The sequence below is a fragment of the Pieris brassicae genome, chromosome 3 (assembly GCF_905147105.1).
Source record: "Pieris brassicae chromosome 3, ilPieBrab1.1, whole genome shotgun sequence".
In the NCBI taxonomy this organism is placed as follows: domain Eukaryota; kingdom Metazoa; phylum Arthropoda; class Insecta; order Lepidoptera; family Pieridae; genus Pieris; species Pieris brassicae.
The window spans coordinates 8523263-8638737 of record NC_059667.1 but is presented as its reverse complement, the minus strand read 5'-3'; the positions used below and the strand labels follow the sequence as shown (position 1 = coordinate 8638737).

The following is a 115475-nucleotide window of genomic DNA, read 5'->3' as shown; positions in this document are numbered from 1 at the left end:
GGCAACATATGTTTGCGTCACACATTCGTGCCTTATTATCTCTTGTCTCAAATAATATGGCCAGTCTCAATAGAGATTGGGCGCCATAGCTGAGTCCACCTGTTTGAAACCTTTGTTCTGATTAAACTACAGAACCACTGAATAAAACAGTTTAGTATTAACTGTATTCAATTAAATGCATTAAAACTATTAAGAATGAATTATTAATAAATATACAATAAACAAATATAAGGAGTTGCAAATACAGGAGGCTCATCTGGTGTTTAGTTATATCACCGGCCATGGACACTCACAATGCTAGAGGGCTCGCGAGTTCGTTAGCGGCCTTTTAATAATTGGTACGCTCTTGAAGGAATACATTTTTCACATATAGTAGTTAGAGCCACCATAACATGTTGACCTACCGCATCTATTTCTCTCATATTAATTTACACTTTCCAAAACAGAAAGCTCATTCTTGTGCTTACTCACTAAAGCCCAAATCACCCCCAACAATCGCCTTAGGCGGGATGCGGTAACAGCAGAGCCTTCTCTGCCTGGGATACACATTTATATTAGGTCCTTACATATGAAATTGGCGTTTTGTATGGGAGGAACAAAAGTCGAATATTTTAAAATATAATATATTTAATTAATCAAAGTATGAACCATTGTTTTCTATGCACTTTTGCCATCTTCGTTAGTTCGGTAGTTCATTGATCCCTTTACTAAAAAGTACCAGTCGGACGGTAATCAATAAAATCTGTGAAGGCGATTTGGACTGCCCCATCAGAGTTAAATTTTTTCCCTTGCAAGAAGTTGTCCAAATTTCGAAAAAAATGGTAATCTGTTGGAGCAAGGTCCGGGGAGTACGGAGGATGTCTTAGACATTCCAATTGAAGCTCTTCTAATTTGGTAGCTGTCTGTTGTGCAGTGTGTGGTCTAGCGTTGTCGTGAAGTAGCAGTGGCGTGGAGCGATTGACCAGCCTAGGTTGCTTAGCCGCAAGCTTTTCCATCATGGTTTGCAATTGCTAACAATAGACATCAGCCGTAATAGTCTGGCCAGATTTGAGAAAACTGCAATGAACAATACCGGCACTAGTCCACCAAACGCTTACAAGTAACTTTTTTGGGGTTAATTTTCGCTTGGGGCAGGATTTGGCTGGCTGGCCAGGATCCAACCATTGCGCTGAGCGCTTCCGATTATCGTAAAGAATCCATTTTTCATCACAGGTAATGGTTCGGTTTAAAATACCTTCATTATTGTGCCGGTTCAGTAATGTAACGCAGCAGTCGACGCACGTTTGCCGGTTTGCTTTAGTCAATTCGTGAGGTACCCACCTTTCAAGCTTTTTAATCTTCCCATTTTGCTTCAAGTGAATTAAAACAGTTTTATCACTAACACCGCAGCCTGCAGCTAACTCGGACGAGGTTTACGATGGATCCGCTTCCACAATAGCCTTCAATACTTCATTATCAACTTGGGCCTCAGGCCGTCCACGGGGCTTGTTCTGCAGGTGGAAATTTCCAGAACGAAAACGTTGGAACCCAAAACGAACTGTGTTTTCTTTTGGAACATGACCGCCATACACATCATTCACCCTTCGAGTCGTTTCCGCAGCACTAGGGCCACGGCAGAACTCGTACTCGTAAATAATGCGATACTTTAAGTTTTCCATTTTGTAAAATGAGTGACGCAAACAGAAAAAAACGTAATTAAAGTGGCCAGTACGAAATACGCCAATTTCATATGTAAGGACCTAATATAACACTGTGAAATGCTTCATAATTGCAACGGCTGCCAAACGTGGTTGCAACACAAAAATAAAAACCAAACTAATAGAAAGAAGCGTATTAAAAATATGAAAATTACATAAAATAAAAAGCGAAAAAATAAGACAAAAAACAAAAGTAATAGGTGACTTACATATAAAACTAAGGTGGGCGGGGCAAATAGGTGGACTTTAAAGACAACTGTATGGAAAGGACCAAGGGGAAGAAGGTGAAGAGGGCACCCCAAAAAAGGTGGATATAAGAAATAGAAGCGGTAACAGGAAGCGAATGGAGAAAGAAAGCCATGGACAGAACCAGTTGGAAAAAGCTGGAGGAGGCCTTTACCCGCGAAGGGGAATCGACGGTCATGAATTTAGATAAGATATAGGATATATATGTTAACTAGATAAATAAAATAAAATATAAAAATGTAAAAATCTTAGCTGTACTTATCTTTTCGTCACGATTGGAAATTAAACTGGCCTTATAATAATAATTAATTGAAACCGATCTGCGGTTGTAAACATCACTTGGCCATTTTGAATAATAAAAAAAACCAGGGGTAGTCTCTTCCAATTTAAGAAAAGAGCGTACAAATTCTTAAAAGGCCGGCAACGCACTCGCGAGCCCTCTGGCATTGAGTGTCCATGGGCGGCAGTATCACATCAGGTGAGCCCCCTGCCCGTTTGCCCCCTATTATATAAAAAAAAAATATATTTTAGTACATACTAATGTTACTTTTTTGAAATCAAATGTTTTAAGTACATGACAATAAAATGGCTTTGAAGTTTATCGGTCATAAACTAAATGTCTAAATTGAAATGGCGTTCATCTAAAGGTTAGCAAAGTTTGAATTAAGAATTCTTGAATATTATTAGAAAATAAGCATAATGTAGGCTCAATATTGCAGTACTTGATACTAAACGTTTCTAAAAGTTCATAGTTCAACGTCTAAGCACCAAAATCTTCGAGAATATATTCGAATCGAGACAAATTTATGGACTATATATCCACATGTGCAGGGTGAATGGGGCAGGAACCAGCCATATTTCTGAAGCATTCATGCAAGTCTGTTGTATTGTTTTTAGCTTCGTCATGTCTTCTGTTATGTTCATCGCACTAATAAGTGTTAAGTTAACATACAAAAATAAAGCATTGGGTTTAAAAAAGTCAGGATTCGAACGTCCGATCCTACTACCACAGTGAGCGGTTTCCACATTTGAACTGTGTTTGTTGCTATTGTAACCAATATTAATGCATAGAACAAACTAACTACTTTCGCATCACATTCCTGTAGCTAAAGTAGTATTTCATCCCTTTCTGACAAATTGTGATAAAAGCAGACAAAATACTACTTTAATAAAACGGTGTAATCTTATTTATCTTTTATGAACAAGGGGCAAACTGTATTGAATAAAATGTCGCATAAAATTTTAGTGCTCAGTACAATATTCTATTCCAAAGCCATGTTTTTATTGTTGCTTATTAACGTGCATATGAGTCATAAAACATTCCTTATTATCATGTTTATAGATAAATCAAGGATGGGTAAGACAAGAATGCATTTGCGTTCTCTAATACAAATACAGATTAATGCCACACGATCGCAATATGAATATGATACTGACTTATTGTAAAACAGTATACAATAGACACATATCAGTTTACTGGCTGTTAATAATATTAGTATTGTCATTCTGAAATGTCAATTGTCAAATTTGCAATAATAATCCAGTGGTGCTACAAAATTATCTCCTATCGTTTTAGCCTCAGATTGCATCTATTTTCTTGTTATATGTCGTAGATTTTTGGGTCTAAAACATGCCTGAATCAAATATTTGAACGCGCGACCTTAGTATTGGTGAAGCAATGACGATGGTATCATCTGCCATTGTCATTATATGTCACAGTGTTCGTAAATTATTAAAGCCAAAGTCTTATATCTGTTTATAACCCTAAACATGTTTGCTAATATTACTAGCAACATTGACAAATGAAATAAACCGCTAGTATTAACGGTTTTGAACTAATTTGACTTTGATTTTATTAAATTATAATGACACTGACACTATGTCATTGCTTCGACATTAATAATAATGACTGAAGTTAATATTACTACAGACTATTAAATATTCTGTTAATTTGTATTTCAGTAATATTAGAAAATGTAATAATAGACTATTAAATAGAATATTAAAGAATATAAACTAAGAAGACTTTGACTTTGTTAATTTACAAGCTCTGTGACATTTATAAATAAAATAGATATATCATACACATAACCAAACACATAAAAATTAATTTTTCTAAAAACGATTCCTTCAAAGATTTGCCTATATATTTAAATATATAGTGCTAGTAATATTAAAAATATATGTTGTTTGAAGTATACTTGTTCTTTAACAGTAAAAAACATTAATTTTTGGTATGACTCCATAAGAGAAATGCACTACAATTATTAGGCATAACTGAATTAGATGAAAATATTTATAACATTTCTTTTGTAAATAGTACAAATATTAGAATGGGGAGAGGTAATAAGTTTGATGTAGGTTAAGGTCCTGGTATCAAGGGTGCGAAGGAAGAGCAAACCACAGTTCTAACTCAGTGTTAATTAATATTTAAGATCAGGGTCAGATATTGATACAATAGGCATATAATGTACTAGTTATGTAGGTTGGATTATTTATATCTACAGAAACATATTCAACGTCTTCATTGAACTTTATTGTTTTTTAAAGTTATACTTCTTATGGCGCGTTTGGGAAAATGATGAGAGTAAATTCTTATGATGCGCGCGCACACCGTCATAAAAATACACCCTCAAGTTGGCTATAGTCAACCTTTTTAGTTTTTTATTGTTATTGTTGATTTTTCTAATAAAATTTATGAAAAGATTTTTATCTTGTTACGCCAAAGAAGTATAATTTTTAACGCGCGTAGATAAGTACACACACGTTTTTTTTTAATTTATTAACTGTAAGAATTGTACTGAAGTTTCTGCGCTAGAAGAATTCGATAATAAGGTGATTTCATTGTCATATTTCACATTTAATATACCTAATCATATTTTTGATTAAGTTATATAAAACGTCTTTACGTTGAAATGCTATGGAAATATGTCTTTATGAAAAGAGGAATTTACCTTTAAGGCATTTGCTGGGAGGGAGGCATTTTTCAACTACACATATACATACGAATAACGCTTAGGTTTTTTTTATGTTTGGGAAATATTTTATATGAAATATATAAAAAATAGGAAGAATCCTTTATTCTTCCTTTCAGTTGTTTTGTCCTCATCTTAAACCCAAAAATACAAAGTCGTATACCACAAAGGGTTCACAACTTTGGAATTTGGTACTTGCCTATAGATAGAATTTAACGAAGAAGTGACATAATAACAATATTTAAGGTTCTTTTAAAACCGCCATAGTTTGGTTCCTAACATCAAATTACAGGCCAATTTGAAATATAATTTGACCTGACATTTTTAGTTAAATACCTATCTATAAAAAGCCCGTAAATGATTATGAAGGTGTCGTGAGATACTCGTGCGCATGCTTCAACTAATAGCGACAACTATGCACTTAGGTTCTTTGTACCGGCAACTGGATTCTCTTATGTTGGACGAATAAATTACGGGACAATGTCATTACTCATCGTATATTAAATTATTGTAGGTTTGATTTATGTTTTATTGTGTGTAGTTTTTTTTATATACATTAAAAACATGACTATAAGTTATATGTTGTTATTCGTTTAAATACGTACTTGTGTCATGAGATGCGTTACTCTAATACCTTGAACGTGCTACTCTGATACCCGCAACCCTCGAAATTCGGCCGTACCCAATGGAAGAAAACATAAGCAAATGGACGTGCCTTATTCCCATTAAGTCGACGGCGTGTCGGGCACATAAATCTGATTACCTACTTGTTTATTAGAAAAACAAATGATTACGAAACAAATACATAGATCTAACCTAAAACTTAAAAGCTTGTAGTGTCTCTTTTTTATTTAGTCATGTGTGCCAATAATTTTATATTCAAATTCATCGACACAACATTCGACTTTATTCATAGAAATAAAATTATAAATGTAACAAATATTAAAATCACATTCTGCACAACGACAGCTTTATTAAAAAATATAATATAAAAGTGTAATTTTATGAATACTGTATTCAATTTTTTCCCAATCATATACCCAAGCAGGCGCTTGACTGGAATCACCAAGGAAAGCGGAAGCGTGGCCGTCCCATACAAACCTGGCGCCGAACAGTTGGAGACGAGGCAAAGAGAGCCGGAGAGACTTGGAGCGAGATGAAACACGAGACCGAACGCAATGGAGACTCACTGTGGACGCCCTCTGCCCCATCTAGGGGTTAGGACATTAAGTAAGTAATTCAAATTTAAGGTACAGCCTACGTATTATTACATATAACAATTGTTCAATTTTTTTTGGGTGAGTTATTGTACTGATCACTGTTTAGATAAGTTTTAACTGCTTTGTATTGTTCCATTAGTATTGTCTAAATAACTATGTCTTATGTATTTATTCACTTCTTCCTAATCAAATTTAATGTTTGTTCCCACGTTGGTTGCCTGAAAGAGATCGCTCGAAAGCTGTTGCTATTATAATAATTATGTCAATTGTATTTATTATCTTTGTGCAACGAAGTGTTAATAAATAAATACTTTTACATACATTATATTATCCTAATTATTGTGATTAATACACAATTATTTATGTAACTATATATAATTCATAAATAAATGGCGCTACAACCTTTTTAGGTCTTGGCCTCAGATTTCTGTATCTGTTTCATGATCATTTGTTAAACTAATAGGCAAGTAGGTGATCAGCCTCGTGTGCCTGACGCACGACGTCGACTTTTTGGGTCTAAAGCAAGCCGGTTTCCTCACGATGTTTTCCTTCACCGTTCGAGCTAATGTTAAATGCGAACATAGAAAGAAAATCCATTGGTGCACAGCCGGGGATCGAACCTAAGACCTCAGAGATGAGAGTCGCACGCTTCAAAGTGGCTTCAGCCACTAGACCAACACTGTTCTAATATAAATATATAATAAATATTATTCATAGTGATTGTTTTCATACGCATTTGATCGCTCAGTTAGTAACCTCTAAAGGATGAATTTCGCATAGATGCATAATACAATTGCCTTTTGTATTTTAGAACAATACATTTATAGTTTTATTGTGTAAAATTTTGACCTGTTAACTAAATATTCAGTACAATAGTCACAAGAGTTTACTTGATAACGTGAACCTCGCTGAATACATTTATAAACAATTGACCAGAGTTTAGCAATAAGTCTTTGATATTTATATCCTATAAGTATTTTTATTTTGAGTAGTTTTAAGTTCGGTATTGTACTTTAGAAAAAATGGTAATATAATTAATGTATGGGTTGTCTGGTAGGAACTGCTTTATACCTTTATAAATATTTATTAAATCTATCTTGTCTCCTGTTTTGTGTTATTGTGATGTAAATAAACTAATATTATATTTATAGTCAAGAGATAAAATATAAATGTATTTCTTTATATAGAATAACAAATAAAAATCGTGAATAATCGTTACTAGATTAGGTGTACTTTTATATAATTTGTTTCTTTCAGCGTAATTTACAAAGTATATACCATTGTTATTGATTTTCATATACGTTACTCCAAGGTGTGATATCGCTATGTAATCGAACGATGAAAACCCTATAGTTATTTATTTCGTAATCCTGCAGTTAACATTAATTATAAGTCACAAAACAATTCCTCTAAAGATATAGCCAAAGATGGAATACATAATATACAAAAAGGTTAAACATTTACGAAAGGTTATCAATAAAAAATATTAAATACATTTTGGAATACCTAATTTGGCTATGTTATGGGATGATATGAAAGGGACCCTCCCTTGTACGTCAGGGTTTCTATGTGGTGTGTGCTCATGATGCAGGTGATTTAGCGCTATGGATATTCTTAATACTCCTTTTAAAAATATTGCGCGATAGCTTAAACAAGTCAAGCCTTGGATCGTGTTCGTACAGTAGTAGTCACTATACACTTTAAACGAAATTGAGTTTCGTTGTTATTCTTTTATAAGCCATACATCCAAAAGAATCTTCAGATTGATAGAGTCAACAAAAGCCACATCATACACAACCCGTTCACGGCTTTACCTACAATGTTCACGTTCAGATACTAGTTTGAATAAAAAAAATAGGCAGATGTACTTGAGACTCCATGTTAGACAATTAAGTCACGTTTTACTTTCTAAGTAAATAATTATTCCTATTAACCTATAGTTATATTCACTGTTACCATATTTGACAGGGAAATGATAGTAATCTACCAAATAAATCTAACATGAGCTTCATTTAATAATGCTACATTTATTTTTTATTCATAATAAAAACAGTTATTTCCATTACGAACTAATTATATGTAATATCTAAACCTCTACATCAGTACAAACACAACTGTTGTTTTTAAAGAATTTGTTTTCCCAATCGCTGCAAACTGCACACATATACATATTATTACTATTATTTAAAAAAATATTCATTTCGAACTTTCTTAATCTACATAGTAATTATGATAATGATAAATACAAAATAAAAACAAATTTAAGAAGTTTGGTCCCTATTATGGTTCTTAAATTTAGAATGTTATTTTTATCGTCATACTTAACCCGCGGTGCAGATAAAATTTAAATTCCGATTTCTGATTAAAATTCCGAGGATTAAACAAAATACATTATTGCACAAGATTTTTAGTTTTTATTGTTTATAGTGACGATATACGATTATATAACGATACGTTTATATAACGATTTTCTAAATATATCATATCTGTCTAGTCATAACATTTTTATTCTTAGTCTGTGCTTTATGTCACTTTGCATTGTCATCTATCACAATTTTGTTCTATTATATTAGGCTAGTATTTTGTTTACCTTTATCTGTGGAAACCCTGTAAAAACGAAGCGATCAGTGCAGATTCCATCATATCACAGAATATAACAATTAAACTATTTTGTTTTGCATTTGTGTACTAATCAAAGCACTTACAACTTGGAATAACGTAAAGCCTACGTTTATAGATGTATTGTGTAATTGTATATAGATATTATTATTGTAAGTGTGGCTGTGGGAATACTGGAAATCAAAAAAAATAAATAAAAAACCTCCTTACATGGTATAGTGTCAAGTCTAATTTAAAGTGTTTTTGTTGACAAAACATTAACTCTTTAAGTAATAATATAAACTTAAGTTAGTAAATTGAAATAGCTGTACAGGGACGTCTGAACGGTGTAATTGTCTATTATTTTGACGTTTAACATACGTAATATTTACGGCATTTGGTTACAATTTTATGAGGTTCTTGATACTTACTCATTGTAACCATGAACGCGATAACATTGCATTGGACCGAACTTGCGAATTTATTATAATTAAATCCAGTTTATTAATTCTTAAAACAAACATTACAAATGTAGGACATGAAAAAGTTATATATTAGAAAAGACTCCTTGCTAAAACTAGGAGTAGAAGAAACAACTAAAATAAACAGAAATATAGTAAAAGGTTAGTTATATTTCGTCTTGAGTAATCTTTTTCAAATTAAACTCCATCGTAGTTTTTTATAATATTAATTACTATTATAAATATTTACGTTAACTGTGCTGTACTTCTTTGTTGTCTATGTAAAAATGAATTATATGTTAATTAAAAAGTTTTTTTAATACTACCGCTAGGTATAAAAATAATTCTACCATAAAAATATTGTTTTAGGTTATTTTTATGAAACTTCAATCACACATTCATGTATATATTAAATGAGCTATGTTAGGCCGTTTTTCAATCCCTGTCTAATGAATCATTTTCTATCTGAACAATGCAAAATCATTTATTCATATAGGTAACACAATGTACACTGATGAACGTCAAAAATAGAAATTAATTATCTCACAGAGCACTAGACCTGATATGATAAGCACAGAGGGCTTATCATATCAGGCCTAGTCACTGAATTTATTAAACAATTACATGGTTGTCAGTAATTATTTTTTTTTCCTTTCATAATAATTTTTCACCTTCAATTTTAAAGAAATCTTTTTTTCCGTTGAATCCGGCCCTGTTTTGCAGTCATTGCAGGCTCCCCCTGCTATTTGCAATAGTTAGACAAACGTCGTATCTATAAAAGGGACAGCCGATTACATGCTAAGTACAATCCGGCGCACGCGTCGCTGTATAGAATAAACCCTACTGGCGTTACCCATCGCTATGTTAAAAATGGTGAGTAAACAATTTTACCCCTTTCACTAATAAATTGCTAATAGTTCATTGAGACAGTATATCTATTCATTAAATTTGCAATAAGAAATGGTTTGCATAAGCCATAGTATTTGTAGTTCCAAAATATTTTAAATGGAATTAATTTATAATTGTATTTGTTTATACAAAAACAATTGAATAATCAAATATAAATAAGAAACGATGATTTGTTTTCTACTGATTCTTTAATATCAAATGTTACTTTAAAATTAATAGATTTTGCAAACATGTTTATGGATTTATTTCTTTTTTATTTGTGTTTTATCTGTGGACGTAACCTGTAAATACTGACATTAGGTAACAAATATCTCTTTAAAAATATCTTAGAATCGGAAGAATTTTACTCTTTAAAATACATTGAAATGTTTTAACAAGCTTCTGATATATAGGTAATATTAAAACTAAAAGTGTGGCAAATTATTGTGAAGAGTGCAAAGTTAAGATAAACTTTATGACTAAACACAGAACTAAGGTTCGTTTCTGAGTCGTAAATTTGTTTATTTATGCGTAATTGACGGCTTCAATTGCAGGGCTACATAGATCTAAATAACATATAATTTATATAATTTAACTGATATTTACCTAATTATAAATTACTACTTAAAGGTTTTATATCTGTAAATTAAAACAAATGTTTGCAAATCGTATTGATAATAAAATAACCTAAAACAGTACATAGTTCATGGAACATTTGTCGCGAGTACGCAACACAGGTCATTCATTGCACTTACAATACCTAACCTTTGCAAGCAGTTTACCTTACTGACAGACTCATCCTTATAAATTTATTTACATAAAATGCAATCTTAAAGGGCGCAGTAAAATACATGATTTCACTTCGACGAGTTATCAATCTGTACTATTACAAAAGTAGTACGAGAATGTTGAAGATATATAATAATAATAAAGCTCGTTTAATTTCCAATCATGATAAAAAATTATAAGACTTAGATTTACATTATTTTTATATTGTTATCCAATATATCTTATATCCTATCTACATTTGTTACCGTCGATCGGAACTCCATCACGGGTAAAGCCTGGAGACAAATTTACGGAATATATATATTGATTTATAAGATTATAAGATAACGACGGAAAATATTATGAATAATCATTATTAATATATTTGACATACTATATATGTATATAAATCTAGTTGTGTTAAAAGACCGGCAACGCACTTGAGAGCCTTCTGGCAATGTGACTGGGTATCATTAACATTGTGTCGTATGTGGGTATCATTTAACAACAGATGATGCCCGTTTTCTTCCTATTATATAAAAAGAAAGTCTGATTTTTCTGAGGGTTTTTTTTTGTGTAGAAAGTAGATTTTCTTACTTATAATATGTTTAAAAAAACAAATACAATTTATAGTATTTTTTGTTTCTTGAAGAAGCTTCGTTACAAGTATATTGAATATATTAGGTCCTTACATATGAAATTGGCGTTTTGTATGGGAGGAACAAAAAGTCGAATATTTTTAAATATAATATATTTAATTAATCAAAGTATGAACCATTGTTTTCTATGCACTTTTGCCATCTTCGTTAGTTCGGTAGTTCATTGATCCCTTTACTAAAAAGTACCAGTCGGACGGGAATCAATAAAATCTGTGAAGGCGATTTGGACTGCCCCATCAGAGTTAAATTTTTTCCCTTGCAAGAAGTTGTCCAAATTTCGAAAATAATGGTAATCTGTTGGAGCAAGGTCCGGGGAGTACGGAGGATATCATAGACATACCAATTGAAGCTCTTCTAATTTGGTAGCCGTCTGTTGAGCAGTGTGTGGTCTAGCGTTGTCGTGAAGTAGCAGTGGCGTGTAGCGATTGACCAGCCTAGGTTGTTTAGCCGCTAGCTTTTCCATCATAGTTTGCAATTGCTGACAATAGACATCAGCCGTAATAGTCTGGCCAGATTTGACAAAACTGCAATGACCAATACCGGCACTAGTCCACCAAACGTTTACAAGTAACTTTTTTGGGGTTAATTTTCGCTTGGGGTAGGATTTGGCTGGCTGGCTAGGATCCAACCATTGCGCTGAGCGCTTCCGATTATCGTAAAGAATCCATTTTTCATCACAGGTAATGATTCGGTTTAAAATACCTTTTCAGTAATGTAACGCAGCAGTCGACTCGCGTTTTCCGGTTTTCTTCAGTTAATTCGTGAGGTACCCACCCACAGCTTTTTAATCTTCCCAATTTGCTTCAAGTGAATTAAAACAGTTTTATCACTAACACCGCAGCCTATAGCTAACTCGGACGTGGTTTGCGATGGATCCGCTTCCACAATACTTAATTATCAACTTGGCCTCAGGCCGTCCACGGGGCTTGTTCTGCAGGTCGAAATTTCCAGAACGAAAACGTTGGAACCAAAACGAACTGTGTTTTCTTTTGCAACCTGACCGCCATACACATCATTCACCCTTCGAGTCATTTCCGCAGCAGTAGTGCCACGGTGGAACTTGTACTCGTAAATAATGTAACTTACTTACGATACTTTAAGTTTTCCATTTTGTAAAATGAGTGACGCAAACAGAAAAAAAACAGAAGAAAAAAACAAATGAATGACGGTCATCAAAGCACAAATACATGAGTAAATAGCTGTACAAATTTGAATTTGAAACTCCTAACCAAAGAGGAGGTAGTTGAGGTCAAAGTGGCCAGTACGACAAAACGCCAATTTCATATGTAAGGACCTAATATTTTATTATATATAAGTGGCTTTTGAGGCTTACGTAGAAGGCCAGTATCTAATTTACAAAGAACCTTTGGTTTATTATTAAGCGACCATATCTATAACATATAATATTAAAATAGGACATCATATTATACAAATTGTATTTAATGAATTTTATGAAAATCAAGCGTGATATTCCTTCATTTTCATTTGTTTTATCAAAATGTTTGTTACCCTATGAATTGTACTCTAATTATCACCTGTCCTTTAAAAATGATCATTTAGCGGCGTTATTAGCTGGTACCGCCGTATATTTTAATTAAGAACAACTCAATTTTAAGATTATACGCGTTATAATCTAGTTGAGGCGTGTGAGTGCCTAATTTGACGGAAACCTTTGTCTTTAGAAGGTCTCTCGCGAATTCTATTCCCACAAATTACAAAACAGCTTATTAAGCGTCTGTCTCATTAACGTTTTTGCACGTTTCCACTCATTTGCAAATGTGAATTCTATTAAGTGGCTCTTAGTTGACACTTGAATAACGCACTAGAGAAGCAGGTACTGACTTGTAATACAATGGTATTAACAGTGTCGTCTTATTTAGGTCATGTGGCGACACTTTAGACAAAGTTTAGAAATCTCGAATTTGGATAGTTTTTCAATTAATTTTCCTGTAATATGCGTAGTATCACTACAAATGATTTACGAACGAACCAGGACTTATAGAAATACCAAGAGATTATTTCATTTTATAAACTGTTACGCCTGTATTTTTTTTGATAATTTGACACATAAAAAAGTAGGCGTTTTTTTCTTTGATGTTTTGATTTACAAATGTTAGCTCATTTTGGCTAAGCGGATTCGTTTTTAATTAATATTTTACTTGTATGTATAAAGTGGCTAGCTTTCTGTGCCGATAACAATATATTATGTAGATTGGAATCTGAACCTAACTTTGTATACAACAAGGACTAACATTGTATACATTAACTGTTAAATTATGATATCGGGTGATACCGAAAGTATTATTTTTAATAAAAGCATTGTATTTTTTGCTGTTTCAAAACTAGTTATAACATTGTAACTCAACACTTTATTCAACATGTCATCCGAATTTTGGATTGCTTCTTTATTGTTTTTGTAAAAGGTCACCACTTAATATACATAAATTCACGTGAGCTCCGCGTGCTTGGATATGATGACAATATATCGTTAGACGAATATTGCTTTAAGTTTCCATGTAAAAGTACAATGTAAAGCGGTCTTTGTAGTCATACAAATTTATTTATTTGCAAAGAAAGTGGTACATTCAGAACATTATGAGGAAGCCTGATTGTGTATCAGACTTATAAAGATGTTATATCAATTATAATAATGTTATAATAATAACAAAAACAGTTATGTTATAATTGTTTTTAAACCGTATGGTCTAAATACTCTTCCACGCTATAAAATCACCTCGCCTTTAAAAATGTTAAATATACATACGTAATTGATTCATATTACATTAATTACCTCCAAATCATATCTATGTTTTGTAACCCAGTACGGAGGGGGGTACTTGTTTGGTATATACTAGAAACTGCATTAGTCGAAGGCCAAGAAAGCAAAAATACTAATTAAATCCGCCGTACCGTGTGTGATACATATGTCTATTTGCGGAAACACATTATTCATAGTAACTCGTAAAAAACGACACTATTCATAAATGGCGGTTTTTTAGTTCACAAATAATTTTTAGCCAACATTTATTAATGTAGTTAGTTAGTAGAAGTTTCAATTTTCCAGGACTCAATAAACACTTTATCACGTGAAAATTTTAGTTAACTTTGTTCAGTTAAATTCTATTAAGATTCCTAATGATCCATCTAAATGTCGTGTCCAAGGTCAAAAGTTGTTACAATGTATGTGCACTTAGTTTAATGTCAGAAGTAAAATTCCACTGGATCTTTTACATTTGCTGTTATTTTTGAATTATCCACATTCCGAAGTCTACACTGAAGAAATTAAATATTTAGTATTGGGAAAATATATGTTTATTTGATTATAAGTGTACATTACAATAATTTGACGATTCTTTGATTTTTGGTTTCTATATCTCAACGTGTTTTCTGTAACAGTATTTTTTGAATACGATTTTACCCTTTATGCAACTGCGGCGTTATAACTATACTGATAAATGATCAATGAAGAAATACTTTAATTCTAATAATTTAATATTTTTATTATTCCAATATTAGGTTTAATTCTGCTTAGATATCTTCGTAGTAAACTTAAAAAAACAATTATGGTTTCAGGCATAGAAGGCTAACCCCATTGAATGAAAAAACAGTTAATTTGTTACTGGATTCCAAGTGCCACGAGTTGCCATAACTTTTGTACATTACGACTAAAACTATTTAAGCAAAACACTTAGGTATAATTTTAAATGATATTTGAAGGCTTCATGCATTTATTACGAGTTATTGTTTAGCTTGGTCACAATTAGCATGGACTTAACATGTTTGCGTTACTCATGTGTGACCTAAATGCTGTTTGTGACGCTATTAGCAAAATATTCGAATGTCTTTAATATTTATTACGAATGTATTCTCAATGATTTTTTATTTGGTATCTAAGCATAATAATAATAATAATATGAATTGAGTATTTTTTGTGTTGTTTAGTCAATCTATCGGGGAAGATATATATGAAATACAGCTAGTTATATGTTGTAGCTAAAATGCTCTGTATAAATGCAATAGGGGTTTTCATTCATAATTGCTTTTCCTGGGTTCAAACTCGTGATTACACGAAAATAATACTACGTAAATTTTGTTGTGGAAGTGGTTTTAGTAAATTTCAATCCATTTTACTAAATTTCCACATTTTGTTTAAAAAAAACACTGTATATCTATTATTACTTTTGCCATTTTTGCTCTTAATGCTTAGCAGGCGCGTCCACCTGAGTTGCGTTAAGTTTAGTTTGAGCGAGACTTAAGACTTTTAATGTTTCCTACATTAAACAATATTATATTCAAAATATGTCTGTTTCAGAAACTTATATGTTTACTGTGCGTGGTGGCTGCTTCACTAGCAGCACCGCAAAAGCCTGCAGACCAAGTCATAGCAATTCTGAAACAGGAATTCGACCAACAAGCAGACGGATCTTATGTTTACAGGTATTTTATTTTTAATTGTATATTATTTATTATAATGAAGACGGTTCGTGTTTTTTTTTCAATTATAAACAATTTCTTTATATAAAAACTTATGTGTTCTACTTCGTCAATGAACCAGGATTGGGGAATTAAATGATTTGAAATTGATCGAATGGAGTATAGGAGCATGGCTACTAGTAGTGTGCTTTGTTGAAATCCTATGTTGTAAATTATACAATACAGACACAAATGTAATGTTTCCAATATAACATCAGAAAGGTATGGAAACAGCTAGAATATATCACAACGCTGATTACCTAAAACGGGTCATATAATGTATTAGAATTAATTTTTAGTATGTAACTTAAATAAGTGTTAATATATTATACTGGTTCTCAGAAATAAAGGCCTAATAATAATAATATTATACTATATAAAAACGGTACCAAAACAGCTACAAGGATATTTTATTTATATTTATTTTCAATATAACTTGACAAAATTTATAAAAGCCTCTAGAAACAATTTAAGCCTTGAGTTTTTAAGCTATATGCTTAAAAAGAGCATATATATAGCTAAATAACCTGCATCATGAGCACACACTCTCACTTTCACACCATCAAACAATGAAGCTGATTTAGTAATAACTTAGTTATTTTCCTTTTGTAAATGAACTTTTTGTATATTTTAAGTATTCCATCTTTGGCTATGTCTTTAGTATAATTGATTTTCGTTTATTGTAAGTTGTAGGATTACGATTAAATAAAATTGTACATTACATACACTTATATATTGTTGTAATTTTCAGTTACGAGACTGAAAATGGCATTAAAGCGGACGAGCAGGGAACCTTAAAGAAGGCGAGCGGCCCTGACAGCAACGATGTTATAGTGGCACAGGGAGCCTTCAGCTACACTGCACCTGATGGGACGGTCATCAATCTTAATTATGTCGCTGACGATGAAAATGGTTTTAGACCTGAGGTATGCTCATACAAAACACGCATATACTAGACATGTCATATCGATGTTTCATAACAATTATAATTATATAAATTATCTTAGTTAAAACGGCGTTGGTTATAACAGTGTTTGACTGATTTATTGTTGTTTGTAACACTCTTATGGAGTATAGACTGGACAGATTTCTGAGATGAAATCTCAAAATGTCATCCACTAGAAGTATTTCACGGTCCACTGCACAAGAATTCCAATTTCCGATTTTTAACATACTTCCAATTGATATATGTAAGATTATAGGACTCCTCCCTCCTCAAAGGCCGGCAACGCACCTACTAAAATGGGTGTCCATGGGTTGCAATGGCTTCCCTTTTTGGGCGTCCCGTAGCTTGACTTGATCCATAGCCTATAAAACAAAACCTAACACTTTAAGGTTAAAAGCTTATGCAAACCACCAAGACAGTATTGTTAGTCATAAGTTCTTACTTCTCCGATATTTCTACTCGTCGATCTGGTATTGTCAAGTGTTTACAAAGAACTTCAACACTAGCCTTCAACGAAGCGAGCAATACGAATGTTGAAGAATCATACAACGTGAAGTGAACTTCATCGCAATGTGCCGTGAAGAAGACCTCTTCACAACTTTGTCGTGTTATGTTATAAAATATTGCTACAAAACTATTTAAACTATTGTAATCATCATTGTTTTCTCATATAAATGTAATATTGTGTTATATTAAGAAACAATTCAGTGTATATATTGCTTACTAAGAAACAAGTTGACACGGATATTATAAATAGAAAAACCATTTGTTTTTGTAAGCAGAGTTGGCCTCTCATCCCTGAGGTCGTAGGTTCGAACCCAGCTGTGCACCAATGGACTTTCTGTCGATGAACCATTCGCTCGAAAAGTGAAGGAAGATGTCGGGAGGAAACCGGCTTGAACCCTAAAAGTCGGCCTGTTTCAGGCACAGGAGGCTGATCACCTATTTGCCTTTTAGATTGACAAATGATTATGAAATGAATACAGAAATCTGAGAACCTAAAAAGGTTGTAGCGCCACTGATTTTATTTTTATTTATTTTGTATGAAATCAACTCAAAAATATACCTCAAATGTTAGGTATAAACAACTGGAACGTAGGCTATTTTAGTTTTGGAAATTCAACTATAATAACAATGATAAAATTTCACATAACATTATCCTAGAAAATAAGTATATAGTCACATTAATTTTTAAACATTCATTTGATTTAAATCTGTATTGCAAATTCCAGGGTGCCCATTTACCAACACCACCACCAATTCCGCCAGCAATACAGAAGGCTTTGGACTACCTTGCAACTTTACCACCTCCGCCCCCATCAAGAGCTTAACCAAGCCCACGCTAAAGAACCGAATCTCGACAACTCGACAAAACTGCACGGTGTACTCTAATTTAAGTAAGCAAGCGAAAAATAACAAAAATAAATGCTCAAAAATCGATCTGTGATAGACCATATATTGATGTCATGAAATTATATACATATTTATTATTTATTAAACGCAAAATCAGTGCCAAAGATGCATTGCAAATTACTGTTTGTTTTATTGAGGACATATTTGAGATAATAGATGTCTTTGACAATATTTATCGATGGGGTGTTAATGATTGCTAAGGCCATTTCCGTTAAATTAGAAAAATAACAGACAATAGCCTGACATAAGAGCTATAAATAGATATTATTGTATTAATTATTGTTTTTGAGCTTTGGTGATATATTCTTCTCTTTAATTATCAAATTAGTACATTGGTTTAAAGCGCTAATTATTCTCTTTTATTAATTTATTAGTAATCTTACGGCTAACATACAAATTAAACAATATATTTGGAACATAAGTAAATAATATTTGCATTGGTAGTAGTTCCATGCAACCATCCAGTGCAATAGACTCAAGTGGCTAGGAAATTACAAAACGGCGAACGACAGAACCCCAAGGTCCTTACTAAAACACTGGTGGCAAGAGAAAACCCGGTAGACAAGGACCCCGAAACAATAGGGCTTCGTAATTAGAAGCGGGAATCACTGGATAGGTTGCGATGAAGTGTACTTGAGGAGGCTAAGGCCCTTAAGAGGCTGTAACCATTCATGACGATGATGATAAAATACATTAATTCACAGAAGGAAAAAAAGAAAGAAAAGAAAAATAACATTTAACGAACGACAATTAATGCTTTATAATTAAAAGAAAAACTCAATTGTTACTACTGAACAAAGAAGAGGTGGAAAATTTCAACATCCTCATAATAACAGCGCAAACCTATTTATAATATTTATAAACTAGGGGTTGGGAAAACAAATGAATATATATTTCGTTTATTAATAAGTATCACAAATAAAACTTCCTGTAAAAATTATTTAGTTGAGATGTAAATATCTTATAGATAGTAGATACTGATATAATTTCAGATTAGTTTTCAAAAATATATTTCGAAAATTATGAAGTTCCCCTTAAATAAATAATGCTCACCGTACTACTAAAAGTTATTTTATTCAATAAATACTTATTATGATAATAATTTACGAATTTTTATAATATCAAAACTAACCTGTACAATATATATATATATATATATATTACTTTTAATCATTTTTCGTATATTAGACTTAAAGGTAAAATTTAATATGATTTAAAGAAGACCCGGTATTGTTCTCTGAACGAGTTTCCTCTTCAGAGATCGATTTTATCCGCGATCATATTCTGCTAGTTTTTTTCGCCATAACTTAATGGAACGAGCTTTCAGCAGAGAACCGGATGATATATACTAACTGGAACTACACGACTGTACTAGAGACCTGGAGGTGGCTTTTGCATTTAACAGGACTTCAGCAAGTGCCTTTGAGACCCTGCAAGAGGGTGTTGGAAGATGTGATATGTTAGATCGTACTGGCCACTTTGACCTCAAATACCTCCTCTATGGTTAGGAGTTTCAAATTCAAATTTGTACAGCTATTTACTCATGTATTTGTGCTTCGATGACCGTCATTCATTTGTTTTTTTCTTCTATTTTTTTCTGTTTGCGTCACTCATTTTACAAAATGGAAAACTTATAGTATTTACGAGTGCGAGTTCCGCCGTGGCACTAGTGCTGCGGAAACGACTCGAAGGGTGAATGATGTGTATGGCGGTCATGTTGCAAAAGAAAACACAGTTCGTTTTTGGTTCCAAGGTTTTCGTTCTGGAAATTTCGACCTGCAGAACAAGCCCCGTGGACGGCCTGAGACCCAAGTTGATAATTAAGTATTGTGGAAGCGGATCCATCGCAAACCACGTCCGAGTTAGCTGTAGGCTGCGGTGTTAGTGATAAAACTGTTTTAATTCACTTGAAGCAAATTGGGAAGATTAAAAAGCTTGAAAGGTTACCCACCCACCACCTCACGAATTGACTGAAGCGAACCGGCAAACGCGCGTCGACTACATACATTACTGAACCGGCACAATAATGAAGGTATTTTAAACCGAATCATTACCTGTGATGAAAAATGGATTCTTTACGATAATCGGAAGCGCTCAGCGCAATGGTTGGAGCCTGGCCAGCCAGCCAAATCGGGCAGACAAGCGAAAATAACCCCAAAAAGTTACTTGTAAGCGTTTGGTGGACTAGTGCCGGTATTGTTCATTGCAGTTTTCTCAAATCTGGCCAGACTATTACGGCTGATGTCTATTGTCAGCAATTTCAAGCCATGATGGAAAAGCTAACGGCTAAACAACCTAGGCTGGTCAATCGCTCCACGCCACTGCTACTTCACGACAACGTTAGACCACACACTGCACAACAGACGGCTACCAAATTAGAAGAGCTTCAATTGGAATGTCTAAGACATCCTCCGTACTCCCCGGACCTTGCTCCAACAGATTACCATTTTTTTCGAAATTTGGAGAACTTCTTGCAAGGGAAAAAATTTAACTCTGATGGGGCAGTCCAAATCGCCTACACAGATTTTTTTTGATTCCCGTCCGAATGGTTTTTTTAGTAAAGGGATCAATGAACTACCTATGAGATGGAAAAAAGTGCATAGAAAACAATGGTTCATACTTTGATTAATTAAATATATTTTGTTTAAAAATATTCGACTTTTTGTTCCTCCCATACAAAACGCCAATTTCATATGTAAGGACCTAATATATATATTATCTGATGAAATGACGTATTAGATAAACATATGTAAATGTACGTCATTTTATTAGCACATAGTTTTTGACTTATTGATAAGCAAACAAGAGGTATCATAAATTTCTGCGAAAAACGTATTGTAAAATTTATCGGTAAATAGTACTTTAGGCTTCCGACGTAAAAATAAATCATATAACATATTATTACTGGAGCAGACACTTGTACCCGCCTCGTTTTGGTTCCAAGATATTCCATACAATGCTTTCTTTCACTATTCGAACAAGTATTATTTGCATATAAACAAAGACAAATTTGTGACATCGAGTTTATTTATTTAGAAGACCTTACATCTTGCTAAGCATAATACAGAATTTCTAAATCAAAACGCCGATTAAAAGGTTTTCAGACTAAACAATATTATATATAGCAAGAATGCGTGTAGAGTATGGGTGTGTATTTGTGTGTGTGTGTGTTTCTCGGATCTTTTTGTATACCAACTCACTTTTACATAGCACATGACTGTAATTCCAAAACTAAAACTTATTTACACTGTCAACCCAGAAATATCCTACTATAGCTTGAGTAAATTAAATTATACCGTCTGTTTTTTCATTAAAGCTATTGCTATGAGCTGAATCAGCTTTTAAAATATGTATCAAGAATTACATAATAAACCAGTGGCACTAGAACCTCAGATTTCTGTGTCTGTTTCATAATCGTTTGTCAATCTAATAGGCAAGTAGGTGATCCTTCTATGCCTGACGCACGCCGTCGAATTTTTGGGTCTAAGGCAAGCCGGTTTCCTCACGATTCCTTCACCATTAAATGCGCACATAGAATGAAACTGCATTAGTGCACCGAACCCACGACCTCAAGGGTGAAAGTCGCACGCTGAAGCCACTAGACGAACACTCCTCAATAAGCAATAAATTATAAATATAATATATAATATAGCCTTGTTGATTGAAATGTTTGTATGGAGCTGTTACATGACGTATCAAAGTATTGAAACATAATAATACATCAAAAATTATGGAGGTTACTATCAGTAGAAGGAATGTGTTATAGAAGCATGCTTATAGTGAAAACATTAAAATAAACAATTAAAACAATTTAACAATCTAAATCAATATAAGTAATGGAACCTCTTTGCGAGTGAATACCTACATCTAATACCTACCTACATCTTTATCTATACTCTACCCTTACTTCAATGTCGATACACCAAAGAAAAGAAATGAAAAAATATAATTTAAAGACAACTTTCAACAAGAACTGAGATGTGGGGTCTCTCTTCATCTTCTAGCGCGTTCACCATGGAGAGTGTTCGGAGGTTTTGGATTAAAGTTTCATCACCGGACGCAAGGCAGAATAAAAAATACCATCCATATCACCTTGATGTCCGTCGTTCCAAAACTGAGCGTTTCTTAAGGCAGTTTTTGCCGCATACTACTACTATGAGGAACCAGCTACCCACTGAAGTATTTCCGAACCAATTCGACTCAGGGTTCTTCAATAAAAGATCACTTGCAGGCCTTCTGTCAATGTCCATGGGCGGTGGTACATATCACTTAACATCAGGTAATCCTCCTGCCTGTTTGCCTCCTATTACATTTACAAAAAACTACTGGAACTCGAAATAGAAGAAACCTAACAAAAAAACTCTTATAAAAACCATTTCATTATGATCACAAGAAACAAAAGAAATTATTATCATTATCAAATTAAAGTTCGTATCAATATAAAATATATATAAAAATATATTGACCTTTGTGATTTAAGCGAATTGAGATTACCACATGATTACCAAATGTAACACGAGACCAGTCATCGAGCAGTTTGACCACCAGCCACGGACATGCCATATGCAACCTGTTTTACAAGGTCACTTTGGTCCATCCATAAACTTTATATTTAAATTATGCATTTTTTTAAATAGTATTCAAAAGCTTCGTGCGTACCTATGCATCACGAAGCATTTATTGTAATTTATATAATAATAGACTAGCGTTTAGTTCAGGATAGATTTTGTCAAATATATAATAGTTAAACATATGGTATCCCGTTTTTCTTATCTTTATCTTCAATAAATCTGAAGATCATCACTTTGCTGTCTTCTTATCCGGTACACTCTTGAGAGCGGTCGTGATCGCTATGTAGTAGTGGTATTAAAAGGGGCAGATGTGATGCGCTTCACGATGTGTCGCCATCGTTGCCTATTAGAGGTCATTCTGCTACACTCATTGAGTGAACCTCCTACGGCAGACTTGATCTGGTCAGTCCAACGCGTAGATGACCTTCCGCGCGGTCTAGTACCTTCCACCTTCCCCTGGACGACAAGGCGTTCTATGAACTGAACACCATGCCGAGATACGTGTCCGAAGAATGTAAGGATGCGAGATTGTACTGTTGAAAATAGACGCTACTTAATACCGAGTTCTTGAAGTATCGAGACATTTGTACGAAACTCGGTCCACGAAACTCCAAGCGTTCCCCTCCAGCACCACATTTCCAGAGCGTCTATTTTCTGTCAAATGTAAATATAAGATTGGAACACGTTGCATTTCGCGCTTTTAGTCACTTGAGGCGAATTATTTCTGGCACGGTAAAAAATCATTACCTTGGTTTTGCTGAGATTTATCTTAAGTCCAAACTCATGGTGCTGAATTTTCAATGGATTCCGTTGCATCCGCGATATAAGGATTTATTTGTTTCAAACATGATTATAATACAGTAATAATCATGTTTAATTACCCGCATTCCTAAAATTTTTGAAAATATTGTATTCAGAAGGGATAATGTTGGATTTTAATGGTGCAAGAATTATTCACATAACTTCAGAAATTTGGAGCCAATAAAAGCCATTGCAAATAAAACCTTTTTTTTTTGTTATAAAATAAGTACTACTCAGTAAACGAATGTATCTGCAAAAGTCAAGAAAAAAATCTGTTTTAAAATATTAACAGAATACCTACTATTCCACGTAATTTTGGTGGTGAAATCTGATTTGAGGAAAATTGTTATCGTCTAAATGACGTTTAATTGGAATTAAACCCGGATAAGTTGTGCGTAATATTTATTTTTTTACGCATTACTGATAAGTCTATGAAAAATAAAATAGTGGAAAAAAGATAATCTTAGGTAAATATCTAGAGTTGTAGTGTGTATGAGTACGTGATTATTCCTTCAGTGCCTACCAAACCATAACAATAATCGTTTTAGCGAGAATCAAACGCAGGGTACGTGTAAATATATAGTTAACGCCATTCGCAGTCAAATAACATTTATAGTATTTCATTACGATAATATAAAACAAAATCAACGGCGGTCCGATTTGTTAATTACCCTTTATGATTCATGAAACAATATTTGTTAAGATTAGTTAAGGAAATACAAATATCGTAAATTAACATAGTCACACGTACGAATATTGTACAAAAGCGCGTAATGATTGTCGATACAAATATACACAGATGTATTATACTCTCCAAGTTCAGGAACTTTAATAATAAATGTGTCGAAGGCAGTTCGTTAACAATATTTATAACTTATTTAATGGAAATAATGGAGTTTTTTTATTAATTTAGCAACCGTGGACAGTAAGAGGCTTTGAGACTGAGAAGAAAGGAACAAAACATACATAATCGGCAGCAACGACAACAAGTCTCGTCTCGTCTGTCTCTTTTCTTAATAGCGTAAATATAACCCGACTGAAAGAGACGGAGATGTACTTTTCCTGTAGTTAAAATAGTGAAATTACACTTATTAAGAAGGTCATTTTAACGTGAGTACGCAATATTTCAAGAGAAAACATCTTTGACAAATTTAGGATTGAGTTGAGGGGAGAGTATGTCTTCAACTTCCCAACCTCTGTAACACAATTACCACGAGCTCTTGTGGTACACCGTTAACTGAAGATACCTACTTATCTATTAAAATAGACGCATGAATATCGACTCCAGACTTAGTAATACTAATAATAATTTATTTGCTAGAATATATATTTGTAAATTGGAAATTCTAATTGCGTGATGGCAAGTTTCGATAAGACACATTCAAAATATACATTATGTATGCACAAAACCGTGTGCGACCCTGATTGTTGCCGGAGGTTCAAACCAATGTACTTTTATTTAATGAAACATAAGCTTATACGCTGTGAACGAAAACATCATGAAGAAACCGGCATGCCTTCCAAAAAAAGTAGTGAGTGTTAGACACCTACCTGCCTACTAGAAAAGACAGTTGATCACGAAACAGATATAAATCTGAGGCTAAGACTATTCTTGGCGTTGACATTTAATCGCACCGTAATTGTATTAAAATACAAACAAAACAACGATATCCGTATTTTTAATTATAATATATACGTTTAAAAATATATTATAATAATATTGTATTTTAAATTATATTTTTTTACTATTTCATTTATTAACGTTAATTGTAAAATCATTATGGATCGTTTATTTTTAACGATATTTTGAATCTCTACCAGAAAGGGGTGTTAAGTAATTATTATTATTTTCAGACACAGATTTGATTTACGGAAACCATGTGTGCTGATAACTGAACTATTCTGATGATGGAGGTCGAAGTTTGTCTTTGTGTGATTATTACGTGTTTTTTTATATGTATGTATCACGGTTTTAAACAACATGATTTTAAAATATATGATTTAATATATACCTATTGTAATAAGAGAGGTGCCAGATAAATACAAAAAGGTGATTAAAAGCATATACAATAACAACAAAGGAAGAATAAAGCTCGAAACTTTATTCCCCGCCTTCCATATAGAAAGAGGGGTAAGACAAGAGGTAAGACTATCACCCACTATTTTCATAGCCATACTCGAAAACATCATGAACAAGTTCGATTGGAGTAAAACAGGACACTATATAAAAGGCACCTACCTAAGTCACCTGAGGTTCGCTAACGACCTGATATTTCTGTCAGAGACGGTCAATGAGATGCAATTCATGATGGAATCTCTACAAAAAGCGAGTGCGGAAGTTTCATTGGAGATGAAGACTATGATAATGACCAATACACGAATAAGACCTATAACTATCAATGGTAACCCTTTAGAATATGTAGAAAGTTATACCTACCTGGGAAAAAGAATAAGTTTCGAGAAAAACAGTAACATTATAGAAATAGAGAAAAGGGTCCAACAAACCTGGAACAAATATTGGAGCCTAAAATAAATATTTAAGAGTAACTTACCTATTTGTGAGAGCTATTGCTCTCAAAGCTAAAGTTATGAACTCGTGTCTACTAGACAGCTTAACTTATGGAAGCCAGACCTGGAAATTCTCTACACAAGCTGTGAATAAAATCAATGTATGTTAAAGAGGTTTAGAGCGAAGCATGTTAAACATAAAGAAAATGGACAAAATAAGACACACAAAGATATGAGCCGTCACTAAGGTCACAAACGCTTTAACTTTTGCTCAAAAACTGAAATGGCATTAGGCTGGGCATGTAGCGAGAATGTCTAGCAGATAGTGGACCCAACGAGTTATCCAATGGAAGAGACCCTTAGACCGCTGGGAAGATGACCTGAAAAGATCAGCTGGCATAAGCTGGCATAGCACATAGCACAATACCAACAAAAATGGGCGTCTTTGGAGGAGGTCTTTACCCAAGCCGAGGTTCCTTTTAATAATAATATATATAATATATATATATATAATAATAATAATATAGTAATATACATATATATATATATGTATATTACTATATTATACATATATATATATATATATATATATATATATATATATATATGTATATTACTATTATAATCTAAGCTAACATACTAACAAAAATCAATGTTTTTTTTTTACTGTAATATAGCAACTACCAGCTATTGTAAAACAGGAAATAAAAAAGCTTATTATTATTATTTATTATTTTATGCATATAAAATTTATAAGTTTAACATAAACAAAATTAAACCTGTATTTCGTGTCATTGTCTTTTTTTAAGTAACTGTGGTAAATAGTAACTATGCATATAAATAAATTCAAATAATGCACGGATTTTTGATTTAGTTACTTGTTCGTAAATTAAACAAAACTACGCTGAAACATTACGGGTTTTGACATCTTCCACCATCATCCACTATTCCATCAATTGCGACTATAATTTAATATGTACGATGAAAAAGTTGCGACTACGGTACATACGGCCTAACGGCGGTAAGATATGGTATCAGAAATTAGCCTCTTTTAACAATCTCATTTAATTCCAGTTAAACATTATCTTCTAGTTGGAAGGTGTTCAAGGCTAACCACCAACTGAAAAACAATCAAGACAGAAGAAAAAATGTCTCATTCGTAACGAGATTTACGCATAAAAGAATATGGGTAAATAATAAAACTCCAAACGTTTAATATCTATATTTTTTATATTAACAATTTAATTATAATCCGTTCCAATGTCAGGTTTCTTAGTAGCGAGTATTTCTAAGGCGCGAGCAATTTCCGGTGGAATGGGCGGTGGTGTAGGTAGATGAGCTCCCACGGGACGATAACCGTTTTCATCAGCTGTATATGAAAGACTGTAGACTTTCCCGTCGTCGTCCTATTACATAAAAATCTGTTAATAGCCTATACAAGAAAAGGCATAGTATAAGTAAAAGTTTAAATATGTCCTTGACCTCACGCAAGCACTATATGAAATGAAACGTGATTTCTTTGTAACTATGACAACGACTCAAATAATACCGAATTTCCTAAGCTTATAAATAAGATTACTAGATCTCGCGGCTGGCAGATAGCGTATAGTATAAATTAGGGGAAAAAGTCACATTCTTTTATTTGATGGAGCGAATTGGACAAATGAACACTTATCACTACTTTCGCTCCCAACAAATACCTTTTCATTCTAGGTTTATTTATTTAAGCTATTTATACTAAATCAGATATCTTTAAGTTTGCAACTGTTTCTAAACGTATGAACTTTAGAATTAGAATTGTTTCCTACATATTCATTTCTGTTTTATACAAATTTAATTAAAACATAATTGGATGAAACTCTATCGACTATTCAAGGCTTATTGTAGGGATATTGTTCTAAAAGAATACGAATAAGTCTAAATATCTTCGAACTAATAATAATAGTGTAAAATTTAAAGTGACTCTATTTCAGACCAAACTGTGTCAATTGAACTAAATTTATTATAGGATATATTAAATTAAATATAACTTCGTATTTCTTAAAAAACGTACACCTACTGTTGACCTACGTCATCTTAAGTAGAAGAAAATAGCAACAACCAATCTCCCTATACTATTTTATGAGTAAAATTAGTAACATTTAGGTTGTCCCATAAATCATTTCCAAGCCCTTTTTCCACTTACCTCTGGGATTCATATAAGCAGATGTTTTTTTCCACACGGACTAACTAATTAATTGGCTAAAAATAATTAGATATAAAAAAATTAAAAAAATGTATGTCACTTTTAGTACGTGACGTACTTTTATTTCATTTTTTGATCTTGATTTCGGCTTGACGTTGATTTATGGGACACCTTTATGTGTCCTAATCGATCAATGGTTTTATGATTAGTTCTAATATAGTAGGATTATTCTTAAGATGAATATTCATACATTATTCAGTGTAACGTCTTGATATTTTCCGAAGATAGTATGAATGAACTGAATGTATTTAATGAACTTAAAACAATTAACCCAAGCAAACTGTTCGTGGAATTATGACCACACATTTTGGGTTACGCAAACTTATTGATTCGTTGATAAATCATCGGTGTGCTAATTGCTAATTTAGGCTGTAAAATATATTAAAAAATGCACTTGGTTAAAATAAAGATTTGTATATCAATCAGAAATTCGTGTGTGGTTGTAAACACAGCGGTATTTACCCACGATTTCAAAGTTTGCATGAGTATAATATTTATATTTTTCGCTTACTTCGTTTCCTTTAGGTATTCGTATGTGCAATAATTAAAATCTTTATTGTTTAACTGTATATAAAAACTGATATTTGTTTAAGTTACAAAATACTGGCAAAATATATGAACCTTTATGTATAGAAATATTTTTTATGCAATTACTTAACATAATTTTTGATAAAAGAAGAACTATTAAAAAGTATTAAAATTTATCTCACTGTGTATGATACGCTTCCTATGACAGCTTCTCCTGTTCCCTCATTCTTATCATTCCTTAAGAGTTTTCCCTCGCTGGAAATCTTGGTTCCATCGGCCGTATCGTAACTGTAAAAAATCTTAATGAATACAGAAACACCGTATAACCTGGTATTTAAAATGTTTGTTTGGTTGGTATTGCATTCGATTTTATATCAATGGCCCTACAACCTTTTCAAGTCTTGCCATGGTCTCCAGTGGTGTACAAATGTGGATTTAAAAAATAATATATTCAATTATCATTGGTGCGCTGGACGAAAATTTTCCCCTAAGTAACTTTTAAATTTCAAAATATTGTATACTTTGTAAATACCTGTAATGGAAGTTGCCACTGTGTGCGTAAACAAAGTTCTTCGCGTCTAAAATTTTCACAACTGGAGGGCGTATGCGCGACCGTCTTTGGAACTCTATCCTTTTGCTGTCTTCTTCGGGACGTTTAGGAAACGTTGTTACTCCTTTCACTGTACTCACAGTTGTTAATTTAGGTAATGGAGTCGAGTGTTTGATAGTACTTTCTGTTGTTTGCGTTACATTCTTGCTGCCTTGCCGTCTTAGCTTTCGCCTTCTGAGTTTTTCTGGTTTTGCTGATGTTACTTCATAAACTACAGTCACGGGAATTTCGTTTTTGTTTAGTCGTGTTTCGACTGGACTTTCTCGCTTTTGTACATGTGTTTCGAGTGATTCGAAGAAAGCTGGATGTACTTTTGCATACGTATACAATCTATCTGTTATCTCATTCACTGGTACATTGTTTTCAGCACTTCCGTCACACAGGCAAACAAACGACACAAACAATGCAATTAATCGAAAATACATATTTCTTTAAATTCATATGCGTCATAACACATCAAATACTCGAGGATGAATCGTCGCTATAATAGTTAGACAACCCACTTGTCAAACAAGATTAAAAACATAATACCAATAAAAAAACAATTCTTACGAAAAGTTAATGTCGGAGCATAGGTTAATGCGGAAGTGGCAAAGTTAAATTAATTCTCGATAATTCGAATTAAAATTTATGTGGATACATAATTCTAGTTTGACGTCCCGGGTATTTTGTAAATACTCGTAGTACCTATAGAATATAAAAAAGCGTCGTCGTTGTCAGGTAAAGTAGGCTCATTAATTTAGAATCTATCTTGTCAAAATTACATGCAACATAAAAATAATACAAATTCTTAACCACATTTTATAGAAACTCAAGATTTATTTATTCTTGTAATATTATGTTTTTACAAAACGTACGATATTGGTTAAAGCATTAAACCCTATATAACATATTTCTTTAATTTAATTTCGCTCTTTATTTGCATATTTTTAAAGTATTTTCCTTCTATTGGGTCTCCTGGAAGTGACAATTTTAATAATTTTAAATTCAGGTACTACAGGACTTAAAATGATAAATTAGCAATTTAACAATGATCTTTAATCCCGAACCCAATCCATTATTTCTCCCAAACACAAACATAAAATATCAACAATCTTCATAGCTATTTCTAAAAGACAAACAAATGCTAAAGTGCAAAATTACCTAAACCAAATAAACGTCAAATAGCTAGCGGTTAAATCGCAGGCTCACCCTTCATGTCACATATTGACACCTCAATTGTGCAATTTTCCGATGAACATCAGCCGACCGTTAAGGCTGAAGCAGTTAGCGTACGCTAAGGCTTCCCCGGCGGGGGGGAGGAAAGTGTAAATAGACGAATATACATATAAGTCGTCATAGACTCTGGAGTATCATTAGCTTTTTGGGAAGTTACACAAGATGTTTTGTCAAGTTGTCCTATTTAGTTTGATTGCTGGTGCCTTCGCAGCGCCTCCAGTGGATGTGGTGCCGCTGGAGAAGCAGCAGCCAACGGTTATTCCAATCGTGTCGCAGTCAGATGAATTAGAAGCTAACGGGACATATCACTTCAGGTACGGATTTTTTTGTAGATATCTAAATTAAAGTCAAATAAGTTTGGAACATATCAATTTGGGATTTTAGTTTAATAATATTTTAATATTCATAAATAATGTTACAAAATTAAAAAAGATTGACCCTATTTTCTAGCTACGAGATTTATATATAATATCAGAAAGGATTACTGACCTAATTCCCAATCACGTTTCAGTAACATATTTATATTATTAACTAAAGGAAATAGTATGTATTTGAAATGTACCCAAGAAAACTGTTTAAACTTGAAGTATAAAGAAGTGTTTAATATTTCTATCATTACAGCTACGAAACCGGAAACGGAATCAAACGTGATGAAATAGCCTATGAAAAAGTGATACCAAAAGCTCGGTCTGCTAATAGCAATGAAGGCGGAGAGGATGACAGCGAAAGTGATGAAATTCACGTCCAACAGGGCTCTTACTCCTATACAGGTCCCGATGGAATCGTGTATACTGTAAGGTAAGTAATATACCAAAAATATAGTTGTTAAAATCATAACCCATACAATATTTACTATATCGTTAAACTTGTATAGGTATAAAATAATGATTAAAATTTGATAAATACAAACTTAAAACGAATTTAAAAAATGTGGTCCCTGTGTTCGCCTTTAATAGTACGCCTTTTGTTGTAGAAGTTAACTGCATTTATAAATCAATAACTGAACCCTTGGTCAATTAAATAAAATTATCAATATAATATAATATATATAATTAAAATATCAATATAAAATTAAGGCTAATGACCATATTTATGCGTATTTTCATAAAAAGAACATATTTTATTTGCCCCGTTATCGTGTGGGAGCTGCGAGTCTAATATGCCTGTACTAAGCAAGTACTAAAGGAATAGCTACCGCTAGGACTATTTGGTGCAGGACTAACGTTTCTAAGAAAAAGAAACCTAAATACTTAGATATGTTTTTGCTTTAGGTTTTTTTTATAAACACATATTATTACATTTATTAAATTTAAAAATAAATTTACTTTATATATCTAAATTTATGATGTTCACACTTGTTTTCCAAAGGTAATGGCAAAAATTACTGACCTTCACTACCTGCTATCATCACATGCCTCATTAGCTCCATATACAATATGAATCATTCGATTTTCAATACAATAAAAAAAACAATGGCACAAGGCTACAACCTTTTTAGGTCTGGGCCTCAGATTTCTGTATCAGTTTCATAATCATCTGTTAATCTAATAGGCAAGTAGGTGATCAGCCTTCTGGGCCTGGCGCATGCCGCATGCGACTTTTTGGGTATAAGGCAAGCCTTTATAAGGTTGCCTCACGATGTATTCCTTTACCGTTCGAGCGAATGTTAAATGCGCACATAAAAAGAAAGTCCATTTATGCACAGCCAGGCATTGAGCCTACGACCTCAGGCATGAGAATCGCACGCTAAAGCTACTAGGCCAACACTCCTTGTCAACACATATCATATTATTATTTTCATATGTTTAATTAATGCATTATATATTTGAAGGTACATAGCAGATGAAAATGGTTTTCAACCAATAGGCGACCACTTACCACGAGTACCAGGGAACACTCAGAGCAGTTCTGCTGAAAAATCTGGACGGGCACTTAAGAGTGATAGTACCGTTTCTGCCTCGTCACCAAATCAAGTTCAAGCAGTAGTACCTCCTCCACCTGCAAGCCCAGTTGAATCAAAACCAGCTCAAAGTATACAAACTGCTGAACCTTCTGTCACAGCTGATAGTGACGCTAAGTCATCAGACAGTATTGAATCACGAGTAGCAGAGGCACCTGTTGTTGCCACAGTGGCTACTTCTGAGGCATCAGAAAGTGTACCAGCGAACGCTGAACCAGCTTCCACTGAATCAGTTTCAGTGTCATCCAGTGAAAGTGTTAGTGACTCCAGCACAACAGAAAAGGTAGAATCACCTGTATCCACAGCCGCAGAGATCATCACTGCCGTACCTGAAGTGGTATCTACTGCCGCACCTGAAGTAGTATCCACTGCAGTACCTGAAGTGGTATCCACCACAGTACTTGGTGACGTTTCAAGCACCACTTCTGCTTCCGGAAAAGTCTCAACCCTTGCAACAGAACCAGCAGCTGATGGAATAAGTCAAGAAGTTTCAACTGAAGCACAGCCTTCAACAACTGTCTCCGACCAAGCTTCAAGTAATGCTGACCCAGCGACAGTAGAGGCAAGTTCTACAACAGTATCTGCATAGTCTATTCTAATTTTCACTATCACTACTAAGTATAATTATTTGTATGTTATTGGACAAGACCTCAATTCCTGGGTCATTTGAATTAAGGAATTATGGTACGGGTAAATTGTAGATGAGCAACAAATAAACAATTTCTAAAAAAAGTGATACGATCTCAATTTTGAGGTTGACCAGGTATTATTTTAGTTTATTTATATTAAATCTCTATTTTAATTAAAACTTTGTATTGTTTTCATTGTTTTTTTTATTTTATAATCCACAAAGTGGAAATAACTGAAACACATATAATCATTCATAGTTCTTTGGAGTTGCCGATGGTGGCATGTCATGTATAACATAAATTTTAATCAAGATAAGAACTGTGTACTTAATTTTTAAATTTATTACTCACTATTAAATTATTAAGGAGCTTTGCGGGGCTTAACATTAAAATATCTTGGAGTTAAAGCCAGTGTTACTAAGGGATAACGTGGCAGTTCTTGGGTTGAAAATCTTAAAGACACGTGGAGGGTTTTAGTGTGAGGGCTACCTCTCTGAATAACAGAGGACTTTTAGTGTAAACCCAATCCCACAGTACCTGCATCAAGTCCAATAATAGTAACGCGGTGCGACATAAGCGCTTTCTCACCTCCAGATTTTTTCAATCAGTCCGTTACCGTTACAACATATTTTCTTTAAAATATTAGTAAGGATGTACACCCTACTACTCAGCCGGCATGACATCGTACAATTCTCATACACAGGTGGTAGCTTTTTACCACACTCGTGTATAAATGCATACCAAAGGCATGATAGATTAAAGTAGAAATCAAATGTCAAGATCAAATCGGTATCACCAACGCATTTTCTTGGAGCATCGTTGCGGCTCCTCTCACTTTATTGTGAAACAAATGACGTGTCGCACTAGTACATATAACAATTCTAGGTAAAAATTACCACAAAGTCAACCGGATCTTATTTTTATTATATATTTTTTATTAAACTTGATAGTTCAGTTTAAATAATTAAATTGAATATTATAAATTTTTAGGTATTGAGTGCTTAATAGTCTTCAAACAACCTTCTATCTTCTTTACCAACTAGTATAAACCATAATTTTGTTTTGAATATTCAATTAAAGTTAAATTCAATTGCTACTTAAGTTGTATAATCTAAAATATCAATAATTGTATACACAATCATATAACATTTTTCGTTAAAACTTTCGTACTTGATACAGAAAAATTTCACCCCTAAATAAATAGATATTATGACAAAAATCGTATCAAAAAGCGATTGGAAATAAAATCAAACTTATACCAATTTTATAGCTAACTAATTCAAAATTACATATTAGAAGAGTAGATGAGTTCAACACGCTAAATCGCTAATTTTCAGCAAAACAATTTTTGATTCAGCAGTGGCTAATTATAGTACAACATTGGAAGATTGTGGGCTTTAAAGAACAAAATAACACGCCACAAATATGTGATTCGCATAAATATTTTTGGAAGAAAATGCCTCCGTGACCTAATGCAAAGATTGTGATAACCTTGTGCGGAGCCTACTCAAATATTCCGTGATCGTCCTCACTGCTTAGGTTTAAGAATTTTTATATCAGACGTAAATCATTTAAATAAATTTTAGATAAAAAATTAATGTAAATCGATAAATCGTACAATACGTGTTACAAAACCTTTTAAAATTAAAAACTAATAGGTACTTTATTAAGATGTTATAACTGTATTTTAGAATTGAAAACTGTCGTAACCATAGTACGAACGTTGCGATAGTAATTATTTACAAATATGAAAAATTATTTGATATAATATGCAGTAATTAAACGTAATTAAAATGAAGGTCGTGTCTGTCTTGAAAAGCCCTAACCGATACGTTGACTTGCTGCCTCTACACTGCTCTATCCTCTGTTTGTCTTTTTTTTTATAAAATAGGGGGCAGACGGGCAGGAGGCTCACCTGATGCTAAGGGATACCGCCGCCCATGGACACTCTCAATGCCAGAGGGCACGCAAGTGCGTTGCCGGCCTTTGTCAGGGCATTAGGAACGTTGATACCTATAATTGTCTTAATTTGGTCAGGCCAATGGGTAGGCGGTCGACCCCAACCACTCCTGTCATCGGTGATCCTTACCATTACCTCTTTGTCGAGACTACTACGAGTAAGTAATGATAATTCAAAATAACAATTATTAAATGTGTAAATTAGGGTATTTGGGGTAAGGGAAATTTTTGTTCCACAACCGAGCGTTTTCTAAGGCAGTTTTTGCCACGCACCATCACTATGTGGACCCAGTTGCCCACTGAAGTGTTTCCGAATCAATTTGACTTATCAGCGATTTTTAGACTAATTATAAAAACTTATACATTTTATTGAATATACCTGCTAACATTTACTCAGTTCTAGACGGAAACAATTCACTGTACTAAAGATTAAACAATGGGGTGGCCCTATAATAGCAAGGTGATTCGAGTAAGCTTCTGACATCGAAGATATGCAATAAGTCACAATCACTTGGCTTGTCTACATTCCATTATTAGGCATCGTTTGTTTTAGAGAATTTGTTTTGTTTCTAAAACCCTCATAAATCCGACTTTAGATCTATGTACTATAAATGAATTATATTTTTTACAAGGAATCTAACGCAGAATCTAAGAACACACTATGCTATCGTCTAAGGCAACATGGGACATGAATAAACTTAATTCTTTTTATATCTAATTTTCATATTTGAGACACAGCACAAGGGCAAAATTTTTGGAAGGACCGGAACGTTTCTTTATAAACAAAGAAGAAATTTTACAGCCCTGAATCCTGGACAGTACGGCCATCTGAAAAGTGGAAAATAGATGCTTTAAAAAATGTGGTGTGTGAGGCGAATGCTTAGGATTCCTTACAGATAAGGAAACATACGTGCCTATATGTCTGTCTAATACTAAAACTAGAAGGAAAAAAACGTCTTTCGACACTTTGTTAACAACGCATCCTAAGCTTTTTTTTGACACGCAGAGATCTAGAAAGTTTAGAAAGTATCACCGTGACTGGCGGATCAAGTAAAGGCCCTTATAAGTCTTACCATCACCCAGGCGCAGAAGCTTGCCAACACCAAGGAGGTTGTGGAGGAAGTTATACGGCGCTCTAACACGACGTTCAGAAATGAAAAAGAAAAACAAGGGAAAATGTTGTCAAAATGTTGTTTATAAAGATTTATAAAATTAAAAAAAGCCATCAAACTGAATTATTGGTTCAAGAATGGCAACAACAAATACGCTCTTAGATTGACTAATTAAACTTTTATATAATCAATAAACAAACGTATTAGGCGTTTCATATTATAAACTTTTAACTAAAACGTTACTAAGCCTTCAAAATCTATTGTGTAATATTATAAAATCGTAAATAAAAACAGTTTTTTCTTAATTTTTATTAAATATCATCATTATTTCAGATAAACGCTTGTGTAAACATATAACAAGCGTTTATCTGCATCTCACTTGAAGCTACTTACTTATTTTAATATCTTAAACAGTCCCTGTCATTCATATTATATATGACACAGAGATGAGATTCACAATAGAGTTTGAACACTTGCGTATAGTAAATCTGGAATTATAAGGAATACAAGCCATTACAACGTAGTAGAGTTATGGGTTATGTAACGAAAAGTAACGGAAGATGCATCTAGTAGGCAGAAAGGCGATTGCCAAATATAGATTGCAATCAATTGGTATATTGAAAATGGTAGATTCTTGCTTATCTCAAAACTTTTAAGATGTTAACTACGTGAACTTACATATATTCTATGAACGATTATTTTCTGTCTGTTGTTGTACGTTGTCGTACACACACAAACAAATTTTAATGCATCTTTAGTCAGTTAATTATTTGAAGAAATTTATTGGTAGCTCATTAACATCTAAATTAATCGATTATATTTTATTTCTCCTAACTTTAATAAATAATCTCCTTTAAGTGGTTGTAAGGAACTTAAAGGAGTTGTAGTGTCGTGTAGTCCTTCAGGCCCTAGGGTTAACCTTAGAGGTTTTTTCGTGATTTTAAAAGACGCAAACTTAGCAAGCAAAACATATATTTGCTTCAGTTATTGTAAAAGTACGTTGATCTTATATAACAATATAATTATTTAGATGTTACTAAGGTTATAATAATTTTTTAATTATAATAATTATGTACAATTAAAATACGCAGACAAGGCGCCACAAATTATTTGTACATTACGTTATTACCTTAAACAAATATTGTGAGCGTACATTTTTTTTCAACAGCCATTGAATTGTCCCTTTAAAAATGTTAATAAAAATCCAGAGAGACCAACCTTTGCACTTATTTCTTGTTTCATTGTGACACGAACAACGGGTTATGTAATAAACGATTCCTACGAATACCTTTCCTTATACTACGTGTAAAAATAGGCAAATTTATTGGATTTTAATTCTTAATTTAAGTAATTTCATGTATTTGAATTATGTAACTAGACTTAAATAGATGAAACCTTATTATCATTTACTGTGCTCTGTTAGCAAATGTATTAAAAAAAATCACGTAACCCGGACGGTACTAAAATAATTGCGCTGTCAGTTTCCATAGATATTGTAACAAATATTGGCTATTAGCTTATTCAAAATCAATAAACAAATCTAAATTTAAATTATTCATAAATCACCTGTTAGGCACGTGTTACAATTTCTTCTAATACACGCGTGAACTTTTCAAAATAAGAAATTTTAAATATAGAATTCCCACAGATCTTATCGCTTGACTACAGACAATTGAGTATGAAAATATTGATAACTGATAATCCAATATTGCAGAGACAAATCGGGTATGAAAGTGATGGCTCAGGGCAGAGCGAGTGGCAGGGGTGTCGTATATAAGTGAGCGGAGAGCTACCATTTTGAATAGTTCCGAGAACCACTGTGCTTCACTGTTGCACGTCCCATTCACAAGCATCATGAAATTACTGGTAAGTCCCAAAATTATACATAAATTAAATAATACCATGTCGACTATGTAAGGAAAGTATATTTATTGTCTTTTTAATTACTTAATTAGCGCTTATTAAACCTAATATACCTTCATAAATATGCTACAAAATTTTACTCCATTTTATCAAAGTTGTTGCTTCAAATCTAGATAAAGGACTGTTAAAAACAGTCAAAAACACAGTTTAAAAACAAGATTAAAAACTGTCATTAAAAAGCTAATTAAACGTAATAAAGCGTATGTAATTGGGTCAGTTTGATTTGAATCTATTACTAAGGTTTCCGCAAGAGGCTGTAAGATCGTAATAAGGTTAGTAGACGAGTCGGTTGTTGAACTTTGACATAAGACGTTGGGTGTACTGATATTTAACATTAGTTCTATTTCTTAATCAAAATGCTTGGGAAAGGACAAAGTTTAAATTTTGAATGTATATGTAATCTAGTATAATCTTACATGATTGCGTTTATAAATAAGGAAGTAATGTTTCATAATTATTTTTTACTGTTTTTAATAATCATTAGGTGAATTACCTCATTTCTTCGTACAAACAGCGTGTGGGCTTGCATAACATTATCTAGGTCACAAACCAAAGATTGACCTAACATTCGAGATGAAATAGATTAAGCAACTGGGTCTTTATTTGATAGTAACAGATAAAAATATCTGTATTCATGCCATCTGCTGATGTGATCTCAACCTTGACATACAAAACCTGAACCTTTTGGAAATAATTCACGCTCCATCGATTTGTGTAACATCAATAAAAAATTCTACACCTCGTTTATTAAGTTGACTATTGATAATTATAGATTTACAATATTGAATATGGGAAAATAGATCCTATTTTTTAACATTTCGAACATGTTTGGAGTTTCATTTCTACTTGACATTTATAGATATTCAAATTTCGAACTTACATCGTAATTCGTACGTTACCAAATAATCGTTATTTTTAACATTTATACTGTCTATGACATTTATGATAATATTCAAATTTAGAACCTTATACCGCGACTCTTGTGTTACCACACGTAGAGCAAACAGATGTTTAATTTACCTAAATCGTAATTGGAGCTTTTCATGCGTAACGTATTTGTTATGCGCAAGTTAGATCATACCGGTTCACGATCATTGCGTCTGAACTCGACTAGCATTGTGTAATACATTGTTAGATGTGAGATTCAATGGTAACGAAGCGTAAAATACTCAATGAAAACAATGTTGGGTTATGGACTGCCAATACGTGTTTTACTAGGCTCGCTTTCGCCCAAGCGAGTGTCGTAATAATATAGTATTGTATCCGCTCCACCTCATCTTACGACACCTCGAATATGATTAAGCTCTTCATGTGACATCATTTTGTATTACTTGTTACTGAGAATTTCATTTACAATTGCTATAATACACTTACAGAAATTGCATGTGAACGCGCTAGTAATGAGAGTTAAACTTCCTTAATAGAAAAAGGTTTGTTTAAAACAATTAAATTATCTAGATACAGTCACTCTGACTCTAAAACAATTTGCTGTTTCGGAATGCAACATAAAAAGTGTTACTATGTTTATATATTATATAAAGTATCTCAATAACAAAACAATGTTAATCCTGTTTTAAAAGCTCTAAATTGTTAAAAAAAGCAAAATACTGTTTTACAAGTGATTTAATTACTTAACACTGCCGGAACTGAAGAGAGCTGTAACACTTACGTTGCAGTTAACAAACGTGACCTTATTTACATAATTGCCTTAAACATCCCCTTTTAACCATTTACATAATTTCGTTTCAATTGTAATTATTCTTTATTGCATTGAACCTGAAGTCTCAATAGCGGAACATGAATTTTGACGTCTTATTTTAAATTTGTTTTCTCGTTATATATCAGTGGCGCTACAACATTTTTTAGTCTAGGCCTCAGGTTCCTGTATCTATTTAATGATTTGTTTAGGCAAGTAGGTGATCAGCCTCCTGCCTGACACACGATGTCGACTTTTTGGGTCTAAAGCAAGCCGGTTTCCTCACGATGTTTTCCTTCGACCTCAGGGATTAGAGTCGCACGCTGAAGCCACTTGACCAACACTACTTTCTGTCTCTGTTTTCTTATTATAATAGTAAATTATAACCGTGGCCTGTCTTGGCCTCAGGTTGCATCTGTTTTTTGTTGGTTTTTCGTTTATAAAAGATCAGTGTTGACCTTGTGGCTTGAGCATGCGACGTTTATCCCAGAGGCTGTTGGCTCCATCCCGACAGCACACCTATAGCCTTTTTTATAACAGGCAAGTGGGTGATGTGTGTATGGCATGTTTTGGGTTTCAGGCATGCCTGTTTTGAAAAACAATAATAGAAAGAAATTTAAATACATATATTTATCACGTTTAAGCCTCTAGGCTAACATACCAATTTTGTTTTATATGTTTTTAGCAAACAGAATCTATTAACAACTCAAATTGTGTTTTCAGATTGTACTATCAGCAGTGTTGGCCCTCTCAGCGGCTGTACCTCAAAGAAAGCTATCTCTTAAACCAGAAGGCCAAGACGACCAACAGACCGCCGAACAAAACTACAACAAGTACCAACAAGGCGACTACAGGCCCCAACAAGCACAGGAATTCAGGAAACCAGTTGAAGATTTCCGGCCCCGTGTTGAACTTGACACCACAACATACATCCCAATCATTCACTTCGACAAGGAACAAGCTAACGATGGCAGTTATAAAACATCGTAAGTAACTTCGGGATTTTAATTTAAAGTTTTTTTTATTCGATTTTTATTGACAACTTATTTTTATAATGACCTTTAAGTATAATTCCATTAATATTGGAGTAACAAGCAAGAGATTTTACAAATATATCAAAATAAATAATAACTTAACACAACAATCACTTTAACAACAACTTTTCATTTACAAATATATGTGGTTATATGTTACATACTTTAACATACCTTTTAGCTTACCTTCAACTACTACCACTGCTTCTTATCAGACTATCCAATATGCCTGGTTTTATGTTCCATTCCTCGAGTACCAGAGGGCACCTTGCGCAGTTTTGGTAATTGATAAGCTATATACATCTACAACATATTAATTATGTAATTTATGTATTTGATTACAGGTACGAAACTGGAAACAATATCCACGCTCAAGAGCAAGGCTACCTGAAGAATGTAAACACTGACAATGAAGACATACCAGCTCTTGTCCAGCAAGGTTCCTACTCCTACACCGCACCTGATGGTCAAATCATCACCGCAGAGTACACAGCTGATGAGTTCGGATTCAGGGTCAAGGGTGACCATATCCCAACTCCTCCTCCAGTCTCCCCTGAAATCCAAAAGGGACTTGATCTGATTTACGCTGGAATCAAGGCCAACCAGGTAACTTGATGATTATTTTTAATTAAAAATTCAAGGTTAAAAAACAATATTCCGTGTCTATAAAGAGAATGGTTTTAATAATGAGCAAAAAGTATATAATTAAAACAGCTTTTACTTTTCGAACGTAATCTGTTAAGATTGGGTAAATCTAAGTAATATACAAGAGAACTTAACCAAAATCATCCATAATTCTTCCGGATAACTAATAGTACTGAACTGGTACTGGTAGTATGAAATTCTCGAAGGTATTAAAAGTAATCTCTAAAGATGTGTACACTACAGATTATACAAAATTTCGCTATTACAGGAGCGCGCCGCTTTGGACGCTAAGAACAACCCAGCAGCTGCTAAACTCAACGAGGAACAGGCTTCCCTTAACTACAGAGGACAGTACTACCAACAATAGAATGGACCTTCCAGTGAATATCACATCCACACCTATGCTCTATGAGCATTAAAGTCAATCAGTGTTAATAGTAAAATCAGTACTTTCGTGAAATACAGTTCTTTGTGATACTTTATATAGTGCTAAGTATACCGTTAATTATTTTTAAGGTATGCGGTTTTCCAATCGCATGATTTTTATATTGCGGCTCGTGTGTATTGGAAAATTCGTCCCTCTAGTTATTTATCACTGCCCATATTAGATTTATGTGAAAACCGTGAATTCTTCAACGAAATAACTCAATTTAAGAACTAGAGTTTAAGATTTTGTATTTTTGTACATATATAATGAATAAATGTTGAATAATTTTATATGTTTTATCTGTTTTTATCCTCAATATTGGCTGACTCAAAATATTCACTCTAGTAATCAAACCTGTAATACAAGTTATATTCGTGACTTCGATTTATAACAACCATCAACGTTTTGGTTTGGAAAGCACAGAGGGATAAATAAATAATAATGAGTGAAAATTGCATTTTCCATTTAACTATAGTTAGCACAGTAACTCTGAGTCTTGTTAGTTTAAGCTCTGGCTATGCACCAGTAATATTTTTTACTAAAAAAGTGTGCTTTTACGGTGGTCACTAGAAAACCAGCATGTTTCTAACTATGTCACAGGCACAGAAGGCGCGGGCTCTGTTATTCCCATGGACACCTTTTAAAAATTAGTCTTTTCTTGAAGGACTCTAAGGGAAATTGGTTCGGAAATACATCAGTGGGCAGCTGTTTCCACATAGTGTGTGGTGCGCGGCAAAAACTGCCTTGAAAAACCCTCAGTTCTAGAAAAATATACTTTACTAAATGTAAAAAGAAGAGAGAAAAAGAGAGTTTCTTATATAACCAGAAACATAACTATTTAAATAATCAACAAAATAGTTTTCTTAAGGTCCTTGGAGGTAAAATATATAATACGGAAATGTTGGAGAGACTGGGGCTGCATGTGCCAAATAATCACACTCGGAGTGGTAAGCGGTCGCAATTGCTTGGAGTGCGTGGGGCGCGTTCAAATTTACAAAAAAAAAAACATTTACGCGTGTCTTGCGCACCCTAAATATTATTTCTTATGAGACTGATATATTTTTAGTTGAACACTGTCTGAACTCACAAGAATTGCCTTAATTAGTTATAGAAATGTTGAGTTTTTACTTGTTTAGTTTGCTTTTAGTTTAAAAAGTTTTCTATTGTATTGTATTAAGTTACTGTAAAAATAGGAAATAAGAAATAAATAAATAAAGATAAAAATATGTCGCAAGAAGATATATTATTATAACTAAAGGTATAAATGCAATATGTGTTAATTCGTTTTTATTATTATTAAAGAAAACTTATAATCTCCAAACTCAAGCAACGGAAACCGCTTCCTAACAATAAGAACTCGAGACTAGGAAGGAACAGTGAATAATAAATTTTAGCGTTAAAAAGTTTGGCTGCAAGTGAGATCTGGGGGGAACTAAATTTGTATGAAAATGACAGTATTTTTCGACTATCTACATACACTATTGTTAAAGCATCATGACTAAGGCCCCTGTTAACTTTTTATCAGTCACAGTGGTCTCGTCGTGGCAACATATTTTCAATATGACGTTGCGTGGGATGACATTGCTTGAAGAAAGCCTAAAGACGTGAACTAAAATGAAACAATTTAAAACGAACACTTACAAAAGTTTTGTTGGCGACTCGTAAATATAAATAGATATAGATTATACGTTAATTTTGGCGACTCTATTATTATAAGATAAATAAGAATATTTTGGCAGGTCATAAGTAGAAGTTGAGTATGAGTTATAAGTTTGATGAGAATATTGTTGATAGCTTATAAGTAGAAATTAAGTATGTGATATAAGTTCTATAATTAAAATATGTTAATAATTTAAGTATGAAAAATGGTTAATAAATAAATGAATAAAATGCTTCGCCGAACAAAAGGGTCGCATAGCTCTCGTCGCAGTATACCGACGCAGATGTTTGTAAGCGCAGCTCTCGTCGCGGTATACTGTTCGAGTACTTAAGCTCGGCGAGATCTACGCAAAATTCTCTTTCCTCTCTCCTCTGACTACGAACTGGGACCCACGAATAATCGGCGAAGCAAGAAACAAGATCAAGGCGCAGTTTCATTTCAAGACAACGTCAAACAATTACGCACTAGCAGGGGTGCGTGGGTTAAGGCGGTGCCAGCACTACGTCAAACCGTCTTGACAAAACGTACGAAGTCAATCCCCACCGGTATACAAAACCACGCCGAGGAACTTTGGTTACTGCACGGGCGTGTTCAAACGACATAAACGTAATATCCCGTGCAGGCCCGAGTACCTGAGGTGTCGTAGGGATTGGCAACAATAGCGGTACGTACGAAGTCAATCCCCACCGGTATTCAAAGCCGCGCCGAGGAACTTTGGTTACTGCACGGGTGTTTTCAAACGAACACATAAACGTATTATCCCGTGCAGGCTTGAGTCTCTGAGGCGTCGTGGAGGTTGGCATTCAACAAGTTTTTAGTTGTATTGTATACAAGACCAGTTATCTCCCATTCGTACTGTATTTTTATTTTTCTAGTTTTAAACATAGGTGAATCATACAAAAATAAATTTACCAATTTCAACCGTTAGTGTAGATATGAATTTTACACATATGCCTTAATTAGCACATTTCACTGGAGGAAATTGTTTTGACTAAGGAACAAAATGTATAAAAAATCGTACAAGCAACGAAGCTCAATTTGCAAAAGTTACAATACTTATACAGATACATGGAACACACTCTATTGTTATTTATATTTGTCTTGTTCAGTTACCTTTCGAAATTTCTTAGTATAATAATAGATATCATTACAGCACAATCTTTCATGAACATACAAAAAAACGTTACTCAAGTTTCATCGCTCTTACTCGTACGCCTGCCACTACATCATAGCCATCATGCGATAGTATTTTATATTAATTAAGCAAATCATTTATTCATAACACTTTTAAATGTTAATTAATAGTCCTTAAATATTAACAAATGCCTGAAGAAACATAATTTTTTGTCATTCTAAAGCTTTTTGTCATTCTTAACAGCGCGTACAAAATCATCAAGGCGGTAGATTTTCTAATATTCTTCTAACATGCATCAGCAAGTGTAATAAGAAAATTACCTTTACATCCGGATTTATAATAAAATATATATTGTCGGAGTTAGAATAAAACTGTGATATAAAATAACTCGGTGAAAATTTTCAGCAACTCCATAGGTACATTTCGCCCAGACGTTTTTGCATCCTTGCCTTGCTTGTGCATCATTTACTATTATTATTATTTTATTTTGTTATATTCCATGTTATATTCCTACCTAATAGCTACTTATGTATTTACATTGTATATTTCTTCATTCTTCGATATAAGAAGTCCCCTCGGGATGTGCTGCAGTATTGCGGACTATTTGATCGTGTAGAAGTTACATGGATCTGGTTAGCGCTTTGACTTCTCAGGTTCATATGTCATTTTCATAGGTATCTTTTCTATAACATATTTTCATATGTATTTGATTGTCCTTATAACATGTATATTATTTGAGATCATAATAATAAAAGATGTTTAATGCTACATGTGTTGGCCTGGCTGCAGCGTGCGACTCATGCCTGAGGTCGTAGGTTAGATCCCCGGCTATGTACCAATGGACTTTATTGCTATATGCGCATTTAACATTCCCTCGAACAGTGAAGGAAAGCATCGTGAGGAAACCAGCTTGCCTAAGACCCAAAAAGTCGACGGCGTGCATCAAAAACAAATGATCATGAAACAGATACGGAAATCTGAGGCCCAACCTAAAAAAAAACTTGTTTTTTCAATGCTACATACATTGTCTGTTATTGTTGTTATAGTATTCTTGAATCAGCTCTAAAATTTCATAAATACACAGAAATTCACCCGTTATAGATTATACAGCGGTACGAGTTTTGAACTAATTAGTTCATTTGGGCTATTGCAACATTAATGCGATATAGGTATTGTTTTTTTTTACACCAGTGGAGAAGCGTGCAAAAGGCTCACCTGAGGTTTAGTGATATCGCCGCTCTTAGACACTCGCATTGCCAGAGGGCTCACAAGTGCGTTGTCAGCCTTTTAATAATTAGTACGCTCTTTTCTTAAAGGAAAGAAGGTTCTAAGTATTTGTTGTGCGTGTTGCTTGCTATGTTTCTTAATTATACACTGTTTGCGGACACAAATTAATTAAATACTACTTTTAATATCGTCAATACTTTTGACTTGATTAATTTAAAGGTATAAATTTCTAAATAGCGTTATAATATATATGTATTGATTCTACATATGATAATAAAAGTATTTTATTACTGCCATCAAATACCACCCGCAAAACTGGCTTCTAACGAGTAATTATATTTGGATGTTAACTGTTTCATAATTATTCCCTGCCCTTTATGGATATTTAACTGCCCGGCTCGGATTTATGAACATCATAGTGTATATTTTACACGTTATGAATTTTAATTAATACAATTTCCTCTTATACAAACATAATATTATTTATTATTTTATTCATTTAGTAATCATAACTATCAAATATACAATTGTTAAAAGATTTTTTAAAGTAGCACCTTTAACGCTGGCAGCATTTCCTTTCAGCGAGGAAAGCACCAGCTCTGGGGTGACTTGAACCCCACGGCCCAAGAGTCTTTACTCCAAAGTAATAATTTAATTTAGTTATATTTAATGTGAGAGGAAATAATTAGGTTTAAAAATACTTCAATTGCATTACACAATGTGTTTAAATGCATAAATAAACTAACTTCAATAAAAAGAAGGTTATCAGTCCGAGCTATGTGATAATTTTGGGATTGGATAAACAATATTGTATGGTGATCTATTTGGAATGCAAACACGTGTGCTTAATTTCAGATACAACTTCTGGCCTCAGATTTTAATGTTCTGTTTCGTGATATATTTTTTAGTACACTATGATACTTCTGATATTAACAGACGCCTTTGTTTGTTAGGTGTAAGGTATGCCTTCAGTGTAGGTTCCACAAAAAGAGAAGTTATTGGTTCACAGACGTGTTTAGACCGCAAAAGCTGAAGCCACTAGGCCAACACAGTTCTGCTATGAGAGAAGTCTCACTAATAATTAAATATTTAACAATAAAGGCTCTCTGGACTGATTGTGTTTTAGGGGTTTTCACATTTCTTATCGCTTTCAGGTGGAGTAGTCAGTGGAGCTATAACTATTTTTTAATCCCCTGCCGTTGTGTCCAGGGACTTTTTTCCATCTCTTAAATTTATAATAAAATAAAATCAAGCTTAGTGTAACGCGTCTCGCGAGATAAGCCCCGGATTCATCGGTAATATTATTACATATTTACAATACTCATGGGCAAATATTTCATAATTTTGTCGCAGAACAGTTCCAGGCCAATTACAGACCATCTATGCTTTATTAAGATGTCCTGTAGATCTGTTACAGTGTACTGTCATCTAGTTTGTTGCTCCAGGTCGTGTATAGATGGTGCGAATATAGGGAAAAGTAAAAGCACATGTTCTCAGTGGAACTATTAGATTGTAGGAAATGTTTTTTAGCTCTCTTCTCAATCATTAAGATAGGTTGTTCAGATCTTTTTTCGTTAAGAACATATCATCGATTGCCATCTCTTAAATGGAGCTTCGCTTCTTCTTTACATAATCTCTAATCTCTTCTGAAAAAAGTATATTTAATAACACGTAAATATTTACAATATTCTTAACCTACATAGTAAAAATAATAATAAAAATGTAAAAGTATTTATCGGTGGTAATAAAGTTTGTACGAATTTCCTCGCTGTATTGCAATACTTATTCGTTAATCAAGGAAATTTCTGTAGTCATGTAAGTGGGTAACACTGAAAATGTTTAGAACTGGCCAGTTAGAAACGTTGCTAGTCAAAACTTTTTTTTACATTTCAATTTTAGACTTCTCTGGTAACCTAATGTAGTCGCAATCATTTGTCATTTGTTTTGGCGACAACTCTAAAACTTTTGTTAAACGTGAAAATCAATCTAACGCGAGAATATTTTCGGTTAATGATTTATTATAACTTTCGTTGTGGGCTTATTTAACAACAATTGGCTGAGATTAGCATTTCGTATGAGTCAATTTCAAAAAAAAATACAAACACTTAGGCGTCAGGAAGCTTTGTAGCAGATGGATTCCCCATACTTTAACCGACGACCAGAAACATCTTCGCATGGACTGGTGAATATTTGACTTTGGCAGGTGTCGAGATAATGAGTCATTCGCCATACAGTCCTGATCCGGGGCCCTGCGACTTTTATTTATTGCCAAGAACTAAAGATAAAATTCGAGGTATTCGCTTTACGAGCCCTGCGGTGAAGGCGCACGGAAATGCCATAGAGACCCCTAAGGAACAATGGGCTTACTGCTTTTCTCAGTGGTTCCATCGAATGCGATGATGTGATCTTTGAAATTGATCTTTCTTGGTGACAGTAGATTATATTGGTATTGAAACCTGCCTTTGTTTTAGGCTCACAGCCACAGCTGATGTTATCTTATTTTTTTAAATTAAGGTTGTTCCATTACTTTGCTACCTACTCATTGTATGTACTATATTTATAATATCCCAGCGATAAGAAGGGAAAGTTTAAACAATATAGAAAATAAAAACGCTTTTTTAGATATGTTATTACAAAAACTTTAAAACTACAGGTGCAAGACATCCGAGTTATATATTTGGAAATTTTTAGATTTGATTTTAGCCGAAAAAACAATCTGCTTTAAAAGACGACCAATGAAACAGATATAGAAACATGTCATGACAAATGCCTCAGATTCCTGTACATACTTAGGATCATTTATTTTTCTTAACACGCCGTCAACGGACCACGGATCTAAGGTATGCCATTTTCCTCGTCATGTTTTCTTTTATCGTACGACCGAGTGTTAAAATCACACTTCAAAAATCAATATGTGTATATACCTGGTTCGGACCCACGAAGGGAGGTCCAGCAATAAGGCCTACATAGCTCGTGTCTTAAGGAGTTTACTTAAAATAAGGTAATGTTAGTATGCTTAAATTGACAACCAGTAATAACAAGTATCAGTATACTTAAAGTTATAATTATATATTTAAAACTTTATTACATATTTTATACAGATTTGAACTAGTTATTATCGTTCTAGGTCAGACATTTGTCTGAAACAGTTGTTATCAGCCGGAATCGAACTGACTTTTATTAAATATATTTAACTCAACACTGAATGGGGCTAGTTTTTAATAATAATAATAGGAAATCGTTGTTTTGTCGAGATAGTGGTACAATTAGATCGATCAACTACAAATATCAGCACAATCAGCCATATCAAATATTACAATGTTTTATATAAAAAAAATCAATGGCGCTACAACCTCTTTAGGTCTGGGCCTCATATTTCTGTATCTGTTTCATGATCATTTTTTTAATCGAATAGGCAAGTAGGTGATCAGCCTTCTGTGCCTGACGCGCACCGTCGACTTTTTGGGTCTAAGGCAAGAATACTCACGATGTTTTCCTTTACCGTAAGCTAATGTTAAATGCGCACATAGAAAGAAAATCCATTGGTGCACAGCCGGGGATCGAACCTACGACCTCAAGGATGAGAGTCGCACGCTGAAGCCACTTGGCCAACACTGCTCATGTCTTATATAAAAAACATAAAATAATGTCGAAGTTAAGTAATTTACAATTGGTGTCAAACCTTTGGTCCAAATATGGTCTACGCTATAAAGGCACCTTGCCTTATCTAAAATGATGACCTTCCCCTTGAAAGAATTACACGGCAGTGATCTATAACTTCTAGGAAGTTGATTAAACAGTTGTGTAGCCATGGCGTAACGATTTATACGTAAATTCTCAATTTAAATTGTATGCAAAAGCTTTTCCAACTTGCAACAACATCGCTCTTTAACATATAAACGGCAAATCAACTAAAAAGCGCATGGTAAGATGTATCGGGATGCGTTTCTCGGGTCGTATAAAGTTCGTAGGTAAAGAAACTTGTATATAAACCCTTTGCACTGACAAAATGCACATACAAGTGCTGCAACTGTTGACTTAGCTGTTGCAATCATCATGGTAAGAAAATTCAATTCGCAATTTATAATTTTCTGGATTTGTTGTGTTTTTATACTTTATGACCATTGACCATAAATATATGAAGTCTTGATTCATAAAAAAACATATGTGTGTACTTATGTACACGCGTTAGAAGTTACACTTCTTTGGAGTAACAAGATAAAAATATTTTTTTCTTTTAACTTCTTATAAAAAACTTTTATCTTTTCATTATTTTCTATAGGTATTTAATACAATACAAGTTTTATTAAAACGCATTATCTAGGTAAATAAACTTTATTTAATATGACAAAAAAATCTACGTAATCAAATAATAGGACCTTTTTTATTTTAAAATGCTGACTTTGCTAGCTTCAGGGTGTCGGTTTTTTGTGACGGTGTGCGCGCGCATCGTATAAATTTACTCTCATCGTTTTTCCCTAACGCACCAAAAGCAGTATAACTTCAAAATTCGGTATAAAAGTTTAGTTTTTTTTATATTTAAAATTCTATTGTCTTATTTTAATGTGTCCTTTCAATAATTATTTATTTGTGTTTGCTGCTAAACGCATAGTAGCTAAAATCAAAGGCTTTGCGTAACCACGTGGTTAATTTGCATGTAATAACCGGAAATAACACTTAAAATATTCTGCAAACCGTTTTAGGATTACTACCTAATTTATTTTCCAATTTGTACCACTCTTTAAATAGCTCGATTTATGGTTTCAATATAATCCGTGAATAATAAAATAAATATAATAAATGTATCAAATCATAAGTGGAATCTACACTACGAAGGTAGATAGCCTCGTGTCTTGGTCTCCTCTCTTCAGATTTATATATATAAATAAATATTTCTAATAAGTAAAGACCATACGATCTCTCAAAGGTCAGCAAAACACGCGCAAGTATTTTACGTTTTGACCGATAAAAAAATTTAGATTTTATTTCGTTATTGCGGAATATAGTAATATAGTCGCTGTTTTTCGAATCTAGAGATTAAATTTTTCGCAATATTATGTTCATCGTTCGAGGAAATGTTAATAAAGTATTGGGAAATAATTTGTATTTGTGATGCCTGTCTATCTTAAGGCTTAGGAGTCGCACATTTTATTAATAGGTTACAGCAAATTTGTTATAAAAATAATTAATGCAAATAATTGAGCACAGTACTTATTATGTGCAGTTTTTAAAAATCAGATTTTCCAAAAAAAATAAGTAATATCATTTCCGTTAACCATAAGATTAATCATAATTCTGTACCAAGAAATGCGTCAGATTTCTATCGTAATATCATAAAATCTTCGTCCTTCCACAGTTCACTGTCATTTCATTATATTCACATCACGTTTTGCATGTGAAGAGCTTATAATATTTACTTAAATATTTCACACTGTGATCTTTAAAAACATAATATTTATGTTTTATATAAATATTTTTTTTAATAATAAATGATATAAAGTCTATGGTAAATTTGGCCATTACCCTAAAAATCGTAGAACTGAATATAATATTTGTATACTATTCTTCTTATAGTATAACCAGCAAGTAAGATAGGCTTCATATTATTTATCTATAATTTATACATAGAACATAAATATTACAGTTATGTGGAAATTGTGTTGCTTAACACGCAACCAAAATATACGTAAAATTGATCTAGAAAATGTTACTAGAACTTCAATTTGTTTACAAAGTATTTTACGATCTTCAAACGGCGCTAGGAATAAATCATAAACAAAAATGAGTTTTTGACTTTTAGTTTAAGCAAATACATATATTTGATAAGCTCTCAGCTGAACATTGACACCCCAGAAGCTTGGCGTAAGTTTTTCCCACACCATTCGAAAGTTCATCTTACACACAATACGTGACCACAAAATAAGCGTGCGGTTAGCTTACGCGGGCGTTACATTGTTCAGAAATGACAACCTTCCGGCATTTGTATTTGTAATTCACATACTAAATGTTACACAATTATTACATTAGATCTTTCAGAGAACCAAACCTTTTAGATGACTGTTGTAATAACATCCAATGCCTGTCAAGCTAAGCAAGAGGATTATGTAATTCTATATATATTTATTTCCCTTACACGTTCAAATAATACCTAATAATTGTTAATTTCTTTGCTGCTTTCTTGTATGTAAATAATTATCATAAGAAATCTAGTATGTTTTAAACAAAAAATCTATAAAACTTATTGATTGCAATTAAAAGTCTGAAATAGCAGTTTGAAATATTTGAGTTTCTGTCTAATAAGGGGTAATAAGAATTAAGAGCATATCCTTTGTAACACATTTAGATTAAAAAATATATAAGCGTTGATTTTTAAACGCCTGTTACGAAAATTTTCGCTTCCTAAATGAATCATTGCTGCATATTTTAGACTAGGCGTTTTGTATCTTTAAGTATGGTAATACTAAGATTTTTTTCAGATCTCCTTTATATTTATATGCCTGATAGCTACTGCACTTGGTGCAACTGTACAATCCGGGACAGAACCAATCCCAATAATACGATTTGAAATTGATGGTCCCCACGTTGATGGATCCTATAAATGGCTGTGAGTACTTTAATTATATGTATTATAAATATTATAAGGTGACAGCGTTTCTAAGTAATGTTATTGAGAAATTATTATCACGTATTTCACAATTCAACGCGAGTTACGTAATATTAACTCCATTTTCGGCCACTGGTACATTGAAATGAATTGTTGAACTATTCATTTGTGAAGAAGAAGGATGGAAGTGCGAGTCAATGTGACTCAAAGGGTTCAAGAAAAGAGATTACCAATTCTTAAAAAAAGCATCACATGGTGTACGTATCAGGTGGGCCTACTTCCTGTTTGCCCCATCTAAAAAATTGTGTGCGTGTACTAGTGTACACACATAAGAAGTAAAACCTCTTTATGACTTTATTTTTTCGAAAAATGATCTACTGTGGGCAACTTTACAGAAATTGGTTAATTAAAGTAAAATAAGATAAAATTTAACAAAAGGATTTTATTATCATGGACATGAATACAACATTTTATCTTATTACTACTAATATTATTACAGAATTTCATTAATTGTAATAGAATTATTACTATCACTGTTATGGTTTTATATATTTTTGTTATTAATGGCTTCAAACCTGTTCGTATCAACTGTGGGAGGGACAAGAAAAATATGGCACGTAACGGAAAAATGTGACGTGTAACCGAAAAATGTGACAGTATTTTTTTTCCAACGCCGATAAAGAAGTTTCACTTCAAAAAATATTACTTCAAATAAAGGGATAATTTTCGAATCTAATTTTTGCCAGCTCATGCGCCATTGCGGACCTTTTAATATTGGTCTAAATATACGTCTTTCGTATCTAAGTGTAAACTCGTATACGTATCAAGTTTCCGATGCCTAGTAATACTTATTTCCGGCTAGAAAGTGCAACGTTAAATGTTAGACGTTAAAATGTATCTTATACAATTGTTGGTTTACGCTACTTCAAATATTGGGTAATGCCATGGTCTTTACATGTAAATTAAATTTTGATTGTCAAAGGAAAATTTAAGAAATATGTAGAAATCGTCAAAATGTGTTAATTTAATCATAAACGTGTCATGCAAATTATAATTAAAAGTTTATTTATTAACAGCCTACCCATCTCATCTAATATCACATACTAGCAATTAAATTGTTCAACTTTGACATTTTAGTGTTAAAAAGGAATGTTTGTTGCAATTATTAATCAAACAACTGTTTGAGTTCCCCTGTGCATACATTTCTACAAAGGTTTTTCTACTTTCTGTTTCTTAAATTTAATTAAGAGATACAACAAAAACTGAGGCATTGTATTATTCCCAATATTTTTGTCTTTATTTTTATATTTGGCAAGGGTGGATGTTTTTAAATACTTTGAAAATATAACCTAAGGTATAGTTAATTATAAACATATCTTTATTCGTTATATTTTTATTTTAATGACATAATATTAGGGCTCATAGGCAATTATATTTTACTTAGTCTAATATAGATAACTTTTTAGAAATATATCTTCGAACATTGGACACCCAATATTGGTCAAGCTCTACCGTGTTACGTCGATGTGTGAAGTAAACGCTCAGGCCGAGCTACGCTCGCCAAAACAGCCCGAGCTGAGCTGTAAAGGCCCTTAAGGCCAACAGCGAGATTCCGTAAAAAAGTGAAGTAAACACAATAATGATTGCATTTTATTCAAATTAAGATCGCAGAAAGTAGTAGTAGCTTTCGTAAATTTGATGAATAAAATATTTACCAACGATTGCAAGCGTTTATCTTAAGTAAATTTTGTTAATTGATTTAGAACAGTATAAATGCTAAATTGTATAATCATGTTCACAACCCATCCTCAATATTAGAATCCGAATAAAATCGCGGAAATAGAATTCTCATCAAGAAGTTATTTTTTCTGTATAACATCGTTTTCTCAAGTTTGTGTGTTTATTATATAATTAATCAATAAAATAGAAGGATTGCGTTGCAAACGAAACGATCCATCGTTTTACAGTTAAAATAAAGAACCTACAAATAATATTCACGGGGTCATCGAAACATTGCACTGTAGAGTAACAATGCTGAGCTAGGAGAAGCCTTGTAATTTAATTTAGGTGAATAATATTTTTATGATTAGGAAATATAATTATGTTCATAAATAAAATTAATTTCACGCCAAACACTTATACTTTTCCTTGACAGATATGAGACTGGAAATGAAATAAATGCCGAAGAATCTGGATATGTAAAGAACTTTGGAAAAGGTGAGGGAGAAGAAGTGCAAGTAGCGGAAGGCAAGTTCAGTTATAAATCACCAGATGGCACTCCCATAGTGCTTTCATACATCGCAGATGAGAATGGCTTTCAACCACAGGTGTGTAAATTTCTTAATCCTTTTAACGTAACGATCTTAGGGTTTTGTTGTAACACATTAACAACGTTCTCTTGACTGAGTATTAAGGATATATTTGCAAATTATTACATAACCCTAAAGGTTAATATAATTAAAAGTTAATTGGTTTTTAGTATTTGAAATTACTAGTTTCCTCAATCAATAAATTTTGCTATTTACTAAGTACTGATTGGTAGTGTTCTGTTGGATATTTTATATCTTGTAGTTATGGTCATTTGGCGCTTTATGTATTTTTGGTTACATTTTATTGTAATGAATGATATAAATGCAATAGAAAAATCGCATGGAACCGATAGCCGTTAGAAGATAACAGATGAAGCTTGAATGGCAGAGAATGTCATCTAAAGCATGGGGTTATATACCAACTTTTCACGGGTGCAAATCAAGCGTTGCATTAAATATGGCCGTTGTTACTTTCTTTCCTATAGACTAGTGTTTCCCAACGTGGGAGTACCTGTGGGGCGTAATTCTATTGTTAAGCGGGTCTATACAAAAATATTGAATAAAAATATTTTTTTACTTTTTCACTATGTTTAGAAAATTTACTTACTGTTGTTCGTTACCAATTTCGTAGTTATTTCTTCTTAAAAACTATAATTTGAGTATCTAATGTAAAAAATTTAATTATTTAAGTAAACATTTTCTATGTCCTATATTGGGAATAAGACTTTTAGACTGGCTCAGGTGGGAATCACTGCTCCAGACTACGGGCATAATTAAGCTTTGCGTTAATTTATAACGCTGACCGGTCAAAAAGCGTCGAGTTGCCGCGTGACATATACCAATTAATTATGTTGAACACTTCTTTAATTCTTGATATTACGTAAAAGATTTAAGTACAACGCTTTTTTATATGAAAAGATGGCATCATAAAGGTATTCCCTTCATACACCTGCCTTGACGACACACTAAAGGTCATGGAAAGAATTTATTTAATATGTATATAGAACATGTATAATTTTTTAATTTAAATTTATATCACGTTGCATATGTAAAAACATATTTACATAGGAATAGACGGTACGCTATAGTCTATTGTTATTAAATTACGTATAAAAATATATTTAATATTAGGAAGAACGTATTGGTATCATCCATACGAAAAAGTCATAATAAAATTATATAATATAGCGTGATTATGAAGGGTTTTGTGTTAAAAATATTTTTAAAATTCCGAAACTACAATGCTGTTTAACATGCTGTTTTACCTAGGTTTTGAGGGGACAATTTTATTATGATACTAGCGGACCCCACAGACTTCGTTCTGTCAAAAAGATTTCAAATGTGGCAGTTTTTTGTTCCTAACAATTTTATAGTCGGCGCAAAAAATTCTCATGAGGGTGATGGTTCTGCCATAACCCTGATGATAGGCCGATGTGTGAGGTTCAGCTCGGATGACCAAAGTATCTTCGCATCCACGAACTTTGCCCACTCTTCTGCGACGCACTAAACGCAACGCAAAAACCCCGACTGGGATGTCTGCTAGAGGGCTTCAAACTAAGAGGCGAACTTATTGTTAAAAACCTGATTGGAAAATAATCTAAAAAGAATAGTGGGAACCTAAAAGTGACAAATATTTAAAAATTGTGTGCCTCATTGATATATTTTCCTATTAGTATTTATTCAAATTATTTTGCTCAGATAGGGATATTAAATTAATAATTCAAAAATTAAATCCCTTTTTAACGCCATTTGTTAGACAGATTTTATGACGTGAAAACATATGCATTTTATATCGCATGCCGAAACTAAAATAAAATAAATAATATCGCGAAGCCAACCAAATTAAAAATCAGTACTAGTGATCTATAGCTCTCACATTTTTTGAGTATTCAATTTGGTCGGGTTCGCAATATTATTACTTGTTGTGTTTCGGAAAGCGACATTGCTTAGACAACAGTGCTTGTAATTTAATATGAACTTTATTGAATAGCAATAAAGTTCAAATTTACTCTACATTTTATTTACAAAACGTTTGTATGGGAAAAAGAAAAGGGCTGTTTTAGGGTTTTCACGGAAATTATTCGAATTTTTCTCGCCGTAAAAACGATCCTTAGACTTCATCGAACATTTAAAAAAAAATAATTGTTACAATTGTTCCAGGCGTTGTAGAGTTATGCGCTTACCCACATATTTTGCGATTCATTTTTATATTATAGATATCTCGAAACAATTGAAACTAGGAATCGCCACGTAAAAATTAATGTAACAAGCTGGACTGGAATGTCTATCAATCTTAAATCTAGTTTAAAGAGTTGTCAGACGACTTCTTTTTATACGAAATTTGACATATTTGACACCGCTAAAGACAAAACTGTGACTGGATGTACAAATTTGAATATAGACCTTGTTATTGCGTAATAAAAATAATATTAAACTCTCCTGAAACTTATAAAATGAAAATAAAAATTTCTTACTCAAAAGGTGTTGAGAGAAAAATATACTTTAAACTTTACAGCCTTATACGTTGACATTAATTCATTTCATTGCTTGCTTATATACGTATTCCAGCTTACGACAAATTATTAACAATTTTATTAAATAGTATATACTATATACTAAAACCATTATCATACATTAAATTAACACAGTTAAATATCGTAGGGTAATTTCTTGATAATATATTAATAACAGCAAAAGAAACGAATAATAAAAAATATTATTCTTTCAAATTTATTGACTTCAAAAGATTATGTTACCATATAACCTTGAGAGAACCTTTTGTACGTTTCATTGTACTTTATCAAATCAAAATCCGTAAGAGTTATAAATGTGTAAGTCTAATAAAACTGATAAATTTAATAATTTATCTCTTTGTAACAAATTGTGTTTACGATGTGGTTGAACAAAGATCAAAGACAGATTCATTGTCTTATTCATAAAAACTAAAGCAGTACAATTGGAGCAGTGTTGACCTAACAGATTCAGTCTGCGATTCTCATTCCTGTAGTCGTAGGATCCACGGCTGTGTAATAGTAATGGACTTTCTATATATGTGCGCATTGAACCATCGCTCGTACTCTGAAGAAATATATAGTGAGGAAATCGACAAGAGATAGACCTTAGATACAAAAGACCCTATTAGAAAAAAATATCAACAGGAAACAGATACAGAAATCTGAGGCCTAGACTTTTTATATCGGTATAATTACACCGTTTTAAAGTTCTCATCCCATTTCATTATAGCCTGAACACAATTGGACAGAAATAGTCGAAAGGTCGAGGAAGGCCGAAATCAATTAAGATTATAAAATAAATTGAAATTAAAAATGGCTTGTCAATATTAATATGCACTTTAAACCTTTCAACAATAAATTTAATAATATAATCTTATATTACAGTAAATTTACAATTCATTGTGCTCATAACCAACCGCTGATATCAATGATGTTTTATTACAGGTATAAATATGTCATATGAACAGCTTTACTTTCAAGGCACAAGGCACGTTAATTTATTAATATTTTTAGTGCATTTCAGAGATTCACTTGTCGATAGCTAAGTCATATATGTTTATAGAAAACTGCTAAGTATTATATGGCTATAACTTTAAAGACTTTATAGAAAATCTTAAATAAAACTTAACTAACAAAATAAAGAACTTTTTTACTACAAAAAGGCTACATGACGGCTAAATAATAAAATGAAAAATGAGCAATATATTGATATATGATTTGGGCGAGCTCGACGTCCAATCAGTTGACATTTGTGTCGCTGAAGCCACTAAGGCCAACACTGCACAAAATAATACTAGTTCATAGTACATAGTAATAATACGGACTATAAATTATATTTTAGGTAAGTGACCTTTGTTTTCACTATACAATGATGTATCGCTCGCGTAACGAACTTACATAAAGTGGCATTTGTTGATTATTACGTAGGCTGACTTTTATACGAAATCTTTGTGCTGGCTTCGCGTGGCTGTACATATTTTATATCTTATAACAGATCTCGGCCGCCGATTTGTGGCTGAGGTCTCCCCCCACCCGAGTACCTCAAAACAGCAGCTCATTATTGGATATAACCCGTCATCCTTGAGTTGCATGCTTTGCCCATTTCCGGTCGGCGTTAGCTCGCCAAAACAACCAAACTGAGTTGTCTAGCTCTTTGAGACCAACAGAGAGATTCCATAAAAAATTGCATTGGAAAACTTACACAGAGATCCATCTTAAGGGCGTATGAAATTCTTAAATGTTTTTAAAGGGTGAGTGGGGTTCGCTATCCCTCAGGGCCCTGTCAGCCCGGTCCGACATCCATGGTTCGCAGGGTCGAGCGAACTTAAAAAACTAATAGTCAAATTTTATGAAAGTGGTCCAGAAATTTTTGACTACGAGTTTTCTTTGATTTGATTGACTCAAATAGTTATGCGATGTTGCTAACTTAGAATTACGAATGAATATCTCAATCGAAATCTCTATAAATATTACTACTAGGCTTTTCGTATCGGGTTTTTTTAAACAGTAAACAGGTTGTATTAAGAAATACTCATAAAAAATTTAAGTATTGCGGGAATTAGCCTTTTGTCTTTTAGGTTTATTCTAAATGTATGACAACTTAATATTTTATTACTCAGCTTAACGTTTTATTCCTCCACAAATTTGTCAATCTTATCTTAAATAACTGGGTGTGGTGAGAACGACATACATTGCATACGAATGAAGCCTGAATCATGATTGCGTAAATATGTAAAGGAAGATCGCGTGAGTGTAGGCATACGCTTAGCCAATACATAAATGTCAGAAAATATCACCAACCTATGCCCTAATGGATTTTCCATTAAGGGTCTACCTCAGAATTAACAAGATTATACCTTACATTATGCGAGATAGAGTAGAAAACTTACAGAAAATACTTACTTATGCTAAACAGAAAATATTCTTATTGTGCAAATTCAATAGTTTCATTATAAAATGTGTTATGTAGAAATTATTGTCAAGTACAGTTAACATGTCAAAAGAAAGAGACTGGCGTGTGGGGTCTTGTTTAAACCTAAATCTTTCTTTCTTCTATAAACCGGTATAGAATAGGTAGCTTTGTTCCAGTTTAAAGGCATTCAATTCAAATATGTCGGGTAAATGGCGCTGCTACCAGCAGACATAATCGAAATAAAATGGCTGATGACAACAAACTTATTTATGACGTCAGTATTGCTGACGTAATGATCTTCAACAATTTATCGGCAGGTCCTATTTTTGTTAAAATTCAGGTCGTGCTTTCGAAACATTGATCAGGTTACCGTTTGTTGCTTTGTCAACAATCGGTCCCTGTTTCGCTATCTCTTTACTTTTCTGTGTCCTCCATCTTTCCTGTCGCTAGACGACAATATTCCTATCGTTCATTGCCAGTTCTTACCTCTTACTTTCTACCTACCCTTCTCCACGCGTAATCCTTTGCATATATTCCTGTACCATTATTTTAGGTGCCACCCTCGATCCAAATATGATATTCCAAAATATAGACATGCATCTAATATTATTGGGTAATAAAAAGGCATGACTGTTGTCGGTAGACCCTTAATGTTGACACTGATTTGGTGACATCGCGGTAATAATTAAGAGTTACGTCTTGCAATCCTATTAACTAACCCAACCGGTATTTTGAATTTAAAAAATTCTTGATGTCATAAATTTGTCTAATGCTATCATTTGGATTAGAAACAGTTATTCGCGTTGCGGAATTTTATTTTGCCTCACACAATCAACTATACGTAATAGTTTGAATATAGAATCTTTTTTAGATAGATTGCTTAGTAACAAACTAAAATAATATTTTCTAATTATCATTCCAGATTATATTACATTCATGGGTTCATATAAAAATGTTCATGGAAGTCGTGGAAGTCAATGATGAATTAAAGAAACCAAACTATTAACTTAATTGCCCAATTAGTTAGTGGCTATTTTAAGTCACCGGTAAAAAATTGTTATAGCTTCCGATTGGATGACTTAACCCGTAATTTCGTTCAAGAAACTCTGAGTAAAACTACATGATATATGACCAATTTTTCTTATAAAATATCTGTATGTCTTTTCAGGGGGACCACCTTCCCACCCCACCACCGATCCCACCAGAAATACAGAAGGCACTAGAGTACCTAAAAACCTTACCTCCAACGGCAGCTGCTAGTAACTCACAAGGACAGTTCCAGGCATCTCCTTCCAAGAATAGGAGGCCCTAAACCAGACAGAACTTCGCAAACATTAGTTAAGGATTGCCACTGTATATAAACATAATCACCAATCAATTAAATATATCTTTTTGAAAATGCGTATATTATTCATTAATCATAAAATATGACCTTGTGTTTACTATTCTATTGATTTTCTATGAATAGTAATGGCTGATTTTATAGCCTTTAGGCAATTTTTATTAGATGCTATTTCGAAATTTAAATACGAATATCTGTGTCTAATGCTATATTTTTGATTAAGCGATTGAGCTGGAAATCGGCTTACATACAGAGGTTATTCCTATTATTAATTGTAAGTCCTATTAATTATCAAATACGTGGGTAACACTGAAAACGTTTAGAACTGGCCAGTTAGAAACGTTGCTAATGAAAACTTTTTTGAATTTAAATTTCATAACTCTTTGGTAACCTAATGTAGTATATTGCATTCAATTGTCATTTGCTTTTGTGAATTGGCGGCAAATCTAAAACTCTTGTTACACGTGAAAATGAACTTAACGCGAGAATATTTTCGGTCAATGATTTACTATGACTTTCGTTGTGGGCTTACTCAACAACAAAGCTATCATAGTCTGCGTTGGTATGGTATTGGTATGAGTCAAGTTCAATGAATATTACACGAATATATAGGCGTCAGGAAGCTTTGTACCAGATGAAGTCCCCATACTTTAACGACGACCAGACACACCTTCGCATGGTGTCGCCAAATGTTAGATAAATTCAACGGCGGTCAAATCATCACAGGTGATGAAAGCTATCCAGCTTTCAATATCTATATATCCATATTGCTACAATCCCGAAACCAAAAGACAATCAGCTCACTGGGTGTTTACTTTCGAGAATCGGAAGGAGGAAGTCAAGGAAAAAAGATGTTTGCCTCATTCTTTGGTCGGAAAGGTCATTTTGCGACAGTTCTGCCAGAAGATGGAAGGACAGTTACTGCAGAATGGTATGTCAATCGCTGTTTGCCTGTTGTCTTGGACAAAAATCGACAGCAGCTCCCTCGAAGCAGGATCCTCCTTCACCACAACAATTCTTCAGCGCACTCCGCAAACCGGACTGTTGAATATTTGACTATGGCAGGTGTCGAGATAATGAGTCATCTGCCATACAGTCCTGACCAGGCGCCCTGCGACTTTCATTTATTCCCAAGAACTAAAGCTAAAATTCGAGGCATTGGCTTTACGAACCCTGAAGATGCGGTGAAAGCGTACGAAAATGCCATAGAAGATACCTCTGAGGAAGAATGGGCCCATTGCTTTTCTCAGTGGTCACATCGTCGTATTGGATGGCAATACGACGATGTGTAGAGAGGAACGGAGGTTACTTCGAAAAACAATAAAAGTATTACCAACTTTCTACATTAAGGCGTATTTCAATTTCTAAACATTTTCAGTGTTACCTACATATAAAAATCTAGTGGCAGGCTTTTGTTTGGATATTAATTTTTCTTTCCATACATTAGTATAGATGTCACCAGATATAGCTTTCCACTGAAGTCCTAGAAATCAGTATTGTCCTTACTTAAAACTGTAAGGACAACACGGATTTCTAAGTATAATTTTTACCATACTCCATGTAACGGTTATCACTGTTGATTTTTTTTATAAAAGCAGAGCAGTATTACAACAGAAATAAGTTTAATTATAAAACATAAAGAGTTTTCTTTACATAGTATGCTAAGGCAAGACAAGACAACTTGTAAGGTGTCAGATATATTCTTAATCTAAGACTTAGGTGCTTTAAAACAAGAGCGTACCAATTCTAAAAGACCGGCAACGTACTTGCGAGCCATCTGACAATGTGAGTGTCCATGGTCTTCGATATCACTTAACATCAAGTGAGCCTCCTGCCCTTTTGCCTCCTATAACGTAAAAAAATCCCTTTAGTATAGGATATTATTATGCTGTTTTAAATATTACATTTGAAAAAAAAAACATTATATAAATTATGGATTTAAATGAATAAACTATAACTATAGCATTCAACTCAGGTGTCATGCTTCTCTGGTTGTCCATAAAATGTAGTTTCTGACTTTAACGACTCTTGATTTGGGAACCAGTACAAAATGCAGTTTAGATTTATTTTTAAATATTTTCGTTCATAAGTTTACATAGTTACCATGAGATTATATAAATTTTGTAATATGTTTTGACAATAACAACACGGTAGTAAATTTGCAGTCCTCTTCGATTATATTCATTTACACATAAGATCAGGTACATCCCACTGTCTACTATCATTTGAAAACTCTTACAAGTAAAATTTAAACGCATATAAAGTTGGATGACCACAAATAAGGACAAGATAAAACGGACGGTGGCAAATGAATGCTTCTCTAAGTAAAGTTGCCTTTTGTGAACCAAAACATAATAATAATTTATAAAGTAGGTATACAATTAATCATCTATTCAAATTATAATGTCAATATACTGCAATCGGTAATCAGACAAGAATACTTTAAGATATTGCCACCACATATTTGAATCAATACAGAAGAAAGCAAATAAATAAGAAACTAAATTTATTCGTAACTATAAGAAATATACAGTATTTACAATTCTCTTAACTTATAAATAATAAAATAATTAATAAAGACATAACAAATTTAAAAAGTTTCTGTGACTGTGTACCTTTCAGAAACTTACCTTTTGATATATTATGATTTTATTTCTTATACCATATTATGTAAATATACTCTAAAGAACTTTTAACATCCAAGGCTGCCATTTGTGAAGTAAGGACAGCTTAATAAGTAGGCTGTCGCTCGGGTGAATTGCTAATTACAACCTATGTATAACAAGATAGACTAGGGATAGGATTATCAAACTTTGTTTTTTTTATAAAGAATCCAACAACATCCACCAACATATGAATGTCGAGGCTATTCAACTTGATACCACAGGCCTAGTGAGGAGATTGAGAAGGACCGTACTAATTTATAAATTAGTCAGAGTTTACGTGAGATGCTAAACAGTGGAAAGTGGAAAGATAGAACACAATAACAGAGTGTTTTTCCTTAATACTGTCAGTAGTGTATGGGACACTTTCTTATGTTAATAATACTTTTTAGTGAATTCGGTTAGTTTTTTAATTCCTTATTAGTTTTAAGTTAGGCTACATCGTTGTTAAATTGTGTCTACAGTATTGGGCAGAGACAATTTATAAAAAAGAAAAATAATACTAACAGTAAAGTAAGTGGTAAAAATAGTAAAAATAGGAAGTCATCATGCCATGTGAAAAAATATAGAACTTATCCCGTTCAGAAACAATGTAGAGAAGAATTAAAAACAGTGCAGGACGCACACGTTTTTAAATCGGAATGAAAGTACCTTATATGTTACTATACCGTGTTTGACACTAGCTTCAATTCTGATCCCTGCAGTCGTATGTTTGAATTAAAATTTTAATAATTAAATATAAATATAATATTGACCACCTTTGGACTTGAATTAACTTTCTGTCTATATGTGCATTTAGATTTTAGCCCGTAGAATAGAAAAATAAATAAAAGTGGTTGTTGCGACACTGGATTTTTTAGTAGGGTATATTTTTTTTTAATAAAAATGGCAGACAAGAACCGTAATATAAGTTAACTTGTACTGGTTGATGTAATCTTAATTTAACATAAATACATAAGTAGCTTTATTAAGATCATTTTAGAAAAGCAATTCTCTTAACAATCGTAACGCGTGAGTCGTGATCAAATAATTGGACATTACAGTATGCGAATTTTCGAACGTTTATGTATTGAATAATATAAATTAAGAATATCATAGATGCATCTTCATGGATACGAATATGTTAAAATGGGTTTTTAGTTGATTCATAGTACAGACATTTCGCGATTGATTTTATTTAGTTATAATTGTTTTTAATGTAGCTATTTTCAACGTCTTTTACATGACGTTGATTACTTTTTACATTCATCATGTTCTTAATGAAATAAAGCTCTATCGATATATTTTCTAAGCACTGTAATATTAGCCCTACAAAAATAACAGACGTGGTAATACATCTTTTTCTTTTATTTATTTTTTGTAACCAAGGGAAAATGGGCAGAAGGCACATCTGATGTTAAGCGATACCGCCGCCAAGGTACACTTATTTAGCCAGATGGCACGCAAGTGCGTTGCCGGCTTTTTAAGAACAACACACTTAAAAAGTTAAAGTGGAAATGAGTAGGTCACATTGCTCGCGTTTGTGATGACAGATGGATCAAAAATATCCTTACCCATGACCACCAGACAGCTGGGGAGACGACATAGACGAGATAGCAAGAAAATATTGAAAAAGTAGTGAAGATAAGCGACAAGTTGAAGAAGTTGGAGGTGGCCTTCACTCCGTCGAAGGTCGTCTTACTTATATTTAATACAATAATAACATAAACCTATTAAAATCCTTAAACACTATATTTTATATTGTACTCGAATAAAACCTTTATTTATTTTTTTAGTTTTAATTTATTTAAAATTAAAATAAATCAATGGCGCTACAACCTTTTTAGGTCTGGGCCTAAGATTTCTGTATCTGTTTTATGATCATTTGTTAATTGAATAGGCAAGTAGGTGATCAGCCTCTTGTGCCTGACGCACGCCGTCAACTTTTTGGGTCTAAGGCAAGCCGGTTTCCTCACGATGTTTTCCTTCACCGTTCGAGCTAATGTTAAATACGCACATAGTAAGAAAATCCATTGGTGCACAGCCGGGTATCGAACCTACGGCCTCAGGGATGAGAGACGCACGCTGAAGCCACTAGGCCAACACTGCTCGTAAAATTTAATTTATTTATTATAATTTATTTGTCGTGTGGTGCCCTAGTGAATCTTTCTGTCGGAACACTTCAACGAGATAAGACTGTAAATGAATACCTGCGATTGTTTTTGTCGAAATTTTTGACAGTTACGAATGTTAAACATTAATTTAATTGAGTCTTCAAACGCACAACCTCAGTATTGGGTAACGCACCCTCTGAATCATTTACAATCTCTGTATTAATTTTGAAAGATTATCAAAAATTTGCTAAACGCTTATTTGCGTGACCGTAAATCATGTAAACAGTATCTTATAAAGATTATTTCAAAGGTTAATGATCTTCACGCAATAATAATTTAACACCTAATCTGAATAGCTTAACCAGCTTTACAAACATAGCAAAAGCTTAGATAATATTAGGTCCTTACATAAGAAATTACCGTTTTGTTGACTCGTGCATTTGTTTTTCGAAAGCCACGATTAATTTCATTTTCCCGTTTAATTTTCTCTGCGTCCCTCTATTTATAAAATGGAAAACATGAAATATCGCGTTTTTGTTTTAGCTACAGGCTGCGGTGTTAGTGATAAAACTGTTTTAATTCACTTGAAGCAAATTGGGAAGATTAAATAGCTTGAAAGGTGGGTACCTCACGAATTCACTGAAAGCAAACCGGCAAACGCGCGTCGACTGCTGCGTTAAATTACTGAACCGGCACAATAATGAAGGTATTTTAAACCAAATCATTACCTGTGATGAAAAATGGATTCTTTACGATAATCGGAAGCGCTCAGCGCAATGGTTAGATCCTGGCCAGCCAGCCAAATCCTGCCCCGAGCGAAAATTAACCCCAAAAAAGTTACTTGTAAGCGTTTGGTGGACTAGTGCCGGTATTGTTCATTGCAGTTTTCTCAAATCTAGCCAGACTATTACGGCTGATGTCTATTGTCAGCAATTGCAAACCATGATGGAAAAGCTAGCGGCTAAACAACCTAGGCTGGTCAATCGCCCCACGCCACTGCTACTTCACGACAACGCTAGACCACACACTGCACAACAGACGGCTACCAAATTAGAAGAGCTTCAATTGGAATGTCTAAGACATCCTCCGTACTCCCCGGACCTTGCTCCAACAGATTACCATTTTTTTCGAAATTTGGACAACTTCTTGCAAGGGAAAAAAAATTACTCTGATGGGGCAGTCCAAATCGCCTTCACAGATTTTATTGATTCACGTCCGACGATGTTTTTTTTAGTAAAGGGATCAATGGACTACCTATGAGATGGAAAAAAGTGCATAGAAAACAATGGTTCATACTTTGATTAATTAAATATATTATATTTAAAAATATTCGACTTTTTGTTCCTCCCATACAAAACGCCAATTTCATATGTAAGGACCTAATATAATACAGTAAAAATTATTAAACTCAGCTTCGGTTCGGCCAGCTTCCTCCACTGCTGTGCTGTATATGCTGATCTATGTATATTCGTCTATTTTTTCCTCGTCTTTTATTGTTACATTTCTTGTTTGTATGTGTACCTATTTTGTTTTTACTCCACTTGCCTGATTCACGTAGCGTATGGCCTGGCCTATATTCACCTGTAAAGCTCAGCTGTAAAGGCCAACAGTGAGATTCTATTAAAAAAACTCACTTGTATGATACATCTCCGTTATATAATAAAACTGTATAAAAAGGGTTCACTTAAAATAAACAGTTTACGATGGGAAAACAAAATAATTAAGAACTTTTCTATTACATACAAAAAAACAACTTACGGACGAATGAATAAAATGTTTTCTATAATATGTTTGAGTCATTATATACCTAGATTGCCTCATGTGTGACGTGCTCTTTAGATTAACACGAATCATAATTAAGGTCTATCATTGTGAAGTTTGATAAATTGGATCCTTTTGCTGCCTTCGTTGGGATAAAGGGGTCAATTTATGAATTAGTCAATTATAGGAAGATGTCGATCGCCAGCTCAAGTCATCAATCTAAGTTTCTTGCACATATTCTGCCTTTAGTCTGTTAAATGCCAACTTTTAGTATCGCTCGAAGTAAATGTCTTATCCTAGCGGCGCGTGATTCTCAATACTGGGGACTTTAGGTTCGAGCTCCAGCTGCCAAATTTATATTTCTATATGCGCAAATAATAAGTACTGAAAAGGAATACATCGTGAAAACAGTCAGTTACAGAGCAGAAAGCTTACTTTCCTATACAACAGGTATTTTCATCTCAGGCTGTACCAAAAAAATATTTAATTATAGTAGTCGTTTTACAGTTAGACTATTTAATATTTTTTCGAGATATAAAAAAAAACCAGTTGAGGATGACGGCTCTGCACGTCGAGAGCATACAACGTCTATGGCGAGAAATCGTTGAGGTGATTGCTACCGCAGCTAATAAATGTACAGGTCAGTTATTAGATAGCCTAACGTTAACCAACATAAAAAGTTAACTGAAAAACTACTTGTATATGCATTTGTCGCGCTCCTTAACACGACTGCTAAGTTGCAATAACCCAAACCATAGTGGTTTTCTAATTCAACATATATTATTATAGTAAAAACATCAGTGGCGCTACAACCTTTTTAGGTTTAGACCTTAGATTTCTGTATCTGTTTCATGATCATTTTATAATCTAATAAGCAAGTAGGTGATCAGCCTCCTGCATCGACGCTGTCAACTTTTTGGGTCTAAGGCAAGCCGGTTTTCTCACGATGTCTTCACATTGAAAGAAAGTCCATTGGTGAACAGCCGGGGATCGAACCTACGACATCAAGGAAGACAGTCGCATGCAGAAGCCAATAGGCCAACACTGCTCTCTATTATATTAGTATTAGGGTTTTTGGTTACTATATATACCTACATATTAATCACTTATAACAAAATGCGATCAATATATAATAGCAGTAATCAATCATAATAAACGGTTAAATTTTGGTATCTATTAATAAAACAATAACAAAGGTCACGGATCCAATCACAATTACTTATGAATGGAGTTTGAATAATAATAGACTTATTTTATAAGTTAAGCAGGACACGGAAATAAACAATTTACTTTGTTTTGACTATATTTATGCCTTTTGTTTTATTTGAAATAAATATAAAAGCTAGTATTATGTTTTATTCTTGGAAATAAAATGTACGATACGTTAATTATTTACAACAGTCGCAGAAGTGTATCGGATACGCACTGTTTGGTAGCTTTGTTTTTGAATTGATTGTAAGAATAAATTAGAATATACTATTGATTTAAATATTCGTTAATGTTTCATAATTTATATATTATAGTTGAATCTGAAACATGTAATTTCGAAAAAAAAATATATTTTCATATTCGGTTCGATCCACGGATGAACTTTATTTCTATGTCGGTAATAAAAATAAAGTTTAACATTCGCACGAACAGGAAAGGAAAATATCGTGAGGAAACAAAATGCGTCTAACCCAAAAAGTCGACGGCGGCTCAAAGAAGGCTGATCATCTACTTGCCTATTAGATTGAAAAATGATCATGATCCTGAAACAGATACAGAAATCTTCGGCCAAGATCTAAAGAGTACAAACAATAGTCTAGAAACCAGAATTGTTAGCGTTTTTAAGCAATTAATCCATTGTTTAAAACTAGTCATACAAGTTCCCAAGAGCAATATTAACATAGTAGTTTTAGCGTCCGAACCTCATCCCTAAGGTCGTAGGTTCGATCCCAGGCTGTGCACCAATGGACTTATATGCGCACTTGCCATAGACCCAAAAAGTCAGGCATAGGAGACTGTTCAGCTACTTGTCTATTTGATTGACAAATGAAAATGAAACAGAAATCTGAGGCCCAGGCCTAAAAAGGTTGTAGTACCACTGATTCATACAATTTCACAAAGATTTCGTATGTTTCTTTTCCTACCAATAAAACTTAATCAAGCTTTAGCCATTGTCAGAGCTTTATTATATCATAAAAGTCTACAAATATGGGGAAGCAATCAATTTATCCCAAATACGTCTTAACTGATTCGTGTTGAAGGCGTAAAAATTAATTACTGAATTAATTAATGATTCGTAAAGTAGATTTACTATATACGAACAGTTGTAAGAATTGCACCACGAGGAAATGTAAAATGCACTTTTAATACAATGCAGACAAAGATAAACGTTAAATAATCACAGGCAAAGTTAATATATTTGCACGTCACGTGCACAGATAATATATATTTAATTAAACATCAGGTTATTACTTATCCGTTATTTCATACTGATTTAAATTGTCATGTAATAACATCTTTATTTGAAAGCATATTATTTCATTTCATTTGTCCCTCCTTTCCTAAGAACGCGTTATTATATATCAATCGATGCTCTCCATTTTAAAATCGATTTTCGTTTAGTTTTTGTTTTGTTTAATTATCTGTTCGTGTATGCCTATAAATGCTTGTCACATTATATCAGTGTGCCGAGAGTTATATTATATATAATTGTATCCAACGAAATCATTACCTCGGAAAATAGGCAAATAACAGCCCTCTGGCAATGAGAGCTATGACTTAACATCACATCAGCCCCATCATCGTTCGGCTCCTGTTCAATAAAAAAAACAGTCATTATTTAATTGAGGTAGAAGGTATATTTTCTATGACTGCATATTTATACTACAATGCGCTTCTTCCAGAAAATGTAAGTCAATTCAGGGCATTACGAATATAACATCAAAGTACTAAATTATTTATAAACGGACATAATATCTTAACGTATTATGTCATATGGCAACGCATAGCGATCTTGCTGTTGGCCAAATCGGAATCACACAGGAAACAACATTGCATCACTCATGTCACGAAAGACAGTGAAAATATTTCTATTAATACTAAATTCCAAGGTTATGAGGATGATTTTATGAAGTCTAATCGTGAATATCTTCAAAAAAGATTATTGCGCAAACTGATATTGATACTTGAATGTCAATATATGATCTCATGGTTGAGATGTCGGGCGTGATTTCATAAAGGCATTTCGTTTATTACGAAATTTTAATATAGAGTAAAATGTATGAAGTCTAAAACTATATAGAAACACAAATAAAGAACTAGATTATTAAGTTTTGCTTGGCTAATTTGTCTAAAATAATTATGTATAGTTAATCCTCAAATACCAAGTACATTCTTATACCTATATATGTGCACTTTTCAATCTCTTGAAACTACTTATAATTTTAATTTAACATATATTTTCAAATAAACAAACGATTTATATTATACAGATAAAACGCAAAATAAATTTGAAAAAAAACTTATCACAGACTGATTCATCTCGGACGAGAAAACTCCTTCGGAAAATATGTTTTATTTTGCTAAAATAATAAGGGACCTTAAATTACGCGCGGATTAAACTTAATTTCGTGTCTGTTACCGTGGTTACGATTATTCTATTCAAAAATAATAGACAACCTAGATTGGAGAATGGATGTTTGAAGCTGTTTACGTTTTTAATTTACCAATTTCTTACAGTATTAACAAATAAATTAAAACATATTTTATAAACACGGTAAAATATATATTCTAAAGTTATGCGATACGTATCAACGCGCGGGCGGGCGGGCGGTGCTTTGATGTTTAAGCCCGCTTGTGTCGAACATACTCTAATTTCACGATGCGCGGTGTCGTATAAAAGCCTGCGCGTTCCATCTGAAAATCATTCCTACTTCACACTTCCATCGAGGATCATCTCACAATAATATCACAATAATATCTAGAAATGAAATCGGTGAGTTAAAATCGGCTCTATTATTTATTTATGGCTTATGTTTAGTTGTCAAACTTAATGTAAAAAGGTGTAGTAAATGTAGAGTAATAAAATGATTACTTCGATGTTTTAAAACAAGTCATAGGTTACAAGTGCAAAGATCATTATAAACATCTAGAATATTAGGTCTCTTATTTAATATATATTTCATTGTAAGCTTCTAAAATATTTCTTCCGAATACTTTTAAATGTACAGCTGTATTTATTGTAATGAATATAAAAATATAGATTATATAAACTTACTTTAATACCCTAAAATAATTAGTTAACAATATTTTTTTACAGTTCTTGGTCTTGTCAGCTCTCGTGGCGATCGCTTGCGGTGCGCCCCAATTCAATTACCCCCAACAACAGTATCAGCCACAGATCATCCCTATTCTGAGACAGTCCCAAGAACTCAACCCAGATGGCTCCTACCAATGGAGGTAGGTCTTGAATAAATCGGATGGATTTATTAAGATACTTATATTTAAATCTTTAGCAGCAGAAGTTTTGCTTCCATGAAATAAGGTCTCTTATGAGATCCATCCATGTCATACCCAATTCAAAGATAAAATATCTAAGGTGTAATTCCAACTGGTCCCCTCCCCAATCTCAGTTGGTACGGTATAGCTTACGTCCGATACCCAGAGAAACAATACTTCAGTCAGAATGTTTATAACTTTCCTTTTGCGGCAAATTTAAATACATTACCTTCAATGAAAAATACATTTTAAACCTGCTATAGCAATGTCCGGTAATGATATCATAAGGATTATCTTTCGTTTACAATAACTTTAATGTATAAACGCAAAATAAAATTTAAAATTAGAGTAAAACAACATGTAATATTCCCGAAAAAGATTAAGTACGTTTTTTCAGCCTTTTTCATAAGTATTTAACATTTTTAGGAGCCTAAATAGGAATATTTAATTTATAACAATTTTTATAAAAAATAGTATTAAAACTTCGATGAAACGTCTTCGATAGATTTAGATTTCTCTCTTTACAGAATATACGTTATAGTGCAGATCGATCAAAGGATTTTCCAAATTAAAATCAAAAATACACATTATGTAAAAATACATCACCATGCCAAAATAAAGCTAGATCATCATTAATCTACTTCATATAACCATATTGTGGTTTAAGTAATTGCATTTGTACAAAATATGTTTATTAAAGAACACTATATAAAGTGTAAATAACTGCATAAACTTTTGAATTTCGAATTAAGCCATTATGTCATATAGTACTGAATCTATGATAATTAATCATTTGCCTTTCGTTCCTAAAGTTTTCTGTCATTAACTGTAATATGTCTATACCTTAAAAAAATCTTCCAAGAATCAGGATTTCTAAAATAACGAATAATATCAAAAAATCCCAATAATGCAACAACAATAACACTGTATGTACCACATAAAGTATGAGTAACACTTTTAATTTCCCCATAAATTTTTGATTTTCGAATTACACCATTGTGTCATATAGTTTTGATTTATGATATTTTGCCTTTTGTTTCTAAACTTTTCTGTCATTTACGATAACATACTTTACATTATATGGCCTTCCGCTATAAGTCATTGGTCCTAAGATTAGTGAACCTAACAAATATTTACATTTTAATTTTTTAATTATATATTACATATTTTGTTCATGTGCAACTACTTAAACTACAAAATGGTTAAAGCTACGATTTGGGAAATAAAATTCTGTACTGTAACCAATATTAGGAGGTAAATCTAAGTATTTCGAAGATACTAAGAAGATTTTATACTATTTTTGATAAAAATTCCTTTAAATACTTAGGCATTGAATATCTGCGATTTTGTTGTTGTAATAGCATATTATTTTAGTAATAACACGACAAAGGAGTGCCTCTATGGATAACTAAGTGACATATTAAACCTTAAATTTTACGTATACATTGCCAAGCCCTGATTACGTAAGAAAATTGGCTTCGCCATGCATCTGATTATGCTCTTATGAAATATTTATGTCGAGCTATAATTTGTGTCTAATAAATTAAACTTAAGTTTAGATCCCAATTATTTCTTATGTTAATAATATTGTGTCACTGAGTTGCGTGGATTTTTATCGACTTCATAAAGTTACATTTTTTTGTATAATTTATTTAAACCAATACAAGTTGCTAAATCACTACATCTGTATACTGCTACTATGAATTAGTATAACTGGAGTCTCTCAGTGTTAACTTAATAATATTTCAGAATCGAAATATCTAACTAAGGTTAAAAAAATATTCTATAACCAAAATAGACCGCAGATTTTAGTCCTATAGCAAATATTTTAACGTAAAAAAGTATGTCGTTTTAAGTATGTTTTTAAAACACACCTGGTATTTATATACTTATAACATATATATTTATAACACATTTGGCATCTCACTTCTTAAAAGTACGTTATCTTTATCCCGGACTCCCTGACGATTTTGAGGATCTCAATCAGTTTTAAGTTATTAAGAAGATGTACTGTCACGAACACTATTAGGAATTCCATTGTGATCCTTGTAATTATTGAAAGACATTACTTGAGATGCCATAAATATATTACATACATAATTTACCACGCCTAACATTTGCAATGAATCATAGTCTGAAATCTTATTTGATGTTAATGTGTTCAATAGGTTAAATTAAATTAGTCTAAGAATATCTCGTTTAATTTCAAATAACACTAGAGATACGCTTTTAATTGCTATACAATCAATACAATTTATGAAGCTATAATATACGATTATGAATCTGTAATCTATGTCTATCTAATGTTAGTAACATTTAATTAATTAAATTTTATATTTCTCTATTTTCGTATATTGTGAATCCCACTTTTACTCAGATTTCATGTAAAAATATGACTGGATAACCGATACTAATAACTCTTACCTAACGCATAACCTATAAGTTAACTGTCTATAAAAATCTATACGATTGTATCTACTTTATATGCAATCAATTATAATAATTTTGATGGTTAGCAAAAATTCTCATTGCGTTTAGAATGGCCCTTGTAATTGAAGATCAATAATAATTTTCAAATTAGGGAAATCGTCCTCTCATTAATCACATAAGACCCTAAAAATGAAAAATAGGTTCGGTGTTCGCGTTCACTTTTAATTGTTTAATATTGTTATTAAACATTTTCAAAGACGAATAGGTAGAGCATATTCGTCTTCGGTATGTTTTTTTAAATCTGTTACTAAAGTGCAATTTGTTGATCATAGTATTTATTATGTATTACATTGTTGCTTACAAATAAACATGAAGTAAATTGTTTAGCGTCAAAAAATTTACTCATACTATTCAATTGTGTAAGCGATTGCAGGCGGATACTTCAAAACAGCTCAGTAATAGCGCAAATGTCCAAAATCTTCATTTAAACTGACGAATAGTTTCACAACATGCATTCTACGCCGCGAAACAAAGGATTCTTAAAGATTGACACTCTCATTAAATTGGTATTTAGATTTTCATCTAGTATTACCTATAATATGATTAATATACAGCTTAGATAATTACGTAATTAATTTTTCAATAAATCATGTTACTAATTATGTAAGGATGTGCCTTGTACATCATAAATGCGCGCGTGGTATTCCTAAGATATGAATGAAATCAAATTAAAATTTAACACTTGTGGGGAATGTATAAAAAATTTGGATAAGGATTCTTTATACAACATTTTCGTTAAGACTGTTGTTCGGCTTCTTATTAATACAGAAATTTCTAAAATAAATTCGAGTTTAAACTCGAACTAAACGTTTTACGTTTATATGTTATGTATGAGAAGATCTCAATTATCTCATGAGATATGAAAAACCTGGCCAGTTTCGCTTTATGAACGAGGAATATATTGCAATTGTGGCAGGTTTATATGCAGATGTCTTTGATAAGTAAACTCTTGAGGTAACTTATCCTTAAAATAATCTTGTGTGATTCATATTTCTATGAAATTTTTACCTTCTTGTATAAAATATTATTGTAACAAAAATATGGTTAACACAATCGAAATGAACTACCTAATAAATCGTCACAGTTATACTAAAAATCTTCTTCTGTAAATTTTAAACTCAACTTAATTTTTGACTCAACTTAACTTAATGGCTCGTATATGTATGAAATATGAGCAACACAGTGTTAATATATAAAAATAATTCGTATTTTAGTGTAATTGAACTCCTTCTTTAGAAATTAAAACTGTATGTTAATATATCTTGTAAATTATTTATTTCAGAATATAATTTGGGATCATGACTGTTTTCAACTCATGTACAATATATATTTCACTGAGCGTTATATTTATTTGTTTACAGTTATGAAACTGGAAATGGAATCGCGGCTCAAGAACAAGGCTACCTGAAGAACCCTGGTATCAAAGATGCCGAAGCGCAGGTCGCTCAGGGTTCCTTCTCCTACACCTCACCCGAGGGTGTCCCCATCTCTTTGAACTACATCGCTGATGAGAACGGTAAGTTTAATAATGGAAAAAATGTACACATTTACGATCACAAGTACGAAAGAGCACTGTAGCACAGTTAAAATAGACTGATTTAATTTTGATGAATAATATACATGAAACTTACGGAAAGTACGCATTATATGAAAATCAATAAACATATTCTAAGCAGATGATACCGTATGACTTGAACTTGTTACGGGCGTATATTCTGGTGAAAACACAATAATTGTTTTTCGTTTCAATTATATACATAAGGATGGATGACGAATTGTTTATAACATTATTTATAAAATTCTAAACTGATGATATTGGCATAATTGCCTATTAAAGAGATCTAGGCGTTAAATATTACTGTTCTAATAAAAAAATCTTGGTAAAATAAAAATAAAATTATATACGTAGTTGCGAATTAAATTGACTATCAACTTATAAACTATTTCTTACAGGTTTCCGTGCTGAAGGAGCTCACTTACCAACACCACCCCCAATCCCAGAGGCCATCGCCCGCGCTCTCCAGTACATTCAGTCTCAACCCCAACAACCTCAACAAATTTTCCAAGCACAGCCATTCAGAGGTTAATCGCTTGATTACACGGCCATAACGAAACGATTACTAGTTTAAACATAACTGTGATGTATTTTATAATATAAGTGTACAAGATTTAAAAAATAAAGATTCTATTTAAATATGTATATTTTATTATCAATTAAGGAAAAACTATTTAATCTTTAATAAGTCCATCAAGAAAAAAACGTAGCAATTCTTAATAGACCGACAGCTTCTGGCGTTGAGTGTTATGAGCTGTGTTATCAAAGAACAGGTGAGCCTCCTGCCCGTTTGCGTTTGTACTTTAAAAAGGTACATTTTGTAATAAGTCGTTTCTTCTAAGATCTTTTATAATTACATCCAATTTACCAACTTACTACACGATATGTATATATGTCTGTGCCATGTGCATGTTGTTTACGATATGTTTTGATTCGATAATCGAAAGCTTCAGATGCTAGTATTTAGACTATAGTAAACAACACTCACTTTGTTTACCTTGGAAGTGTCGTGTCGGAAACTGGAGGTACAGAAGAGATTACCTCACGCATTGCCAAGGCCCGAGCAACCTTCGCACAATTTTGGCCTATATGGCAGTCATGGATGTTGACACTTTGACCTAATGTTAAAATATTTGGCTCCAGCATCAAATCTGTGCTGCTCTATGGGCTTGAGAGGGAGAGTTTGGAAGGTCACTAACGACATCTTGCACCGGCTCCAAGTCTTAGAAGTATTTTGGCGGGCCTGAGATGATCTCTATCGAGCAACTTTGGTAGCGCTTCTGAGAAACTCCGATAAGCCAGCTGATCAAACGACGCAAATGGAAATGGTTAGGCCATATACGCATATGAGATTTCAACTATATCCCCGCAGGCGCTTGGTTAGAACCCGCAAGGAAGGCGGGATCGCTACTCTCCTCAGCAAACCTAGCGTCGTACAGTTGCAGATGAGGGAAAGGGAGCCGGAAAGACTTATATAGATTTTATTTATTAACACTTCGTTACACTACAATATAAACAAAAATTGAACATAATTAAATCAAAAGGAGGGCAACTGGCGGCCTTATCGCTTTCGAGCGATCTCATCCAGGCAACCACTGTGAATAGAGAAAAAAATAAATAAAAATATATTAAATTATATCTTATGTATGGCAAGAAGTGTGAAATACGAGGCCCATGATGCCCCATCTAGGAGTTATAGACCATTGAGTCAAGTCACAATGATGAGGAAATAGAGACAATTATTAAAATAACCTAACAAAATTTTATTAAAAAAAAATATATTATTTAAAACGCTGACCGTAGGTAAGCTAAGAGTTTGTCACTAAAATAGAATAGATGTACTCTTCCAATAAAAATAATAATAACTGCTATTTTAATAAATGGATATATAATAAAAAAATCAATTAATCAATTATCTTTAATGAACAAATTGTTACTTTGATCCAAAATTACGAGGAATACTTTTAGGTAGGTAGCATGTTTTGTTAATATGTAGTTGCAAATTATATATATTGTGTCCATTACATTACTTAAAAGAAATAAATAAATATAATTCAAGGTAAACTCATTTTTGCGTAGGCAAGATGATCATGTAATGAAATAGTAAAAAAACTCTTTTTGAACTTTTGAAGAAAACACAAAAACTTATAATTTTAAGTCTGATTTGTTTGTGTAGGAATATGACTACTTTCTTGCCACAAAATACAGAACCTTTGTTTTATTTTACGACTCATTCAAAACAAGTGTATCCTTATTCGTCTTAGCAATCCTGCATTCTTTATATGAAACCATTATTGCTACTGTAAATTTATCAGGCGCAATGTTTTTCAATGTTTCACTTTTTTTTTAAATTACTGTTAGCGTTTTCCCTAAACATAATTCTGTGGTCATAGATCAGACAATGATAAGTACATTTTTTCTCAGTATGACTTATGATATTCTGACATATGGCCACAGAATTATATACGCATTGTTATTCTTATTGTAACCTAGCAATCCTGCATTTCTTATGTTAAAAGTCTTATTGCCGATATTTTTAAAATAGTAGCAATCTTTGAATAGAAACAAATTGTTTTAGTTGAATCTGGCTTTGCTCGCCTTTTTAATTGAACCTAGGTTTTAGTTCTTAAAAGAAAATTTAAAGAAAGTTGCATAAATGTGTAAGAAACTGTTGCTTTACATTAAATTAATTTATACCATTTCTCATATTTTGATGTAACAAGCCGTAGTCAATGTGTAATCAAATGCATATATCTGGCAAACACATTTATAAATATAAACAAAAACTGGTGTAATAATTATTTTCCTTATAAAACTTGTTTATAATCTTCTTTATCTTACGAGACATTTTCCTTAAAAACTCAAAAAAATGTCTATGATATTGTTCAAATCATTTCAAAATGCACAAAATTGTTTTGGTTTTATTCTGATTGTTATCAATAAAGCGACTTCAGAAGATTCAGACGTTGTATTCAAAAAATACTATATCAAGTAAGTTCTTTTGTTTATTGAACAGGAGGCAAAGGTATGCCTGCCATGCCTGCGTCTCTCAATGCCAGAGGGCGACATCGGGTAGTACAAAATTTCTAATTGTAAAAAAATTGAAATGTTGTGCTACCATCAGCATCAAATGCATTTTTATCCATAACATGTTCAATTATTAAAAACCGACTGTATCACTTAGAGTTGAGACTAATCGAAAGCTAACAATACCGTATCTCTAAGTAACTTTATGTCACTATTTTTAGTTTATATACATCAGTTATAACGAAACAGGAGCATTGTATAATTAAATGATGGCCTACCCAATGTAGAAATCCGTGAACTATCTGGTATCTATATCGCAGTAAAGTAGTTAAATCAGAGAGTTAATTGAATCTCTAGACAGTTAATTAGAGATCGATATTCAATCAAGTCGCTAGCATTTTAATTTAAATAAAGCAGCGTGTTGCAATGTTCCAGAAATCAATAAATGGAAAAGAATATTCTCATATGGCTGTAAGTAAAAGTAACATTTTCATTTGCCAAACAATCTGAAAATATAAACTTTTGTGGTTCCAAAACCACACATGGTTTATGAGTCCAAGGTCATTTCATATGTCGTACTAGTATAAAAATAATATTTAATTTTCACTCACCTTTTTATAATTTTTTCGTAAATCCAGTACCTCATTAACATAATGCTATTACTGGAGCTTAACGGGCATACAACTTTTTACCCTAAGGTGAGCACGAAGATACACGCTAAATGAGTTTTTTGTAAATCTACCCATACGATGGAGGAAAACTTCATGAGGTAAGAAGCACAAAAATCTGAACAGAAGGCTGCTAAAAATATAAGCAACAGAAACCTGAGGACAGGAATGGTGGTGGCGACACCCGTATCTTCATCGGACCAGTTTTACTTTATTTTTACGCACTACTGCGAAATGAGTTTGAGCGAAATTTTGCCAGTCGTATGAGACATTCGTCCAATCTGGCTATGGTAATTATGAAATGGGTTCATCTATATGCTACATATTTTTGGATTATTTTATTCTGCATCGAAAACTGATATCAATAGAGATTGTGTGCTCTGGTCTGATGAAATTAATGTCCAGCCATAACTTTTGTTACAAATAAAATGCATTTTTTTTAAATGAAGTAATGTAATATTATTAAAATTTATATATATTTATTACAGTCTAAAGTCTAAAAATTAAAAAAAAAAATCGGAATTGCCACCTTTGGCTTTTATACAGGCTTTTAATCTATGGATTTACGCACAGTTTCCTAGGGAAATTTCGCTACTGCTTGCTCCAAAGATTTTTTAAGAGACTCAATGTCGCTGTGCCGTTTAGAGCAGACCATGTCCTCTAAAACTGACTATAGTTTGAAGTCTAAAGGGTTGAGGTCTGGGCCGGTCTGGGACGGACTGGCCTTCATCTAGGCCAGTCTTCTGCTCTTAATAAAGTCCGGAACGTTAGTTTCAAGCTGGGCTTGGGTAGTTCGTGCCTTGTGACCAGATGCAGAACCCTGCTGGAATGTCCACGGTATATTTTGAAAAGTTTATTACTGAGAGGTTTTACAACATGAACCAAGACTGTATCTTAATATATCACAGACGCAGGATGATGACCACGTTGTACCTTTCCGACCACTTGAGCAGCTTCTATAGAACTGTGAGCGTACACTTTATCATTTTGCTTATTGTAGTGGTTTTCAATTTTTTTCATCCGTAAAGAGGATATTTCTTTCCTTTTCACCTGCATATCGCGACCGAAGGCGTTTTGATGGATCCACTTTCTATAATTGTAAAGATTAATTTATGACTTATTCTGTTTATTTTTTGCTTCCTAATGGGGTTTCGAATAATTTTAGCTTTAACAGCCTAAGTAATTCTAACAGCAAGCGGTCCCCCCAAACTTTTCTTGTCCTCGACAGACGAAGTGTTGTTATATCTGTTGATAGTACGTTATGCGAACCTATGGCTGATACCAAGCTTTTGAAATGTGTGGAAAATGACTGACGGCTCCATACTCACTTTGTGTAAGGCGATCACTGCAATCCTATTTTCTTTAACACCCCATTCCAAATTTTTCTTTGATAATGAACACGAAAACATATGTGAAATGGCGCAAAATTGAAAGAATTTTTAAAACGTGTTCCAAATTCAAAATAATTAAAAAGTTAAAAAAGAGGAGTTTTTATATGACAGTATTTATGGCTAGTTATAATTCATCACATTTTTATTGACAAGTACGTAATTTTTTTTAGATCACAGCTAATAAGATAAAGAAGACGGATTTATTCAAACACTTGGGATCTTAAGGTGTATTCTTTGAAATACAAACTTTTTATCAGAGGTTGAAATGGAAAATAAATCACTTTTCTGAATATTGTGATTTTTTTTATATACCACAAACTTTTTCGATTAACCACACCCTACTTAGCATTTGACATAATTATTCCAGTCGATTTTCTACACTTTCATAAAGTTTAAACAATCTATAACTAATTTTAAGTAAATCACATTTTCAGGCATTCTGATAATTCAAAAACAAGCGCGAAATCGTAGAATTCTTATATACTTTATTTTAAACGCAAATTACTCAAAGAAAATTTTAAATGTCTTTTTAATTTATCGATATTTATTAAATACATAAAAAAGTATTACGAGCTCAGAAATTTAGGGGTAATTGTATTAGATTCTTATGTAATTCTCCAAAGTACTTTAGCTGACTTTATTCGTATAGGTAGCCAAGTATACTTATGAACGTCAACAGTAAAGATGTCTGATTAGGACAACTGTGAGTTAGCTTAAGCCTAGTGCGACTTAAACATTAATTTAACTACAGACTCAAAAGACGCTTGGCTCTGACAGACGCAAAGTCGTAACTTCTCTTCGTGGTCAGGGTTTCAATCTAAGTCCTGAATAAATATAATTATTTTTAATTTAATTTATTATTAAAATAATAATAACAACATAGCTCAGAGGCCAACCATAAGCATTCTTAAAACAGTCCAGTTGATATTCTGATGAGTTTAGGTTCTTAAATTCAATAGTCTTTTTTACGTTCCATGAACTATAAACTGAAACATATTGGAATCGCAAAACCTAACAAAAGAACGATAAGTTTGTTTGTGGTTTCTATGTAAGTTTAGAAATTTAACAGTCAAACTTGTTTCGACATATTCTATAATAATAAATAAAATATAAAAATGTTTTGAAATAATTCATGAATCACAATAATCTATTATGTTTTTAGTATATGATTATTTAACAAAAATCTATCCTTTGATACATTTTAAACGTTTAGTTCTCTAGTGATTTGATAATTGACCTTGTTAAGACACAGTATAATAGGTAAAAACTTAAAAAAAATAGACACACCCCGCATTTTACAATAAAAAAGAATTCTATATCACTAGTATTTTTATAATTAAAATTTTCTTTATTTAGTTCATGAATTACCACCAGGCACATAAGAAGTCCAATTTCTTCTCAAAGAACTATTTAAAAAGAATGTCGTTGATCTTATGGCAATATCAGAACGAATTTTGAAAATTGCAATGACACAATCAACACAAAATGGTCACACACCGTACGCACTGCCCTAAGGTATACGTCAGTAACACCGATGTGAATTCTTTCTACGCAGACCTTAGAAGAGCTATAACAAACTACACACATAGAAATCTTATCGTCGTGGGAGATTATAATGCTCTACTGGTAGCAGAAGAAACCATAATTGTATAAGGAAAATAAACAAAAAAATTGAACCATGAATTGAATGATCGGTACTGTGTTCTACTTCTACTCTGGCCTCGGCTTAGAGTAGAAGTAGGACACAGTACCGACAGTAGTAGAACAGAAGTAGAGAGAGCCTATTTCTTGGAAAGTTTCTGCTAACGTTTGTTCGACGATGCGGGATGTAAAAACATCTTCGATTGTATAAATGACTTGACCGACCAGAGGAATGTTATACGTTCTATAGTTCCCGGCCAATCCACATTTCTGTTAATTACTTTAAATAAAATGTTACGCGTGTTATTCTTACACGCTTTAGAAGTTAAACTTCTTTTGCGTAACAAGATAAAAATATTTTCAAAAATTTTGTTGTTTGTAGAAAAAACGACACTAAGAATAACAATAGTAGTTTACGCAACTGTCATATAATAGAGGGTATTAAAACATGAGTGTAGTTTGTAATCTTCCAAATTCAGATTCGTACACGGGACATTGCTTCCGCAGAACTTCTGCGACCTTACTAATCGATGCTGGAGGAGACATAACAGCACTAAAGTGTCACGGAGGGTGGAAGTCAACAACAACAGTGCAGAAGGCTATATAGACGATTCTATAACTAACAAAATCTTAATATCCAATTCAATACTCAAGTCCATAGAAAATAATAAAAATGAAATTAATATAAACGTTCCATTGTCAACCCCGACAACGACTAGCTCTTGTAGCGCCTCCCAGCCTGTTATTCAGCTCATATTGCAGTATTCAAAATGTGAATAATTATTATAATAAATAATTTGTTTCTTTTATATTGCATTTTATTTAATGTAGCCATGAGATTAAATAAGGTAGTGTATTTAACTGCATATAATTAGGTATTAAAACACTCGTGTAATCTTATTTTGAAACTCGCCTGCGGCTCGTTTTAATTCCCTCTATTATATAACAGTTGCATAAACTACTATTAATACATTGACAATTTTATATATTTTACCTTACAATAATATTATAAAGTTGCGCCTGTTATAAAACTTGCGCAATTATTGAAGTTGTACATCTTTTGGCGCGTTAGGGAAAAATGCACACGCACACCGTGACAAAAAACCGACACCCTGAAGTTAGCTATAGTCAACATTTTATTTGTTTGAAGTTATAATTCTCCAAAAATGATGAGAGTAAATTATTTTCTATTGTTAGGGTCGTTTTTTCTACAAAATAAGGCAAAATAAATAGTTTTTTCGACGAAATATAAAATTTTTGAAAAGATTTTTATCTTGTTACGTATAACTTCGTTACCCAAGTATAACTTCTAACGCAATTAAGGCATATCCATGCTTGTCCTTTATTGCTTCTTGCAGCTATGAATGAGGTTCTCTGCCCAGTTAACGAGCGTTGTCTTGCTCAAAGGGTAGATAATAGGTGCGTTATTTGAAGGCGTATACTTGGGACCCTTCAACCTAAACCTTCGGAAATCTCCCAGAACAGCAGATTACGCCAGATTACCCTTTTTTAGCTGTAGGAGTTGACTACGCAGGTCCATTTGTTATCGCAAACGACTAGAATGGAGCATAAATAATGTTATTTGTGAATAATTGTTTGCTTGTGTTTCAAATGTATAGAATTTAGAGACTATTAGTGACGTAACTAAAAAAAGCATATATACAAAGTACTCCTTTTAATATCGCAAAATATTGTACATTATATTGACGCCAAAATGAGAAAACCCAATGAACAATGATATAAAAATGACAGATTACAATTTCAAATATAATATTTTGATAATTTTCAATTGTAACAGTATTTATGGCCAGACTAAGTATATATTAATGTATACTGTGTTTTGTGTTTATGTTTCAATGTGTATGTATTAACGAATACACAGAAGCCAATAAACTTAACTTTTACATTAATAAGCAAATTAATAAATAAAAAATGATTTATGAGAGTGATTTATCTATATTTATTACAAATACAAAAGACGTACTAGGAGCATAGAACTTAGTCGGTAATATTGGATTAGAATCTAATATACAAGTTTTAAATTAAATATTCATGTGATATTCCATAGTGTCGATGACTTGTTCGGCACTTCAATAGGATAAGGAATGAGGTCCTCAGATACAACTGGATATAAGATGTGTGCAGTTGTCCTCGTATAGACTTGAAGTGATGTGTTGATTTATTTTTTGTTAATTTATTAGTCCAGCTTACTTAAGATTCAATGATTATTTGGTAAGTTTTTTATTTTACTCTTTATATTCTTGTAATTTACCAATGGTTATGATGGATGCTTAATTCATAGTATTTTTTTAATTCATAGGTTCTTAGGCCATCAAATAGATACAGTTATTATTTCGCCCAAAATTTAACCGAGTAACCCTCAGGTTTATATTTTTATATATGACATAGATTATATAGAATTCGCATTTTACTATATTTTAATACTTAAATACATTGTTTTTTGTTCCTGTTTAGTTTTGTCTTAATAAATATGTATAACATGTATTTTTGCACTACTTGCCTACCTTATGTAATTTAATACATTTTTATTTTTTCTTTACTCACAGTGGTTGCCTGGAAGAGATCGCTCGTAAGCGATAAGGCCGCCAGTTGCCCTCCTTTTGATTTATGTTCAATTTTTTTTATATTGTAGTGTAACGAAGTGTAAATAAATAAATTCTAATCAGTTTCCTGATATTTTCTGAGATGTTTATAAAATGTATTTTTTTAATATGTATGCTAAAACTCTATACACTACGTAAAATTAAAGAATTTAATTAAAGAACCGTGTTAGTAACCATGGTAACGATAGATATATTGCCAAATGTAACCATAGCAACAAAAACTATAGTCCACGTTTCAAATGTTTTCAGATTATGACTATATCACGTGACTTCAGGATCGTATTATTACTAATTCTAATGTGTACTAAAAGCATACATGCTCTGGACAGGTTAGAAAATTTCGCAATAAATAACAATGGATTAGGACAATACAGTTTTGAGTAAGTATTATTTCGTTAATTTACACAAACTGGTAGTATGTTAACGGTCATGTTAGCTTGGTGATTTAATAATACGACGTGACTCTTTATTGATTCTTTGAAGTGGATTGTTAAACTACATTTACCTGTTTTCAAAAGTGATTTGGTTTATGGAAAGACACCAGTGCAAATATAAATATTTACAATGTGATGTCGGCATAATTGGCAAGATAATCTATTGTACATAAGGATTAAACAGCCTCTTGCCTATTTCACCCCAAATTATAGACAAGCTTTTGGAATATTGATAAGGATTTTCAGTTATAAATGTATAATTAAAGTTTGTCTCAACACAAATAACACCACAGCGTAAATATATATTAAATTGTTGTACAGAATTATTATTTAGACAGTTCGTGTATTCCAAATAAGCTCAGAGACCAGTTTTTATCGACTTCATTAAATATATTAATAGCAATTCACGATTAATGATTAATTTTGACATTAATAAGAACATTACGATCCCTCGAAGAATGTATTTAATTCAATGTTGTCATCATACTGATTTCGAGATAAATACAGTTTATTTCTTCTACTATAATTATGAGCAGACATGGAAGCATATCATTATAGGTTTGATTATTTTCTAGGTTTCAAACGTCGGATGGAACGCATAGAAACGAAGTTGGTGGATTGTATCCACGCAATGGCGGCTTTAATTACGCAGTGAGAGGCGAATATGATTTCATAGATCCACAGGGATTTCACCATTCCTTAAAATATATCGCTGATGAGAATGGGTTTCAACCAATAGTTAATAGTTTTAGATTTAATGACAGACGAATAATTTGAATCAATGATGATATAATGCCGATATTTTTTAACATACTTGTTTTCTGTTGCTTAAAAGCTTAATTTTTTTAGATTAGTGTATCAAAATAAATACGTTTTAGATATACTCGTACGTCTTTAATTTGCTTAATGAACTTAATGACTACTTTTTTTAAGATTACAGATTAGATTATAAAAAAATTCAAAAAACAATTGCTTATTGCAATAAAATGAAGAAAGGTAAAAGTGATTTTCCTACAGTACATTTATTCTAAATTACTTTCAAGTTAAAAACACGTTACCGTGGAAAATATTGCGATTATTAATTACTACACATTTTCCTATGCCTATTTAAATTTTAACCTAGATATGTATATAATCGGTTTGAAAAAAATACGTGAATTTTTACTTTTTAAATAATTAAAAAATCATCACTTTTAACATATCAATATCCTATTACCATTGAAATATCGTCAAAGAGAAGAGCTGTGGAGAACGATTTGTGTTCTGTGAAAGTTCATAAAATATAATACAAACTTGTTTCGAATAGGGTTTTAGTAATTAGATTCGATATATTTTATACAATAATATCTCAAATAATAATTCAATGCTAACTATGTTAATTTTATTGTCACATAACAATAATTAAACATTTATAAATTAATATACAATATAGTGAATATTGTCTCTGGTCTAACAGTACGCCATCTTTGTTTACTTTTTAAATAATTCCAGAATAAATGGGCTTTACAAGTCTCTTTCTTTAATCGGCAGCTCATGTTTGAGCGTCTTGGTCAGCAACGGAGCACCTAGAGCTGACTATCTGTTTCCACCGGTTTCAGTCCAGCGCCTCTCTTTCCAAATACATGATAAAAATTCAATTTTAGACAAATCAGTTTATACATTTATTATATCTTAATATTTATAAATCTCCTGTCACGATGTTTGTCCGCGATGGACTCCTAAACTACTTAACCGATTTTAAATTTAATTAGCACACCGTGAGCAGTCTGGTCCAAGTTAAGAGATAGGATAGCTTAGATCTTTAATTATAGTCGCAATTTTATTTTCGCACAATTATCTGTTAACTCCAAAAGATTCTAACAGATGTTGATACTTTTCGACTGGATTGAGTAAGTAATCAATAGATGGCACTGCTATGGTAAACCGACAAACGTGTCATATAAGCTACAATTCAATATCATGATTACCACGTGTTATTGAGGCTAAAGTATAAATTAAATTTATTCGAACGAAATACCGTGAAATTCAATTATTTTTACTTTTGAAATTTTTGGTGTTAGCATAGCCGTTGTTAGTGTGTAGTAGTACTTAGACCGTAGTAGTGTTACTTAGACCGAAGTGTAAATCAAATTCAAATTATAGTGACGATAATACAGTGGAATTATTCTTTCGTGTCACGGTATTAAGGCTAACTAAAACCACATTAAGGAAAAACGGAGTTCGCGGGGGCAGCTAGTAACTTTATAAATTGTTGTTTAAATTCAAGCTTCTTGACAACATCGTATACCTGTTCTTCAAGAAAATTAAAAAAGGCTTAATTAGATCAATTTTAAGAATCACTGCGTCTGCGCAGTTACAATCAAGTACCAGTCTTACATGTGTAAGTTTTAACCGGTTCTTTTAATTGATTGTTAAAGTTTATAAAAAAGTGTACACTAAATAGCGAAATGTTAAATGTCATGTTTAATGTGATTTTAGGTTATTTTATTTAAGTGTAGTCGGTAGCTCATGTCTCAGCGCCGTGGTCAGTAAGGGGACATCTGATTCCACGGGTTTCTGTCCAGGGCCTCTCTTATAACAGTGAATAGTTTTGAGGACGTTTTATCTGGTTTGTGACTGGCTAATTTGCCTTCTCTGTTACGAACCTTGAAAAATTTCTCAAAGTTCTCAACGCCTCTGTGTGTTATTAGTGAAGTAAATATTATGGATAAATTAAAGAAATAGACTCATTAAGATTAAAACATGGTTTTCTAGTTATTCTACGAAATATTTATAAAACTGAAATACCAAATACCTGTTATACAATTTATTCTCATTACACTCGTGTCACTTAAGACATAAACTTTATTTATTAGTAAGACTTTTGAATTATAAATAAGATCTGTTATATTAGCGATGTATGTGACGTAGCCAAATAGCTTAATTAGCCCTTCATTCAACAAGCCTTTTAACTAAACGGCGCCGTTTAACTAACGGCCTGAAAGATATTCAGCCGTAGCGTTTGTTACAACATTTAAAAAACTGGATAGCTAAAGCTTGGGCCATTCGTACTATAGAGTCATTATTTGTCACTACACTCTTCCATTTTACTTGTTGTTTTTCATGAAACTCTGGATAACACCATCAAAGTTGTGGTTTGCCGACGCCATATTGACAGTTTAAAGAGTTTCGTTTCAAGTTTGAGAGTGACAGAAAGTGAAATTAAATTTTAATTAACAGTCAACAGGCTAGGCCTTGGCCTAGCTATTTGATCAACTGGCTGATCATCTTTCAGGCCGCTAGTTAAACGGCGCCGTTTAGTTAATCGGCTAGGCTGTTTATTGAAGGGCTGATTAAGTGTGTTTGTAAGCGAACTGTTTGAAGTTTAAAAATACATAGGACCCTTAATTTTACTATTCTACCTCTAAATCCCATATTAATAGCCATGTAAGCGCTACCAATAATCAATAAAAATGATTAATATGGCAAAACGGTTGAGGCGTCAGCCAGTTGAATTATAATATTTTTTTATATAGCAGGAGGCAAACGGGCAGGAGGTTCATCTGATGTTGTGATTGTGTCATATTGACAGGTGTTTAGCGAGTGCGTTGCCGACCGGAATAACATATTCTATATTATTTGTTGAAATCACGTGCAATGTTATATTTTCTTTTGATTTGAACACTATTTTACGATTTTGTTATCGTAAACACAACAGCGAGTTAACAGTTTGTGAGTAAAACATCAATAAGGGTTGAATATGTTGCAACGAAAGTGTTTATTCTCTTACATTGTAAGTAGTCAGAACATAAGGACGGAAGGCCTAGTGTGGGTTTCTAGGAACAAAACAGTTTTTTGTTTTTTTATACTGATTTACATATCAAATCTATAGGTAGTTAAAAGACGGCTTAGGCTTCGTTACTTTATACAAAAACATACACATAAAATAGGCAGGTTACATAAGTTATTAGGCAACGGGCGGCTTTATCGCTAACAAGCGATTACTTCCAGACAACCTTGATTTGGAACAACAAAGAAAAAGAAACACCTATAGACGGTAACATACAAGAAGTGCATGAATAATTAACAAAAAAACACAAAATAAAACCTATAATTAACTAAAATTCAGTCTTAGTAATTTTCTTCCCTTTAGCACTAAAACCTCACTGGCACAATCTCTCCTCCTGCCTTTACTGGACTACGCCGATTCATGCTCCTCCGATCTAAGCGAGGAATTGCTAAATAGACTTGATCGTCTCCAAAATTTCTGTATCCGCTATATATTCGGTCTAAGAAAGTAAGATCATATCTCTGTGTTCCGTAAGCGGCTAGGCTGGTTACCGATTCGTCAGCGACGTGATGCTCATATTCTTCATCTCCTATATTCCATCCTGTTCAACCCTAAAACTCCTTCCTATCTTAAAAATGATTTCAAATTTTTGGGAGCCCATAACTATAGCTTACGCTCTTCCGAAAACTATACCCTTCAAATTCCATCGCATAACTCCTCCTTTCTTGGCGATTCCTTTAAGGTCTCCGCAGTTAGGCTATAGAATTCACTTCCCGCCCCTATTCGCTTAGCTCCTTCTCTATCTTCCTTTAAATTTCTTCTGTACAAACATTACCTGTCCACATCGTATCCCTAACTTTCGTACTAACTACTAACTACTAACTGACGTGAGACGTATCTTAAATTATCGTGATTTATGTGTCTTTTTACTTTTTACTTTCTATTTTAAATGTATCATCTTTTTAGTTTAGTTTGTTTTTTTTTTGTTGTTCCTGTTTAGTTTTTGTCTTAATAACTGTGTATAACATGTATTTTTACACTACTTGCCTATCTTATGTAATTTAATACATTTTTTGTCTTTACTCACTGTGGTTGCCTGGAAGAGATCGCTCGAAAGCGATAAGGCCGCCAGTTGCCCTCCTTTTTATTTAATTATGTTCAATTTTTATTTTCTGTAGTGTAACAAAGTGTTAATAAATAAATAAAATAACGTAAAATCTAAAGACAAAACAAATAATTAATAATTAATAATATGTATATGTATGTGATAAAGATGATTTTTCTTGACTTCTGCCAAATGAAATGATTTGTATTGATTATTATATATTTCATCAAATTAAGAATGTCAATAGAATTTACCTATAATTTATAGTCTGAACAAGTTCAAAAATTACATTCTGAGCTTCCTTGGGAATCCCCGAGAAGATATAGATAATGAAAATATTTGATAGACCAGAGATAATGCTGACCTTTTTGGAATGAAATTTAGCTTTTGGGCTTAAGTTGACATATCGAGTTCTAAAGGCAAAAATAAATATTTTAAATTTTCATATCCCGGTTTATACTGTTGAAATCTTTACATACACGTTGAAGTTTTAATCAATATATCTCATACAAGGCTATACAATTACTGACTAATTACAAACAATTATTTTAGGTTCTTCATTTGCTAATAAAACGAAATAGCGGAGCTATTTATACTTAGTGAGTTATTTTGACATTCATGAATATTCACCTGTTGTATACAAAGTAATCGTATGTAATTATTCTAGTGAAGATGTTGAGTTAAGAAGAATATTTCCAAATGAATTCCCGCAAGACACAGTTAGAAAAAGTGGAGCTTCCGATCCAGAAGTATGTTTTATCCTTTATTTTTAATTTGAAGAGTTATGAATTGTTTGTCAGAACGAATAGTTAGAATACAGCTTTCGTATAAGGATATATGAGTTATCTACCACAGAGGCCGATTGGGATTTGTAGATGACAATCGTTCATTTTGTTCATTAGTTCGTTTTTGATTTATAGCGGTTTCCCCATGATGTTCTCGTTATAATTACGAGAGATAATAAATACTGGCCTCAATGGTAATCTTATACATCTTATTTATCTTATTTTCTCGCAATACAGTGAGGAAATGCTGCCAGAATTAAATGTATACTGCCTATTGCGCTTATTAGGATTCTATTGATATCAAAAAATTAAATAAACATTGTAAGTGTAGCTATAGATATGTTTGTTTTAATGTATCTTATTTTTAAGTTGTTATTCCAGCATTTAGGTCGATATTCAGAACTAAAGAATTACTTCAGAAATCCTAAGTCAAACATAAACTCACATTTTGAAGAGTTGGCATGTTTCAATGAAAATGGTAAAAAGGTATGTATTTCTCTTAATTTATTGTACCCAATTGCGAGGCGATGTGCTTCCCATATTCGGTGATTGTTGCATGATGTGGTAAGCCTCCTGCTAGTTATAATAACACTTATAATTACATATTACTTCTACAATTTCTTATAATAATTTAATAAATTTAATAATTTAAATTAATTATAATAATGTAACATAAATAAAATATTTAAATTATGTATTTGTCTATAAAATAGGAAGGTGACCAGAGTTATCTGAGTCATTTCTTTGTAATTTCCAATAACGATACCGGCAGTCATCACGCTTACAAAATTCCACGTTTATTCCGCGCGTTTCCAAGGTGAGAGAACTACATCATACTTGCTTACTTACATCATCATTGGAAGTATACGACGCTGATGGTTAATGACACAGCTGCTAATGGACACTCATGCTGCCTTCTGCCTCACAAGTGCACGCGGCATTTTAGGAGTCTGTATGTACCTCGGTATACGAGTTATTTCGTTCCGGAACCACCTCAGTTTTTTTTGTTGAGTGTTTTTGAATAAGAAAATGATTTCACTTTAATTCTTAAATAAAAGACATCTTCTTTTTCGTACCCATGGTTATAAAAATAAATGCGATTTGTTTTGTAAATGTACAACATGAGGGAAGCAAGCAAACAGACTGTGGTTTAGTCTGAGGTGGGAGAAACTGTTAGTGCATAGTTACGCGAGCCACGCAAAAGCCAAAAAGTTAAGTAAAACAGACTTCCGACCCCGAGACTGTAAAATTATAATAATATTATATGTACATAGCGCGCTCTTTTTAACGAATCTTTTTTACCCATATGTAGTTTGTATTTATTATTTCTACAGACAACTTTTTAAAACAAACTCGACCCCGCCAAGGTTCACAACCCCCCGCTTGAGAAACGATGTGTTAATGTAATGTGCGATTCCTCGTACCTCAAATCTTGCTCTCATTTCAAAGCAAAATATCGCTTGCTTGGGGAGCTAAAGGCTACTTGTATATCGTGGTACTATACTCTTCCTTAAAGAAACCGTAACATAATACTTTGGAAATGTAATGTTAGTAAAAAATATTTTTAAGGTTAATATGTTGTATGTTTAAAGTTTATATGTTGGCATAGCAACCTTGTTAAGAAGTATCTATGCGGCTACGTCTTAAGTACAAAAATTTTGAAAAAAAATGTAAATCTAAGCTAATCTCCAACACTTGAACACACAGAGAAAATATAGATAATCTAATGTAATAATAAAGGACGATGATTTTTTTCAAAACAGGTATGTAAAATAGACCAAGAGCGATATTCACCAGATGAAGACCAGTACTATTCGTCAATGTTGAGAGAGAGTCACGTGGACAGACGTAGAGTATACTGCATCATGCTGCTTTGTTTTACCGAAGATGAACTGGATAGAATTGTCGCTTCATTTGATGTCTTTTCATAATATACCAAGAATTTTTTAAATCAATTCAATGGTTTTATTTACAAATATTAAACACTAAAATAAACAATAACATAGTCACTGAGTCTTAATTCGATGTAGATTCTGGGAACTTTTTGTGGTCGAACAAAAATAATTTTAATTTCGCCGGGAACTATGGTAATCTTATGGTAAATTTAGTATATCCGGGCTATCTATTTTAAATCACTAAGTATCCGATTGGATTGCGTTAAATTTCAAGTTACACAAGTGTTTACTATCGCTTGCCCCAAGGAACGAAGTCGTCCTCGGCCTCTGGTAGGTTTGTACGGTACCGGGCGAGTGCTTAAACCCGTACATGGCGGGCACGGTTGAGTTTCTATAGTATGCAGTGGGCATCAAACTATAGAGATTCCTGTGTAGGTTTAGAACGTAGCAAAACGTTCTAGGCCGAGGATGGTAATTACAGTGGTCAGTAATTCAACATCCCTTTTTGTCCCGATGGCTTTGTAGGAACTACTCGAGGTGGATTTAGTGGGTATTGTTCACCCAGTCTCTGAATAGCAGATATTTTGGCGTGGGTCGACTCCTACATACCCCTGCAACCTTTGAGAGGAGGGGATGCGCAAATGCATTTCCAACTCGGATATAAAAAAAATACAAAACTTCACAAACTACTACAAATTACCTCAGATTTAAATTTATTAAATTACTTTCTATTATTACTTTTATTTTCTGTTATTACTAGGTCTAAGTTACGTATACAATTATATATATCAAATGAAAGCGCTTTTTAACATTCGACGATTTTAAAATTGTTGTAATGAATTTAGTGTAAATAGTTATAACTAACAAAATACATAAGTTATTCATCTAATTAGACTGAAAAGCAAAAGCGTTTACCATTGTTTAAACATAATTACGGACGACACAATAAGCACACTTACCGACGCCACAATTTGACGCATGTTTAGAACGTAAAAATCTATTACCACTATTGTCGCGAAAATATTATCAATCACCTTGCTGAAACAGGGATATATGATTACCAGTCATTATTAGTTTTTAAACTTTCGCATTAACTTTTATGATAATTTAGTAGAATTATAAACTAAACTATACTGTCGTTGCAATATATTTCAGAGAAGGTAAAATTAGGTATACGGAAATTGTTTTGTGCATAAACAAATTTCCGTAGATTAAAAGATCCTTCAGATTTTTTTCATATTGAGCAGTGTTGGCCTAGTGGATTCAGCGTGCGACTCTCATCCATGAGGTCGTAGGTTCGATCCAATGGATTTTATAGCTATATTTCAATACCGAAGAATGTCAAAAATGAAAAAACATTATAACAGGTAACAGTGTTTTACGAATTTGTTCCCCGGGGACGTTATAACGTTATAATCACTTTACTTTTAACGCTTTAGTTCGCTAAAGTTATTCATAACTAAAGAAATGTCAACAGAACGTAATACTATTCGTTTAACATCTGGTTTAAGTAATTATTGTATGTTACTCTGACCTACAAAGTATACTCTGAAGCAATCACAGAGACCGATGAACGATACCCACACTTAGCGATGTTTTTATAAATTCAAATGGCACTGGTCATTATTCTTTCGAAATTCAAATCGGCGTTTGAAAATCAAAAGTTCACGATAACCAATACATAATTCTAGTATCAATCTCGCGGCGTCAAATATGATTATTGTATTTAAACTGTGTTCTAAAATTTCATAATACAAAAGTGTTTACGGCAAAGATGGAAAAAGTTTAATATGGCTTAGGACAATCTGGGAATTATTTCTCTTTAAAAATATAAATAATATGCTGAAACAATTTTAAGTTAAAGATACGAAAAACTGAAAACAATTGACATTCGAAAAGCTTCAACGAAATACTAATAGATAGACTCTTAATCATTTGCAGATCATCACACAAAATGATTCCATTTTTAGAGAGAGAGCCTTAATATCTGTAGTATTATTAAGAGTTACAAAAAAAATATATCATTAATTTTTATGCGCTTTATTCCACATAATAAAGCCCGGCAGTGCGCTTGCAAGACTTCTTGCATTGAGAGTGTCAAAGGGCGGCGGTATCACTTAACATAAGTTAAGACTTCTGCCTGTTTTGTAATATAATTTTCAGGAATAAAACATAAATTAAACTTAAAAAAAACTAAATGTAAATAAGTGTAAGTGCTAAACTTATACATTTTTTGCGCATTTTCACCTCATTTAAAAAACAATAAAAGGTGATCCTCTTCCACTTGGCGTTCCAGAGTAAGTATATAAGACATATTTGTTCGTAGAAATATTTCGTCTACACTCATTTGGCTTTTACTAGCAACTATATGAACTTGACCTGCGAAACGAATTTAGACAAACATTTTACATAACTCGAATGACATTGTGCAATTATGTCACCAAAGTATAATAAAACCAAAATATTTCTAAGGCCTAAAGAAAAATTATTGAGTTTTGATTTAGTAGTTAAACACAACAACATAAAATAGACATTTTCCGCCTTTTGTACACTTATATTTTTATAACTAATTTTAAATAAACTATGCAGTAAAACTTTGCATCACAATATTAGGCAACGGTCGGCCTTGTCGCAAGTGATTTCTTTCTGGGAACCCTCGTATATAGAAACACCTACAGAGGGTAACTATAGCTAACATAAAGTTAAATCTAAAAAAATAAATAAAAATGTAAAAGATAATCCAATCGTTTATGAGTCACAATTAATATATATATATGTAGCTAAAATACGAGGCAGAAGGTAAATGATCAAAAATGATAAATTTAAAGAATAACCTCGTCTGACATCAAGAGGTTCCAAAGCAGGATTCTTTGCACAGTAAAGGAGGAGTGATAGAATTCAGTTTTATGAGTAGCGGTTTCATGTATTATATTGATAATATTAATTTTTACATTTTTAATACATTAAAAACTTTGTTAATATTTTCCTTTTTACTGTTTGCATGTGTTTAAATTGCTTTGTTTAGTTACATTAGTTTTGTGTAAATAACTAGATATATAATAAATGTATAATACTTTTAGCAATAGGCATATCAACATTATCATATCTATATCATATAGAAATATTATTTATTGTAGCTTTTCACTTTAATAAAGATAACTTGAAACACGAAAATATTCTCACCTCATAAAATATCATTTAAAAGAACAACGAAATATCAAGATTGACCCAAAATAGGAAGACAGGGTGTCGGAGGTCACGCGCATGGCATCGGTTCAACATTCTGTGATGTAACGACTAATATGAATGCTAACTAAACCTTTACGACAGAGTTGAGTATAATTTTCAAATTGTGCAATTATTGACCTTATAGATTATTATTTACAAACAATATTTGTTAATTATTATATATTTATTTCTACACAAAAAGAGCCCGCGAAGTTTTTACTTGACTGACTTTACTGATAACTTTTATTATATAAGATTTTTAAGAAACAGAGTGTTCCCATCATAATTCAATCTAGTAGGTATGCGGACAACAATATACCGTCGTACGGAAAAACAATACCTTCCAAAAACAATAAATATAACAAAAAAATCCTAATTTTTCAAAAAATGTTACAAGTTGTAAAAAATAATTAAAATATCTGCCTATCGTTGTATCATAAAATACCTTAAGCTTAACAAAATAAAGAAAGGTAATAAACCCAACAGCGAAACCAGAAAACATTATGAAAATCAAAAAATACATACAATTTCTTCTGAAGCAAAACCTATCACTTCACATACAATTAAATGTAGTCTTTTTTAATATGGAATAGGCGAGCAAACTATCCTACGAGACACCCAAAAAGGGTATTCATCGCAGCCCATGGACACCTATTTTAGTGGGTGATTTGCCGGCCTTCGAGGGTGGAGTACACTCTTACTTTGAACTGTTGAAGGTCGTATCTCTCAGGGACCACAAGGAGGCGATTCCACAGTTCTTGAACATGTCGACTAAAATGATAATTTAGTTTAAATCAGAGTACTGATTTGGCGATCATCTATCAGATTTTAGATTAAAAAATAAACTCATAATTCGTATTAAATCTAAAATCAATGTTTAAAATACAACTTATAATTGCCCCTTTAAATGAATTCATATTTCAGCGACCTCTTATCACTGATCACATTTTTGCAGAAGCCTTATTTTATATTATTTTTAATTCCATAAAAACATACGTTTCGATACGATACAACGAATATTTATATGATTTTTCTTTTCAAGAATTGACGAATAGTTTAATCACATTACAAGAGCAGATAAGAACTAATATTATAGTACAATTGTAGGAGCTTAATGGTACAAGCCATCATTCAGCTAATCCGAAACATTGTTTCGCCAGAAAACAAACAGCAAGTGTCTACGCTAGGAAGTACTCTAAAGCTATCTTCACTGGCTAACTTAATCCTTGATTTATGTTTTTCTTCAATCTGAATATTACCTTAACCTTTCTTAAGCATCCTTCAATACATTCTTTGTGAACTTTATTTACTTGTCATTAAGATCTGTAATCAAAATCATCTCCAGTACGGCCTTGTTATAATGTTCCCACAACCTTTCGAGAATTTAATATGCAATTCGTTTGATGAGTTCTCTAATAGGCATATACTTAAAATTTTCGAAATACTAATTCGATTAACATTAACCGTACAATCACCTAAACTGTTGACCTTGAATAAGCAAAATTTTTAACATCGAAATTTTTTTTGTTTCGATTCTTAGAGGCGTTTGTGTTTTGAATGAGCTTATAAGCTAAACAATAATGTTACACAGAAGGATAAAGGAAGGACAAGGAAGTAGTGACTGTTTGATTCTTCGTTCCTTGCATCGTATTGTAAAATTAAAATTAGTAAAGTTGTAATGAATGCGTATTGCTTTGCTATTGTGTCATGCTTGTCTGTTAACCTTGGGGTCATGAGTTCGCACTGTTTGGACTTAGGTCTTCTATGTGCTCAATAAAAATATATTTGTTTGAAAATTTACTAGACGTGTCTTAGACGAAAACTTCGTTGACACGCGATCAAACTTTTGGTCTGACCTATTAAGAAAAATAATCTATCAAGAAATCGATCTGATATCAATATCAAGGGATACAGTTTATCTGGTTTATTTATCTATTATATAAATAATCTCTATATATTTTATGCAGAGAGAACCGTTGTGGGGTTCGAGGTCGCGTCAATGTTGTTATAATAACGTAGTTATCTCGATATTTAATATTAAAGAACTAAATATTATTATTTGTAAATAAATGAGTTTTTGTAGACAGAACTGGCCATAATCCCATTTGATTTTAAGTAGGATGAGGTCTATCCGAGGGCAGGTCTGTCCAGATGCCTAGATGACATGCAAGAATTACTCTAGTTCATTTACTGCCACGCCGAATCTGATTTCCCACAGAACTGATGTTTGGCTACAATCCCACGTGATCAGTCAGATGCAACCCATCGGTGATCACGTCTGTCCAGAAACCTAAATTAGATGCGATTTACATCAGTTCACAAAACTGCCACGCCGATTTTCTTTCCCCTCAGACTTTATCGTACATTACTTTGTAATTTTGTTGCATTTGATTATAGTACATTTCTGAAATTTTCGCAACACCTTGTTACATGATTTTATTGCTATACGCACATTTATTAACATAAAGCCTTAATTACCACTAATCAAGTTCTCATGAAGATAATAGTTACAGTTAATTAATACGATGGTTTCAACAAAAGTACTCTTCCGGGTGAAAACGGGTCGAAACACATTGGTTCACAGAAATTTGTATCCGCCAATGCATTATTTTTTATTTGTATTGTTATAGATAACATTTGAAGCCTTATAAATATTTATAGACGAAAAATTTTGCTAGACTTCCGAAACATTTACGTTTGTGCATGTTTCTAAGATATATACTGAGCGCAGAAGTCCGTATCACATTATAATAATAAATAAATCTGTGGCTCTATAAGCTTTTTTTTAGGCCTGGGCTTCTGATTTCGGTATCTGTTTTATGATCATTTCTCAATCTAATCGACAAGTAGGTGATCATCCTCTTGTGCCTGACATACGCCGTTGACTCACGGGTCTATGGCAAGTTGGTTTCCTCACAATGTTTTCCTTCGCCGATCGAGCGAATGTTAATTGCGCACAAGTCCATTGGTGTCCAGCCGGCGTTCGAACCTTCGACCTCAGACATGAGAGACGCTGATGCCACTGCTCTTACTTACGTATATACATACTGCTCGTACTGTATTATACGAGTATTTCACTTTAGGTCATCTAGGCATGTTTAAATTGTGTCAGAGTATCAGCTCTCATTGTACAAGTGTATGAATATATAATCAAATTAAAATATGTAGCTATAAAGATATAAAAACATTCGTTTTACCACTTATTAATACAAACCCAAAGTTTGGTAAACTATTTCCTTGGCCGGCTAGCGAATCCAAAACCTCCTGTTTCTTCGTGAAGTTACCGTGTCAAACGCACCAGTTAAAGATTTTCGTGATTATAAAAAAAAAACTGTCGATTACTCACATCAGTAGCATAAATATCAATAACTTGTGAAAGTGAATTTCAAAACAGCAATTAAAGATCGCGCTGAACAAATCTTTTAATCGTTTAATAACTTTGTCTAACATGTAATAAATTACTCTTTGTATTGGTTATTAACATTGACATTTGTAATCCTATTACCTAAGACACACACAACAATAACTTTGTGTCAACATGAGTTGACAGACGATGTTTTGCCGAACGTATTATAACAAGCGCGCCGACTGGTCCGCAGTGTTGAAATAGAAATATCTTCATATATAAGACCTTTGAACGCGTAACCATCTCACACAACAACTATTCTTTGAACAAGCTAGACGTATCAAAAGGAAAAATGAGACTGGTCAGTGTGATTTATGGATCTTTTAGTGAAGTGAAGTCCCGACATTAGAACATTTGTGCTAGGAATCTTTCCATCCTCAGATGACTGTGTGATTAATATGATACGTTTGAATTTCAGTTCGTTGTTCTTGCCTTGGTCGCAGCCGCCTCGTGCGCTCCCCAGAACCTTCAGGACGTACAGATCCTGCGCTATGATTCTGACAACGCTGGATTAGGATCATACGGATACGCGTAAGTTTATAATGTCTTTAGATATTTATTTATAGTCTATAATCTCATTGGATAATGTCAATACATGGCCAATATAACTTTTATTAATGTAAATAAACAGTTTTGACAATAAACATGTAAAAGAGTTATTTTGTTTTATACATTCGCATTTATTCTATTATATATTCGCAAATTATGTAATTTCATTATTGTAATTTTTATAGACGTATTCTTCTTTGCTGAAGGTCATGTCACTAACTGTAAGGTAACTAGGTGCCCTGCTAGTAATATCTCTCAACATTGCTCGGTCTATGGCTTCCCGTAGTGCAGCTGTTAAGGGAAGACCCGTGGGATTCGTGGCTTGGACCCACCAGTGGGTTGGCGACCTACCCCACGGCCTTTTGCCTTCCACATTGCCGACGACAACCAGTTTGTTAAGGTTGTCTAGTTGGCGACGGGCGATATGATCAAAGTAATCTTTCATATTAAGAAACCGTATATTATGATATATTTTCAGATGGGAGCTCTCAGACGGTTCCAAACATGAAGAACAGGGACAGTTAAAAAACCAAGGCACTGAAAACGAGAGCCTCGTTGTTCAAGGACAGTACACCTGGGTCGGACCAGACGGTGTCACCTATGTTGTAACCTACACAGCTGATGAGAACGGCTTCCAGCCCCAAATAGAACAGGGACCAGGTGGTGCTATCCCTCCAGGCGTGGTTGCTTCTCTCCTTGGATAAAAAAAAAACTAATTATTAAATAGCAAAATACTCAGGGATCTGTACATAATATTTATGTACCTATTCTGCTTAGTATAAGTAAATAAATTTCTATAATGATATATTTTTATTATTTCAACATCCCTTCAACTATATATACATATAAGAAGCCTATGTATCGTTCAACATCTTCAACATCCAAATATAAGTATTAATGTCTATCATAACTTATAAATCCAGAATTTTACCTTCCAAAAATTATCTTAATAAAATAGGGTATAAGCATGCCATGGCATAAACACAGCCTTAATTAATGACCGGAGCCCACCTGCATCCGTCCAAACGGGAGTTCAGAGGTGGATATTACTACTGCTTTCGCCGGGACCTTGGGTGGTGGAGAGTCTATCAGATCATCAGTATGTCAAATTGAAAGTTTCCACTACCATGAATCGAGCAGCGCTGGTGGCCATCGTAGAGTGCTGGTATCCTCCAACTGATGTTTCGGATGTTGAGGAGACTAGGAGAGGGCTGGCAGACTGAGCCTTAGTATGAGACAATTATTCTGATTTCATAGAGGGCCTTCGTGTGGCTTACAATTGAGTACCATTAGAAGGCTTTTCAGGGGGCCTAGGACGAGTAACTAATATTGTGTAAAATAATTTACACACATATATATACATATCTAGAAATTTCAGAACTTAAAGATTACATAATCAATAATAATCTTTGTTATTATAAAAAAGATCATACCTTTATAATCCTCAATGAATATACGACATTTAATATATTGTATGGACAAAAAGATTTTGGACAAAATAAATTAAGAAATCACTTCTTATTAGTAATCGAGAGAGAAATCATAATACAATACGTGCCGGAAGCACTTTTATCACATAATTATTGTATTATATTATTTAACGCATTTGAAGTTTAAAAAAAATTAAACTTGCAATGTGTGAAATTGCTATGTTGAAGATCATTTAGGTATACTGTCAGCAAAAATGCATGTAACAGTGCATATTGAATTATAATAATTTTGTATTAATAAAGTGTAAATTAATAAATTTTATAAGTTACTTTTAGATTTCTATTACGAAAATTACTTGCTGGATCTTTCAAAATAATTTCATATTCGTGGTTATGATTCGTTCATATAAAACTATACTTTGCTCTACAAACTTGTAAGGAGTTTAAGAATAGAATTGCCGAATTCATGTAAAATGTTGGAGTGAAGTGGAGTACGCCAGGGGAAGTCGGGGTCTATTGCCTACCCGTTGGTCTAACCGAATTATAGCAATAATGACTCTCAACATACCTAATGGCCTAAGACAAGAGGAGGTTGGAGAAGTGTAAGGGAGCGTAGAACCAACCAGGTTTCAGAAGATAAACCATTCCTTCTATGAAAATTTTATTCGTTAATAACAAACACCCAAGCGAAATTAGAGAATTATCACTGAATGAATTCAAAACTCTCGTTAAACGTAAATTAGTCAATAAAGCTTTTTATACATTTGACTATTATTGAAGTCTATTAATCCTTAGGATTGCTTAGCTCCAGTTCAAATATATTTGGCTGTTGTGGCTAACAAACAATTTTTAAACATGACAATCGAGAGTTTCTTGTCCTCTCTACGCCCTTGACTTGCGAACTGGTAGTAAATATACATTTAGAATCAATTAAACATATTTTTTGTCGATGTTAATAAGTGTACGTGGATACCTATATGAATAGAGTTATTTTCAGTATGACGCATATCTACGCAAATAAATATAAATCAATCAGAAGAGAAACTGGGTACTGGACCGTGGGATCCAAGTGCACAGCCGCTAGGCTAAATAAAGATTTAACTTGGCGCCTAGTAGATAGTATCGGTAAGCCCAGAGCTGGTGCTCCTCGCTCAACGAATGAGTATTGCATTACAGAAAGGAAATGCGGCCAGCGTTGAAAGTACACTGCGACAGGGACCAAAGTTATTAAATTTGTTTTAATTTTCTTTTTGAAGTGCAACTTCTTTATCGGCGTTGATAAAAAATTAACCGTCACATTTTTCGATTACGCGTCACATTATTCCGTTACGCGTCACATTTTACCGTTGCGCGCAATCTTTTTCTTGTCCCTACCACGGTTGATTCGAAGAGATTCGAAGCCATTAATGACAAAAATATTTAATAACAATAACAATGATAGTAATAATTCTAATTCAACTAATGAAATTCTGAAATAATCTTAGTAGTAATAAGGTAAAATTAAATAATTGTATTATTTGTATTCATGTCTATGATAATAAAAATCTTTTGTTAAATTTTATCTTTAAATTAAAATTACTTTAAAAAATTAAAATTAAAATCTCATTTAACTAATTTCTGTAAAGTTGCATAAAGTAGTTGTAGTAGTAGTTGCATATATTATTTTTCGAAAAATAAAGTCATAAAGAAGTTTCACTAGTTACTTGTGTACATGCGCACACATGTTCTATTATTTTTATTATTACTACGTAGTTTAAGAACACTGTAAATACTTTATATTTGATTTTTATGTTTAGATTTTAATAAACGATGTAATTTATTACAACTTATTTAAATAACACTTTTATTTACACGTTGCACTTGTACGAGACAATATATCTAATTGGGTTGAACCTTTGTATTTTAATTAATCAAATATGAAATTAAAATAAACATAACGTGAATGATGCATTTACAAATTCATAATAATATTCTTCTTATAAAATATAATTTATCTAATCTTTCATCTAACTTTGCTTTTGGAGTAGAGGAATGCTGGACCGTTGGGAAAGTTGGCACCTGGTAGAAAGTACCGATGTCACCAGATCTGGTGCTTTCCACGCTCAACGAATAATTATCCGCAAAACTATGTTTCATTTCTATGTAGTTAAAGAATATTGTAAATGTTGTAAACATAAATATGATTTTATTTGACCCAATGCCGGCAGTATTTCATCGCTTCATAAGAAGAGTTAGGAAGAGATTTACGTTCACACGTTAATCTACGTTTAATTAATATTATAATTTCTTTGGTTTAAGCGTATACTGAAAGTTAAAAAAATACGTATTTATTATATATCAGCACTCATATGCCATGTAAATTACATGGCATATGAGTGCTTTTTAGTAAAGGTTAGCAAGAAGACTGCCATATCAAATTAAGATCTCTTATCTCGACAGTTGAAACTAAGTCTGGAACAATATAAATAATTTCTCTATTGGCGGCGCCATAATTTTTGCGAACCTTTTGCGAAGCTTTTTCTTATTAATAACATGAATTTTATTAATGCCAAGCCCAACTTTGCGAGTTGAAATTTAACAAAACTTGTTCATTTTTGATCGACGATCTGACTACATCGTCAAGGAGGTTGGATCCTGGATACAGAGAGGCCAGTGAAGGGCATACTGGAGGAAAAGCGAGGAGGAACAGACGTCCAGAAATGGACCCAAAAAGAGAGGCTGGTGATGATGATCGTGATGCTGACGTTCTTGTTATATGACATAGCATCTCTTTTTACGATCCCATTGAGTTTTAAACAAACAAAAGGCTCGTAACACAAATTTTGAGTTGTTTCATTAATAATGTGTCTTACAGCCTTATCCAGTGTATCAGCCTAATATGATACATTGGCTAAGTGCGTATCAGATACAACGTCAATTGTTTGGTGGGACCAATGTGCCAGTTTTCTGCACTAGCACTAAACTGACGTTTGTCTTTAATTGAGAATCGAACCCACAATCTCAGGGCTATAACGCACGCTTAACCAGACACTAAACGTTTATATATTACATTACGTAAGCACGTATGAATTTAAATCACAAAGATTAAAATTCCAATCAAATATTCTACTCAAAAATTCAACTGACATTCATTAAAGGGCGAAGCGGCTTTTAAATTGTATATCTTAAAAGGTCAATATAAACCGTTTTGTATTTAATATGTTATAACAAAATATTAATTATTGCTAGACGTGTCTAGTTAATCAATCATTTTTTTTGCATCACTAAAAAGAATTTTGTTAGAGTTAAGTTCGGTTGCGGTTGTTGGAGGGATGTATAAAGTAAATTAAACTCATTGTATGAAGTGTCAACTGACTTTAATCAATATTTTTCTGTTGTCCCTTGCAAGGGGGGTTTAGGCCCGTTCGGGACGTATGCTCCTTCGAGATGTGTGATGGCTCGCGCCCTGCTAATACAAAGCGGTACGTGGGCGGGTCTTCAGCCCTTGACTCGCAGCGCCCAGTGACATTAATAGCTTAAAACAAAAGCTTATAACATACATTTAGGGGTAGTGAGAGTGCGACTAACAAAACACTGTAACTGATATATGGGTTTTTAAAACTAAGTGACACATCGGTTACCTATAAAGGATTTAAGCAATGCCGACCTATTATTGGAAACGAGAATTTATGTTACAATTTATAAAATTGTATAAAAACTAAAGAGTTCCTTTATTACTAGCAAAACTAATGTTTTACAATTTATTCTTCTTGAGTCTTCAAGTGTAAGATTGTAAACATTTGCGCTTCTAAAAGTATTTAAAAAATATATGTATATGTAACCTAACTACTGTGAGTTTACATAACTTTTGTTACATTTTTTTTGTAATTTGCGGTACAGATTACACAAACACACACAAGACGAAGCTTAAGGTAATACTTTTCACTGCCTAAAGCTTGCTTCTACTACAGAAATTGATTAATTTGTATTCACGAGTTTTTATTAGCGAATGTAAGCAAATTTATAATAAAACCATAAATGAATCTATAATTGTAATTGCACGTATAATTACAGTCAATCAAAATTGTTATCTCAGCTATGCAAATTTAAGATATTGCGACATATACCCATCATGTCCTCAACGGTTACCTTCGGTATAGGAGCGGTCACATACAAAACATTTTAACGAGTCAGTTGTACGCCTAATAATATGTGTTGTAATAGAATATTCAGAAAAGTATATAATAAGCGTTAAGCTTTATCAAGTTAGCATATTGCAAGTGAAGACCGCACAGGAATCATGAAATTGGTTGGTTTATAACAGTGAATTGTGAAGTGATTTTAATTGTCATTTTTAGGACTGTGAATTTTATGAAAACTGTGATTTCAGTTGGTTGTACTCGGTTTAGTCGTGGTGGTGTCGGCGGCGCCCCAAGCTCAAAGGCAGGTGCCCAGCGCAAATCCACAAGAAGTACAAATTCTTCGGTTCGATACTGAAAATGATGGTCTCGGTACTTACAGATTTGCGTGAGTATTTTGCATATATGCTTAAATATATACATATTTAAGTATACTTATTGTAATGTATAGAAGCAAAGTTCTTAAAAAGCGAAAAGTTATAAATAAAGCTGTTATTTATTTAAAAATAGATTTAGGATTAACTCAATTTTAACAAACAAAGATTTTTTTATGCAGATTACCGATTTGTTATGAATGTTCTAAAACCTATATTAACGTTATTCCCAAACCTCCAGCTTAGAACAAAGTGATGGCACCAAAAAGGAAGAACAAGGGGAACTGAAGAACGCTGGAACCGATGACGAGGCTATCTCTGTGAGGGGATCCTACACCTGGGTTGGCCCAGATGGCGTCACCTACACCGTGACATACGTAGCTGATGATAAAGGCTATCAACCAACAATCGAGCAGGGTCCAGGAGGTGCTATACCACCTGGCGTTGTTGCTTCTCTAATTGGCTAATTCCCCACCATAACTATAGCAATAAATTTTTATTTTTACATACAACGTTATTTTCTTTCGCCTTTTAAGCAAACCCAAACGATTGTACTCAAAAAGTAGGATTATCCAAAGGGATGTATTAAAAAACATTTGAATCGTTTATACTACGAAACTATTTTTTTATTCAGTAAGTCGAAGCTGTTTTATTTCTTGTAATTATCAAATTATTATCATAAAATATTTTTATTCCAAATATCGAAACATAATTAGATATAGTAACCTATTTTTTACATTATTAAAGTTGCATACTCAATATAATAAACATTATTAATTCATAGAACTGTCTGTTGAATCTATAAAATAAAATACTCGTTCAAACTCTCGAAAAAACTAATAAACAAAAACACATCGTGATTTCTGATCAGGCATATTTGTTTTGAAACTAATTTATAAAATTGTTCTTTATCATTTGTTTTACAAATGTCATTTGTAAAGTAAGTACACAAACGTTTTCTTGAAAAGTTATATTCATAACGTCTTTTTTAACGATTCCAACTCCTAATGGAACTTTATTCAAGTTAGTAGACTGTCGCCGAATCAACTAATCACTAAAAACGATGTGATTCATGTATATATTTGGTGGCCAAACTCCTGGAGACAGTAATTAAAGAAAACACACTTAACAACAACTATTCCATTACGGAACACCAAAACCTTGAGTTAAACAACAACGTAGTTAATAACCAACACGTTCTTGGTTTTTTAGATACATACAAACCTAGCATCATAATCAATTGCTACTCAGTTTTTAAGCAAGAAGGCTCTAGAACGGCTAAAGATAAGCGTCAAGACAAAGCTTTTGATAAAATTGATAAAATTCAAAATGGACGGATTACGACGTTATGTAAGTACGCGAGTTTTATATGAGGAAAAAACTAATATATATTATGTGACTAACTATATATTACAGTATGGTTTGGTTGACCTTATGAGTTCATTTTGTAACATTACAAATAAGCCATAGGGCAATCACATGCGTATGTAACAAAGACTTTTTTATAGAAAGTCTATCTAGTAACTCGGAACTTTATTCCTTTCGTCGTCCTAGTCCTGATCGTTCTACACGGCAGTGCCTTTTGACCTTATTTTTTTATAAAACAGGGGAAACGGATAGGAGGCTCACCTGATGTTAAGTTATACGGTCGCCCATGGACGCTCTCAATGCCAAAGGGTTCGCAAGTGCGTTGCCAACCTTTGAAGAATTGGTACGCTTTTTTCTTGAAGGACCCTAAGTCGAATTGGTTCGGAAATACTTGAGTAGGCAGCTGGTTCCACGTGGTTGTAAAAGAATTTACGTATGAATTTCGTTTTCTTTTTCTTTTTTTACAATTTTTACAATGACTTCTTCTGAATTTCAATACTCCTTGTTCTCTTTTTAAATTTTGCAATAAATCTATACACATTAGTAAATTATTCCTTCCATTTCAGATACACATACTAATATGCCTAGGATATTTGACGTTTTGTTTTGCGGCTCCAGAATTTTCATCTAAGAAAGTCGGCAGTGTACCAGCACTGAATATAAATACAGACGAACCGCTGTTGTAAGTAAATAATGATTACAACTCAACAAAATCTGAAAAATGTTTATCCGTAGAACACATTTTTTTATCTTAATTGTATTCCAATAGCGCACACAAAACCATAAAATTTATTGTATTTAATTTATCAATTATGTACTATAAGTATATATTGACATTATCAAAGGCAAAATAACTTAATTACTAAAAAGCCTCGTCTTCGTAAAATAAATATTTCGCATCGAAATAATTGCAGTTGATTGTTGCTGGATATAAATAGTTATATCTTTATAAAAAACTTCCTTGACTGCTTTAACCATTTGTACAAGGAAATGAATAACGTGACCAAATATTATTTTAAAAAAGCACAGAAAACACCAAACAGCCCCTAAGGGGTTTAACTATAATGTCTGAAAGGCTACAAGGGTAGAAATAAAATACAAAGAAAACGAAACGAAAACAAAACAACAAAATAAGATTCAATAAAAACACTTCGTTTTATATATTAGATACTTAGATTTCTACTCGTATGTGTACTTTACTGTATAAAGTAAATAACAATTATCTTTAGATAATGACAATGCCTTTGGTTGTGTGAGTTCATAGTTGTCGATCATATTAAATGAACTTCCTGACGGATTTCTCCCTGCTTTCCGTCTTCTTTCTGTCTATTCGTTTTTACTTTACCGTTTCTTATTTAATTACAATAACTGTTTTAACATATAATTCCAAGCATCCTACGCCCTTGAACTGGCAGTAAATGTAATATTACGTCCATGAATAAGTTTTTTTTTTCGGTTAAATAATAATAATGTAGGCTTTTATTCGAATATCGAGCATTGTTGGCCTAGTGGCTTACGCGCCACCAAGATGTTCCCATTACACAAGTATTTATTAACAGGATTATATATATATATATATATTCTTATGCAGCTACTTACATCTATATATCCTTTTATAGCCTCCATATATGGGGTTGAGACAAATGATTACTTTAGTTTTAGACCTTAGTTTAGATCTTAATATTTAATTTAAATTACATTTTATAAACAGAAACATTTTATTGCATACTTTTCAGACTTTTAAATTTAGAAGACATTGAAAATGATACATCTCTGAAAAATGACACTGAGAACTTTACAACGGAAAACTATGAAAATACTGATATTACCACAAGCGAAACTGAGATGTACGAAGATACTACCCCTAGTTTCGAAAACGAGTCCACTGAATCGACGACAGAATCACATTTGTTATTTCAACCGTTAAATGAGGTGGGTTTACTGTTTGTTGCCCTAATTCTTTAGTAATGTACTAGAAAGAAAAATACGCGCATGTAGAAAGAATAATACATGCATTGGAGTACCCGGAATTGGTACTTTCCTTGTTTATTATTAACTCATCATGGGTATTCTGCTACAGGTATAATACTTTAAGTTAGCTTAAGAATCTACTTATAATATAAGCTGATATTTATTTATTAAGAGGAGACAAACTTTTATGAGGCTCACCTAATGTTAGTTGATACCGCAGCTCACAGACACTCACATTGCCGGAGGGCCAGAGGGCTTGCAAGTGCATTACCGGCTTTTTATGAATTGGAACGCTCTTTTATTGAAGGATCCTAAGTCAAAGTGATTCGGGAATTATTCAGCAAGCAAAAATTGCCTTAAAACGCTCAGTTGTGAAACGACGGACGTCGAGGTGATACGGATGGAATTTCGTTTTTTGCCTCGACGTCCGATGATGAAACTCAGCTGCAGGTATTATTCTTTATTTTTCAGTATGTACAAGAGTCCATCAATAGCCCAGACCTTTTAGCATCACTTATTGGCTGATGCGCCGTCCTTCACCGCCTCTACATACAACATTACATATTTCTGTATCAAGAAAAACTCGGAAAAACTCAGAGACATCATCAAGATTGTACATATAAAATGAGTTAAGCATTTTTCCATCGTCATCAAAGTCCTGGTATAATAAACTGGTAGTTTTCTTTGGATATTTACTTCGCAGTGTTCCATCGCTATTTATAACCAAAACCGTTTTACGTTTCGTTATTAGTAAGGGCTCAGTTTTATTATGTGCTGAAACGCTGAAAAAATATTTATTTACAGAAATACATACATTATATACCATTACTGACTATGCCATTACGATAATGTCAAAATATATTAATCACATATTGTACACAATTGAATTAACTCTGAGGACGTATAAATATGCCGGTAGTATCGGAGTCAGCATTGAGTAGGCTCAACGTCATTGATAACGGGGATCTGTGCAACAGACTGGTTCTGGCCTTGGTATTGGAAAACAACCTTCGCCTTTGCCGTCGCACATATCCCATAAGCAGAAATAAACCGAGTTCTGGAGCACACCACTTCCCGCAAAACTTTCAATCAACTGTAAGTCCCGCTTGGTTTCCAATTTATTGTACCCCACGATCTCTAAGACAAATAATGTTTGGTATATTAAAGGATAGTAAAGACCATACCGAGCCCAAACATACGTTACATTCTAACATACTTCTAAACAGAGCGTTGTACAAGCTTGAGATGGCTTTAATATTAGTGACGTTGTTACTCTTCGAAGCACAAATTCCTGCGTAAGCTTCCTTGCCTACATGATCTCGAATATTCAGTTATTAAGTAATTGTTTGTTCCTAAAGATGTTATACACAAAATTTGTGGAAACTATTGTAGTACTGTACTATATTTTATATTCATCAAAATAAAATGTATTGTGTTTCATCCGTAGTCTTATTTAAAGAATAATGTTTTAGACAGACCTCTTATTCCCGTGAATATTACCATGCCTTTGTTATGATTTAGATTTAAATTCTCGTTTTGAAAGAATTATAATTATTAACTAATAAAAAAACTTAGTATGACGTCTGCTCTTCTTATATAAATAGAAAAATATATAAAGGATTTTTAACTGAGGGATATCTTACGACATAATATTGAGCTTAGTATGTTTACTTACATATAATTTAGTTTAGAATTCAGTATTATTTTCTGTGTTGTTGATATCTCCTCTGTACAATAATTTACATCTAATAACATAAAAATCAGCTGAATTTTTAAATTAATACGCAATCATATTTAGTTTTAGGACTTATAAAATTAATATAATTACTCACAAATCCTGGTATTAAAGACTGCATGTTCAAAATAACTAATCAATAATAAAAAGTATATTATTTACGATAATTAACCAAATCAATCATGCAAGTTTATTGCTTCATCATTAAACAGAAATTAAACATTTTATGATATATCATAAATGGTTAGACTGTTTGTGGGCGTATTAGTGCAGATGGGAGTACTCAAAGGTGAAACTGGGTTCAATTTACGGTAAAAACATTTTTCAGCAAATTATGTCTATTACACAAGGGGGCTATAAAGAACTGTCAATGAAACATAAGCAAATCTGCATTGGGCGCTAACGAGAAGTAACACGAGGTTCCGGCATCGATCTCCTGTTAAACAACAATTTTTTCACACTGTCAAAATCCTATAGTTAAAAGCTCAAAGATCCATTCAAAACGATATATACTATTTGGTGTTATTCCATCTTTGGTTACGAATATAAGTGCGGAATCGGATTTAGTTCGAGCAAAGTTATCTTAGTTCGGGTTGAAATTATTTTGGAAGGCGTTTCGCCAGAATTAAGCCGTCAATTCTTATTCTGTTACAAGTACTAACGTAAATACAGTTAATGTAATATTATTATTGCACCGTGCAAACAAAACTTGACTTTAAAACACACAAATATTATGTATTAACAGTATTGTTGAACTACATAGAAATAAAAATGGATTAACAGAAAACCAAAACTAATTTATAAATTTTGTATTATAGTATAAGGTACATTGCACGCCTTTAATGTGCAGCATTTCTTCGTCTTGCGATACTTATTCGTTGAGCGAGGAAAGCACTAGTTCTGCCTACTCACCAGGTCACTAGGTCACCAGTACTGCCTACCGTATCAACCTTTAATTAGATTATATATAGAATAAGCGCTTGTGTTAAATCCCACGGTCCAAGAGTCTCTACTGCAAAGAAAACAAAACCAAAGGCGGAAAGACACTTCAATTTTAGCCGTTTATTATTTTCCGCCTGCCCTGCGGTGAGATACGAGGATAGAGGTGAGACGGGGCTACCATAAAGCCATTCATGTATTTAAAATTAACAATGTTTAAGCAATTTTCTAATCAGCAACAACCTGCATATTTCTTTAATGTCTAACAGAGGTGTCAAAGAGAACAACATAATTTATTTCAACACAATGTTTAATAGAATAGCGTCGTACAATACAAAATATAATTGAGTGACTCACCGTCAACTTTGTCCAAATAATCTATTCCCAACTATTGATGTAACATTAATATTAAGTCTAATTAAAAAAGAACCCCACGGTGCAGAAATTAAATACATAAAGCTGTTACGAAAAGTTCGAATTACAAGCAAGGTCATAAAGTTCTCAGTTAGCCTCAAAACGTCATCTATCGAAATTATTATCATTGTTCCATGTGTTACGCACAAATTTTTTTACCGACACAATCGAAGAGAGTGCACTCTCTTTGTAACTTAACTCCTAAGAAACTTTACTCCTAAGTGATAGATGCCCGACATTTCTGGACTACCACGAGAATAGGCATAGCAAAGCTTTTTGAGATTAACCTAAAAACTATTTTTTTAAGTAACAGAAGGCAAACGGGCAGGAGGCTCATCTGATGTTAAGTCATATTGCCGCCCAAGAACACTCATATTGCCAGAAGGCTCGCGAGTGCTTTGCCGGCCTTTTAATAATGGGTACACTGTTTTCTTAAGACGGACCAATTCTATTTTTTATCTATTTGAAAATTCGATTTTTATTTAATAAAGATATATTTATAGTACCTATATGTTAAGAACTACGATGACTATGGTAAATATAAATGTTACAAAAATTAAAAGTAATAAAAAATCCATAAAAGTACACATCCAATTTTAGATTTTACAAAAGAATCCGAGTAAAATAGAGGATTAGGTATCAGGTAGCCCCTTAACAATACTTAACTTTACTTAACAATGGACAGATTTTAAAATTAAATTACATTAACCACCAAACAGTGACGCAGTTAAAATAACAGTACTTTTACCGTATTCGCATATCTTCAAAACAAATTGCTTCCAATTAAATCTATAAAATTATAGGATTCTTTGATAAATTGATGGACAAACAAATTAATGGGATTTCGGCAGATGCTGATTTCTATTTGCTTTTTTAATTGGTATATATTTGGGCTATTGTTACAGGTCAATGACCTTTTAATTTGTTTCAATAAATCAATATAATAGTTTTGAAGAACCTGCGTAAATAAACATTATTACGTAAATTCAATTGGCACGCCAAAGTACCTAATTCCAACGATGGAACTTAATTCTGGTGGTCTTTAATGTTGTGAACATACAATAATTTGATATTGAAATCGAAGTCGCATTTGTCTATAGATAGTAAGCCTGCAACCGTGTATTAACTCTCATCAAAAAAACATAGTTTGACACTACGTTTAATTTATCAATTACCTTGTAATACAAAAACTTTAATAGTTAAATTTAGATCTTTTTTGTCAAAACTAGTTAGCAGTAACCCTGTCATTATAATCATAACTAAATGTCACTAAGAGACACATGACAATAATTTTATAGACATTGTTTATGAGTACCTTTTTAATGCCATAAGGAATTCGTCGAAATTCCACTCAAAGTTTAAAAAGCTAAAAAATTTTTGGGAAAATTAAATCAATTTTAATTGAATAAGTAATAATAAACAGCCTTTTATTCAGATACTTTTAAAGTTTAACACAATTATGTGTGCGCTTTTTTGGCAAAGGCCTCCTCCTCCGACATTCCTCTCTGTACTGTGTCAGTCTCTGCCATGTACCACATGTATGTAATTTGGTCTGCACCTTCTAAGTTGTTTACCTCTTTTTCGTTTATTGTATCTTGTGCACGAGTTTAATTCTTAGTAATAAAGAAATAAAGATAACCACACAGATTATATATAAATGGGATAATTACTTTTATATACACATACACTACAACAGTTGTATTTGTATGTGAATTCAATCCAAGTACCTACGTACTAAGGGCAGAGATTAGCTTCCAAAAACACAAAAAATCATATGAAGTATGGGGGCAAGTACGCATTATTGTACCTACTCTATTATTGTACATCTGTATATATACGTATTATGTGTAATAGTAAGAAAGAAAACAATTATTTTCTTACTTTCTCTTGTGTATATTAAAGAGACGTCTAATTGTAAACCGTTCTTAGTATATGTAGACTTGCTTTTATTTTGCCGGAAAGGAGTGTTGTTTATACTAAACAACAATCGACAATTGGCATTCAAACAGAAATAAGATTTCACCTATAATTGACTAGAGTAGAATGACAACCAAATATACGCTATCGTTTTCACTTATAGCATTTTCACTCACAAGGCGTATCCAAAGACAAGAAGACATACAATCATTCTTCTTAATATGAAG

At 32.9% G+C, this 115475-nt stretch overlaps 7 protein-coding genes and 3 long non-coding RNA genes across 10 annotated transcripts; all 10 read left to right on the top strand.

Annotated features, from left to right (window-relative positions):
- The first annotated feature begins 9983 nt into the window (after nucleotides 1-9983).
- Nucleotides 9984-18464, top strand: LOC123707443 (endocuticle structural glycoprotein ABD-4-like). Its single transcript, XM_045657490.1, has 4 exons — nucleotides 9984-10070; nucleotides 15825-15949; nucleotides 16737-16911; nucleotides 18164-18464. The coding sequence occupies exons 1-4, from the start codon at nucleotides 10059-10061 to the stop codon at nucleotides 18260-18262; spliced, it is 411 nt and encodes a 136-aa protein (XP_045513446.1). The 5' UTR covers nucleotides 9984-10058; the 3' UTR covers nucleotides 18263-18464.
- A 12514-nt stretch (nucleotides 18465-30978) lies between these two features.
- Nucleotides 30979-33609, top strand: LOC123707137 (serine-rich adhesin for platelets-like). Its single transcript, XM_045656947.1, has 3 exons — nucleotides 30979-31139; nucleotides 31447-31623; nucleotides 32657-33609. The coding sequence occupies exons 1-3, from the start codon at nucleotides 30988-30990 to the stop codon at nucleotides 33372-33374; spliced, it is 1047 nt and encodes a 348-aa protein (XP_045512903.1). The 5' UTR covers nucleotides 30979-30987; the 3' UTR covers nucleotides 33375-33609.
- Nucleotides 33610-38259: 4650 nt separating this feature from the next.
- LOC123707615 (endocuticle structural glycoprotein SgAbd-8-like) lies at nucleotides 38260-42500 on the top strand. Its single transcript, XM_045657842.1, has 4 exons — nucleotides 38260-38351; nucleotides 40828-41090; nucleotides 41483-41744; nucleotides 42052-42500. Exons 1-4 carry the CDS (start codon nucleotides 38340-38342, stop codon nucleotides 42148-42150), a joined length of 636 nt encoding a protein of 211 aa, XP_045513798.1. The 5' UTR covers nucleotides 38260-38339; the 3' UTR covers nucleotides 42151-42500.
- A 7770-nt stretch (nucleotides 42501-50270) lies between these two features.
- On the top strand, nucleotides 50271-61417 carry LOC123707268 (endocuticle structural glycoprotein ABD-4-like). The gene is made up of 4 exons (XM_045657169.1): nucleotides 50271-50291; nucleotides 52709-52836; nucleotides 54992-55163; nucleotides 61240-61417. The coding sequence occupies exons 1-4, from the start codon at nucleotides 50289-50291 to the stop codon at nucleotides 61381-61383; spliced, it is 447 nt and encodes a 148-aa protein (XP_045513125.1). The 5' UTR covers nucleotides 50271-50288; the 3' UTR covers nucleotides 61384-61417.
- A 10421-nt stretch (nucleotides 61418-71838) lies between these two features.
- Nucleotides 71839-77099, top strand: LOC123707034 (endocuticle structural glycoprotein SgAbd-2-like). The gene is made up of 4 exons (XM_045656787.1): nucleotides 71839-71912; nucleotides 72237-72376; nucleotides 76267-76421; nucleotides 76859-77099. Exons 1-4 carry the CDS (start codon nucleotides 71904-71906, stop codon nucleotides 76990-76992), a joined length of 438 nt encoding a protein of 145 aa, XP_045512743.1. The 5' UTR covers nucleotides 71839-71903; the 3' UTR covers nucleotides 76993-77099.
- Nucleotides 77100-85310: 8211 nt separating this feature from the next.
- LOC123707710 lies at nucleotides 85311-86869 on the top strand. Its single transcript, XR_006753520.1, has 3 exons — nucleotides 85311-85419; nucleotides 86061-86191; nucleotides 86821-86869. It is a non-coding gene; the product is annotated as an uncharacterized LOC123707710 (long non-coding RNA).
- A 3048-nt stretch (nucleotides 86870-89917) lies between these two features.
- LOC123707709 lies at nucleotides 89918-93859 on the top strand. Its single transcript, XR_006753519.1, has 5 exons — nucleotides 89918-90017; nucleotides 91672-91718; nucleotides 91787-91868; nucleotides 92286-92390; nucleotides 93668-93859. It is a non-coding gene; the product is annotated as an uncharacterized LOC123707709 (long non-coding RNA).
- Nucleotides 93860-100684: 6825 nt separating this feature from the next.
- On the top strand, nucleotides 100685-101714 carry LOC123707708 (endocuticle structural glycoprotein ABD-5-like). Its single transcript, XM_045657990.1, has 3 exons — nucleotides 100685-100734; nucleotides 100852-100964; nucleotides 101461-101714. Exons 1-3 carry the CDS (start codon nucleotides 100726-100728, stop codon nucleotides 101684-101686), a joined length of 348 nt encoding a protein of 115 aa, XP_045513946.1. The 5' UTR covers nucleotides 100685-100725; the 3' UTR covers nucleotides 101687-101714.
- Nucleotides 101715-106603: 4889 nt separating this feature from the next.
- Nucleotides 106604-107383, top strand: LOC123707294 (endocuticle structural glycoprotein SgAbd-5-like). The gene is made up of 3 exons (XM_045657210.1): nucleotides 106604-106700; nucleotides 106782-106918; nucleotides 107146-107383. Exons 1-3 carry the CDS (start codon nucleotides 106692-106694, stop codon nucleotides 107369-107371), a joined length of 372 nt encoding a protein of 123 aa, XP_045513166.1. The 5' UTR covers nucleotides 106604-106691; the 3' UTR covers nucleotides 107372-107383.
- Nucleotides 107384-108182: 799 nt separating this feature from the next.
- On the top strand, nucleotides 108183-111076 carry LOC123707727. The gene is made up of 4 exons (XR_006753521.1): nucleotides 108183-108254; nucleotides 108839-108954; nucleotides 110009-110204; nucleotides 110715-111076. It is a non-coding gene; the product is annotated as an uncharacterized LOC123707727 (long non-coding RNA).
- Nucleotides 111077-115475: the final 4399 nt, after the last annotated feature.

What these genes read in the sequence shown, in the direction of transcription:
- LOC123707443 (XM_045657490.1), top strand. An exon ending in GACGGATCTTATGTTTACAG is followed by an intron (nt 15,950 to 16,736) that starts GTATTTTATTTT and finishes TGTAATTTTCAG; the next exon opens with TTACGAGACTGAAAATGGCA. An exon ending in AAAATGGTTTTAGACCTGAG is followed by an intron (nt 16,912 to 18,163) that starts GTATGCTCATAC and finishes TGCAAATTCCAG; the next exon opens with GGTGCCCATTTACCAACACC.
- LOC123707137 (XM_045656947.1), top strand. Translation starts at nt 30,988, where the DNA reads ATGTTTTGTCAAGTTGTCCTATTTAGTTTGATTGCTGGTGCCTTCGCA. An exon ending in AACGGGACATATCACTTCAG is followed by an intron (nt 31,140 to 31,446) that starts GTACGGATTTTT and finishes CTATCATTACAG; the next exon opens with CTACGAAACCGGAAACGGAA. An exon ending in GGAATCGTGTATACTGTAAG is followed by an intron (nt 31,624 to 32,656) that starts GTAAGTAATATA and finishes ATATATTTGAAG; the next exon opens with GTACATAGCAGATGAAAATG.
- LOC123707615 (XM_045657842.1), top strand. An exon ending in GATGGCAGTTATAAAACATC is followed by an intron (nt 41,091 to 41,482) that starts GTAAGTAACTTC and finishes ATTTGATTACAG; the next exon opens with GTACGAAACTGGAAACAATA. An exon ending in CTGGAATCAAGGCCAACCAG is followed by an intron (nt 41,745 to 42,051) that starts GTAACTTGATGA and finishes TCGCTATTACAG; the next exon opens with GAGCGCGCCGCTTTGGACGC.
- LOC123707268 (XM_045657169.1), top strand. An exon ending in GATGGATCCTATAAATGGCT is followed by an intron (nt 52,837 to 54,991) that starts GTGAGTACTTTA and finishes TTTCCTTGACAG; the next exon opens with ATATGAGACTGGAAATGAAA. An exon ending in AGAATGGCTTTCAACCACAG is followed by an intron (nt 55,164 to 61,239) that starts GTGTGTAAATTT and finishes ATGTCTTTTCAG; the next exon opens with GGGGACCACCTTCCCACCCC.
- LOC123707034 (XM_045656787.1), top strand. An exon ending in GATGGCTCCTACCAATGGAG is followed by an intron (nt 72,377 to 76,266) that starts GTAGGTCTTGAA and finishes ATTTGTTTACAG; the next exon opens with TTATGAAACTGGAAATGGAA. An exon ending in CTACATCGCTGATGAGAACG is followed by an intron (nt 76,422 to 76,858) that starts GTAAGTTTAATA and finishes TATTTCTTACAG; the next exon opens with GTTTCCGTGCTGAAGGAGCT.
- LOC123707708 (XM_045657990.1), top strand. An exon ending in TTAGGATCATACGGATACGC is followed by an intron (nt 100,965 to 101,460) that starts GTAAGTTTATAA and finishes ATATATTTTCAG; the next exon opens with ATGGGAGCTCTCAGACGGTT.
- LOC123707294 (XM_045657210.1), top strand. An exon ending in CTCGGTACTTACAGATTTGC is followed by an intron (nt 106,919 to 107,145) that starts GTGAGTATTTTG and finishes CCAAACCTCCAG; the next exon opens with CTTAGAACAAAGTGATGGCA.